Source organism: Zophobas morio, unplaced genomic scaffold (assembly GCF_036711695.1).
Source record: "Zophobas morio isolate AGI-343-1 ecotype UQ-CSIRO unplaced genomic scaffold, CSIRO_AGI_Zmor_V1 ptg000017l, whole genome shotgun sequence".
NCBI lineage: Eukaryota > Metazoa > Arthropoda > Insecta > Coleoptera > Tenebrionidae > Zophobas > Zophobas morio.
The window spans coordinates 9,054,462-9,168,391 of NW_026972122.1; the positions used below are offsets into that span (position 1 = coordinate 9,054,462).

General features: G+C 33.3%; 1 protein-coding gene across 2 annotated transcripts; it reads right to left on the reverse strand.

Annotated features, from left to right (window-relative positions):
- Positions 1-18,894: 18,894 nt before the first annotated feature.
- Positions 18,895-99,168, reverse strand: LOC135130488 (filamin-B). Of its 2 annotated transcripts, XM_064057885.1 has the most exons (19): positions 98,667-99,116; positions 71,284-71,526; positions 71,008-71,231; positions 63,688-63,829; positions 63,345-63,508; positions 50,723-51,011; positions 50,507-50,670; positions 42,241-43,486; positions 42,018-42,185; positions 33,848-34,222; positions 31,495-32,343; positions 25,079-25,300; positions 24,700-25,028; positions 24,300-24,649; positions 20,879-22,371; positions 20,388-20,827; positions 19,934-20,336; positions 19,211-19,875; positions 18,895-19,164 (listed from the first exon to the last, which is right to left on the reverse strand). In XM_064057885.1, the coding sequence occupies exons 1-19, from the start codon at positions 99,007-99,009 to the stop codon at positions 19,033-19,035; spliced, it is 8,241 nt and encodes a 2,746-aa protein (XP_063913955.1). In that variant the 5' UTR covers positions 99,010-99,116; the 3' UTR covers positions 18,895-19,032. The 2 variants fall into 2 exon arrangements, with proteins under 2 accessions (XP_063913955.1, XP_063913956.1); XM_064057886.1 differs by lacking the exons at positions 18,895-19,164; positions 19,211-19,875; positions 19,934-20,336; ... (2 more) ...; positions 24,300-24,649; positions 24,700-25,028 and having other exon boundaries at positions 25,220-31,183; positions 98,667-99,168.
- Positions 99,169-113,930: the final 14,762 nt, after the last annotated feature.

The window sequence follows — 113,930 nt, forward strand, 5'->3', positions numbered from 1 at the left end:
TTTGAAAATTTATTTATCTCTCCACAAAAAAATATGTTGGCACACATTTCACGATTTTTTCCACTGCTAAAAAATGTCAAGAACTGGAACTTTCAAAGCTATTAAGCCTTATTATTATTGTTATTTGCGGCTATTGTGGATAAAAGCATTAATCAGCCATTTTTAATTTCTTACTATTCGAATTTTATGCTGTCAAACTGATTCATCCAGCTGTCTCTGAATTTAGTTGTAAAAATTCTGGGATATAACTCTTGATAAGCTAAATCAAAAAACATGGCGCTGATGGTCGCAGATCAAGATTTAAGAAATATTTGCGTTAAAACTGAATTTTTGAAAAATCACAAAAGCTTACATTTATTTTGGCTGTTCTGGGGATGAGTTGGAAGTAGTGAAGAAATGAAACCAAAAACAAATTCTCGAGATCGAAATCTACAGCAGCAGCGGATCAAGATTGTGGAAACATTCCGTATAAACTGAAAGTTTTCAAAATTCCGAAAAGTGCCACATTTTACTTTGGTGATTCTGGAAAAAGTAGTGGTAGTGGGACTTTTTAGCGTTGAACTTAAGTTCTGCTCGCTCAAACTCGAATTCCAGCCCCTCGACATTTTTTTGAATGGTCGACTTCAGATGCGCGCTTTTGTCTAAATAATTTTGAAGACTTTCGTCATTCGACAGGAAAATTAAGGAAAATGACACAGTTTAAAGTTTTAAATTAAATAATTTAATTTATAAAGTCATAACAATATATACAATAATAATATAAAATTTATAAAACAAAATGTACATACAAACAAAATGGATATATCAAATATCTAGTCTAAAACAAATATGAAATCCAATAGGTCACTCCTGTCGTAGATGTCTCCTTATTAGTGTCCGTCTGAGCCTCAAATTTCCAGAAATAATTCCTGGGAGATGCCTGGATCCGACTCCTCTGACTGTCATTATTTTCGTCAAATCCTCGGGCTTTTCGAAATTTTTGACGAAATTTCTGTATTCTCTGCAGGTAGGATCAAGTTCCTCTTCTGGGAAAGTCTCCACAGTGCGAGTTGGCGATGAACTTCTTTGCAGAGCCATGGTTTGGAAATTTCTGAAAAAAGAAACAAGAATTAGAAACAATTTATATCAATAAATGAAAAGTTTACTTACAGTCTTGCGGTGATGAAAGTGTCTGCTATGTTAGCGCTGTGAGGTCAACATTAGGACTGAAGATGGTGGGTTTGTTTCGCCCTTATATACATGCTGCAGCACCCCTACCCTACTCCCCCCCACCCCATCAGGCTGGCGAATAAGAGGGGGGTGCTACACTTTCCATAGTTTGGGGTAAAGGGATATAGGATATCTTCCTTCTTGTTTAAATGATAATCAAGTTTTAAAAATATCGGTTTGATTTTTTGACAATGGAATTTTAATTTTTTCAAAAATGAGGAACAGCGAATGCCAAATTTCTTGGCGAAGTAGAGGTAGATCTCAACGAGCTGAATCAAAGAACACATCATATTTATGGTCACGAAGCAAGATTTTGAAAATATTCGCTTTCAAATTGAAATTTTTAAAATGACCATATTTGCTTTTGGTGAATGTAGAAAGAGGCAACATTTTCTAACTAAATTCTTTTATCCCTTCCAAAACATGATGACGTCATCTTAAAAATTATACAGTGAAAGTTGCTTACATTTTGATGGGAGCGTTTTTATTTTTTTACAGTGGTTAAAAAAAAATTATGGATAAAGGATGTGGTAATACATTGTTGTGCTAAGCCGATTTTACGATAACGTAGGTAAAATTGGAAATCCCGCTGGATGTTTATGGGGTGATTACACCATGCAATAATAACATCTTTATTGTCCAGAATTGACAAATATCTATTACAGTCAAAAGAGTAGTCACAAACAAGACAATTATAGATCTAATTTATATGTTTACTGAGAAAATTTTATAACTGTTCGCTTCTGAATTGACATTTTTAAAAAACGTCAAAAAGTAACATATATATTTTATTTTGGCGATTCTAGAAATAAGAAGAATTTTTGAAGAAATGAAAGTAAAAACAAGTATTGGAAGTCGAAATAACAATAGCATATCTTTGGTAACTTTGAAAAGTAAAAAATTTCATACAGCGAGTTGGAAAAACTGAACTTTCGGCAGAGCCGCCAAAAAATCCATCAAAAATTCTGGGATATAATCGATAAGCTGAATCAAAAAACATGATGGTCGCAGATCAAAATTTACGAAATATTTGCTTACAAAGTGAAGTTTTGAATAATCACAAAAATTGACATTTATTTTGGCTGCCCTGAGGATGAGTAGGAATTTTTGAAGAAATTAAACCAAAATAAATTCTCGAGATCGAAGTCAACAATAGTAGCTGGTCAAGATTGTGGAAATATTCGGTATAAACTAAAAGTTTTAAGAATTCCAAATAGTGCCATATTTTTCTTTGGTAATTCTGGAAAAACTAGTGGAGGTAGGACTTTTTAGCGTTGAACACAAGTTCTGCTCTCTCAAGCTCAACATTTTTTTGAATGGTCCAATTCAGATGCGCGCCTTTTTCTAAATAATTTTGAAGACTTTCGTCATTCAGTTGGAAAATTATGGAAAATGACACAGTTTAAAATTTTTAAATTATATAATTTAATTTATAAAGTTATAATAATATATACAATAATAATATAAAATTTATAATATATGTACAAACAAAATGGAAATATCAAATATCTAGTCTAACGGTACAACAAATGATAAAAAAAACATTTTTGGATCATAAATAAATGGAGCTAAAAACTAGTTTGTAACTGTGGATATTTAAACATGTTCAGGTTGTCATCGAGCTAGGACTAACCTGTTCGATGTAAAACCTACTCCAAACGGATTCGCTACTGAACACCCATTATTTACAAGCTGCATTAGGAGACTGTTAATTTTTCATGTAATTCTGATGGCACTATCTCTGACAACTGTATAGCGTTAAAAAATTATCTAGTTACGGTATACAAATTTTCTATAATAATCAATAATAAATCAAATGACACAATTAGTCAATCTGTCAGAGATGAAAAAAGTAACACTCATGAATTTTTGGCTGCAGGGTTAAAAGACAGGGTGTGGTTTCTCGCCACAGATTGCATTTGATATCTCGTGCACAATAAATCACTGTTAATGCTCAACAGGTTCTGCATGATTAATGATTTTGTTTGTTTAAATGCTTACTATAAGTCTGTGATCTTATCTGAAGGAATAATTATTTAAAAGGACTTTATGAAGAAACGTTAGAATTGTATGTACGTAGACAAAACCTACACAGTCCTTAGACACTCATGCAGCCAGTATGTCTTGTGATTCATAGCTGTATTAATTCTGGTAATAAATTAACAATACCCAAGAGTGTTGAAACAGAGGTTATTTTCTCTAGGGAACTTGTAGTGGTACATATCTCACAAACAGCAAGTACATACTACTTTGAATTTTAATAAAGGTGCGTGAAAATGTTGACACTTTATCTTTATCTATATTATTGCTGCTAATAATACTTTTATGCAAATTCTTTGAATGCTCCGATTCAGTGACGTTTGCTGACGAAATCATTGAGAGAATATCGTGGTCGTTATGCAAAGTGAACAGCAAACAGCAAGGTTCGTCTGAGGACTTTATTTGGTGTTTGCTTTGAAGTAAACAAACAATATCGTTATTAATAATAATTTGATGATTTCATTAAAAACGTAACAGTTTTCATACCAGATAAGGATGTATAAAGTTCTTACACGGAAATTTCTTCAAAACTGCTTGTGTTCCAAAGGTAAAATATACATCATTTTAATTCATTTAAATTAAATTATTTCATTTTTTTGAAGTTATAAATTAATATCTAAGAACGAGGATTTGAAACAGGGTTTACTTTAAGAAGTTCTTAAAATGGCATGAGTTTTTGATGAAAATGAATATACAGAGTACAATTTTTCATATAATCAGTTTACGCGTTTCTAAAAAAGTTGTTGTCACCTTTTGGGGGCGTTTGACAGATCATTTTCAAAATTACTACTTTTAGAATATTCCGCAGTAAAACACAAACCAAAATTTGTCTAATCATTATTTCATACTCCAAGTTCGCTTGAACTGTCGGGATGATTTTGAGCCTGGAGTGACGAATGACCCCTAGAGTACGAAAAAATAATCTCCCGTTTTCGTTTGTCTGTCTGTCTATCTATCTGTTTTTCTGTCTGTCTGTCTGTCTGGCCTATACGTCCAAAATTTTTAACAATACATATTTTTTTAATGTTATAAAATCATCTACTCCTACACTTGTCGTTTACGAATCCGCATTTAGTTTTAATAATAATTACGTTGAAGCTGCTTAGATTGAGGCGCCAGGAGGTAATGACCAATTTCTGCTTTCCAAGCGTTCATCTAAGGCTTGCGCTTGTGAGTTCGAATCTCACTTCCATCTTCTTTACATCTTTTTTTTTATTAAATCAAGAAAGGTTCACCCCATTTACTCGAAAATTACAGTAATGTCACACCGTAAATAATTTTGATTACAATAACAGCTCTTCATCCAAAATAATTTTCAGTCCACTCCTCTAGTTTAAGGAGACAAAATCAGTCAAATTTCATTTTCATTTATGCGGCTGCTGATGCTTGGACGTGATTATAGTTGAGTTCTTTCGAAGTATAGATACAAATACTCGCAATTAACCATGTAATTACTAAGAGTTCATTTTGCCGTTGATTATAATTATCTGTTACTTTGCAATTTGTGTCTTCGCGGCCCAGGTGCTGCGGGAATATTATTTACGCCATTGGTTTTTACTTTATAGAGGTTATCACAAAACAAAAATCGCAAAATCAAATTTCATAATTTTTCAAAGAAATGGGATTTGTTTCAGGGGCGAGGTAAGTTCTGCGCAAATAAACTTCGACCAATTTTTTTATATTCTGAAGATTATGATTATGAAACGTTGATAAAACATGAAAGTAGCCAAATGTATTCTATTACAAGTTAAACGGAACATTCTATATATTTGAAAATACTTTTAAATTATAGCTCAATTAGATTGCGTTGAAGATTTTTTGCTACAGTGTTAAACGAATGTTTAATTTTCAGCCTTTTGTCCGTTTATAGCCCCATGAAGGGTACTTTGATCGGTAATTTTGTCTAAGCTTTGTTTAATCAAAATTTTATCGACGTCTTGTAGCATATTCTGTAAATATCTTTTCCTTATGTGCGTATGTTCAGACAATTTTTTTCTTTAGATTTTTCGTGAAGGAGAAAAAATGAGATTTTTTTTCATTTTTTTTTTCGAAGAATATTATTAAATTATATATTTTAACCTCTATTTTTAAAATGACATGTAGATATAAGGTTTTAAAATTTCGGTATTCTAAGCGATCAATTTCTTTTCATGTGTACAAAAATTGATAACTGAATACTGAATAAGAATTTCTTTCATTTTTTCTTTTATTTTACTTCATCTACTTCTTTTTTGACACTTCTCTTTATTTAACGCCAACCTGCTATACTATGTCAGAAAAATCTCGTTTTGGAATTAATTTTACAAACTTTTTCGATTCTCGATTTAACCCATTTTTGTTTCCACAAAATACCTGCCCTGGGGTGCAAATTTCAACACATTTTTTGTCTTTAATTAAAATTCTTATTTCATAAATAAGATAAATAAGATATGGAGTAATAAATAATAAAAGGTAATTCTTTTTGTTTTTTTATTAATAAATTAACCGAAAGAATTGTATTATCTTTTTTCCTCTCTTTCATTATTATTCCCTTGTCTCTAAAGTACTGTTACAAAAGAAAACCATACGTCGCTCCAGTACGACGCCTATGGGTTCTAGTATGAACGGCGATGATGACTCATTCTCGCTGACAGCGACCGGAGAAAAGCCTCCGATCACGAAACCTCTAGAAGAAGAGTAGGCGTTTAAACAGAGGCCACCTGCAGGAACGATCATTGTTCAGTTGATTCAGTCAGCGACGAATTCAACGAATCCAACGAATTCAGTCAAGTCGGACCGGAATTATTTTGTACATAATCGCTGTATAATTAGTCGTGTGAATCTGAGTTACTAAGAAATGAATTGTTGAGTTTAACCCATGCCGATTTTATTCACCAATCAACGTAACAGTACAGTAAAACATACCTATTTTTTTTCGAAAACTTATAAAACCTGATTTTTTCGAATTTAATTTTTTATAAGAACCCCTATAAGTTAAAATAAAGATATGTATGCAGTGATAAAGTAAATGTAAAATAGGTGCTATGTATAAGTTTTAATTTTCCATTATAAAAGTTTGTGATGACGTCATCAGCATTTTTGCAAGTAAACATTATATCAATTTGGATAAATGCAGTGTAATACTAATAGTAGGAATACTGTATTTCCAAAATTTCGAGAAAATGGAGCGAGTCGTTCTTGATTTAATCAATAGAATAAATTGCCTGATTTAGTTAAGAGTATCGTGCTAACCAAAATTTATATAATTTTTTTTGTGCGCATAGCTAACGTGCATAATGATTGCCTGTGGACGTGTGGATTTCTTAGAGAATTTGTCGACATTTTTTTTCTAGCAGATTGAGTTGTTGAATATTTGTCTTCAGGTGCCAGGTAAATCCTGTCCAAATGTCTTTAGACCAATTTTTTTCTTATTGGTCCTTCTGGTCGTTTCAGCTTGGTTCCTCTTACAAAGAACTAGGCGCAACACTGCACAACAAAATTTTATAGTTGCAGTTACGGGTACACCTATTGGTTCCTTCCAAAAACGTAAAGACGCGTTCTCAAAATTTTATTAACCCAATTTTGGTTTGGAATTTATAATGTGAGATGCTCCCTTATTTGTAGTATAATAATGCATTATATAATGTTTGGAATAAAATTGTAAGAAATTGATAAAACTAAAACCAATTTACTTAAAAAAAAAAGATGACGGTCGCAAACAAAGAGAAGTAGCCAGGATTTAATAGTATATGTTGTATACATAAGTATATGATGATGTCCACTCTGCAGACAAATCCCGGTATATTTCTGCCGGATCTCAATGATTGTAAAATCCCTTGGGCTCTTTGAAACCTAAAGAGAGCTAGGGTAGACTTCGAATGACTCCAGATGGAAAGTAGATAGTCAATTTTACCCAAAAACTGGTGTTTCCAAAAGATCAAAGCGGTGGTCTTCGAAACATAAGTCTTAAAAACATGAGTCCCAAAGAGAAAATGGATGCTTCCAGTTGACATTTTTCATGGAATAAAGAACTACGAACTGGAGTCGGAAACATTGTCCGAACCGAATAGCTGAGAGTGTCATGATAGGAAGAACTTCCTCATATAGATCTACGACGGAATAATCAAACATATTTGTTGTATGGATTGAAAGAGCACACAAAACTTATAAAAAGTGTTAATTCCCAAAGAACTTTTAGGATACCGAGCATTGTGGATGGAGATAAGCCGAGAAAAAGAACAAAGAAAAAACACGGAAAATTTTAGGAGGTATTAACGAGAAATTTCGGGTTTTCAAAGAAATCAAAGAAGATGAGTCCATCTGATAGTGAAATAAAGGAGGACCTGAAGGTGACCAAGTGTGCACAGGAAAAGTTACCGGACGTGTAACCGGACATTACGGAAACAGTACAGAACTGACAAACAAAAGAAGGAGAGGGAAGACAAGTTAAACGTAAAGTGGTAAATTACGTGGAAAAAATAGAACGAATGAGGGAGAAAAATAGAGAGAGAAAGAGCGAAAGTGATATTGTTAGATCGACGTTTATTTTGACTTAATTTTTGATACTACGTCAATGAGACGATTTTACTTATTATAACAGCCAGTGTTATCAGCTGATACTGTTGAAGGAAACTTATGTATAAGTCGAAACAGGTTCACCTCCGAAAAATTGGTCCTACGTCCCTAAGTACAGATCAACAGATCCCGCTTCTTAGAAAAATTGATTCTGAGAATTGTTATTAATTTGTGACTGATAATCTCTATATATTAAAACAAATATAGATCAATAATAAATAATAGTAACAGTGTAAGAAGCTACAGAGATGATATCCTCTAAATGTGATTTGATAACCTATAATTTTTTTGTATTTGTCAACAACATTCAAACTTTTTTTGGCACTATATTGTAACGAAGCGAATTTTCGCGGGCCGGAAACCGTGCCGCGTACCGCGAGAGCCGGGGGTAAATTGGCGATCGCCGCGCCGCCGCGGCGGAAGAAGAGGGACTCTTGCCTGAAACTCTAGAGAGTGCGGAAGTTTGTGGCTGCTGTTTTGCGATTTTGAGAAGTGAGAAGTCTGCAGTTGACCCTCCGACCACCGTAAGTACCTTTTTGGGTCGCCTGCCTGTTTTGTACCGGTTTTGGAATCGCCGCCCCCGAGCGAGAAACCGTGTCACCGTCACCGCGTTTTTTTTGTCACCGTCGAAAGTCGACACCGTCGTGCACGCGTCGTTACCGTCACCGCGCTCCCCTCCCGGGACGCCGTACCGTCTTCGCGCGATTTCCAGGTTCAAGGTCGCCGCCCCCAGAGCCAAGAGGAGCCCGGCCTGAAGGAAGTCGCCGCCCAGGAGGAACGAGCGTGCCGGACATTTAATTTAATTTGTTGTAAAACCGTTTTGTTAGCTATTTAAGTTACTTAGCCGTAAGATTTATTATCTTAGAACGTGTAGCTGGTGGCAGGGAATAAACCCTATTTAGTTATAAAATATCCTCGCCGTTTTATTTCTTATTCTCGCGTTTTCACGGCGGCTCACCACCTGAATTCCGTGTCTCCGGCTTTAGAGCACCCCGGCGCTCCCTCCCCCGGAGAGGGAGCTGGCGCCCGAGCGACCGTCGCTCCTGACCGAAGGCGCCACCCCCGGCGGCGTGAAGGTAGCCGCATAAGCTTGGTCGACCAGACGTGTTTCTGACATCAGCGATACTAGTCGACCCAAAGCTTGGCACTCAAGTACGCCGCCACCCCATACGTTATCGGCGAGATTCCGGACCGTCACCGGACCGTCCGTCCGTCCCTCCCATCCGGAATTTCGTCGCAATATATTTTTTAGATTTTTTGTAGAGCTGGTTTTTCTGAATTCATTAACATATCAATCATATCATACTTTAATCACCCATACTCCGCCATTGTCTGTGATTCCAACGCAATTTATTTATTTATTTATTTATTTATTATATTATATTATCAAGAATTTCGGAACAGATTTGACTATTTCTCTTGTTTACCAATTCATTTCCTTTACAATGTTTCGACGATAAAATGTCAATATCAGATTTTTCATAAGTTTTGTGAAAGAATGGTCACTGCGTTTAAATTCGTATAATTTACTTAAAGTATGTCTAGTATCTGTATCCATGTTTATTAGACAAGTAATCTCCCAAAACTACTGGGCCGATTGTTGTCAAATTGTGTATGTGTATTAGCAATATCGTGAAGATGGTTAAATACTAACTAAAATTTGGCTAATCGTCCCCACCACCAATGGGATGATGTAATCTCCAAAACCTATAATAATTTTTTTTATTTTATAAAATAATATACTGCTTCATAATAAATGGCATCAGTTTTTCGTACAGTGTAGACTAGAGGCAAGTTTCGAATTTTTTTTTAATACTAGAAACAAAAACATTCTATTGGCCAGAAATGTATCAGTCAGAAATAATAAAAATAATAATACAACTCAAATTCATTGTCTCACCCACCTAATATGACAAGCCGCGCCTGGAAACGGATTATAAATTTCTTCAAAAATATGATGGTACTGATAAAGGACAAGGTTACGATCAACATTATTTCAGCAAGGGCACGCAGATCAATTCCGACACGTGCAATTTAATATGAATAATACTACACGTCTCTGAGATTTTATCTATAAAAAATAGGGTGGACCATTCTTGATTCAACTAATAAAAAAATAAAAAGTGTCAGAGTTCAATTTGGATGTCTAAGGGAAAAACTTAAAACGTATTCGCACACCACAAGTGTAGAAGTATATTTTTGTATAACATTTAAATCGTTTTAATCTAGAATCTTTCGAGATGACGTCATCAAATTCTTGGTGAAGCTGATTAGCCAAATTTCCATATTCCTAATTTACATACAGAATTTGACAACAGTTGGTATAGTAGTTTTGGATGTTAATTGTCTAATAAGAATTGACACAGACGACAGACAGACAATAGCGAAAGACCACATTTTTCGTAATCTAGGGATTATGAAATGTCGAGAAAACAGAAAAGTAGCAAGTCACCAGATGGCCTGGATTACAGTAGTTAGCTATAAATTAAACTAGTCGGGAGATGATACCACTTTTAGCTCACTGTGAATAAGGTTCCACCTCGAAAAGTTAATTTTATTTAATGTTAAATTGAAAAATTATATATCATTTACCCGTTTACAATCTATAAAAAATTCGACAGACCTTAAGTTCGCTAAAGTAATTGTGATAAATATTAAGACGCATTCATAAACCGCAAGTACAGGAGTAAGTTATGTTATAAAATATTGAGTTTGCGTCATTTAATTGTTGGTGGGGATGACGAGAGACGGCAGACAGATGATAGACAGACGAAAGACAAATGACGATAGACGACAGACGACAGACAGGCGACAGAAAGACGCTAGCCAAACGGAAACGGGGTCGTATTTTTTCGCATTCTAGGAGTCATAACAAGTCGAGAAAAAATTAAAGTATTACCTATTACAATAGGTACTTCCTTAGCTTACACTCGGGTTGTAAAAATGTGTGATATAGCATACAAAAAGTAATAAAAAACTTTTAGTAAAAGATGAATTTATAGAAGTGATCATTAAACTTCTGCATAAAGGGCTAATTGTTTCACTTTAATAAGTTCTATTACATTGCAAATAATGTTGAAATGACTATAAAATCAAACGGCAAAGTGTGGTTTTTTATATCTACATTCGATAGTTAAAAATAATGAATCATTATCTTGTAAGTTTTTAAGACACATATTTTGCATGAATTAAGGACTAACTACTTCCTATAATTTCCGTTTCAAAGGGTTCTTGCTGAAGAAACTATTATTGTTGGATCATTTGTTACCATAACAAATAAACACTGTTTAACGTTGACAATAATGTTGTTTGCAAAATGCCATGAAATTAAACAGATATCTTAATTTATCCTTTTTATTCTTTCAAAAATTGACCACATGAAAAATTTAGGTACGAAGAAATTGGGGATATTTTAAAAGAAAACATAGAAATACTGTAAATAATATAAAATCATATCTTTAAGAGAAAATGACTTACCAAATATTTGCAATGAGACTATTTCTAGTAGGTATTAAAGAAATTGTTAAAAAACCAATTTATATATTTTGTAGTGGACGAAACTCCTGATGCTTGTGGGCGTTATATTGTCAATCTACTGGTCGGTTACTTAGGTAACAAAGCGTCTAGTAAATCTTATTTAATTGTATGCTAACAATTAGAAAAAACCGACCATCTGACTGTATTAAGATTTATTAATGTATCTTTCACGAATTTCTTCCTGAATGTGGTTCCGACAGACAAGGTTTTAGTAATGTTGTCTGATGCAGCAGACAGTCAACAACTTAAACTTTTGTATCCTAATTTGCAAAAATAATGTGTAATTTGTACCATATTTATGCTTTATATAAAAATATGTTATAGGGCCTCGTCATAAATATTCTTTCTTTCCGCATTACCCGAAGTAAATTGCATATGTGCATAAAACTGTGCATACTTAGCAAAAATTGTGTATACTTCAAAGAAATTTTGTGCATATCTTAATATAGGCATATTTCGACAAATATTTGTGCATATAAATCTGCTCTTTAGTATAAAATAGTAGCAACATTTATTTTCTTAATAATGAATACGTTCTTAAACAACTTCGTAGACTCTGCTTCCAAATTATTCGTTTCAGTATTCCAAAAAAATCTTGACAGCGTTAAATTTTTCAACAATACGACACGTCCTTGAATCAATTTAATCATTAATGTTAAAGAATAAAGTACCAACTCATCATTTTATAACTTTCTCTCTGAATAGCATCCCACCGTTGCAGATTTTTTTACACTTTCTTTCCATCGTCTGTCAGTGTCCTTAACATAACACAAAAACTTTCGCATACACAGCGGAAAGATGTGCCAGAGCGCCTCATAATTAACGTATCACACACGATACGTAAAAACTACTGGTTTGATTTTCACTAAGTAAATAAACGCTTGTAGGCGAGACCTTGTACAACCATGAACTGATTTTGTTGTGGTTCAAAAAGCAACTGCTTCGAAAAACTAATTCATCAATTCTAAAGAAACATCTGGTCATTGACTTAACGGTATTTTTATTTTAAGGTACCCTAGTACTACATAGCAAATACGAAATTAGATATATCGTTTTCCTCTTAAACATGATAAGTTAATAACCTTGTAATCTTGTAGCTCGGAAATAAAGCACTGCAGGAACCCACATTTTCCAACGGAAAATCATGGTTTTCTGTTACACTCAAAGCAACATTAATTGCGATTAATTCCTCATGTGGCAGTAATAGACAATAGACAATAAACTCAATACCAAATAAAAACGCATATTCCCCTAACCTACTGAGTACCGCATGAATGCGACTGTTTTACATAATATGCGCATAAAATTGTTTTACAGAAAACAAGATGCTTGTAAAACATGTAAAATTAACGATTATGTACCCTCATAACGTTTGAGTGCCAAGTCCTTTATCTTTCCATTAGTTGCTTCATGCTTAATCCAGCGTTGAAATTTCCTATACAATAAACTAACTTACACAACTCGAAGACCATACATTCATTAAAATAATAACAGTAAAATTAATAGTAATGAAAATAAATGTGATATGGTAGGTTACGATTGGTAAAAAGAGATACAAGAGATGGAGAAGTGACATTTTATATTAATTCTGTATAAAGATTAAAATATTTCTATTTTATTACATCTACTAAAGTAACCCAACAATCCAGATGTAGAGTGCCTACTAGTAGTTCCAGTTTTGAAATCTCAATTAATTGGCTTTTTCTACACATTCCGTCTAGGTTTTTTCCGATAAGCTCGTCAACCAGAACTAGTATTTTTTATGTGAGCCGACTGCAACTAGGTTAAAAATAAGTAAAAGTGCACGTTGGAAGAAACCAAAACGAATTTTATTTTTATTCGAATCTAGCTCCACTCGCCAGAAATCGTCGCCTCGGTGACTTCACCAAAAACCTCCTGACAAAGAATCAGTCCGTAAAGTTCCAACAGACAGAACGAAACCGCGTGATCAATTCAATCCGCCGAAAATCTAGCCAACTTTCATCTAGTCTGACCTACATCTATGGAAAAATGGCCGTCGAAAATCGCCAACACAACATTGTTCTTCGGCCGTCTTAAGTGCATGCTGAACGATAACAGCACATCCTAATGGAGAACTGCTGCATTAACTTAAACGTGCTGTGTATGTGTGTGTGAAGCAAGGAGAAATTATTGGCCTTGTTTCTTGACCTAGAAATACGAAGACATACATAACGACAAGGCCGTTAGCATTTAACAAACGAAAAAAGAGAGCATGATCGCGCATGCGTGTCTTAACCGCGGTGTGCTATGGAAAATGCATGAGGAAGATGTACGCGATCTAGTCACCCTTGATGAATTTTTGGCATTCGACTGCAGACTTTCCCTTTTTGTTCCAATGCGTTCTGGCGATGCCTTTCTTTGTTGGTCTCGCCAGAAACCAGCTTTTTGTGGGGCAGTTGCTGATCTCTTTTTGAGGTTTTGTTTGACAACTGGTGGCGGATCAAGTTGTCAAAATAATTTACCAACGACGACTTCATTTGAGGTTGTATCCGTATCGATTACAGATTTCAAACCGACGGAATGTCGGATGAAACTTATACCGGCTGTATTTCAAGCAGAAGACGTAGAAAGTTGATTAGGAAGATTTCGAGATTTGTGTAAACAATGCAGATCTATAAGTAAATTCACTTTTGCACATGGTGTTTGGCTTATAAGCACTTCGCATAATTTTATGCACTTTGTACGACATTAAGAACATCGCATAGGTAAACATAATAGAAACGGTTAGAAAGTATTCTTCAAAAAAACAAAGAGGTCGGGTTTTTATAAATAAATACTTAACCAACTAAATTACTAAAATTCTGCTAAAGTGTGTATTTTAAATTGCAATTTTTGGAGCGGTCAGTACTTCAAAAAAAAGTGTGATACGCACCATTAATTTAAGAAATTAATAATTCACTATCAAAAAACGGGGAAAAGATAGTCCAAAACCACAGTAAAAAATTAAATCAGTTTACCGAATTTTGTTTCTTAATAATACCGAGCGACTTCATGTTAGTGACTTTTTTTTCAAGGTGGCAACACATATAAAGTTTTATGATGGCACAACTGACTGTCATTATGAAATTTATGACACTCAGCAGCTGCCATCTTTTAATCATATTTGTTAGCCGCGGTTATGTCAAAATTGACAACTTTCAACTAACCTACTTGTTGCCAATAATCCAGAATTGCCAACACAAAAATTTGCTTAATGTTATTTTGCGTTTTTCGAATTTATAAATATTAACATTCCAATGTTTAGTAAATTGATACTGAACTATGTTATAATAACTATTATTGAATTAAAATATGTAAAGCAATTGAGTAATGTGTCGGCAGGTGGTGAATCGACTTTTAGAAAAATCGATGTTTTAAGTTTTATGTTTATGGCGCTTATCTAGTTTGTTTATACATTCTTAAATAGGTCATGGAACTCTATAACACTAGTAAATTACACAGTAATCAATTTTTCTTTGTGCGATATAGTAACCTATAAATATTTTCATCTAACACAATGATCGAAGGCTACATGTTGTTGCTCCTGTTAGCGCTTTGTTAACTGCATGGGTAATTACAAGTGCAATACACTGATCAAAGTCACTCAGAATTAAAATGTTTTGGTCGCATATATACAGAGTGACTCAGAACACTATTGCACAATATTAATGGCTAATTATATGGCAAAAAATAAGTGAAAAATTATGACCATTTCTCAAAATTAGAGAAGGTAGAGAATTTTTAAATTTGCTACATAGTTGAAATACCTTAAAAAACGTATGGTTTTCTTGGTTGTTGTGGCTGAGAAGCCTAGAAAATGTCATTATTAGGCATTTTTGACCACACCGTCGTTAGTATTATTTATTCTTACTTTTTTCCACATATAATTTAAATCACCCTGTATATATACGCCTAAAACTATCTTAATACTGAGTTGACTTTGAACAATGTTTTGGACTTATTTATTTAAAGGAGTACTACTTTCGCACTCATGAATTTCTTTATTCAGGCGTTTATTCCCGATACTCGTGAGAAATGCTCGTTGCACAATATACTATATTTCCTACGACTATCAAAAATGTATTTCTTAAATATGCCCCTGTCGCTTATTATCAAATAATTAGCCAGTGAGACATAACAAAATTATGCATTTAGAAAGTTGAAGCATAACAATGTTATACATGAAGATGTTGAAACTGTAGTAACATTATGCACACAGAATACAACCTTTAAAATTTCCGTCTCTAGTTTTATGTTTAACAAATCAATTTGATATAAGAAAATATGCATTTATATCTACATTAACAAGTAGCCAATTAATACTTTATGTAAGCAATGAAATTATTAAGATAGCTGTCAATTGAAACTGTCAGTTTACAACTAATCAGTGGTGGTATGGTGTTAACAAAGTTATTTTAAATATGGAAAGACAATATTAAAAAAAAGTTGATAACTGGAGCTGTATAGGCTATGCATACATTTTGAAAATGATCTACGAATGAGTGGTATTTAGAATTTAAAACTTGTATTATTTGAACCTGAATTAATGATTCCAGAAAAACAATTAAAGTTTATTTATGCATTCCCTCTAGAAACCTAGTGACGCCATAGCAAAATTTTATAAAATAAATGTATTTCTAAATACAGGTTTAGTTTACATATTTGACATTTAGTTGTTCCAGATGTCCATCACTGTTAAAAGCGTAAACATGTATCAGTATTGCTATTGCAATAAACATGGTTCATGTGACTACCTAAATTCTGTTTGACACAAAGTTATTAAAATACATTCTTGAAATAAAAAAAAACTTTTGTCTTATCTTCTGGTTGTGATTCAGTGTACTAATTTGGACAAATAACATATGACATTAATTATTATTGTTAAAATTTGACCAAATTTAGTTGTGTCTTTGTTGAGATAAACGATGAAATAACTCGGTTCATGTAAAGGTATGTCTAGACTGCTAAAATGCAGACAAAGAAGCATGCTATACGTATGTTTGAAGTGATTTTTTAGAGTTTTGTGATGACCTCATCAACATTTTATCAAAGACACGTATATCAATTTGAATAGGTGCGATCTAATACTAATAATCGCAGTACTGTATACCCAAATTTTTGTGAAAATAGGGTGAGCCGTTCTTTATTTGATCAATAGAATAGATTGCTTCATTCATTTTTTTTTTGAGTTAGCCTGCATAAGTAATTCTGAACTATGAATGCATTGATAAACCACAAATGTGTGTAGAATCATAATATTTTCGATATTTTAGATCGGCAAAATTTTAAGATGATATCACCACTTTTTGAGGAGGGGATAAACGGATAAATCTTGATTCAAAATGTGCCAGCCTTACCATAACCATCAAACGTTTGCAAGATTTCAGAGCATTCGAAGAAGGCAGATAGACAGACAGATGAAAACGGAAGACGTATTTTTTCGTACTCTAAGGGTTACAAAACGTCGAGAAATGAAACTTTGATTTAACCTTTCACCAATTTTTTTTAATATCTCTATAAGCAGTTTCAAATTTTTATAGAAGGTTATTTCTGCATTTCTCGACCCTGAAGTACAGTCCAGCAAATCCTGCTTCTTTGAAAAATTATAGAATTTCATTTTGCGAAGTTTTGTGTGTGATAACTTCTCTACATTAAAATAAATATACGGAAAACAGCAGTAACAGTGTAAGAAACTAAATAATATTCTATATATTTCTTGACACCCATATATATTTTTTACGAGACCTTTGTGGAGTTTGTTTTTCTTAATTCATTTATGATGAAACTATAATCCCCCATACTCCGCCAATGAATTTGATTCCAACGCAATATGTTACTGAAACACATTCTGCTAACTCTGTTTGATCTGGATTAACAATTGCTTCAAATTTCAATTTCGGGGACGACACGTATGTCAATTCCGACACTTGCAGTGTAATACTAATAAAAATAAAATAAGATAATAGCAGTAACAGTGTAAGAAACAATAAAACCCATGTAACAATTGAATGTCCGCAATTAATAATAATAATAACCTTCTGGGATCTTTGTTTGTACTAGTATGAAAGGTTAGTATACAATTTCTATTTTTATGTGAAAATTTGGATGCCTGGGGGGAAACATCAAAGGGGATTCATAAACCACAAGTACAGGAGTATATTATTTTATAAAATTTAATTCCTAATAGTATAGTAAAAATATGTAAGATGTGAAAAATGAGATGTGTGAAATGGAATATGAGATGTGAGAAGTGAAATCTGAGATGTGCAAAATGAAATTCAAGATATACAAAATGAAATGAAGTATGAAATGTGCGAGTAAAGTTAAAAAATTTTGATATGATTTTATCAGTTTTCTGGAGGAAATGAATAAACGAATTATGGTTAGGTTTTACCATGTTTAGAATAATCTTAAAGTACAATTAAAATTTCAAAGTAATTAATTTCTAATGCCGAACGTCATGATCTTTCCAACAAATTCATCAATTTATGAACAAGGAAATAATAGGTGAACACAACCAGACGGAAACGAGAAACCTGCATGTCCGTGACCAACGAACGTAAAATAGGTGACAATAATTATGAAATTAAATATTAGTCCTTATGACCTTATTAAAACCCATTAATCAATTTATCAGTTAATTAATTGTCCACTTATCCCAAAATGTAAATAGGCTTGATTTTACTGTTGGAGTCAGTCTAGAGAATTCAACTACAGTGATTAAAAATCTCATAAAACTTTTAATGATGCGTTAGGTCTAATCTTGAGAAATTGATTTGTTATCTTTAATCAAGTGATTAATTAATTTTACGATTAAGTCAACAACGCTTTTATAATGCAGGCGTTGGTTTTTAAGTCATATTAATTTAATTGTAATTTTTGATAAATGCACAGAAAAAAATGCTAATTAGACCTGAGAAGACTGAAACGTTTTTACGTCTTGCACCAACTAAATGATTTAACTTGGCTTCTATTATATATCTATTTCCCTTTTTTGTTTTTTTGTTACAAAGAATTAAGAACGTAATTTTAAAGTTATTATTTTCCCTTAAAAACTGTTTGTTTTGTTGTAGTCTTTGCACCAATAATTTTTCCTTCAGAATATTCTTTCTACTTATTACAATGGATTGTGAAGGAAGTTCCTGAAAATTTTTGTTTTTGTCTTTCACAAAATGTGTTCTTTTCTTATTTCTTTTTCAATTTTATTGTAAATATTTCTTCATAATTTTCAAAGATTGGTGGTTGATGATTACACTCATATGCATCAAGAAGAGAGTGACGTCTTCAGTTCAAAGGCTTACCTACCTATCTTATTGATGTCTCTGCTCTTAGTCAAATTCAATACTCACCTAATTTTGCTTATCCTAAGCACTGAAGAACAAACTTGTGGATAAATTAAGAAACTTAAAGATTCTCACGACCCGACCATGATAATAAAATTTAGGTTAAGTGCACATCAATTTTGAAGAAAGAACTTCCGTTTGGCTTTTCACTTCAGAAACTTGTCTGAAAATGGTTTGAATTTTGACGAAAATTGGAAAAAAAAAACGCGAAATCTGTCAGTAGATATATTAAAACACGCTTTAGTTCTAAATAACATTAATAACCAGTCCCCTAGTACCTCTGCAGCATAAATTACTTAAAAAACTACAACAAATATAAATTTACAATATAACAACTTTTAAAAGAAGTTTACAACGAACTAATATACCGTCTCAGTTCTTCTTGCGTATCAAAAATCATAACAGGAAAAGGTGAACCCGGCACAAGTTCCCCCGCCCACTTTACCTCCACGCGATAGTCGCCTGGTTCAGTCGGATCATACTACAACAAAAAATTAACACTTTATCTCTACAGCAAACCGACTTACCTTGCACAAAATAGTTCTGTCTTTTTGACTCTCCCTCTGCATTTCCACCCTAAAAGCCCCTTTAGGTCCCCGCACCCTTACAGTTAACTGCCCCGCTCCCGCTCCTCTCGTGTCACAAATGAACCTCGACTGGAAAGTCGCCAACACCCCGTGTTCGATTCCAGGACCATACACTCTAACTTTACTGGCATCTGGAGCTCCAGCAACCCTTAGAGTAAAAGGAGAACCGGGTACGTGTTGCCCGGCGTATTTAATAGTTAGGGCGTGTTTTCCGGGTTCTTGGGGTTTTACGTTTAGGGTGAAGGTAGCATCACCGTGGTCGTACAGTTCACAGTAGGCGACTTTACGAGGACCAGTACAGTGAGCTGTTAGTTCACCAGGGCCGGCTCGTCTCGTGTCGATCCAGGAGCGAATTTCGCGGCCTACGACTCCTTGACGGAGGCCTTCTCCTGAGCAGAGTACCTTGGAGGCATCGGCGCCTCCTTTGGCTTCTACCATGAGGGGGCAACCTTTCACGGGACGACCCGCCCAGAGAACTGACAGTAAGTAATTGCCAGGCGTGTTTATGGTGTAAGTGGCCCTCCAGGTCTTTTCTCCCGCCAAGCTGATCATGACGGGGATGGGCAGGTTGGTATCGGCGGCATGTAACGTAACTTCGGGATTACCTGTTGACCCAAAGAGTAATTATTGAAAAATTAATAACTGGTGAAAGACGTGACTTACCTACTCCAGCTTTCGAACCGTCGATTGTGAATACTGCTGGTTCTCCGCACTGTGCATTCGCCAAACCCCTGCCAGTCAAAACCACTTGATCCCCTAGTGAGACTACGGTTTTAGGGGAGTTTGGTAATGGGATGTTAGCCAGTCGAATGTCGAAGTCGTGCTCTCCAGAATTAAGACCCTCTCCAGTGATGTCATACTTGATTCTGTTGCCTGACTTTTCGGGGGCGATTTTCCGTCCGGAAATTTTGCATTCGAGAAGCCCTGGACCAGAAGCCCCGACATCAAAAGCTAGTTTAGCGGGAAGTTTGAGTCTTCCGGTGTCGTCTAAATACTGACTCCAGCCACCGATCAGTCGAACGGCTTTTGGATCGACGATTAGTGGACGAAACGGTGAACCAGGGAGCTATAAAAAACGCCAGTCATTTCGCTGTAATTTAAGGAGTACTATACGTACATCATTGGGGCCTATGCTGATTATAACATCATAAGTTCCAACCCATTTCGGCGTATATGACACTAAATATTCTCCCGGTTTAGGACTCTGAATATGTGCGTCGATGTTTCCTTCAACTGCTTCGATTTGTACTCTTGGTTGGATTACGCTGCTGACAGTGAATGAGGTTCTTTCTCCTACTTGTCCGCACTCCAAGCCTTTACCAACGGCTCTGGGTGGTGGTGTCGGACCGATAGGCCCAACACCCAAAGCCAGTGGTGAACCCTTAACTGGAACACCTCCGTACGTAATACTGACTTGATACAACCCGGCCATCGTTGGTAAGAACGAAATCTGTTTCAGGTTGTCTTCGAAGATGTGTTCTTGAGTCGCCACAGTTTGACCAATGGGGTTAGTAACTTGAACTTCTAGATCAGCATCTCCGGAATTTTTACTAGATACTGGAAACAATAAAATCAAACTGAAACCCAACTTGAGTATTGATTGTTTACCGTTAAAGTTGACCCTTTCCCCGACATTTCCTTGGATGTGTGGGATATCCAAGACGCGAACTTGATCGGGGTCGAACGCTTGGCCTACAAATGGGCTACCATTCACGGGCTTGGATTGGTGCAAAACTTCTATTTTGTGGCTTCCGATGTCTCTAGCCGTGTACTCCGCTTGTAATTTTCCAGTCTTAGTTTGATAACACCTAACGGGTATAGCAGAACCACCGGGTCCACTAATCACAACGTCAAATTCTCTGGCACTTCTTCCGAGAGTATCGATATGGAACGACGTGACTTTCCCAACTCTGGCTTGGTACAATCCGAGTCCTCCAGCCCATGGTTCGTTCCCTGGACCTTTAACTGGCACCTCCAAAACTCCAAACTTCGGTACGTTGTTGTAGTAGAGGTTAATACGATGTGGTGCAGCGTTTATCGGATGGAATACGATCTCCCACATATTAGCATTAGTTGGACTTTGACGTACGCTGTGGGCAACATCTTTGTTACCCACTTTCACGGAACCTGTAAGTTTCCCAGGTCCAACTTTGTGCATATTAACACCCACAACAGCCGGTCTATGGCATAAAGCTTCAGGGGCATTAACTACGTCGATTTTTGAAGTGTCGAAAACATGGATAGTACGTGTTGCTATAATTTCATGGCCACGGTAAATTTGTACTCGATAAGTGCCTGTCTGCGTAAGACTGAACTCTGCTTTGGAGTTGTTAACTACGTATTTGACGTGATGGTTATTTGCGTCCGTTATTTCAAGTTTATGTTGGTCGCTTGGTAAATCAATGTACGAAATGGCTCCGATTTGGACGTATTGAGTAGCTTCAACGACAGAACAGTGGAAGGGACTTCCTACTACCGACATGTCGTTGAATGTGATATTCACGAAGTGGTCTTCAGCTGTTTGTGGCACAAAAGTCACGTCGTATAAACCACGAGCACAAGCCACCACTTCCGCTTTGATAGTAGTGTGTTGTGTGGACACTACCAGCTCTAAAGTACCTTCACCAGCTTGAGCGGCATCTACACTAAAAGTGACAGGTTTACCAACTTCAGCTGAAGCGAGATCGTTGTTCAGGCTTAAGTCGTTCAAGATTTTGTTGATGTTTTCGTGGTTTTTGCGTCCAGGGAGTCCGGATACTATTACTTTGTTGACGTCGTAGACGTTGCAACTGAATGGTGAACCGATGACGTGTTGGTCGTTGATGAGAATGGCCACGGAGTGACGACCGACCATTTCCGGGGTAAAGCGAGCAATGTAGGAGTCTCCGGTAGGTGTTAACTTCGTGGGGAGGATTTTTCCAGTTGGAGCAGTTGTTACCACTTGGGGTTCCCCTGTTGTTACTCCTTCGATTTTGATTTCAGCGGAATGACCAACAGCTGCCAGTTCGATGCCAGAGCCAGATACGGGAATTCGTGGTTGGGTGTTTCCGGGGCTTACTTTGCAGCTGAAGGGGGATCCTGGGACGGGCTGGCCATTGAATCTGAGGGAAAAAATCGACTTGGTATTTCTGGAGTTGTACATCTTGGTTCCAAATAGTGTCAAATAAAACATTTTTACCACAACTTTTCAACAAAATATGACATCATAATACAACAATGAATTCGGAAAAAACCTATAAAAATTGGTCTAAAGAGTTTAGACAGTACTTCCCTCGCCGGTAGCTAAAGGCCTCGTTTTCATCGGTTTTATTGTGTTAACATTTTTCAAGTTTGAATTCCAGTAATTCTCGTTGATCCAACATCAAAACAACAAAACAGTCGTTTTCAAGACTCATGGTGATATACCCTGATTTGCAAATTCAAGAAACGTTGTTAGAGGCTCACAATCGAAATGTAATCAACAGATTTGTTCGAGATAGCAGTGTCAATAAAGGGAAATCTCCTGGACGACCTTCATTATCTGAAGTAGTTGTTAATGATTTGAGATACGACTCGAGCAGAATGCGCAAACATCTTTGACAATATTGTAATCAGGAGTTTCTGTTGCATTGACAAAAGGATGTTATAGAACACTTTTGAAAATAAGAAAAAGAGAGTCAACATGTGCCTTGTGAACAAAATGGCGAACATTTTCAATATTTACTGCGATGTTTAACCACCACAAATTTGTTTATTTTTATTATAAGTTTTATTTTTTTAATAACAAGATATGAAGCGTTTGGGCAACCAGTTATACAGATGCGTGTGATATTTGCCATGCGTCCTTGGGCATTTAGTAAAACACATACACATAAAGTGATAGGTGGCACGCTTCCATGACCTGCTTCGAATCTATAATCATTTATAGAAAGCCTGTGTATAGAGTGTGTTGCCGAAGTTACTGCGAAATATTGTAGATATATTTGAAAAAGAACTAACGTATAAGAAATTATTAATATGAAGTTCATGAAGGAGAGAATAAACGTTTAAAATGGAGCGAAGGTTATTTCGACAGAAGTTCCGTTGCTCCTGAAGTTCAGTCGAAAAATGATAAAATTTAACTTTTAGAGTTTTACTTTTTTTTATGATGATCCCTATGTGTTGTTAAAGTAAAAGTAAAGAAGCATAAAATGTATATGTTTCTAGTGAGTTTTTCCTTATAAAATTGGTTTGAATACGTTATCAACATTTTATCAAGGGCACGTGTATCAATTTGAATAGATGTAATACTATTAATAACAGTACTGTATCCTCAAATTTTCAGGAAAATGGGATAGGTGATAAAACATGCCGATTTATTCATTAATTCTTTTAAGCCACCTTGTATAAGCAATTCAAAAAATAATAGGGATAATTAGCCAAACTTTGGTTAATGTTTTACCATCTACACCATATTCCTAAAATACATGTAAAATTTGACAACAATCAGTTTGGTAGTTTCGGAGATTATTTATCTAATATAAATCGACAGCAAACGACAGACCAGCAGATGGAAACGGAAAACCTATTTTTTCGTACTCTAGGGGTTATGAAACGTCGAGAAAACATAAAAGTGGTGAAGGAGTTGATAACAATACTTCCAAAATATTCTAGATATCTTTTCAGAAATGAAACACAGTGAAATGAAGTGTGTGTTGAAGAAGCTTTTTTCGGCAAAAAAATTGACAATGTAGAAAGTAGAAGAAATGTGACCAAAAACGAAAAAAAAAATGTACCTAAAGGCCCAGAAGAAAACCGTTGGTCGAAATGGAAGAAGCTTTCGAAAATCTAAATGTCAGAGATTGGAAAAATAAATTCCAAGGCAAGAAAGATTGAAGGCCTGTAGAGCTGTACATATAGTTAATTTAGTCTCGACAATGACGACATTTTGCAGACAGTATTCGGGAAATTTATTATCAATTTATTTAGGAAGACATCAAGTTTTAGATGTTCTATACAACCCAAACCAATTAAATAAAAATGTATAGACCCGAACAAAATAAAACAATACCTGACGCTCAGTGTGTGCGTTGCCGCCTCAGTCGGTTTAAAGTTGACTTTAAACCTAGCATTCCCTTCACTCTGGACGAAGTTCGGCACATTCCTTCCACCAACAGCGACAATAATTTCCAGGTTTCCAGCTCCAGCTTGCGACGCATTAATGCTGAAAGATACAGGTTTTCCCACAACCCCATCAGTGATATCAGTGACGGTGACCCGGTTAGCATCGTAAGCTTTAATCAGAAACGGACTTCCTTCGATGTGCCCACCCGGCAGCCGGACTTCGACACTATGGTCACCTACATCGATTGGCGTAAAAGAAATGTCGAACTTCCCTGGAGCGCCAGCTTGAGGTGTTATCTACAAATCTTTACAATAACACTTGCCTGGTTATCAAAATTCAAACAAACCTGAGTCGGAAGAGATCTTCGTGCTGGTCCCAAAATCTCCACGATAGGCGGATTTGGACTTTCCACAACCAGAGTGCACGGCCTTCCCACCGAAACCTTATCCAAGGCTTCAGGTCCAATAATTTTGGCCGCAGGTGCAACGTTACACTTGAAGGGACTCCCCGGGACATCTTGTCCGTTGAACCTTAAATCAACCGAATGCACTGTGGCTTCACGTGGCGTAAACGAGATGGCGTAAGTGTGGGGGCCTTGTGCTTGCGCTGACGTCGGCACCCGACCACCGTTCACCGTTACTTCAAGGTTACCAGGGCCGGCTTGACTCGTCTCCACTGAAACAGCCCGCTGTAGAAACGGTGACCCAAAAATAGGTACTCATTACCCAAAAACGTTACCGGTTTGCCGACCACTCCGCTAGATGTCTCCTTGACTTTGATGGCTTGCACGTCGTAAACTTTGGCGGCGTATGGACTCCCAGCCGTGGGGATCCCACTGACGCTGACGTTGATCCGATGTTCGCCGACAACTCTCGGGACAAACTCGGCTCGGAACTGAGAGTTTCCCAGCGGTTGTACCTGAGTTGGTACCGCTTGACCTCCCGGGCCTAGCCGTCCGAGACGATTAATTTAAATGGGAACGGGAGTGGGGTGGAGTTTTTCAAATTTTTACGTTAATTTTGCAATGATTAGATCGTGTCGATCATGGAATGTTTTAGCAATTTTGATAAGAGCGATGTACTCATGTGCATGTGTGAATATAAGTGTGAAAAGGTCGAGTGAAAATACCCAAAAGCTACACAGAATGTTTAAGACACAGATGGATTGTAGAAAGTGAAGAGTTTGTTAGTGAACAATAGAAATAAAGTGCGGAAATTATCTACAGAGATACTCTACGGCTGATGGAATTGTTGAAATTAAATATAATTGACTAGTTAGGAGTTTAATTTGCTACAGCATTGAACATCTGTTAACTGTATTAAGTCTGGCTGAAATTCGCGTTTTAGTAGGTCAGTGGGATGCACACGCAAGCATTAATCATCGAATTTCACGTTTATTTATTTATAGGAAGTTATTTACTATTTTCGTTTAAGTAGTTTACTATATAAGTGTAATTTGTTTACGTAACATTGATACGTTATTATACAATTGTCATGGTTTAAGTTGCAACAATAAAAAAAAATAGACGGTAAATTGTTTGCTCTTGGTGACAAATACTTAAATACGGACCGTAAAGGCGGTGAAAATCGTTCCGATTAAGTGACAATTAGATTGGCGTCACATGCAATTTAAAAGTAATTACGTTAATGATACACTAATTTAGTTTTAAATGTTTTAGAGACCGAGTAACTTCACAGCGGTTATCATTCTTTTAATACTAGAACTTGTTCATAGCGATTAGTGTAAATTCGTATTTTTTTTTAAATAAACCGTGCAACTAAATGTGCAATAAATTCAGCAAGAAAAGCCAAAGAGGCAGAATAAGTTGTTGAATTCGTAATTTTCAATGAGAAACAATTCTCAAAAAAATTGTCCAAAATTTACCCTTATTGTCAAATCACTTAAACGTTTTCATAATTTTTTCTTTTGCTAAATTTGTTGCACAATGTGCACATTTTTTTTGTACGTACAGTATAATGATCACATCTACAATACGAACTGTGTTGACTAGTCCTTTGTTTAAAGATTAAAAAAAAATAATAATAAAAAATAAAAAATTGATCTACGTATTTGTTCTAGAGACTAGAATGAGTTTCCATTTTTACAAATTTTAGATTTGAATATAGATTTTACACCGGCACTTAGTAGAGGACCAATTTGGGCTATTCATGCTGAAGGAAAGTAAAAGTATATATTCAAGATAAAAATCACTGACAAAAAAATGTTATGTAGTACTGTTACAAAAGTAGGTTTCAAATACATTTTTTTTCTTGTACAAAAGGTGATGTTGCTATAATTAATTTTAGGCAAACTTCCGAATTAAGTCTTTACTGTCCTTAACCAGAGTAACTTTTACGTAAACTAATTTAGATCATGACTTAACTGTTTGGTTAAGGTATTTGCAAATTGTTATAATTGCTTATAACTAAAAGAAACGAGTCACATGTAACACATTTCCTTAATAATTGATCAATCAATTTGTAAAAATGAGTGGTGAAATTTTTTCAGTTTGAAACATGTATTTCGATGCATTAGAAATAATAAAATAATTAACTTGTTAAGGAAATAATATGCCAGTCTTTACAAGTCGATAATTATTATTATTATAACTAATAATTTGATAGCTTATTTATTTTTTATAAATTTATAGAAGTAATCAGAAAAAAAATGTAAAAGTTATATACGACATACCTAAAACTATCGTCAATAAGCTGAAGTTTTTTTTCACTTCAACAGTACATAGGCTGTCTGAAAAATTGAATTTAGACGAACAAAAATTTAAAAAAATATTTGTTCAGGTTAATAAATTTTTGAAAATTTACAATACATACAATATTGATCAAGTAAATTTTATAGTTTCATGGACGCTAAAATGTTCCTAAAAAGGTTCAAAATACATAAATAATTGTTTTAAGGCAAATATATTTAACTAAATTATTAGTTTTTATATACATATTTGGTATAGACTTAGATTATTTGAGACTTTTGTATTTCCCCGCCTTTTGTATGGGAGTATTATAATGTCCCCAATTTTTTTATTTTTACGACTAAATGTAAAAAATTCCCCACGACATGATTAAATTTTGATTCTGCACATTTTTTCACAGAGTGCTTCTTTTTCGAGATATTTAAAAGTTTCAGGTTAAAAAAAATCAGCCTGTATACGACATACCTTAAACTATAGTCAATAAGCTAGTTTTTTTTTATTGTAAGAATACATAGGCTGTCTAAAAAATCGAATTTAGACAAAAAAAAATTGCTTCGGAGAAAAATATTTAATGCCTGAGGTTGCAAAATTTTTGAAAATTTACGATAAATAGAATATTCACCACGTAAATTTTATAGTTCCAAGGACGCTAAAATGTTCCTAACAAGGTTCAAAATACTGAGAACATAAAAATTTTGTTTAAGTATGGTAAAAGTAAATATACTTAAATAAATTCTTAGTTTTTGTATGTTTGGTATAGACTTAAGGTCACAAGTAAAATCATAAGAATATTCTCAAGAAATCATAAGTGATTGTACGACGGTAGCTATTTCTTGTTCCTATCATTAATTTTAAATTTAGCGCCGTTTCTGTACAGCGGCTGTTATTTTGTGAGGTTAGAAACTCATTAATTTGTATTTTGGTTCATGTTCTTTCAATACTGTCGATTTATTCCCAGTAATTGTTTAATACAAAAATAAAACAAACTTTAGGAATGATCGACTTATCTTCATTCTAGCACTTATAATATTATAATAACAAATAAAAATAATGATTTTGTTGTTGTTATCAAGATATACATACTTTACGAGAAGCACAGTTGTCACCTCTGCCTAGGTTAGAAATCTTTAAATTTAAGATTAAATATCAAAACTAATCATAACAAAATCACAAGTTATTTCACGATAATGTAAACTCCAAAACTCGAATACCGACAATAGTGTTCATTCCTAAGTAATCATAAGAAAATCATAAGGAATTTGTTTAAGAAATTTCCTAAGAAAAATTCCGTAATGTAAACCGACCTTTAGACTATTCGGGATTTTAAAATTCCCGCCTTTTGTATGGGGGCATTATAATTTCCGGGAAGTTTTAATTTTTTGACTAAATGTAAATAATTTATACGACATACCTAAAACTATAGTCATTAAGCTATTTTTTTTAATACTTATAACAATAAATAACAAAAATATTTAAAAGTTTGAGGTTGTAAAATTTTTGAAAAATTACAATACATAATAGTAATAAATTATTCACCATTAAATTTGAACTTTTTAACAGTAAGTTTCAGATTTTAAGGCTAGGCAAAACTACAATAATAACATTAAAAGCTATCTCTTAGAAATTCATCCGCAGAGTAATAGCTTTTCCTCAGTAGCAAACATTTTATTTTATTTTTGAATAATATTTCAGACTGTTGTTGCTTTAATTTATGTGGTAGTCTATTAAATAATATAGTATCAGTATATTTGGATTATTTTGAGAAATTTTTAATCTAGCGTATGGTTGATGCAGATTGCCCGAATTTCTCAAATTATATTCATAGATTTCCGAGTTTTTGTAATTTGGTTTATATTTTGATATATATGCAACAAGAGATGCTGGATATATAGGCATAGCAGCACAGAATATTCACCAAGTAAATTTTATAGTTTCAAGAATGCTACAATATCCCTAAAAAAGGTTCAAAATATTGAGAACAAATAATTTTTTTTAAGTTTGAGACAAGAAAATAAATGCCCAGTTTATGACGTGCGTATAGACTTTTAAAATTTCCGGTTTTTGTATAGGCGCATTAGAACATCCCAAAATTTTTAAAAAATTCAAAAGGGATATAAAATAATGAACTGAATAAAAAAAACAGATTTTATGTTGTATGCATTGAACAAAAAAAAAAACAAACATCTCTAAAATTTTGCTGACATTTTGATAGGCAGCCCACTTTATTTTGGGCGTAACTATATAATATATGTGATTTGCTTTTTCAAAATACCAGTTTGCACATTTCATGATAAACAATATATGGAGAGCAATTTGGGCAATTTCTTGACTGATTTTTCCAGTTATTTCGCCATGAGATATTTTTAAAATACAGTTTTTACAGATTTTTTATTTTGTTATTTTTTTACTATGTTTACTTAAAAAAGTATATACACAATTTTAATGTTAGAAATGGTTATTAAAAAATTATTGGCGTAAAAAACTGAGAAATGAGGGGACAGTCGAGTTAAAAATCTTTCGAGCGTACTAAAAAAGTTCCTCGGTTTAATTAATAAAATTGTTAACATAAGTGGATTTTAACAACAAAATAATTTGGAAGAATTTATTTATATTGAAAAGAGTATGTAAATAGAGCAATTATTTAAAGATGAGTCGACAAATTTATGTTGTAACGATACTTCTATTTGTATATATATATATATTAGTCTTAAGTGCCCGTGTAACTGACAAAAAATTTGAAAAATTTTAGGGTGAAACGTGTTCAAAATATTTCGAGATTCCATATTTTTTGCTAGTTAACACAATTATAGAAATAGAAACGATTCTTCCTTAACCTATAGTTCTGGAACTTCTGTGTTTTTGTTTTCAAATGAAAATTATTCCATTCGTTACTTTTTCTCGACACGAAAATCAATTCTCTTTAATAAAAGTTCGTTCTTCATTTTTTTTAAATTTTAGTTCCGGTTGTTACAAATTTAATATTTGCATAATTAATGAGAGAATAAACATTAAAATCGAAGGATTTCTACTTCATAAATATAAAATGCAAGAAACCATCACTATTGTAAATTGGCGGACAATACGTTTGCTATTTCGGAGCCTCCAACCATTATATCTATGAGGGGACAATATAGGCTGCAGTTTCGACACAATTTATAGGGCACAAAACATGTTTTCAAACTTACAAGTTTTATCATATTACAGTAATTAGAATTCTAAAAAAACCGGTAATCATATAATTAATTAAAGAAAATGTAGCGCAAGGGGGCAAAACAAAGTTGATCTACTCAGGAACAAGATATGTCGCTCAAAAAATTATTAGCTTCCTATGTGTAAATCATCCTAAAACATTTAAATTTCATAATGATGAATTTCGTTGTATTGTCAATAAAAAACTAAATTCAAAAAAATGCTGTTTAAATCGAAAATGGAAAAACTAGAAACGGATGAAGATCTCGTCTTTCTCTTTTGTAGAAATAATAGTGAATGAAAGTTTTCTCGATTTCCACAGCTCATCATTACAATTCCTGTCACATCAATTAATTAATGTGCGTTCGGTTCTTATTTACGATAAGAGTGATGAGATGAGACTTCGGGAGATCAAGTTCTTGTAAAATTTCACCAATGAAAGTTTTAATTGACTTAAATCGATTCAACTTTGTTAATTTATGTGCAATTCTGATTTGTTCGGTATTCACTTAATTGAATTTCGGTATAAAATTGCAGATTACTTAGACAGCTCTATGAACCCTAAAATGTATGCATCGAAGTTATTTTCTCTAATTAAAGTGTGGAAAATAATGTAAACAGTGTAAAAATGGAACTCACGCCAGCGTTTTAAAGAAATCAAAGTGACTAGCATAAAATTGATGTAATCACACGCGAATGGCAATAGCAGTTTTATTTATTGAAATGAGTTGAAGGAGAACTTGTGGTGTAGTTCTCCAGTGGTTAGACCGCTGCCAAAGTAAAACATTCCATGAAAAGATTTAAATTATAAAAAAAATCGTAAAAGAAGAATTTATTAAAAAATAATATTTTAGAAGGTGAGGGAAGAAGGATCGTTAGAGAAGGATACAGATACGTTAGTAAAAGTTTTTCTAATACAATAGTCGACGGTGACCTGAAAAATGAAAAGAGTGCAAGACAGTGATAATGATAGTGACATAAACAACAAAACGAAGAGTGTAAAAAGGAGGCATGCTTATATTTCACACATACAAATGAGTACATTGCTTTCTTATAAAATTATATACATAAACAACTTAACTAACAAATATATACACAACACAAAGGAGGTGGAACAAAGCGAACCCCAACGAAATTGAATAAACGGGACAATAAGACGATCACGGGACGTTCACAGAATTTATTCAATCTCGTTTAGCTAAGCTACAAGGACACCAAAACCCCATGTAATAAACAGATCCTCACCCTCAACATTAACCTCAATATCTTCGAGTCTTCCAGGATGATTAATGAGTAAAGTGCTAGGCCTGTGCACAGGCCCCGGCCCCGGCAAAGTAACACTGGGTCCATTTCCTCCTCCTCCTACACTAACAATTAAAGGACATCCCACCACAGGTCTCTTATTAAAAGCAACATTCACAACGTGGTCACAGGCCTCCGCTGGCACGAAACTCACTGCAAACCTCGCGTTGCCTTGCGGGTGCACTTGCGTGGGGATGTTCAAACCCCTGGCACTTATGGTTATCTCCAGGTTGCCTTCTCCTGCCTCACTGGCATCAACCGAGAAGGTCACAGGCCGGCCTACGGTCCCTCTGGCCACCGTCCCCACCGTGACCTTATTCGAGTCAAAGGCCTTGGCTATGAACGGCGTGCCCTGGACGGGTCTCCCGTTGTAATCTACGCTGATTTGGTGCGCCCCCACCTGGGCTGGGGTGAACTCGGCGGTGAAGCCCGAGTGGATGTCCCCGGTGACTTTCACTGGAAGCTCCCCGATGGGGCCGCGCACGGCCACGGCTAGTTCTGCGGCGCCGCCCCCAGCCACCCCCATGTGGAAAGAGCTGGGCTGGTTTACGGGGACGAGCTCTAAGTGGGATAAGCTGAGGGTCACTCGACTGGTGTCAGACACCGAGCAGACGAAAGGGCATCCTCGGACGGTTTCGCCGTTGAATTTGATGTCGATAAGGTGGGGTTTCGCTTGGTCGGGGGTGAAGGATACGAGGCAGCGGCCGCCGCCTACCACCTGGACGTGGTTCGGGACTTCTCCTTCGTTGATGGAGATTTCTAACTGGCCTTCGCCGGCCTGACTTGCGTCCACTAAAAAATGAGAAATTGTTAATGGAAGTGGTACTCGAGGAGATTATTCGATTTGGTTGTAATATCCTCATTTTTATGGAGAAACTCTTAAGTTGTTGGAATAAGGAAGCCAGGCATGTAAATAATGTAATACTGGTAATTGTTTGGGATTAGTAAATTTTGGGCTTGTAACCACTCTCTGTAACTTTATGTTAAACTGATCAGGTTAATGTTAGCACCTTTTTAATTTTCATAATTTACGTATTGTTCGAAGGAAAATGATTAATCCATAATGCATAAGTTTTTTATCTAAGGTAAATGATTTCAAATGAACTCTTTTCTATGAGAATATAAAAACTGAACTTGAATATAGAGCTTGCAGAAGTGTCAACTAAGAAAATTCCATTAGATACTTTCTTCTAAAAATGTTTTTATGAATCTCAAGAACTTATATAATATGGTTGTCGTTCAGTACTGTACTTTCATATTTTTTTCCAAGAACCTTCAGACCATTTAGTTTAATAATCACTGACAACATAATAATTTCTGCCAAAAAATATCTGCATTCAAAAATATCAAAACTCTTGATTGCCTTGCAGTTTCATTTAACAATAAATGTTTCCCAATGGTGGTACCGAGAACAATATATTGTGCAAACTATTTATTCATAGATATGTAGATCTATTTAAATGACCATTAAAAAGTATAATGACATACAAGGTAATAATAGTACCAATCTTCTAGCAAAACAAGTACCGATGAACACTTTTGATTTCCCAGGCTGCATTTTGCAAGACCAAAATCAAAAAATTTATATAAGTAAGTTAAAATATGGAATCTGCCTATCTTTTTTTTGTTTTGTTCAGAATTCCTACGGCTAAAAACGCACCTTAGTCGTTTTTCAAGTTCTTAAAAGCCGGTTAATTTTACAATAAGAAAGCAGGTACTACCAGAAAAATCGCGGCTTGATGAACGAGTCAAGGATACAGAAAGACGGTGGAAAGGAAGTTGCAGCTTTTGCACAAGACAACACGGACACATTTAAAGCTTTCCTAGCACTGAACAAATATTCATGATTTCCTGTGAGAATGAGGATATTGCAAACAAGATGGAAAATCTCGTTTCCTTTTATTTTGATGTCAAGTAATAATTTGACAAGACTTTTGCGAAAGGATGAGATGCAAATGTAGAAAACAAACACGAATAAAGTAAACATATGTTACAATGACTTATCACGAACAATACATACTTTCTATAATTATTACTGCACCTGAAGAATTTCAAGGTGAGCTTAAGATTTTGGATCAGTGGGTAAGTCAACATTTAGCTAAGAAAATATAAATGGAATCACTAACTTACCAATGAAGGAGAGTACCCTCTTCCTATCGAGTTATAGTCATAACTGAAGATTTTTGAGTACATTTGTTTTAGCTGGGTGATTCCATTAATATTAATCCACGAACATAAATAAAACAAATCTCAAAACTTTCACAAAAGTCGTATCGGAGTAAATCACACAACTTACCTCTAAATTGGACAGGTTGACCTACAACCCCTCCGCTGACATCGGCCACTTGTATTAACCCCGCATCGTAAACTTTAGCGATTAAAGGCCCCGAAGGTAACTTGTCTCCGTTAACAGTAACTTCAATAATGTGAGTACCAACTTCGGTCGGTACGAACTCCACACTTTGCACTCCGGTTCTGTTTCCCGGTAGTACTCTGGCCTGCACCGCCCTTTTACTCGGTGAAATAACGTGCACCATCAAATCGTCCGGTGCTACATTGGTACTAGTAATAATTTCAAAAACTGCCGAGGTGTTGGCCGGTACTAGCCGTGTCGTTTCTCCCAAAACCGACAGATTCGAGTTCGACATGATGTTTACATGCCAGGGACTTCCTTAAAAAGCACAAAATTCTTCGTTAACCCACGAACATAGTCCACTTTGGTTCGATACGACACATTGCACGGTACCACACTTCGCGCGATCGTGACAACGTTCGGTTGTGGTTTTATGTAAGAAAAGAGAGTTTTCTTGAGAGGTCGCGAGATTAAAAGTCGGACGTCGACAATGGTAACGCGATGACTGGGTACTACTCTTGGATAGGAGCTGTGGGCAACACAATCAAGTAGGCGGGGTGAGAGGCGAGCGACATTCCTACGCTAACTACAGGTAAACTCGCCAAAGCAGTGGCGTGCGACGGAATGGACAGCTGAGAGAAATTTACATCTTTCGCAATAAAATGACCGCGCGTCCTCAAGCAGTACCAAAAGCGGCGAGATTTCCGCAGCGCGTTTTTGCGATTACGGGCCATCAGACACTATTCTTACGGCTTGTAGTTGACCATTAGGAAGTCATTAAACATTCTAATGTGTGAACTGGCGCTTGTCGCTGTCGCTACGCCATTGATCGGAAAATATTGTTTGTCGTTCCGGTTGCCGGCCATCGCAATGCTTCACTGGTCTCGGAAACATACATATAATCACATCTATTCAAATTTCCTGGACATAAACAAACGCGTTGCATCGCGATATTCCAAAAATGAGTAAAGACCAAGTGGGACGTTGAACTTAAAGTCGTACCCAAGTCGTACCTGCGCAGGTACAGATGAAAGCGGAAAAAGGAGAAATAACTGAATGTGGTGGCATTTAATTTTAGTCACGTTGTTGGCGACTGGAAAAATGCTAATTATTCAGAGAAGGATTTGTAGAAACCATTGCGAATTTTGAAAGAACGGCTTGATTGTTTTCCGGGAACTGATTGAGACATGGTTGTGTATTTGCTTTAAATAATTTAATTTCGTTGGCGGATACGCAAATGGTGTTAATTAATCTTGCCAGGATCGGCTTCGGCTCTGAATCAGACCACTGAGAGAGATTTCTGAGGTCATCGGTGAAATTCTTTACATTGTTGTTCAAATTGTTTATTGTTGAGGTGCGTGTATGTGTGGCAGGCCGCTACTAGGTCATAGAAATGTGCAGATGCTTATATAATGTTTTCTTTCATAGTTCTATAAAAGCGTAATAATTTACAAGTTTATTAAAATGAATTATATGTTAATTATCTTGCGCAACCACCGCTTGACTGGAAAATCTTGTCTCTGGGTTGTTAGCATGCTTACTATAATTGCTTCAGAATGCAAATGCAGTGATTTTACAACACAAGGAAAAGTAATTAAAGCATAGTAAGTCAGAGGGCGTTTGAGTTGGTATGAAGAAGTTGACATTTTGTGTTATGCAAGTTGTAGATTAGTCACATGCGACTTTTTGACTTTTCGAAGTAGATAAAGATTATAAGAGTAGGTTTTTTAATTCTGTGTCATTGACTTTGACATATGGATAAAAATACCAGTCTTTGGAGAAAATGTATCATCTGCTGAAAACAGAATACTTAAACTTCAGCATATACAGGGTGAATCTCTTCCGATCCTTGATAATGCATTAATTATTATTATTAGAGATACAAAAAAAAAATACTGACAAAAATTGTACGCTTCTTTGAGGAGCATAGATTAAAATTATTTTCGGCTATAGAGATAAGTATTTTGTCGGTCGTTTTTTCACATATGACACCTAAATATTTTTTCATTAGCCTCTTCCTAAGCATTATAACCATATTTTATTTTTGAAATTCTGATGCGACGTTGCCACGTTATTCCAATATTCTTGATTTTGTTAGCAAAATCTAAAACCTTATAATTTTCAAATGTGAATATGTCAGCTTATCAAATAGAATACCTGAATTTATCACTACATGTTACTCTTTTTTTTTGTTCCCTTTTTCCAATATGTTGGTGTGCCTCTTTAACTTTATAAAAAGGAAAGCGAACAAAAACAAAATAAAATACTGACTTTTCATTAAGTAAAACAAATATCACCTAGGTACTAATTCGACTTTTTAATCACCGTTTATGAAGCTGACATAAATGATAAAAATAATATCAACACCAATTTTCTGACAATTCTTTACTGATGAAGTAAGACCACGATTTGCTAGTTCTGAATTTAACTCAGTAATTATAAAGCTATGAAGGATATCATTCAATTAGTTTCTTAATCGTATCTACATCTTCTCACGGTCATTAAATTTCAAGCCTACTATTAACATCAACTTCCTGTTTTATAAAATCCGGTGCTGTCTAATAATAACTAATATAATAAGATAACATTTTCTTTTCTTTTTGTTGGTACCATACATCCTGAAGTCTTTACAAATAATATCTTACTGTTGAATCAAGATACCGATCTATAATAAGCCACATCTATGTACTTTCTTTAAAAATAACATCAAATTCTCTGATCGGATAGAGTTAAAATTACAGCTTACGTTTGATAAGGTATCAATTATATATATCAGATTATAAGCAATGTCTTAAATATTTAGGTTTTAAATTACATTAATATCACTATCACTCAGGTGTTTGTCAAGGGTCGAATCTAGGACCTCTCATTGTTGTAATCTTGATCAGTGATTTAACTTCATCGAATATTAGTGCTGATTTTGAATACTGTACGCTTATGATATGGAAACTACGTTAGTCATTAGCATTGTTATATTTCACAGGCACGATACGATGAACATAAAAATGTAGGTATCATATTTGACTCATCTTTAACATTTATTCGACGTCTGATTATAGTTATAATAACACATAAAATGTCGAGTTCCGTAATCGAAAATACCAGAGTCTGTACATTTAAATTCCTTGTATATTTTGTTTCTTGTTTATGTTAGTTTGATCCAAATTAAATAATTTAGATAAGTTCGCTGCGGCATATTTAGAGAAAATTTTATATACTTACATTTATTTGAAAATTTATAATTTAAAGCCATCCATACACTTTTTACTAAGGAGATGGTATAAATTTATTGTTACCTACATTCTTACTACTCCAGAATAAGCTAAGGAAGTATTGTAACAGGGTCCATCTGAAAAATAGCTACTTTCATCTATTTTTGACGTTTCATAACCCTTGAATACGAGACAATAGGTCTCCCGTTTCCGTTTGCCTCCTGTCTATGAGTCTATGTCAATTTTAGCTATTCTCCGAAACTATTGGGCCGATTGTTGTTAATGTTTAAATGTATCTTAGGAATATCATGCAGACGATAAAAGGGTGACCAAATTATATGTAATATTTCAAAATAGGTATCAATGCAGTAGGCCATGATTTAGATTTACTTACAAAAAAATAATTAGATCTCCATTTTATACGTTTGAGGTTATGACTTAAAAGAAACGATAAGTAAGAATTTCATGATAACATACGCAAACTGTCTCTCGTTCCCTTTTATTAAAAACGGCATTGCTGTTATTACAAAATTTGTTAAAATAAGTAAATTCAAAACGATCGTTTTGAAATAAATATTATCTAGTTATCCCCGGCAACAATATGATGACGTCATTTCAAAATGTAAAAGTAATCAAACGCAATAGTAAAAGTTAACTAAATTTTATAAAATAACGTACTTCTATACTTGTGCTTTATGAATCTGTCTTGATTTTTAACCCTAGACATTCAGAAATGTATCCGTTTTTTCCTCGCCCTATCCAAAAGTTAATATCTAAAATGTGTAAAATATTATGTGTGTATATTTGTTAATTAATACATTCATGCTTTGTATATTTACATACTTATACAAGGTGACTCAAAAAATGAATGAATGGAGCACTTTATTTTATTAATCAAATTAAGAACGACTCATCCCAGTTTTTCCAAAAAGCCGTATATGTTGTATTATACTTCAGGGGCGAGGTAAGTTCTGTCTAAATAACCTTAGATTAATTTGTCGTGATAGTAATTTAATAAGTCAAATTCAAATCTGTATTCTAGATCAAATTTAAGACATTCTTGGACCTTTTCGGGATTATGTATGTCTATTTCCTGGAGGTAAATCGTATACTAAGACAGTAATAAAAACTCGATCAAATACAACCATGTTTTTTTTGGAAGTTTATCTGTCGTCGCCAAGACAAAAATTATATCAAAAACAAATTTTCAAAAATCCATGGTTGACTTTAATCGTGTTTTTATTGCTCCCTCGGTACATATGTTATGTTTGTTTCTCTCTTTAACGGTATTGTTATACAGGTGACCAAAAAATGAACTCAAAAAAATGGTTAAATAATCCCTGCACCAAACTTTTGAAAAGATGAAACGTCACAGTTGAAGTAATTCTGATTAATTATTAATAATTTACTACTCCTAATAATTTACTCGAACACGATCCACAAGATCATTTTTTACTGTGAGAAGATGTCATTTGTTAAAAATTCGCAATTTTAGACTGTCAATTAAATCCACATCAAAATATATCAGAATTCCGAAGTTATTTCTTCAACTTTGAAATTTAATATTTTCAAAATTTGGCTCATGGATTTTGTTAACCATTTTTTTCCGTTTTTCAGAGCCTTCTTAACAACGTACGGTCAAGCTTATTCGTAATTTTTTGATCACCCTGTATGTTCTGGTTATTATTAAAAAATTAATTAAAAGCAGTATGCTTTTTTAACCAATCGTTATTTCATGCTTCAGTTATTTTGGGCATTATTTTAATAACCGAAAAAAAACAGGCATCTATTTTTACAACTTACTAAATAACATGTTATTACGTTATATTTTGCCTTTTTTTTTAATATACATAGTCATCTTTTCACAACAAGAAACTTAAAACATGCTTAAAATGGTACATTTTTCCAAGGAAAGATAGATTTTGCAATTATGAGGCGGAGTCGAATTGCAAAATCGATATTTCCTTATACAAAGTTAAAATTTTAAACATATTTTAAGTTTCATGTTGTGAAAAGAAGTCTACATATATTAAAACAAAAAGATAAAATATAAGCCCGCCCGCCCGCCCTATCTCCATTGTGATGAATCTTATCTGCAAAATACTTATGTCCTTACAAGAAATTAAAAACATGTTTTTGAGTATCGTGTTGTTCAAGGAATACTGTGTATATTAAGAAAAAAGCCAAAATATAAACCCCCCCGCCCACCCAATCTCAATATTTTTTTTATTCTTAGAAACTTAAAACACAGGAAACAGTGATTTTGTAATTAGGCTCCGTCCCTAGGTCTGTCAACGAATGAAAACTGCATTACTATTTATATCAGGTCAGATATGGGTGGGGCTTAATCTTTGGCTTTATATACATACTCGTAGTATTCTTTGAACAACGCGATACCCAAAAACATGTTTTTAATTTTTCGTCGAGAGTTAAGGATTCTGCAGTTAACCTCTGCCCTCTCGGCTCATAGGGCGGGTGGGCGGGGCTTATATTTTGTCTTTGTTTTTATAAGAATATACATAGCCATCTTCTCACAACAAGAAACATAGAACATGGTTAAAATAGTACATTCTTGTAAGGAAATATGGATTTTCCCATTATCTTACTAATATCGGGTACTTTCAAACTATTAAATTTTGTGTAAATGATACTACTTGACTTGGCCTAACCTAACTTGATTTGCAACAGTTCTTTTGAAAATTCCAACAAATATCAAAAATATCTGCTCCTATTTTTTTCCTTTGAGGTCTAGATTTTTGGAAAAATCAAAATTTTACAAGAAAATTTTAAAATGTACATATATATTTTTAGAAAATGGAAAACTGACTTCTAAAACCTTGCAAATGCTTTAAAATTGTCGTAAACTTGGTAAACCGCTGTTCGTCCCCTTTAAAAGCTCTTTTGCTGAAATTTGAATGACTCAAGGAAAACTTCAAGGCGGGTCTATAAACCACAAGTATGTTATTTTATAAAACTTAAATCCTATTTTCTAAAATATCAGTTTGTTGTTGGGGATACTTGTTAGACACATTTTAGTTAACGGTAAGATTCCTAAAATACACAAAAATTTGACAACAATCGGTTTAGTAGTTTCGGAGATCATCTGTAATTAAAATCGACACAGACGACAGACATTTAGAATCAGGAGACTTATTTTCTCGTACTCTGGGGGTCGTGAAAATTCGAGAAAATATGAAAATTCGCCGGATGAGTTCTATTACAACACTTCTTTAGCTTATGATTTATGAGTAGTGGTTCCTATAGACCATATTCAGAATAAATAATACATGCCTCGGAAGTATAAATAACCAGAAGCTCATCTGCTTTTTGTTTTAAGATTATTCACCATGGAACAATGTTAATTAATCACTTAATCAGGTAGCTAATAATAATTAAAAACAATGAATTATTAAAAACGGTGTTACATGGGAAAATCTTACTAGTACATATTAGTAAACTAGTTTGTTGAACTGTTATATTTCTTCTGTAGTTATTATTATAATAATTATTATTCCATTAACAATTACGTAACTTTGATTTGAAGAAATAAACATTTTAATTTTAATTTACTGACGAAAAGTTTTAGTGTCCTACATCTTTTTTGTCATGCAGTTTTAATGATAGTAACAGTTTAATTCTTAATGATCCTAGACTAACGTTTGTAGTTGAGGGTACTACCAAAAAACATAAGAAAATGTTTTTCTATATCACATAAAGAACATATATAATATATAGTAGAATTCTTTTAATTTTGGCAAGATGTTGTAAAACGGTATGTTTCTGTTTCTGTCTTCGATCGACAGACTGCATTTACGCAGTATGCGTTTCCGCCCTAAAATGGTAAGAAGTGGCATTATTTACTTATGTAAATATAATGTGTCAGACAGAGATAGAAATAGAAACATACCAGATGTTGTAAATGGACCAGCTTTACAACACGCCAAAATTAAATGAATTCTCTGTAACTGATCTAAAGGCATTTCTATATCTCGGTATTGTTTTTTTATATTACTCGAAAAATAATTCTCAGGTAAATAAAAAACAGGTTATGACTGTAAACTAGTGCAATAAAAATTGCAGACAAGAGGTTCTTATTTTTTACTACGAACTTATTTTTGATAATTAAACTTGAAACTAAACTGAAACGCAAAATGCGTTGTATATAATCAACATTTTGTAAATCTAATTGTTTTAGGTTAAACAAAACAACACGTAGGCACACAATTTACACTCAGTTGACGCCACAGTGAATATGCATGCCATAATGAGTAATTGGCCCTTTTCCTGTAAGCAAAGTGATTAGACATTATATAAATTCCAGTGATACAGAGTGAGACAACATCGCGCAGGCGAAGTCAGATTTTTGGAGCGCCAAATTAAAATTAACCAATGAGCGACAGATTACGCATGTGTTTCCGGTTGCATTCTGTCAAAGCGGTTTGTTGTCACAGGCCTTTGCTCTGCTGCCGGAGTGCCGGATACTATTTCCAACGTGGTTTAGAAGATGCGTGCGCACGGAAAGTCACTATGGAAGTTTTACGATCTTACAGGAAAAGGGTCAATTATAAACCCACACTGCACCATACACAAATATCGACAAATTGATCAGCAATTACAATTAATCATCAAATTATTGAAGCAAACACCTACTGAAGCATATGCACATTTCTTACTATAAATATACAGTTCAAGTATACACCTCTTTAGCCGACCCTGGATTTACATGAAAAAGGTAGGTTTACAAAAAAAACATAATTTGCATAATAAAAATAAAACCCACGCTGGACACCACGTCATAAACAACAGTAAACATAACTTCTTCTAGAAACATTCGCCAACATATGGTTCAACCGTTATAAAGATCGTTTCCGTATTGGGAATAAAAAAATCTGTGTACTTACCTGGCACCGTTTCACCGTTAAACTTAATGTCAACACGATGTGGCAGAGCTTGATGCGGTGTGAACGCAGCTTTAAATCGTTGTCCCCCTAGACTTCTAACACTGGAAGTAACGCGGCCTCCCTCAACCAGAATTTCCAAATCACCGGAACCGGCACCACTTCCATCAACTAAAAACATTTTCGTTTATTAATGTACTTGTAGCAATATTTTTTAAGATAGTACTTTCGAATTCTACAGGCTGTCCTAAAACTCCGTCAGGTACGGGTTGTACTTTAACAGCAGCAGCGCCCCCATTTCTTACAACATTTCTATACCCTGAAGGCGAACGTCTGTCGTATTTGTCTCTTTCCCCATAGATATCTATGTTGTTGGAGTACTTCTGTGATGACGTGTAGTTGTGTTCCTGTGAGAAAACTTTATTATGTTCTTCGACTTTTCTTCTGCGCAAGTCTGCATCTAGCTGTGAATCTGTTAAATTGGCCACTGATTCCAAACTTCGTTCAGAGAGGATATTTCGAGTTTTGGCAATGGCATCCCAGGAATCTCTTCTAGCAGAAGACTGATCGGTCAGAGCAGAAACCTTAACAATAGGACTAGTATCTATGCCATCGTTCTGATCGAACGAATTCGTGAAGGTTCTACTTTCGTTGACGCGTTTTTCGTACCGCAAGCTGTACCCAACATCTGGACTAGACCTTTCTACGAAATTCGGGCTTCTGGAATCAGAAATCCTCATGGAAGACATCTTCGATGTATAGTTGGAGTCGTACTCTGCTTTTTTGGCAAAATTGGGACTAGCAGTGTCGAATCGTTTCTCGTTTAACCTCCTACTACTAATATAATCAGGGCTATCAGATCTGTTGTAACTGGGACTTTGAGTTCGTTGCATGTAACTTGGACTATTAGTCCGATTTAAGTAACTAGGACTACTTGTGCGATCGTTAAAACTGGGAGAATTTCTTTTTTCTGCCAACGACATCTTGTGGTAGTCCTGGGCATACTTATGTGTCTCGCTCATTACAGGACTTGCATTTTGTCTATAGTTACTATAACTGGAGTTCTTTACGTGATTGATTGGACTAGAATTTGAGTAACGACTAGTTGGACTTTGTCTGTATGTGGAATTAGGACTGGGACTGCTCGAGGATTTTGAACGTTTCTGCGTTCCAACCCTCATCATGAAAGGTGAACCCTTGACGTCGTAGCCGTTAAAGTAAACATACACGCGATGTTTTCCGACGTCTTTTGGGGTGAAGTGGATTCTGTAAAGAAGACCGGAGGAGTTGACTCGTTCGACCCTACAGTGTACTGAACGTTTGTCGTGGACTATGTCGGCGTAGACTTCTCCTGGTACTCCCACTGCTCTGCAGTCCAAGTCTATGCTGTGTGGTACCAATGGTAAGGCTCCTTCTAAACCGGAAACTTGGACGCCGTTTGGATCGAAGACTGAGCATGTGAAAGGACCGCCCTGGAAATAAAGTCAAATTATATTTGATTGTACTTTTTTATGTAAATATTAACTAGCTCGCTAGAACTACAATTAATCACTGCATAAAATTGAATAAAAAAAAAATGATCTGAAAAAATAGATTGGCTGTGGTACCGCAAACACGATATTATAAAAATTAAATGTTCTGAAACTCTCTCTTCAGCAGGAACCAATTTGTATAACCTTGCGGAGGCGCTAGATGATTAATACGATTTTACTTCATTTTTAAATTTATATTTTGTAATTGCTTGTAGTATCTTATGTTTTCATAGCCAAACATGCAAATAGGCCTTTTATAAATTCTTTATAGATTTAAAAGTCATTCACAATAAAACTCGTTATCTCTTGTCACCAAAAACCGTTGCTGCAATAGTTGAAAGTGGTGAAATGATGCCTGACTCATTTTAAATAAGGATTACTCGAAACAACTTTATTTTGGGTTACAACATCTTAAAAAAGAAAGAAGATTGTAACCTACTTATTTAAAGGTGAGATTCTCGTTTTAAAAGCGATGAATAAAGTTTAAAAACTGTAGGTGTAGATTTTCAAATTAAATTTGCGCATGTTAAAAGAACTGTTGTTATTGAAGATTTATCTTCCATTTCTTCGGCATCAAATTTCATACCACTACTGACGTTTCTGTAAATAACATTTAATAAATTCCAAACTTTTATTTTATTAAAATGACTAAAATGTTTAATTTTGGAGCAAATTGTAAATGAACATTATTTTCTTGGTTGCAAAATTCTTTTATGTGTTCTTTTTTAACTACATCGCTTAGTAAATTCTATATATCAACAAAATGATCCGTTAACTGAATTCTTTTGTTCTGCACCAAACATTGTTTAATATTCTTTAGTAAATGTGGACCATCCGCTATAAAGTAAATTTTGTCCCCACTTAGTGGGTTTATTGTAAAGTTTTTGGTAACTCTTTGTTTGTTTGTTTTTCGGAGTTTATCTGTCTATCAAAAATCGTCACGGACGGCGGACAGACAAACAAACAGACAGACAGATAGACAGACATCCAGAAAATATGAAAGTAGGCAACCAGTCGTTCGATGGAGTCCTTAGCTTGCGTTAGGGAAGTAAGTTAAAACTGTCCAAAATTTGTTAATAAAAATTACATCTAATGCAACAAATTTTCAAAATATCTGTCTACATTTACTAAACCGTGCTGGACTCAATTACAGCAAGATTGTCTAACCCGAGTTAAAAATTTTGGAGTTACCGAACTGCAGCCAGTTACAATTTTTTCCATTAGATTTTCTCTACTACAAATTGGCGTATTGTGTAATGAATTTTTGATAACTGCTAACAATCGAGCGGTCAGTGATGGGTACTTCCGCTTCCTATCCATCTATCACCAAATAACTGATCTTATATTTAGCATGCTGTGGGGTGGTGCTCCATCTTGTAGAAACCAAATTTGTCTTAAAGCATTTATCACTAAACGACATAATTCAAAAAATTATTAATTATCCATATATTTTTTTTTCTGCATGAAATTACAAATTTCTATGCGCCGATTTTTTTAAGAACTTGCACAGGAAAAATGTGATTGGGATGGAGTCAGTTTGTTGTTGACTTGTGTGAAGGCCTTTTTCTGCAATTACTTGAGGTTGGTTTTCTTCATTTGTTGCCGTTTTTGGTCTTTTTTTCTGACGGTTTTGACCATTTTTCCCTTAATGTGCTCTCAAGTTTTTGACAACTTTAGTCCACAGGATTTTTTTGTCGGAATACTTTCCACTTTATACAGGGTGAGTCACTAAGCACGTGTTCTTTGATATCGCATTGTTTATTAAAAATATAAAAAAAGTCAAATACCAAAGTTATACAGTTTTTTGATGACTACTCTAAAACTATTTTTAACAATACAGAGTGTACAGACGTAACTTAATTTTATTTTTAATGAAATTCCCTATGTATTTAAATATTTTGGTTGACTTCTTCTTAGACTTTAGTAGTACAGTGTATTTTTGAAAATCCAGTACGACGTTGCCACGTTATTCTAACAACTTTCGTGACATTTTTTAATAATGGAAGGGTTAAAAAAAATCGCAATATTGTTATTTTTGAAATCAGTGTCACAATATTTTGTGGAGAGATAAATAAAATACAATTTTCATATACAGAGTGTTTAAATAAAAAATTAATTACAATTGTTAAATATGGATATTTCAGTTTTTACTGTGATATTTTAAGAGACACATCGACATATTAGAAAAATGAGAACAATAAATAAAGAAAGATACAGTAAGAAAATACAGGTATTTGAAAAAACTGAAATATCGATATTTGAAAATTGTGAAGTTTTAGATTTTTTTTTAAAAACACTGTATGTTAAAATTCGATTTAATTGGTACCACAATTTTAGAGTATATCTAGTTAGTAGTCAGTACATAAAATGTTGACAAGTTCTAATTCCATTTTGTAATGGGGGATATTGTCGAATGTATTGAGAAAATGTTTTTCTGTTGATAATATAAGTCCAGGCCATTTCTATACGTCCACTTGATAAAAAGTAAGGTTGGTTACACTACCTTGTTAGCGTTTTTTGTTCAATACGGTTGACAACGACGAGATTTGACGTTTTATTTATTATTGTTTTTATTTATTTATTATACGGTCAGTTTGAGTTTTTTCGAAAAAATTACAAAATTTCAATTTCACTTATCATTGCGTTCAAGTCTTTTGACATTTAAAAGAATTTGTAAACGTTTTAATCTCACTCAAGTTTTACAGCATTTTGTCCCCTAAAATCGGAAAAAAACACCTTACACGTAACAATCCACTGAAGCGTGGATATGTAGAAAGGCCCTGAACTTTAATAACGTAAGTCAACTGTAAATTATATCTGATGGTTTTAGAATTTAAGCCAAAGGGACAAATTTTGGTTTTTCGCAATCGTTATAAATTTAACCACAGCACTGCGAATTTCAGAATTTATTTTTTCAAGTGAGGTATGATTTTTGAAAATATTTCTGTAAATTCTATTCTAAACAGAATAACGCGAGAACATTTCGAATAAACCAAATTCTTTTGAACAATATTCGCAACTGCGTTGTTATGTAAGTTGAATTTTTTTAAAGACAAAAATCATCTATAAAATCTTATTTTTGTCTCATAAATAGATACAGAAAAAGAATTACTGTTGATTTTGTCCCAAACTACAACCAAAATGAAACAGTGATTAAGACCGGATTATCCAAAAAGGTTTTAATTTAAAGTAAGTCATAGAAACATTGTTCATATTTTTGTTTAAATCTCTAAATGTCAAAAATACAGAGGAGAAAACATCTTACTGACAACATGGCAGTTAACATTTTGAATAATTTTATCTCAAAAAGTTATTGAAAAATGTGATAAACAAATGTGCTGCATTTGTAAAATAAATCGTGTGTTCTAATTCAATATCCAATATCAAACAAAAATTTACGAAAACTGAAAATGGCTTCGAGTTCCTCTTCAGAGTTCATGAATAATGTTTTGAAGAATATGAAGGGAATTTCTACTCACTAGCTTCTTTGGAATTCCAAATCTTGCAAATACTTGTCATAATTTATGAATTGTTTCTTGAGAATTCACAGACTTTACGTCAAATATTTCAGGGCATTTAGTGGAAGCAGAGACAATTATTAAAAAATGTGAATTTTCAAATGATCTACATGAATGGTTTATGAACCTGTCTTCAAGTACTCGTATTTAATTGTGCGTTTTCTGATTCTGATCTCAATTTAGAGCATGCATTACAATTTTGAACTTATTTTTCTATATCACTATTTAAACCTGGCCACAAAAAAATCCCGCTTTATTTTTCATTTTAACAATACCTAAATGACTACTCTGAGGTCCTCTTAAAATCGGCTCTGTAAATTTTTTTGGTATTATTATTCGAAATCTCCACATTTTTCCTGTTTCAATTGTTAATTCATTTCTCCTATTATAAAATGATTTCACTTAACCTCATAGCAAGTATAAAGCGTATTATTTTACTAATTTCAGGGTCTGTCCTTGATTCTAATCTTATTAAATTCGAGCTTGGTAACAGATAATCTATTTTCGGTAAAGTTCAATTAAGTAAAATCACTTTCATCAAATTGTTCTGTGACAGATAAAGATAAACAAGACAGTTATATTTTTCTTTCCTTAGTATGTAAAATACGAGTATCATAATTAAAACTTGCTAAATATAAATACCATCCCTGCAGTCTATTAGTAGTCACTGGTAGCATCCCCTTTTTGTCACCAAATTAATAATAGTCTATGATCTGTAACAATGTAAAATGTCTACCTACTATATATTGTTACGTTATACGAGTGAATAAAATCGGAGTCGGTTAAACTCAACAATTGATTTCTTAATAACTCAAATTTACACTAATAATTCCGGCGCAACTTGACTGAATTCGTTCACTCGCTGACTGAATCAATTGAATAATCTCGTTCCCGAAGGTGGCCTCCATGTAAACCCATATTCCCTTCTCGATGTTCCGCAATTGAGGTCTTTCTCGAATCCGTCGTGACTTCCGCTTCCAGGCCTTTCTTTAGCGAACGCTGCCCGGCTAAATACTAGAACCCATAGGCATCGTACATACCGAGGCGGCGTATGGGTTACCTTCGTAACAATATTAAGAAAATTTTTTAAATGCAAAATAAATAGCTAAAGCCTATTTCTTTGATAAATTATACAGGGTTGCTAAGAAGTATGAAAGCAGTTGAATATATATGGAACTTTTAGTTGGATTTTCTTGAAATTTGTGTTATACTTTAAAGTACTCAAGCTCTATTTTCTGTAATTTTCTTTTTAAACTTTAAACTTCGTTTGTTTTCAAGATATAAAGGTAACGTGATTTTGTACTTCCCGAGCGTAAGCAAAGGAAGTATTGTAATCGAGTCCGTCGGCCGACTCTCTACTTTTACGTTTTCTCGACATTTGATGATCCCTACAGTACGAAGAAGTCGGTATCTCGTTTTCGTCTGTCTGCCTGTCCGTCTGTCTGTCTATCATCCCAATTTTTATTAGACAGATAATCTCCGAAAGTACTGGACCGATTGTTGTCAAATGTTTCATTTGTATTAGAAATATCATGTAGATGGTAAAACGCTCCCCACCAATAATGTGATGAAGTCATTTTAAAATTGTGTATAGTACATGGGTTTTAAATTGTATAAAATACGTGTAGTTTATGACTCCGTGTTGAGTTTTTACCAGAAACGTCTAGATTTTTGGAAAAACAAATCAAAATACATTTGCTTATCTCCTACAGAAATAAAACTTGAGTGTTCGTAGCGACAGCCCAAATTTCAAAAAGGTTCAACAAACCATTCTCGCTATATTCAACTACTTCCATACTTTTTAGTGACTAATTTAATTTAATTAATTTACTAAAACAATGCTCCCATTGCAAAGCTGCTAAAAGTCCTTTAACTTTGAATAGGATAATGCACATCTTCTATAAATTTATTAACCGTAATTTGATAATCCACACGAATTCTAAGATTACCATCATTTTTAAAAATAGGAACTAACGATGTTCCCTAAATATTATTATCAATCTTTGCAATGATATCCTTAGTCTCTAGTTTATCTACTTTTTTTTATATAATCGTTCTTTAAAAGCATAAGAAACGAATAGGTTTTACATATTTTTGAACTTTAATTATTGAAATCCATGTAATAATTAATGTAACTCTCCCTTTTGATTAACGTTGTAAACATGAGGATTAGCTCTCTACCTAACAGCGATTGACTTTCATGTTCAACTAAAAAAAATTTCCTGACTTAGCTATTTCTCCAATAGTTAACTTTGCTAAAAAAGTACATTTTGAATTCACTTTACCTCCACTATCTCTAAACCAAACTGCTCCTAACTCAACATAAATATTTTACAATAATCGGGTCAATATTATTAACTGAAATCGATTTTAAAAATTGAAAAAAAATCTCAGTATCACCAGTATCAAGACGTACATTGTTAGAAATTTGCAGTATGTCCAGTCTTGTAACACGAATTACATTTAAAATGTTTAAAACGACATTTTGCAAAATTATGATTATACCGGTTACAGTTTCTGACGTTTTACATCTAAAAATGGAAAGGAAATGGAATGGGTCACGTCAGAATATGTGCAGACTGCAGATATCTCTACAGACCTTCGAATGACATAAAATCTACCATTAGTTGCAGTAAAAAACTTAATTATTATCTGATGACTTATTTTAATAAGTATTTGTGTTTAGTAGACTTCCGGGTTATAAGTACTCGCTAGATGTACACGATGTGTGCTACGAAACCAATGTATAGTTAGTATGCAAACTTAAAATTGCATTAGCAGAAGGCGGACCTTTTCATCTACAACGCGTTTATCGCTAGTAAACATTAATAAAAGCGTACGTAATTTCAAGATCATATGGCTAGTAAACACATCGTAACAAAAACCCAGTGCAGATGTTGTCCTTGAGTTGATTTATAACACAATTATTATGAAAGTGCAGTCAAGTTAAACTTAAGTAAGTCATAGGTTGGTAATACGAATAAACTTTGAACTATCTCACTTTATTACCCCTCATTAGTTATCCAAAGATTATTCCGTTTTCTAAAAATTAAATTACACAGCAAGTTCAAAAGGGCATTACCATTCAGTCAGAATGACATGTGGAAAAGATATGCCATTAGCAATCAATCAAGTCTGATTAACGAATACAGTTTCTTTATGTGGTGTTCACGACGTCAGTACGTCGGGTTCATTATAATAAATATGCCCATCATGGAATTCATGATTCAGATAACATAGGTACTACATACTTAAGTCAATTCATTATAATAATGAATGCAGTACCCTGCGCACTTATAATATAAGATACGAAACTGAGAAGCAAAAAGGACAAAATAGTGCATCGGTACTTTCTAAAGATGATGGTTATTTAATGGTGCAATAAACACAAGAAATGCGATTACTAGTATCTCTATTACTATTATTAATGAGCAAGACTCACCTGGATTTGTTTTCCTTGATACGTAATCTCGATCCTCCATTCTCCGGCTTCATCCGGCTTAAACGTAGCACTATTGGTACCATCGATCGTCTTCAACGGACAATTTAAAGGCCTTCCTGTAGGACTGTACGCCGTCACCAAAATATCCTCCCTTCTGGGTGCTCCTAAACGACCACATCATTAACATTTTAACAAAGCAACAACACAATTTTCAACCTGTGGCATTCACGAGCACTTGAACCAAAGACCCTAAAGCACACGGCGCCATTCCCGGAGGAGCAACTTCCACAAGTTGAGGTAATACGCGGAAATAGTGGCCACTAACAACTTCCTGTCCTTCGTACTTGACGACGATTTCATGCATACCAACTTTCTGAGGCACGAAAAGACCTCTTCCTTGCTTCAGGTTTTTCACCAGGTAGATTTTGTTATCGGGTCCGCGTATTTCAACCGAGACATAGGAATGTGAGAGGGAAGAATCCAAGAGGTTCACTTGGAAGTGCGTCTGCAAGCAATATGTCACTTGAACCGCTAATGCAAAACTGGCTCGTTCGTTATTAATATCGCTGTTGCACTACAACTTTCTTAATTATTATAAAAGTCAAAAGTGTGTCAAGTCGATTTTAGCATTATCGTTGCGTAATAGTGGCTGGTCAGAAAATACAAAGAAAAAGAGCGATTGATGTGTGCAGACTGACATGTGAGTGAGGTTCAAGATCGGTCGTTTATCATTATCAATAGAGAGAAAGTCATAATCGTGGTCACATTTGTTAAACAAACGACAGGAAAGCGATAGTTAAATGACGAAGCGAAGAGTACTACTTTTGGCTAAGTACTCGCAAAAATTTTGTGTGAACGTTCTAGTTAAGAACGACAATAAAACTGAGCGAAAGTGAAAAGTCGTGTTATTTTAAAAATTAAAATAAAACTATTTACATAACATTACAAAAGATTCCGAAACATGATTAAAGGGTAATCTACTGTAGCTAAGTGGTATGTACCATCAAATTGGTGGTTACGGTGTTATGAAGACAAGTTATAGACACGAGTACGAGACTGTGACTTTATAATGACAAGCTTGACCTACTGCATAATTTTATTCCTTAGACAAGTGTGTGTGTGTGTGTCTTTGACTTTGCATTGTATTCAGTAATTACTTTTATTATGTAAGAAGTGTTTGACGGAAGATAGCGTTTTTGGTATTTAGTTCAAACTGAATGTTAACATTTTATGTAATGCAGTTAATAACAATTAATCTGCCAAGAGTTGCAGTCATGAAAGAAAGGATAAATTGTTATGAAACAAAGAGTTGTGGGTTGATACGAGCACAAAAAAGAAGAGAGAAAGGGAAAAGGAGAAGTAGAGAACTCAAAAATGCAAGGAAAAAATATGGATTTATACTAGAATGTATCAGATGTGGTGGAAAGTTCAAACCAAGGCGTTTTTATTTATTATAGACAGTCGGACGACAACAAAATAAAAGGAAGCGGTTTTATTTCCGATTGATTTTAGGATGCGTAGGTTGTACCAAATAAGCAGGAAATCCGTTCAAAGAAGGGAAACGTTTGAAATAAAAATGAAGACGAGGCAGTTAAACGAAAAAATTACGTAAGTGTGGACAAGTGTGTTTATAAAAATATTTCTAAATCTGAAAGTTGAAATTGGAAGTATCTGTAATTCTATAATCTTGAGTAAACGTGTGATTATACTATCTTCAACAATTAAAAAAATTGGTCTAAAGAGTTTAGACAGTACTTCCCTCGCTGTCGGAAACTTGACGACTGCATGCCTATTGTGTTTTTTTTCTCATTACATTTTTGTAGTGGGAATTTAAAAAAAAATTGCGATGACGTCATCAACATTTTTGCAAGGACACGTATATCAGTTGGGATAGATGTAGTGTAATACTAAGAATAAAATTATTATATTCTCAAATTTTCGGGAAAATGAATTGGGTCGTTTGAATATTGATTTGTAATAATCAATAAAATAACGAAACAATTTACTCACGTATACCTACGTATCAGAGGCAACTGAAAATCGTGTATGTATAAACATTGTTAATTTAAGATGACAGGCGTAACAGCATACGTGAGAGCCAAACACAGAAACTGTAAACAAAACGACCGTCGGTTTTATTGCTTCGACTTCCGCTTATTATATAAAACATTGGGTTTTATTTTAATTCTTGACGGTGAAATTCACAATTGGTTGATTATAAACATGTCTATTTCACATTCGCGGAATCAAGTGAACGCATAAAACAAATGCAGGTCTGTAATGTTAAAGTCGATGTAAATAAGCGTGCTACCCTATGTTTCAACCGAGTTTTTCCTTTAACAAATTTTGTGTCTACCAAATTGGGTTGGTTGGGGTGTAATACTAATAATAAGTGTTGCCTTTAATTTAATCAATAAAATAAATTGACTTCATTAATTTTTTTGAACCACCTCTTAAGAAAATCTAAAAAATATGAATGGAATGATAAATCACAAGTACAAACTCATCATATTTTTTGCATTTTAGATAGGATTTATTCAGCAAAATTTAAGAGTGACGTCATCAATTTTTTTAGGAGGGATGAACAAATACATTTTGAACAAAAGTTTACCATGCTTATAATAACTTTAAAATATTCCCAAGATTTCAAAGCATTCGGTTTTGTAATTCCTGATTAAATCGATAAAATAAATTCACGCCTTCATTAATTTTTTTGAGTCACCCTGCATATGCAAATCCAAAAATATGAATGGAATGATAAATCACAAGTACAGACTCATCATATTTTGTACATTTTAGATACGATTTATTCGGCAAACTTTTGAGCTGACGTCATCAGTTTTTTGTAGAAGATAACCAAATATATTTTGACTAAAAATTTATTATGCTCTTTATAACCTTAAAACATCTGCAAGATTTCAAAGCATTCGGTTTTGTAGTTCCTGATTAAATCAATAAAATAAATTTACGCATTCATTAATTTTTTTGGGTCACTCTGTATATGCAAATCCAAAAAATATGAATGGAGTGATAAATGACAAGTACAGGCTCATCATATTTTGTACATTTTAGATATGATTTATTCGGCAAACTTTCGAGCTGACGTCATCAAGTTTTTGGAGGGGATAAGCAAATATATTTTGACTAAACATTTATTATGCTCTTTATGACCTTAAAACATCTGCAAGATTTCAGAGCATTCGGTTTTGTAGTTCCTGATTAAATCAATAAAATATATTTACGCATTCATTAATTTTTTTGAGTCACCCTGTATATGCAAATCCAAAAAATATTAATGGAGTGATAGTTCACAAGTACAGACTCATCATATTTTGTACATTTTAGATATGATTTATTCCACAAACTTTTGAGCTGACGTCATCAAGTTTTTGGAGGGGATAAGCAAATATTTTTTGACTAAAGATTTATGATGCTCTTTATAGCCTTAAAATATCTGCAACATTTCAAAGCATTCTGGTTAGTAGATTAAAAATTAAATTTCAAAATGTTGTTTTATAATTTTGATTTTTTTTCCAAAAATCTGGACGTTTCGAGTGAAAAGTCGATTCAGAGTTGTAAACTACATGTGTAGGACTATGTTATTTTATACAATTGAAAACCCATTTACTATGTACAATTTTGAAGTGACGTCATCGCTTTAGTGGTGGGGATGATTCGACAAATTTTGGTTAGCGTTTTACCATCTACATGATATTCTTAATATAAGTACAAAATTTCACAACAATCGGTCGAGTACTTTCGGAGATTATCTGTCTAATAAAAATCCGTGACAACAGACGGACAGACGGACAGACGGACAGACGGACAGACGGACGGACAGACGGACAGACGGACAGACGGACAGACGGACAGACGGACAGACGGACAGACGGACAGACGGACAGACAGACGGAAATGAGAGACCTATTTCTTCGTCTTCTAGGGGTCATGAAAGATCGAGAAAACGTAAAAGTAGAGAGTCGGCCGACGGACTCGATTACAATACTTCCTTTGCTTACGCTCGGGAAGTAAAAGGGTATCTTGAAGGTATTAGATATACTAAACAATAATTACGATAAGTACTATGAACTTTTAAAATTTGAAAATATTGCTGCATAGGATTTTTTTGGAAAGCCTGGATACTTAGGGTAAAAACTCAAGGCGGATTCATAAACCACAGGGATTTGTTGTTTTATAAATATGTCAAATTTGATCTGACAGTTTCAGAGATTATCCGTTTAACAAAAACCGACACATACGACGGACAGACGGAAACGGGAGACCTAATTTTCTGTACTTTAGGGGTCCTGAGATGTCAAAAAAAGATGAAAGTAGTTATTCGCCGGATTCAGCCTATTATAATACTTCCTTAGCTTACGCTCGAGAAGTAAAACGGCAGTTTATTGTCTATAATTACATTCAGTATTTATTTACTGTTTCTAAGTTTATCGATCAGCTGTCATAAGCGATTTCGATGCAAGAAATCGTTCAATAAAATTAAAGTTTTAAAAGCAGCAGAAGCTTTCATTTTAAAAAGTAAATAACAATCAATCTGTTGTTAATTTAAATTGTTTTCAAAATTTCTAAAAGTAGAAGTGGTAATTAAGTACATTTTCGATACACTCATTTTTATAGCTGTTTTCTTATTGCAATAGTTACACTAGATTAGTGCTCACGAGACCCCAATTTAATCTTAATCTGTCAATCTTGGATTTTCAGTTTTGCAAAATCTGTAACTTAAGTACTGATCTGCATCCTAACAGTTGAAATTAACATGGATGGTTGCCCTATTCGAAAACATTTATCTCTAGGGACCACTTTAAAATCGAAATTTGACAGAAATTTTTATTTTGCAAATATCATGGTACATATGCATTTGTGCTATTGTTTCCAAATGTAAATCATTTTGTTTTTTAGCTTTTCAGAATTTATGTTATTATAAAATGTCCAGTTCGAAATCACTTTTAAATGATTCTTATAAATGATAAAAAAAAACTGTTTTCAAGCTAAACTGAAATGTTTCCTACTTCACAACACTCATTTAGTGACTGAATCAACTTCTACTTTTATGGTTAATTTCGACGTTTCAGGATCCCTAGAGTACGAAAAAATATAGGTATTCCGTTTCCCTTTGTCTGTCTATCTGTTTGCCTTCTGTCTGGATTTTTATTATGCAGATAATCTTCGAAACTACTGGCCCCCTTGTTGTCAAAATTTATATGTTTATTAGAAATATCGTATACATTGTAAAATGGTAACCAAAATTTGGCCAATTATCCCCGCCAAGAATAGAATGTCGTCATCTCCAAAATTTACACGAGTACATATTATTTAAATTTTATAAAAAAAAATACTCCTTCATATATGGTTTATAACTGCGTGTTTTTTGGAAAAAAATAAAAACTCTATAACATTTTGTAGTTTAACTTTGAAACTGTAAAACCGAAATAATTCTGCAAAATCTTGTAAATATTTTAATGTTATTGGAAGGTTATGGTAAATCGTTAATTAAATCGTTAATAAAAATTTGTCCAACATTTTACAATTTGGCCATTCTTGGGAAGTAAACGGAGTGTGGTTAAATAATTAGTCCTCTCCTTGGCAATGAGACAAATTCAATCAAATTTCGTTTTCTTTTAACCGCGATGCTTGCAATCAGAACATGTTTAATAGTCGAATTCTTTCGTAGTATAAACATAAACAGTCGAAGTTAAACATGTACTGAAAAATTGAGGTTATTTATATTTTTCCCGTTGGTTATTTGCTTTAAATATTATTGCCCACACTTGTGAGGACAGCACAGGCTGCGGGGGTGTTAATTACGCCACTGGTTTTACTTTATATAGGTTATCATAAAACGAAAGTCGCAAATTCAAATTTTATAATTTTTTAAGCATGAGGGATTTATCGGACTACACTTCGACCTTCGACCAATTGTATTGTAATTCATTAGGCATTTGTTTTTTGTTAAAATTTACAAATAAAAATTGGTTTCATGGGATTAGAAAGCATTTTCCATACTCCTGAAGTACCATAAAACAAATCCAATTTGTGTTATTTAGCACACGCACTAAGGCCCCAACCAAAGAACGATTGGTCAAGGTTCTTCTTATCTAACTATAAAATATTATGTAATTTTTATTTTTTTACAAAAATCTGGAGGCCGAAGATAAAGTCAAGGTGGATTCATAAATCACAAGTACAGGTGCATGTTATATTATAACATTTAAATAAGTATCTAGTATTTACCATGCACAATTTTGAGGCGGCATCATCAAATTCTTGACAGAGATGATTAGATAAGTTTTGGTTAAAATTTTGCCATCTAGACGCTAAACAGACGGAAAAAGAAGACCTATTTTTTCACACTCTCGGGATCATGACACGTCGAGAAAACATGAAAGTAGCCATTAGCTGGGTGGACCTTATTACTGTAATACTTCCATATGTTTTCAGAAACGAAAAAGACTCATTCCAATGGTAATGCAGTTAAAAAATTGTTGGACAAGGACTTTTGGAAATTTTTTTCGGTAGTTTGCTTACTAATAATTTCAGATATTTTTTTAAGTTACTTTAATTTGGCAATGCATTGTTGTAAAGTTAAATTTTCATCTTTTTCACTGAAAAGTAACTTGCATAAAATTATTCAGTAATTATGCTGATCCGGATCTGATCCGGATAAACCTGCATTGTTGAAAAATGGGCGGCATACAGCCAGATCTATCGAATGATCTTTTTTTGTTTTATTAGTGCAAAAGCTATATGTATATGAGATAAAAGTGCCGTCCAAAACATCTCCTGGTACTATTAATAAATAACGCTTGAATCGTTCATCATTCATATATAGTGATATGTTTTTGGACAAAACTCTTCTAATATAGCAGAATTTCGCATACATTTTTGCTTCCCGAGCGTAAGCTAATGTTTTCTCGACGTGTCATGAGCTCTAGAGTACGAAAAAAGTAGTCTCCCGTTTCCGTCTGTCTGTCTGTATCCATTGTTATTAGACAAGTAATCTCCGAAACTGCTGGACCGATTGTTGTCATATTTTGTACGTATATTATATGTCATGTAGATGGTTAAATACTAACTAAAATTTGGATAACCGTCCGTACCACCAATGGGACGTCATTTCCAAAATTTATAATTTTTGAAAATAAGACCCTCTTGCACTTGTGGTGTGTGAATCCGTGTCGAATTTTCACCCCAGATATCCAGAATTTTTAGAAAAAATTGAAGACTGAATAACAATATTTTGCATTATAACTTTGAAACTGCAATACCGATAGCTCTGAAATCTTATGAATATTTTTAGGTTATCGTAATCATGGTAAATCGTTAAACATTTATTCGTTTATTCCCTCCAAAAAAATTAATTAAGTCATCTCAAAATTCTGCCGAATAAATCCTATCTAAAATCTGCAAGTCTATACTTGTGATTTATCACTGCATTAAAAGTCTTTAAATTTCTTATGCAGGGTGACTCATAAAAATTAATGAATGAGTCAAGTTATTTTATTGATTAAATCGGGAACAGCTCACTCCGCTTTCCCGAAAATTTGGGAATACAATACTGTTATCATTAAGATTACACTGCACTTATCCAAAGTGATGTAGGTATTTTTGCCAAAAAGTTGATAACGTCATCACAAAATGTTATTAAGGGAAAACTCATTTGGAACGTACGCCCAGCACGCTTCTTTACATTTACTTTAACGTTACATGCATATCTTTATTTTAACTTATAAGGGTTCTCATAAAAAAATAAAATTCGCATAATCAAAGTTTACAATTTTTCAAAAAAGTTGGATTTGTATTATTGTATTTCAGAAACGCGGGAAATCCTGTCGAAATAACCTTTGACCAATTTTTATAAAGAATATCATGAGATTCAAATAGGCGATTTTAAATTTACAATTCGATTTTACGTAACAGTTTGCAAAATTTAATTCCCAAAACATCCAACTAATAATAAATTTAATAATCTGGACATGTTTTAAATTTCTAAGTGGACATACTTACATCATGTTCGTCGACTAGATAATTTTATTTCTACGGAAAAAGGCTAATCAATATGCATCTGCATATTGAACGTCTTTTATATTTAGCGTGCGTCCAAATCCTAATTTTATACTGAATTACCTAGTGACTTCTTAAAGATATACTTTGATCTGAAAATTAAAATCTGCTGTGTTGTCACACATTTTAGGAACGTGCTCACACACATGTACCAGTCATATAATGGAATAATACTTCGAAAATGTATTATTTATGTATCCAACATTGCTGATCATGCCCTATTTTGTTGTACTCTAATGCTGGTAAACTCATGACGTTATTTCGAAATTTTCCAAAGCAAATACTGTTTAGTTTTTATAAAATAACGTACGTGTAGTTTATGCATCCGCCTTGACTTCTTATCTTAGACACCTATATAAAATCTTGCAAACATTACATGTACATCGTGTTAGTCCAAATTTGTATGTTTGTCATTCCCAAAATCTTGATAACGTCATCTCAAAATTTTTCTGAATAAATTATATCCAAAATGTGCAAAATATTGTGAGTTTGCACTTGAGGTTTGTCAGTGGATTTACATTTTTCACAATTGTTTGTACAGGGTGACTGAAAAAAGATATTGAAGCAACTTATGTTATTGATGAACCCAATTTCCCAAAATTTTGGAAATACAGGACTGACATTCGACTCAAAATTTATTGGAGCTTTAGAGATTATCACAAAAAATAAAATTCTCAAAAACAAATTTTATGCTTTATTTGAGAAACTATCAAAATATATCTGAGTCACGTGCTCTTCTTGTAAACACAACCAAATGAAATATTCAGTAGTTTGTATTAAAATGATAATATCAAATTCACATATAAATAACAAAACAAAACAAAGCCGGCTTTTTTAGACACAGGGTGTCATAAATAATATCGAGTTAATATTAGATGTGTTTAGATAACACAGCCGTACAGAACCTCCCTAGTCCTTAAAGTGTAGTACGAAAATTCCCGCTTCTTTAAAAAATAAACAAAAATTGATTTTGCCATTTGCTATTTGTGATAACTTCTATAAAGTAAAAACCAGTGGACAATGTAAAATATATGTAAAGCAGATAACCAAGGATTAGATATTCTCAATTTCTCAGTACATGCTTAATTCCGACTGCTTGCGTTTATACTTCGAAAGAATGCCACTATTAGCCCGTTCAGATTACAAGCATCAACGGTTAAAAGAAAATGATTTGATTTGGTCTCCTCAACACAGAGAGGACTATTTAATTGAATAAGGACATATTAAAAGAACATTTATTGGGAAAATTATAAGATAACGGACAAAATTTTGATTAACGATTTACCACGCCTCCAATAACTTTAAAATATTTGTCAGAGTTCACAGCATTCGATTTTGCAATTTCAAAGTTAAATTGTAAAATGTTATATAATTTTGATTTTTTGAAAAATCTGAATGTCTGGGGGAAAAAACTCAGTACAGATTCATAAACCACATATGAAGGAGTATCTTATTTTATAAAACTTAAATAATATTTACTAGTGTAAATTTTGGAGATGATGCCATCCTATTGTTGGTAACAATGATTATCCAAATAGTTTTGGTTAACCTAATAAAAATCCGGACAGACGGCAGAGAGGCAGACAGATAAACGCAAAGGTGAGACCAATTCTTTCGTACTTTAGGGGTCATGAAACGCCAAGAAAATATAAAAGTAGGCAGTCGTCCAATGGACTCGATTACAATAGCTCATTAGTTTACGCTCAGGTAAAAACAAGTATGACTAACGTTTTCTCGTGCCAAAATCAAGCAGAAATTGATCCAATTTTATTTAGACAAAATTTTACTAGTCCCCGAACTTTTTCGAAAAGTGGCAAAATTTGATTTTACGAGTTTAATTTTTTTTACCATAACCCCTATTAATTAAAACAAAGGTATGTATGTCGGTTAAAGAAGCATGCTACGCGTGTGTTGGACGTGAGTTTTTCCATTGCAAAATTTTGTGATGACGTCATGAATACTTAGTAAAGAATGTATAGCATTTTGGAACGGAAGAGTGTATGCATTATCAACAGTAACAACACTGCATTCCTAAAATTTTGGGGGAAAAGGGTGAACTTGTCTTGATTTGATCAATAAAATAAATTCTATACAGTATTGCTTTTTCAGCAAGGATCACTCATCGACGAACCAGTGATAACGGATTTTGTATTGATACGAGTACAAATGCATTATTCTAAAAACCCATAAACTCAGAACAGCAAGAAAGAGAGACGACGGGAGGTCACAATTTACGATTGTTTCTTAATACAAAAAACAGAACGTTTTATGCATATGTTTCAAGTGAGTTTTTTCATAACAACATTTTGTGATAACATCATCAATATTTTAGCGAGGACACATATATGAATTTGATAGGTGCAGTGTAATACTAATAATAACAGTACTTCATACTCAAATTTTCGAGGAAATAGGGTCAACCGTACTTGATTTAATCAATAAAAAAAGAATTGGGAATGCCGGGAGTCGAATTCGAACTCGGGCCTTTTATTTGCGAAGCTGACGCTCTTTCAACAACTCTACGGAAGAATTAAACAATAAAAATGATAATAACAATAAACAAAATCAAGGTGGATTCATAAACCACAAATACAGGTGTATATAATCACTTTCCTTCCACTTGAAAATATTAAAGACGTGGGGTCGTTTATCCTGAATGAAGTTCCCAATACAAAAACTGATGTACGCAGAGAATTTACAATTTCTAGTGTAAATGTTGAAGATGTAAATCTTGTTGACTTATTTCGAAGATATGCTACGAAAGATCTCCGAATATTTGAAGGTGCCAAATCTTTTCAGATACACAGACCACTGTTTTAGGAGAACGTCTACTGCAATACTAGCAGAGACAGAGGCGGACATCACAACTTTAAAATGAGAGGGTGGATGAGAGGCCACCAATGTAGCAGAAAAAAGAGAAAGTATAGTTTGAAATCATGAAATCAACGTCAACTTCATCTTCTAAATCCAACCCTGCTGTTTCATTTAATAATTGCCAATTGACAAAAATTCGACTGCCAATTGACAAAAATTCGACTTTTCCTAACTCAAATGATTATCACAATACCTAACTTTTACAAGAAGTGAACATGGTACAGTGGTGGAAATGCCTAAGGTAAAACTTTTTTTCTTTCTATATTCATTTTTTGGCAAATTTTGAAATTTGTCATCAGAATTATTTGCCAAACAGAATCTTTGGTTTATTTAACGTCTTACTACTCTAGTTAATTATGAACAATGAAACGATTTGGTGATCAAACAAAACAAGTTATATTAAATGTGTTGGAGTATCTCGAAAGAAACCATGATGTTCTTTAAAAGTGTAAAAGTTGGTTTTAAATTTTACAAAAATAATAATCGATTGTTTTTGATTGAGAAACCATCTATTAAGCTAGGAACAAAATTTTTGCGTGAATATCAGCACCACAAAAAACAAAATTATACAAAACCCTTTTTCTGGATGAAATAAGTAGTATATGTAAAAAAACACGGCAAGACGGTTCAACACAAACTCCAATCAGAAAAACGGGAGAAGGAATTTATGACAAAAACATAATTTGGATTTGGAGGTTATGATAACATGAACCAGGGCAGTTTTGAAAACTGGTTTAAGCAATTAATATCCAATCTACCGAAACCGTCTGTTATTACTTATTATAATGGATAATGCAACTTACCACAGTAGACTTATGGTGTTTATTTTAGTTTTGATAAGTATACTAGACTTATATTTCTGCTTTATTTGTAGGAAGAAGTTCCTCGAAAGAGTTGGACAAAGAAAACAATGGTGGGATGGTTAAACACAAAAAAGATAGATTATCCTGAAAAAGCTATGAAAGATCAGATTTGGAATATTGTACGCAAAAGACTGCCCGAAAAATTGTAGGAGTATATGATTTAGATCACTATACTCAAGAACATTGACATTGTGTTCTAAGACTTCCGCCTACCACTGTCATTTTAATGCAATTGAAATGGTATAGTCGGAATGTAAATGAAAGTACGATAAAAGTTTTCCAAAAACTAATGCTTCTCCTGTTGGTGTATTGAAAACTTGGAAAAATGTGCCAACTTAATAAATCAAATTCCTAATATACACTGGGAAAATTATATTAAGCACACCAAAAAATCATAGATACGGCATGGCAAACGGAAAAGATTCTGGACAATTGTGAAACAAATCAAGTCATTATCAATGTCAATTCCGTTTTAGATGATAGTGATAGTGAAGATGATGACAGTAGTGTTAAATTATTCAATCGATTTTGAACTCTGCAATTTGCATTGCTATGTTACCATAGCAAGTTATCCGTAACATACATGAAACCACATAGTTTTGGTCACTAAAAAACCGTCACAGTCTAAGTGTTTTGAAAGGGGACATTTCCACAACTTTAGTATTTTTGTTTATGCGTAAAACCATGTGCAAAAACTACCTATGCATATTTTAGGAAACTACCGACCAAGACTCTCAAACTTAGTTGACGCATTTGACACTTAATTTGTTAATTATACACAACACTTATTGACAGGAAGTTGCAAAAAGATCAATGCACAATTCATTCCAAGAAACAGATATTAAACATTTCTTTAGTACTTTATTTTCATTTACCGCCAATGCTAAACCCGCAGTGAATTATCCAACTTTATAAATAATGTATGTTTGCAAACCTAATTACCTACCCACGTTAATTTTACTCTACCGTGCACATAGAGGTTACCATTTTCCACAATTTCAGAAAAATAAAAATGTACTTACAGGTTCTCCGACCCTTCCCGAAGTAGAATTAAGGGTTACGTTGAGCAGGTCGTGCAACGGAGGCCTCTCTGGCACCCACTGGAAGTGCGCGGCGTACGCCATCACTCCCAAATGCTCGACGTGTACGTCTGCCATGTCCTTGGCTGATAATATGGGCTGTACACCTGAGTCATAACAATTAATTTATTTTTTTCATGCACGCTTCACTGATAGTCGAAGTGTGAAACGCATTCAACACAAACTGCAAGGCTGTAGGTAATTCATGTTTGCAACAGTTCATGTCATGCTCGTAGTAGCGAAAGGAACATGAACTTTGATAAAGGTAAAAGTGTTTTGTTCTCACCTAGTCTTTTTCCAGCGTCTAAGGCTTGGTAAAGGTTGGACTCCCAATACTGGGACTCGCTTCGTAGTTTTTCTGGAGCTGGGGCGGATCCACCGAGGGAACGGATTATTTCGCTGATTACTTTTCCGTCGTTCCAGTCGCTCTGGAAAAAGATGAAGAAAACTTACAAAATGGTGACAGGTTATACGGATTTGATTGAGGCGATTTACTTAAAACTATTCAAGCAGATACTGGTTTAAAGGCAAGCCTCTCTTATCTGGTAAAAAATATAAACTTTCCGTTTATATTAATTATAATTTAACAGTCAGGCATTTCATATTAATTGTTTCTTAAATCAAAAGCTCTATTTGGTTTAAATTATTCTCCAGTATTTTACAAACTGTATCCTTGAAAACTTTCATAGGACACCTGAAATTTATCTATTATTCTGATTCTATTTTTTGTTCATACTATTTCTTGCCTTTGAGTTTGGAATCATCAACAAAACTTGTTGAGCACTAAACTAGAATTCAGTCATAACTGGAATATTAATATAAATTTAAGTGACAACCGTTACCAAACAGATTTGCCGCTACAAAAGGAAGAAACATCAGAGAAACTACATTCAAATAAGAAAAGGCATCCCAAACATGTTATTGGCGAAAGCGAGCGAAATACACCACCAGTAGTTTGAAAGTGTGGAAAACTATACAAATAATAATAATTATTGGAATAGACAACAGTCCTGAAAACGAGAATCCGTTACAAAGATATATTAACATTATACAGGGTCATCAGAAAATATTGTAGTCAAGGAAGGCCATGACTTTGTGGCTGCACTGTTCCGGCGCCAACGCTTCATCAGATTCTGTCGGATGTCAATAATTTCGTTTTACTGCTTACTGGTGCGTTTTCCCACACTTTGTGAGCTAATTGACTTCATTTGCTGTCTTCCCTTTTGTTTGAACTTTAAGTGTCTCAAAAAACAGTTTTATCAAAACTTCAGATCATTGTTGAATAATTTCAGGTAATGAACACAGAGGAATGACTATGGTCAGTGTTAGAAATGCGTTTTTTTAGGCTAGGATGGGTTATTCTTTGGAGCAAAACACGTTCATCATCATGTCCTATAACCGTAATGGGGTGTTAAATGAGGACGGGGACTGGATGTACTCTGTGGATTCGTGTAAAGACGAGTATCTGGTGAAATATCCCGTTGTCATCGAGGAAAAATCTTTGAAAAAATACATACGGCGAATTGTGGCCAGATATAACCACACTGGTAGCGCCTCTAAGGGAAAACCGACGGGGAAACCTCAAATTTGTGAAGACGTTGTTGAGGATTTAAGGACGAGAATGGAACAAAGTCCGAAGAAATCTTTGTCAGAACTCTCTTTACATATGCATTGATATAAGATTTTGTTGGTTCAGGAGATTTTCCTCGCCGCGTCCAGTATTGTCGTCGGTTTCAAGCTAATATAAACGATAACAGGATTCTCGATTTGTCGTTCTTTTCTGATGAAGCCTGGTTTCATCTGTCAGGCTACGTCAACTCACAGAACTTCAGAATTTCGACTACACCATTATACGCACTGAAGGTTGGTGTGTGGCTAGCTGTTATCAGACGAGGATTCATAGGCCCGATATATTCCAAATTTTAGATGTGTTTGTGAATCAGTTATTGCCCGAAGAATTAGAGTCCGGTTATTTTCAGCAACATGGTGCTACAGCTCATACGACAAGAGAAAATTTAAGATATTTGGAAGAATTTTATGGCCACCGCATAATAAGTTTAAGAGCCAATCCAGAGTGCCCCCTCCCGATCTCTTGACTTGACCCCACTTGATTTTTCAATATTTGGATGGATGAAGAACAGCGTTTATAAGAATAGAATACACGCATTGGAAAAATTAATGGATAAAATTACACGTTTTTGTAATGAAAATCTTAATGAAGAAGTGTTGCAAGATATTTTTGAAAATAAAAAAAGAATAATTTCAACATCTTTTATAAAATACACACATGTGTACTGCAATAAAGTTTTTTATCTTAAGTAACTTTCTTTTTTCTTTTTGTGATAGTTGCATTATCTTCATTTAAAACTTACTTCAACTTACTGTTTAGTAATAGTTGTAACTTTGCTATTAGGAAGGTTAAATATCTTTATAAACATTCTGTGATTTCAAGAAGTCTCGTAATCATCTACAGAACTCTTAACATTATGCTCCTGAAATTTTATTGTTTTTTCATCATTTTTATTATAGAAATTTTGAAAAATCTTGATGTTAAGATGGCCATGTGGGCGTGTTTTGAGTAGAATTTCTTTGACATTCTTGTTACACAGATCTGGCATGTTTCAGTTATCTAGAAACTGCAAAGCTGAAGGTAATACTTGGACATGGCAGTTTTACCTATTGTAGGGACGAAGATCAAGGCTTTCAGTTGTGTTTATTCAAGAGTAAAGCACCGGTTCCAAACCATGTCTGCACAATGTTTTGACGATTCCTTACAATTTACAAACTGCACTTTCGGGGAATCACAACTTTACCAAAATTATTTAATGCAAAAACTACTCATTGCAATTTTAAAACAGTGGTACTGTTTTTTAATTGTAGTGAGACTTACTCTGCCGTTGTCCATTACGTGATTCTTCACAATTTTTACCTTGAGAGTACCTACAGAAATGTAAATTTTTAATTAATTACCGTGTTCATTGGTTTCGACAAATTTAACCTCACTTTTTCGATTTCATTATTTGAAAAATTATTGATTCTTTGCAAAATAGACCAAATGGTTTATTCTGTTTAACTCTAATCGACTTTCCAAGGTGTAATTCAAGACAAAGCCCTTAAACGCTTTTCTGATAATTTACAATTTTTTAAGGTCAAATGTATTGCAGTAGCGTTCACAGATACTCGATAACTCTGCAACCTGTAATGCTTTGGCGTATTTAGTTTTTTTAAACGGAATACCTACATATTTTTATTAGCCTCTTCTTTGGATTTCTATGCGTTGTTTATTTTTGATGTCCATGTCATGTTACGGCAGGTTTTTTGAATTTTTTAGCAATGTAAGGCTTCACAAAAAAATCGGTATTTTTAAGATCTGTATTGCAATATTTTATGGAGAAATGAACAGAGATATGAACTTTGTCAATTAAATAAATTGTGTTTATAAAAAATAATCTTTAGAATTTTTCAAATATCGGTACTTAACAAAAAAGGAAAAAACAAACAACAGAATAATACTTATTTAGTAATAAAGTGCAAGCTGTTTATTTGAAAAAAACTGAAATACTATTGATATTTGAAAATTGTGATAATTTATTCAACTTTCCACAAAATATTGTAACACGGATTGTAAAAATTACCGAATTGTGATTTCTTTGTGCTATAAAATTTCAAGAAAATTGGAAAAACTTCGCAACATCACATCGATATTTCGAAAATAAACTATGGTACCTATGGTTACAAGATGAAGATGTCAATCAGAATGTACAAAAATATGTAGCATTGTTACGATGATCGGTAATTAAATTCGGCGTGGGTACAACTCAACAATTTATTTCACGGTAATACAAAACTAAACGACGAACTATACAGCGATTATGTACAGAATAATTCCCACTCGATTGGAATGGATTTGACTAGTCCCAATTTACTGGTCTCCACTCGTTCATTGACTGAATCGTTCCCGAAGGTGGCGTCTATTTAAACCCAGACTTCCCTTTTAGATATTCCGCGATCGACGTCTTTCTAGATTACCCTTCGCAACTTCCGCTTCCAGGCTTTTCTTTAGCGAACACCGCCCGGCCGCGGTCACCGATGATGAGTTACCCATGATCGCCGTACGTACTAGAAAACCCACTAGGAAACCCATAAGCGTCGTATCTGGACAACGTATGGGTTTATTTTGTAACAATATATGCCATTTCAAAAAAAAATATGTTTTGTGTTACGGGTTAAAAACAGAGCACTCTGCATAGTTTAAAATAATTTTGGTGTATAGTCCTTACGGCACTGTACAACTTCAATTTCAGTCTTTTCTTCTATTTCTGATAGTTAATAAGATATGGAGGAGCCCGCGTTTAGTGACTCACCTTGTATATAATCTAAAGGACTGTAACCCAAGTAAAGTTAGAACAACCAAAGAATGAATTGAAACTGAGAATGAAAGATATAAGTGGGAAATCCTTATTAAAATATGAAATAAGCTCACAAAAGCAAAATAGTTAGTGGAATAACATATGTATGTATATAATGTTTAGTAAACATGGTCCAAAACACTATGTAACAATTATTGTTCTCTCAATATTTTCCTCTATAAAACTAAGTTTGTAATACGGTGATCGCTGCGTTTGGTATTTAATCTGTACTATAAACTACGCTGAATATGCGTGAATTTGAAGGAAACAGTAACCTTTTTTGTACCGGAAAGTTAGCAACTTAATGTTTAATCGCTCCGACGGGAGGATCAGGCGTAGTATTTGCACGGGCGGTTGTCACCTTACCCGCAAGAATCCGCCCGCTGCTAATAACTGTTTTGTAAATTTAGTCGAATTAATTAGCAAAAGAATGTTTCGGTGATTTTTTCATACGCTAACAATGATTTAATGGGAATGAGTAAATAACATCGTTGCTAAACTTGAGTCTTACGTAAGATCAAAAAGTAAATCACATTTCTACAAAATTAAAAAACGTCATGAGTGGTAGAGGGATCTAACATATGTAGATAATGGGTAGCGCCTTTGTTATTTGGAATTTGTTACCGTCCAAGCGACACAGAATTAATAATTTAATGATAAAATAGTTCTTAGATGAGAAGAGGCAGCGAGATAGAAGTGTTAGCACATATTCATTTAAACTGCGGAAGTTGAAAATTTTACGTCTGTTAATTTATACATTTTTTGTTGTTGTTTGTTTCAAATTACTTCTTCTTGTCCGAACATTCTTTGTCTGATTAGGTGGTAACGCTACGTACTCGTTAATAGTAGTAAATCTACAACAATATTCCAAGGGTTTATCATGGTGGGGGGGGGGGGGGGAGATTGAGAACCGACTGTTCGGACGAGAAGACTAGCACAATCAAGGCCGAATATCATCAAATCGTTTGATCTGTATAATTATGTCGCATCTTCTCCTCCGAACACTCTTTCTTTATCTAACTGGGTAGACGTATATGCGATAGTTCTCTGAATAATTTACACTGAGCTTTACAAGCAGCTGCAGAAGCCGTTTACATCAGTTCCTACTCTAAAGGTAGAGTTTACCTGTTTCATAAGCCTTGGAATCTGTAAAACGAATACACGATATACGAATTAAATATGTGTTCCATAGTCTGGTGGTACATTGTGGGTGCAGTAGGAAAAGGAAGGCCCTCAGATAAATCTTCTGTTCGATCAAATTTTTCCATTTGGTGCCTTAAAAGAAGGACGTATAATTGACAATTAACAAGTTGCCGAAACCTCTGGTGCCAAATGAGATGACATCGTTGTTCAGAGGATGTGATCACTTTAAAAATTGTGGTTTAAAACAAGTATTCAGCGCTACTACCTAGTCAAATAAACAAAGAATATTCGGACGAGAAGACGTGCACAATTATAAGATGACGCCATTAGTTTTCTAGTAGCAATTCAATATTCAATGTTGGATGTGCAACGAAACACTAATTGTAAACACAAATGTGTTTCCAGAATTTTAAAAAAAGTTAGATAAGCCTTGTTAGAAGCAACAAACCACTGTCATGAATTCTAAAAAAAAACATCTTAGCATTTTGTTATAAATAATAATCAGCCTTATATTCATTCATATTCATCAGTTTTTCAAATGACGTCATCAGTTTTTTGTCAGTATTCCATAATACCTGAATCAATGGCAGTGTTAGTGTCCCATCAAAATTAAAAAAAAAAATGATTACGCCGTTTATCAGTTGACTTATAAAATTTTTGCAAATACTCTGTATATTTAGGAAAATCGTCATGTGACAAGTTTTAGTAAGACTGAATTTGATAAGACTTCCTGCAAGGGAATCCCACAAATTTTAGGGGATATTTATTTAACTGAGTTTGTTTAGTATATTTATTGTGATATGTCCTATATAACAGTTATAACACAAGATTTAAAAAAAAAATTACCTAGTCTTCAGTAAATTGTTTGATCTAAAATTATTTGTTTTAAAATGAGATTTTAAAACAACATATTTTAAACTTTAAGCACTTTCCAGTATTTTAAAATGACGTCATGAATTTTTTGGAGGAGATGAACAGAACTGCTGATGTTCATGTTCCACATTAATTTTAAGAGGCACCTAACATTTCAAGTCATATGTTCTAAGATTTTATGTTCAGTGAAATCACCAACAGACAAAATAAGTGATAGACAAGCAGAAACGAGAAACAGGGTTTTTGTACTCTACAGGTTGTTAGATGCAGATAAAGATATAGTAATTTTTAAGTTCATAATGAAGTCTGGCATGCCTGGACCAATTAAGATAAAAGATATTGTGTCAAGAAAACAACGCTAATTAAATGTAAACAAAATTACGACATCTACGTGATTTAATAGTATAACAACCATTATTTATTAAACTTCAAGGTCTAATTCAGTTATACGTAGTTCCATAAGTGTGATAAAAAATTAAGAACGTAAATGCACAATAATAATAATAATAATAATAATTGACTTTTAACGCATTACTGTGAAACTTCTACATAATTAAAACGATGTACAACGGCGTAATTATTACTTTCATAAGCTAATGTTTTATTTAATATTAAAACAATTATTTGCACAAAAATATACATATTTTACTTAAACATCAATTTAATTTAAGCCTTTAATGTCGCTAACTGAATTACAATATTTAATAGTTTCTCCAACAAATTGTTTGTTTATGTTTAGGAAAAACGATATTTGTACAATAATCTTTGTTAAATTTTAATAAGACACTAACTAACATATTAAGGGTATTATAGAATATTAACTTTTTGGGACTTCCGATGTTCGCTTAAACGCTATATGTAACATTCCGTTACTTCTATGTTTACGTATATTTTATATTAATCATTTAAACTTCATCTGCAACTTGTCAAGAGTGAAGATATTAACTACACTCCAACTAAATTATGCCCCTCAGCGTTGCTTCCTCCTCACTCGGGTGGTTAGTACCAGACTAACCAACAATATAACTAGTTATTAAAGCATAAACACAATCATTATTTTTACACTTTCTACACACAGGCATCTTGGCTGGCCAACTTCATCTTTAAAAATATAAAATTAACAACCGCTACACATTAAACCATTAACGAAAGTTAAATATTCTGCACGTCTGGTGTCTTACGGTGAAATTGTTGACCGGTCTTTCTAGTCGTGAGTTGACCCATCTTAAAGTGGCGTGAAAACCAGGAGAGCCAGGCTTCATGAAGTACGATAAGTACGTCATGCCGGATAGTTCGTCTAACCACGGCGACGCTAGATATTCCGGTTCAAGGACAGCAGGAATTCCCAGATCGCGTTGGGCTATATCCATGGCACGTCGACAATTTTCAATATTGTTACTCTTATCTAGAACAACCACATTTGAGTTAAAATGTAAAAGAGGTACTATATTTTTTACCTAATTTTCTCCAGTGAGGGAAAAGGCCAGGCTGGCAGTAGTCTACTAGGGCTGATAATAGCACCCCAGAGTTCCAGTCTGTGGTGAGATTGCCTACTTTGCACTCCGGTAGAACGGCCTGGAGCCACGCCAGCATCAGTTTTCGTGGAGGGAACTTGGATCGACCTATTTGGTAGCGGACGATCAAGGACCAGATTAGACCCAAAATTAGCTTCAGGTTGCCGTTGACAATGTCGAGGTTGCCTTAAAAAGAATAGTTTTGTTAAGAGAGTGTACGTACTGAGGAAGGCAAATTTTGTAGTATGTAGCAAGATTGATCGTATTGATAAGATTGGTATGGGAAACCTGGGTAATAAGAATCATATGGACAAAAATTACCGTCAGTTTAAAATGTATATTAATGCGAATGAAGACACCACTGTGTATTCAAAACCTGTTTTATTTAATTTGTATAAAACATGAAAACAAGGTAAAATAAAAAATACAGAAAATTTTGTACTGTTGGTGTTCAAATGGTCACCAAATTTCAAAATATTTATCATAGGACACATGATTTTTACGTGAACATTATTTTAAATGAATATATGATCTGTCAGTATCATTTTACCGATCAATAAATATTATACAACAAGTGAATTAAGCATTCGTTTAGTCACGAGAAGATGTGAAACCATGAGCATGCAGGGCGAGTGAGATCATTTCTTTGAGTGAATAAATATGTTTAACTCACGCGGCGTATATATGTTTTATTATTATTGTATTTTGACGAATTTTATGAATAAAATTTCAAGTAATAAAATAAAAATTCGGATCATAATAATCCCAATCGTGAAACCGTGTAGAAGATAAAGACGAAAACGAAGTTTTTGTACAATTCAGTAGTCCTGAATAAACCTTTGAAAGCTATGAATGAAGTGGTGCCAGCAAAATCCAAGCATTCATATCAAAAAGAGTACATATATGAATTTTTGAGAATGGAGGAAGCGAAAACACACAAAAGGAGTAGACGAAAGTATAATTTTGGCTTATATTTCGGAACGGTCTAAAAATTCTAAATCTTATTATTCGTCGGCTATTTGATGCAAATTTTAGTAATCTGAATAATTGTAACTTTTATATTTCACACTACAAACCAAAAAAACTAATTCAATGTTAAAATTTTTGGTAGAAGAAATAAAAATCAGTTCTTCATTGAAAATTTTATTTCAGTAAACGTTTTGATTTCACTAGTGAATCATGGAGTTAATAACGTCAAAATGGAATAAAATATTTTAAATTCAATTGGGTGGATATTTATTTTTATTGCAAGATCGAAGAATAAAAGTGTATAACGTTTTCAATTTAACCTTCAAGATTTTATTCTCTAAAGAAACAGTTATATTACATAAACATTTGATTTATTTTGGGTATAATATGCTTTCTCGACGTTCCATGGCTCCTAAAATATGAAAAAATAGGTCTCCCGTTGTTGTTCAATTTTAGAAATATAGTGTAGATGGTAAAAATGGTTCCCACCTACAATTTCACAACACTCTTCACCATTTTGAGTAGTAAAAATTATACAAAATAATATACTACCGTACTGGTGGCTTATGAATCCGCCTTGATTTTGTCACAATGAACCACTTTACAAAAATTTTTTTGTAATATTTTCCACGTGTTTCTAGTAGCGGTTATCTCGCTAATGCATCAAATATCTCGTGACTGAATGTTTTGAACAAATGGATTTATTTAATAATTGTATTTCAGAGAAGAGGGAAGTTGTGTGCAATAACACAATACTATTTTTTTTACAGAATTGTGATTTCTTAAAAGTATTTCAGAATGTTATATACAGGATGAGTCAAGAAGTGTGTTCTCGATATCTTATTCATTATTAGATAGGAAAAGTTTTTGGAACTGCGTAACCTAAAATTATTTTCAACTTAATTCGGTTTTGGCAGCAGAATATATTTTTAATTGAACACTACTCATTTTTATTATCCGGGAGTCCATCCAGTAAACGGCTACTTTCATGTTTTCTCGATGTTTCATAACTCCTAGAATATGTCGTCTGCCATCTGTGGTCTGCCTATGGTCTGTTGGTGATTTTATTAGACAGATAATCTCCGAAACTACTGGACTCATTCTTATGAAATTTTAGAGGTGTGACTTTATAAACCAGGATTTAGAATATACAATTTCGACTAATAACACTAATAAATTTGTATCACCTGTAAATGTACCAGCTGAACATGCTGGGTATTCAGTATAATAAAACATGTCAATTTTTGAATAAAAAATAGCACATAAGATAATCGAACCCACCAGTTTCGCGTTGTTATTGAAATCGAACTCTTTTGCGAAAATCTGGATGCCTAGGAGAAAGGGGAATAATTCAAGGCGGATTCATAATCGACAAGTACAGAGGTACATTAATTTAAGAAATTTTAGTAACAACTACATAGTTCTGAGGTGACGTCATCAAAGTTTCAGTGGGGATAACTAGATAAATTTAGGTTAGCGTTTTACCATCTACCCAAAATTCTTAATATACCTATAAAATTTGACAACAATCGGTCATGTGGTTTGGAAGAATATTTGTCTACGAAAAATCGACGCAGACAAAGGAGACAGACAGACAGACGAAAATGGAAAACTATGTTTTCTTACTCTATTACTTATTCGCCTACGCTTGGGAACCAAAAATTAAAAAAAAAAGTAATACGTCAATCATGTCATAAGACAAGTAAGATTTAGTATCTTTTGTAAACTACGTAGAGAATAATCTTTTTATTTCTCTAGCGTAAGTTAAAGAAGGATTATAGAGTCTATCCGGGGAATGGCTACTTTCATGTGTTCTGGTTTCACAACTTCTAGAGTATAAAAAATCTTCGTTTTCGGTTGTTTGTCGTCGGTGTTGATTTTCATAAGACAGATAACATGCGAAACTACTTAACCGGTTGTTATCAATTTTTAGATATTTGTATGAAATAGTGTACAAACGATAAAATGGGTCCAAAAATTTGTCCATCATCTCTGTCAAGAATTTGATGACGTTAACTCAAAATTGTATTTGTAAATAACATATAAATTTTATAAAATAATCCTGTCTTTCTGGTTTATGACTCCGCTTGAAGTTTCTACACAATAAACAAGAATTTCGTCGGTTCGGTATCCCCTCATGGACCTATGTTTTTTTTTTCTTACACTGCGTTTCGTATTACCTATATTGTTTTTTTAACAACTAGATTTGTTTGATTGTACTTCGGGGACATTTTTCATAAGATATTTTTTAACCATTATACCATATTACGTCGTAGAGTTTATTTCAGTTTTTCATAATTTTCTTGTTATGTTCGAATAAATAGGGTATTTCAAGTACATACAACGATTCGTCAAATTTATTTTAAAACTGTATACCTACAGATATATGTTGTTTTATGAAACGTGTTACGAATTTTGTTACAGAATCCAGAAAACAATAATTTTTTTTAACAAACTTTTTCCACATAATTAGCACTTTATAATTTTTTTACTCGATAGAGTAGTTCGTTACGAAACTATTTTGGTAAAATTTTTGAAGTAAAAATCTTGTGTTTCTAAACATTTATCAACAATTGTTCTATCAAGGTTTTCAAATCGTACCACAAACCTTAGTGATATAAAATAATTTGAATTTGTATCATATGACCCACAAAATTTTTATTTAAAGTAGGCTGTGATCAGCACACGTCGAGTATGACAGATAAAAAGTTAATGTCTATTTAGCCAAAAAATAGAGTGACTTTACGTTAATCAATCATAGTCTACCTTCAATCAAAATTTTGTGGATCATATGAAATTTTCACTTGTAATCCCGATCATTCGCCTCTAGAAGCAGTGTAATTTTAAGTAATATTAAAAAACGAATATCCGATTCAACTTAACTTTTGCTTGTTTTTGATGAATACCTGCATTGAAACAAATTATAGGAATGTACAAATTACCCCATTAAAATTTTTCGTCATGAGTAATTGCATTCTAAAAAAATAAAAAGTATATAAATTGCAGCGATTAATTAACACACTGCCATTAAACTCGTTTAACCTTCATTAAATTCTTTTGAAATATTCAAACATCCGTTCAAGAGATCTTGCACATCTTATTTAACGAAATCGAATTTGAAATCATTATGCTACATCTAAAATAATTATGCTAAACATATTGTATGCCTCTAGAAAATTGTAAGTGTTTTAAGAGCAAAGAAAAATAAAATTAGTTAGTTGAAATTAAATGTGCACATTAACATTAGGACTAGTATGCAAAACAAATAATACATATTTTGACATTAAAATTATTGTATCAACTGAATGATGTTATTTTTAAAGCTGTTTAACTTGTTGAGTGAAATGTCAAAATAATCTCATTGTGTACCAAATAATTTACATTTTGAAATATTTGTAATAAACGTAAACATCGTAAAGAATTTCCTTTAAAGACTAATTTAATACTTCAAATAATAAAATAATACTAAAATTTTTTGTTTTATTAGCTGGTATAAAATTTTTTCGAAAACGTTTACGGTCGAAATAAAAAAATCATATTCAATTATCCATTATGTCACTGAAACATGAAATCATATCTATTAAAATGCCGTAAAGTGTTGTATATATTTTTATTGTTGTAATTATCTGACACATAAATCCGTAATTTATAAGCCTTTTAAAAGAATCTGACGACCATTTAGTTGTTCGTAACCTTAACAAATCCACTAATTGTTTGAACTCTAAAATAATGCACACGTTGGTTCTTTGTGTAATAGAAAATACAAATATCCCACATTTGTGTCATAAATTTTACTATGAAGGTTTGATTGTCTGCAAAATGTGACGCAGTAAATTTTGTTAACAAATAATGTGAGTTTTAACAATGGAAAACTTATTGTAAATTTTATGGCATAATAACTGCATCGTGTCAGCTGCTAAACACCAGTAATCTACCAATATTTTACCAGTAAAAATGGATTAAATGCGATTTTATTTTCACATACTGTGACATTTAAGTTATGATTTTATTAATATTTTCTTCTTCAATTTTGCAGTGAATAAATAGCATTTGGGGTGGTCGATGTAATTATGTTAATAACCCAGCGCATCCACCAAATTTTAACACTTTTATGCCTATAAATTTCAACTCATACTATCTCATTGAAAAATTTCAAAAATTTACATAAAAACATTTACATTTAAGCATTCAATAACAATTGCGTTTGATAAACGTTTAATACTAAAATTGCTACATATGCTTTAGGTGTAAGTTGCGGTACTGGTAAATCTTCATTAAAAGTTATATATCCTTTGCAGAAAATAATTTCTAACTCCAGATCTTACAACATTTATTTTTCATCTTTTTTAGAAGCCGTCACTAAAGTACATAATATGATTTACTTCAAAAAAATTATGCAACAGTATCGAACATTTTAAAATACATTCCATTAAGTATGACATAATAAAACATAAATTCCAACCGTCGTTAATTTTTAGCTTAATAGACTGAAGTGACGCAAAATTTTCATGAATCATTTTTTTTAATTATACTTTGCAAAACACGTTTAAAGAATTCTTATTTTGTAGAATTAGTGTCAAATAATTTGTTTCCGGTCGGTTGTTTTCACCATTGTTCGCCATTTATTAGTTAATTACATTGTTTAAATAAAACAATTATTGAAGCATTCTAATTTTATGGCAACATGAATAGAAAACATGTTTGAAATTTTTCAAGCTCACGAACGTTAATAACATCGTAACATGATTACAATTACAACACAATTATAGTTTTTACGGTGGAAAATAATTTTCGAAAAACCCAGACCTTGTCGCCTTGACATCGTCGGTTAGTGGTGTTTGGTGTTATGTTATCTAATTAACGTGTAATTTAGTGATAATTACAGGTTTTAACCTTTTCTTATCACGCGAACATACTGGTAGGTATCTATTAAAAGCCTAAGATTTGTACCGAGAAACTATTTCAGCGAAGAAGAATTTTATATTTCTGACATCATCAAGACATATTATGCACCATGATGTAACGTTCAAACGATTCATGCTTTCCGTTAGGACATCAGCACCGTACAGTTTTTATTTTAGTTTTTTTTGTGTCGCACTTTGTGGCGATTTAGAGTGTGATTTGTATGAACTTTGTGTGCAGAAGTGTTTGCTTACACTCGTTGGGTCAACTAACTGATTTGACAGTAAAAGCTAACTGCTTACTTCGACGTACTATCATTTATTACCGATGCCTACAATTCTTTAAATTTAAAAAACTTACGACAAAATTTGACACAAGACATATTTTAGAAACAATACTACAAAAACCTTTCTTTTCTGTTAATTTAAATCACAAAATGTACTTAATTTTTGGAAAATTTCATAACTGCATAAATATAGTATTCCACACAATCTTAGTTCAACCTCTCGTTGAACATAATACCCTTATTATATTAACACACTTTTTCCAGCGGGTATTATCTAAGTAAAATTGAAATATTTTAGTTAAAAGATAAGCAATGGTTGTATCTACTTAATTCATGGATATTTTCCAAAAAGTTATCCGTTGTAATCTGCAAGGTAATTTTAACAAACTGCAAGTTACAATTTCGAATACTGTTCTTTGAAGACAAATGGACAGAAAAGTTGTAAGCCAGTCAACACTTGCATGTACTGAATCTCACTTCTTCAGTTCAACAAATCCCACGTCTTAGAAAAAATTACGAGTTTTTTTGTCACAACTTCTGTATATTCCTAATTTTTCAGTGCATGCTTAATTACATAACTTCGATTGTTTATGTTCACATTTCGAAAGAATTCGGCTATAAGCACGTTCAAATTACAAGCGTCAGGGGTTAAAAGAAAGTCAAATTTGATGAATTTTGTCTCGTTGATGCAGAAGAGAGGACTAACAATTAATTAAATGGACTAATAATTAATTAAGTAAATTAAATTTTTTTCCTAAAAATGTAAGTTTAAATAAGAGATAAACAGAAAATTTGTATTAACGATTTACCATGTTTACGGTAATTACGATAATCTTGAAACGTTTACAATATTTCGGAGTAATCGGTTTTACGGTTTCAAAGTTAAATTGAAAATGTTGTTATAGATTTTTTTCCAAAAATCTGTGTGTCCAAGGTAAAAACTCAACATGGACTTATACACAGCAAGTGCAGAAGCATCGTATTTTACAAATACATAATTTACTAATGTAAATTTTGGATCATCCAAATTTTGGTAAGCGTTTTACTATCTAGACGGTATTCCTAATACACATATAAAATTTGACAACGATTGCTCAAGTAGTTTCAGAAGTTATCTGTCTCATAAAAAAAACAACAGACAGACAAATGGAAACAGGAGACCTATTTTTTCGTAATTTAGGTTCTGAAACGTCGAGAAAACATGAAAGAATCCAGTCCCAGATGGACTCGATTACAATACTTCCTTAGCTTACGCTTGGGAAGTAAAACAGTTTTACAGACGTAAATTTATTTTTTATGAAAAGAAGATAATAAATATGTTCAGAACTGAACTCTACATTAAAATTTTTAATGTTGCCTCATCCAATCATGCTTGAAAAATAAAATACAACTAATAACATGGTTAATTTATGTCGTAACTCTTGACCCATTCAAGTTGTTTATTTTAGTTTTTAACACTGACTCGATTCGGTAGTTATAAGTATTAGGAGTAGTTTATAAAGGATTAAGATTGATTTTTTTCCATTTTCAGCCATGCCAAAAATAAAATATTTCTCTTTTGCTATTTAGTAGTTGGTTCTATCAATTCTAACATTCTTAGTTCCGTTGTGATTTATGATTATGACTGTCAACGAAAGGTGAAAATGAGATATAAGAAATGAGAAACGAGATATGTAAAATTATATTGAGAAATGAGAAATGAGATGTGAGAAATAAGAAGTGAGATGTGAACAATGAGAAGTGTTATGTGAGAAATGAGAGATGAGATGCGGAAAATGAGATTTCAGAGAAGAGATGTGAGAAATGAAAAGCGAAACAAATGAAATATTCGAAATAAAAAAGGAGAATAATTGAGGAAGAAATAAAGAAATGAGAAAAATTATGAATGAAATGTAAGAAATGAAATGTTGGATGTGAGATGTGAGAAATTAGAAATACAATATGGGAAATGAGAAATTAGAATCTGAAAGACACATGTTTCCATTCTATATTCTCACAATGTTCTTCTAATTAGTCATGTTAACATTTTTAATAAATTTAGAAGAAAAAGTCGAGTTCCAAATGTCAGTATTTGCAGTTACACATATGTAGTTATTAATATATACCGGGCGTCCCAGGGTGTTCCACTCAAATATCTCAATTATTTTAAAACATAAAAAATTGAACTTAGGCATGTTCAATATATGTAATACAATCCATTAAATGACATCGTATTAGCTTCAGTTTCACCGGAAATGACCTTAACTTTTTTTTCTAAAACTATACTAGAATACCAAAGAATTCAATTACAGTGGACGCCGCTTAATGTGATCACTTTGGGACTCAGACAAATTGATCACACTAACCGACTGATAATAATAAGCGAACCCCACCATCAAAGACAGTAAAACTCGAAACAAAACAAAATCATGAACAAGACAGTGATTATTACGCTAATAGATGAAGGTACATAAACATTAGAATTTATTTTAAATTTTGGTTACCATTCTGAGAAAGGAACCCTCGATTTCCTTTGGTTGTTGTAGAAATTTGTTAAGTAAGGGCTGAGAATTTTTTGTTTTCTCTGATAAACTAAGATTTCGTCGTTTCGACGTGCTAATTTTTACATAAGTACTACTCAAATTTAAAACAGAAACAATTCGTTCGTTCAAAAGTCGGAAACGCACTGATTACTTAAGTCTGTTTTTGACCACCGATTGTGGTTGTATAAAGTGAGTGGTATAAGCGAATGTACCTTTTGAGACCAATGAATGTTCATTAAAACACAATACTAGTTTCAGTCGTCTCGCTTCTCCAAAAAAGCAATTCCCGTTTGTATAAGAATTGTGAGATTGATCACAATAAGCGAAATATTGATCACAATAAACGGAAAAACTGTAATGCATAGGTATTGCGTGGGCCCGTTCCAAGCCATTTTGATCACACTAAGCGGTTGATAACATTAACCGTGATCATATTAAGCGGCGTCTACTGTATATACGAGTCGGTATTCATCTACAAGCTTTAAAACGCTTGTGAATTAAAAAAAAAAAAATTGGTCTAAAGAGTTTAGACAGTACTTCCCTCGCTGTCGGAAACGTGACGACTGCATGCCTATTATGTTTTTTTTTCGCAATGGATTTCAAAGAATTCGGTTTTATAGTTCCTGAGTAAATCAATAAAATTAATTTACGCATTCATTAATTTTTTTGAGTCACCCTGTATATGCAAATCCTAAAAATATGAATGGAGTGATAAATTACAAGTACAGACTCATCGTATTTTGTACAGTTTAGATAGGATTTATTCGGCAAACTTTTGAGCTGACGTCATCAATTTTTTGGAGGGGATAAGCAAATGTATTTTGACTAAACACTTATTATGCTCTTTATAACCTTAAAACATCTTCAAGATTTCAAAGCATTCGGTTTTGTAGTTCCTGAGTAAATCAGTAAAATAAATTTACGCTTTCATTAATTTTTTTGAATCACCCTGTATTTGCAAATCCAAAAAATATGGATGGAGTGATAGATCACAAGTACAGACTGATCATATTTTGTACATTTTAGATATGATTTATTCGGCAAACTTTCGAGCTGACGTCATCAAGTTTTAGGAGGGGATAAGCAAATATATTTTGACTAAACATTTATTATGCTCTTTATGACCTTAAAACATCTGCAAGATTTCAGAGCATTCGGTTTTGTAGTTCCTGATTAAATCAATAAAATATATTTACGCATTCATTAATTTTTTTGAGTCACCCTGTATATGCAAATCCAAAAAATATGAATGGAGTGATAAATTACAAGTACAGACTCATCATATTTTTACAGTTTAGATAGGATTTATTCGGCAAACTTTCGAGCTGACGTCATCAATTTTTTGGAGGGGATAAGCAAATATATTTTGACTAAACATTTATTATGCTCTTTATAACCTTAAAACATCTGCAAGATTTCAAAGCATTCGGTTTTGTAGTTTCTGAGTAAATCAGTAAAATATATTTACGCATTCATTAATTTTTTTGAGTCACCCTGTATATGCAAATCCAAAAAATATTAATGGAGTGATAGATCACAAGTACAGACTCATCATATTTTGTACATTTTAGATATGATTTATTCCACAAACTTTTGAGCTGACGTCATCAAGTTTTTGGAGGGGATAAGCAAATATTTTTTGACTAAAGATTTATGATGCTCTTTATAGCCTTAAAACATCTGCAACATTTCAAAGCATTCTGGTTAGCAGATTAAAAATTAAATTTCAAAATGTTGTTTTATAATTTTGATTTTTTTTCCAAAAATCTGGACGTTTCGGGTGAAAAGTCGATTCAGAGTTGTAAACTACATGTGTAGGACTATGTTATTTTATACAATTGAAAACCCATTTACTATGTACAATTTTGAAGTGACGTCATCGCATTAGTGGTGGGGATGATTAGACAAATTTTGGTTAGCGTTTTACCATCTACATGATATTCTTAATATAAGTACAAAATTTCACAACAATCGGTCGAGTACTTTCGGAGATTATCTGTCTAATAAAAATCCGGGACAACAGACGGACAGACGGACAGACGGACGGACAGACGGACAGACGGACGGACAGACGGACAGACGGACAGACGGACAGACGGACAGACAGACGGAAATGGGAGACCTATTTCTTCGTCTTCTAGGGGTCATGAAAGATCGAGAAAACGTAAAAGTAGAGAGTCGGCCGACGGACTCGATTACAATACTTCCTTTGCTTACGCTCGGGAAGTAAAAATACGGTGTCGTTTCCCAAGCAACTTTTCCTTTTATTTTCGTGTTCTGGTTTGTCACTTCTAGAATAAAATAAATAAAATATTGTTTTGTTAAAAAATGGAAAACGAAACATTCAGTAATTCCGAAAAAAAAGATACTTATTTATAGGGAGTGTACGATAAATAGAAAACAATCCAGAACATTATGCGCAGAAAAATTTCCGGAGAGACAACAACCAAGTTGTATGTATTTAGCAAGATTAGCATAAAGTTTAGAACAATTTGGGTCTTTCAAAAAGAAACACACTTTTTATGAAAAACGACAACAGATGAAAAACATACCCTAGGAGTCTTGGGAAGGGTTAATATGGATCCTCATATTTCCATCCGGCAAATACGGGAATTTTAAAAAGAGTCAAATATCATGATTACAAAATTCATTTACATCAAGCTTTAGTACGCCCTTTCGAAAGAAAATTAGCTTTTATTGCTTGGTTAACGGAGGGTATCATAATTAATATTTTATGGTCAGATGGAACCCGTTTTAATAATAATGGAATTGTGAATCGACATAATTGTCGTTACTGGACTTCAGAAAATTCTCACTGGCTAAGAAAAACTAATTTTCAACACATTTTGGATATCAACGTTTGCTGTGGGATAATCAATAGTCAAAATATCGGGCATAAATTTTACGAACGAAATCTAAATTCGCAAATTTGTTTGGAATTACTTGTAAAAATTCCTGTGTTATTAGATGTTCCAGTCGTCGTGAGAGAAAGAATGTATTTCCAGCAAGATGGTGCACCACCACATAACGCGCGAATAATAACAGATTATTTGAATGATACATTTTCCCATAGATGTATTGGCAAAAATGGAGCAGTCAGATTTCCAGATCTAACCCTTCTCGATTTTTTGTGGGGCTACTTAAAAGATAGGGTGTATCAGCAAGCTCTAAGAGACTTAGAAGATTTTAAGCAAAGAATTAGGTTAGAATGTGATAGGGTTAACCCAGAAATATTACAAGTAGTAACAATTTTAAATTTTAAACATTCAAATAAATAATATCCTATCATGTGATATATCGTTGAAGACAAAAAAGGGCACTAATCCATCTAATTTAATAGACTGTATTCCATATATATTGAACATCCCAAATTTCAATTTTTACTTCCCGAGCGTAAGCAAAGGAAGTATTGTAATCGAGTCCGTCGGCCGACTCTCTACTTTTACGTTTTCTCGATCTTTCATGACCCCTAGAAGACGAAGAAATAGGTCTCCCATTTCCGTCTGTCTGTCCGTCTGTCCGTCTGTCCGTCCGTCTGTCCGTCTGTCCGTCTGTCCGTCCGTCTGTCCGTCTGTCCGTCCGTCTGTCCGTCTGTCCGTCTGTTGTCCCGGATTTTTATTAGACAGATAATCTCCGAAAGTACTCGACCGATTGTTGTGAAATTTTGTACTTATATTAAGAATATCATGTAGATGGTAAAACGCTAACCAAAATTTGTCTAATCATCCCCACCACTAATGCGATGACGTCACTTCAAAATTGTACATAGTAAATGGGTTTTCAATTGTATAAAATAACATAGTCCTACACATGTAGTTTACAACTCTGAATCGACTTTTCACCCGAAACGTCCAGATTTTTGGAAAAAAAATCAAAATTATAAAACAACATTTTGAAATTTAATTTTTAATCTGCTAACCAGAATGCTTTGAAATGTTGCAGATGTTTTAAGGCTATAAAGAGCATCATAAATCTTTAGTCAAAAAATATTTGCTTATCCCCTCCAAAAACTTGATGACGTCAGCTCAAAAGTTTGTGGAATAAATCATATCTAAAATGTACAAAATATGATGAGTCTGTACTTGTGATCTATCACTCCATTAATATTTTTTGGATTTGCATATACAGGGTGACTCAAAAAAATTAATGAATGCGTAAATATATTTTACTGATTTACTCAGAAACTACAAAACCGAATGCTTTGAAATCTTGCAGATGTTTTAAGGTTATAAAGAGCATAATAAATGTTTAGTCAAAATATATTTGCTTATCCCCTCCAAAAAATTGATGACGTCAGCTCGAAAGTTTGCCGAATAAATCCTATCTAAACTGTAAAAATATGATGAGTCTGTACTTGTAATTTATCACTCCATTCATATTTTTTGGATTTGCATATACAGGGTGACTCAAAAAAATTAATGAATGCGTAAATATATTTTATTGATTTAATCAGGAACTACAAAACCGAATGCTCTGAAATCTTGCAGATGTTTTAAGGTCATAAAGAGCATAATAAATGTTTAGTCAAAATATATTTGCTTATCCCCTCCTAAAACTTGATGACGTCAGCTCGAAAGTTTGCCGAATAAATCATATCTAAAATGTACAAAATATGATCAGTCTGTACTTGTGATCTATCACTCCATCCATATTTTTTGGATTTGCAAATACAGGGTGATTCAAAAAAATTAATGAAAGCGTAAATTTATTTTACTGATTTACTCAGGAACTACAAAACCGAATGCTTTGAAATCTTGAAGATGTTTTAAGGTTATAAAGAGCATAATAAGTGTTTAGTCAAAATACATTTGCTTATCCCCTCCAAAAAATTGATGACGTCAGCTCAAAAGTTTGCCGAATAAATCCTATCTAAACTGTACAAAATATGATGAGTCTGTACTTGTAATTTATCACTCCATTCATATTTTTAGGATTTGCATATACAGGGTGACTCAAAAAAATTAATGAATGCGTAAATTAATTTTATTGATTTACTCAGGAACTATAAAACCGAATTCTTTGAAATCCATTGCGAAAAAAAAACATAATAGGCATGCAGTCGTCACGTTTCCGACAGCGAGGGAAGTACTGTCTAAACTCTTTAGACCAATTTTTTATGTTTTAATATAAGTGAAATATTTGAGTAGAACGGTATAATAACACGTCTTTGTGACTTAATTCTGTTGGAAAATTATCAAAATTTTCTTATTTGCATAACAGCAGAAATACTGAACGACAAATTTTTTTGATTCAGATTAGCTATTATATTACTAATTTAATCCCTGCACAAAATATAGTGGCAAAACATAAAACTAAAAACATAGGAGTATAATTCCTACATAAGTACTTATGCGTCCAAATGGCTCCAAAATGGATTACCTGTTTCAGACAAAAGTATAAAAGTTGCCTAAGAACCGAAATTTAAAATACCAAGGGAATTGAATTTTGCCAAATGGGTGATTAAAAAGATTCCAGGTTGGATAGAGTCTTTAAAATAATCTTCATATCATGAATAATGTTGCAAAATTTTAAACTTGTCAACAATCAAGTACCAATTTTATTGGTAAAAATGACTGAAAAATGCATAAGCACCATCCACTTGCATTAGGCTCCGCTTAGCCTTGATCATTGGATCAGTGATGACGAAGTTACATAAATTTATTCGTAATTCAATCGTTTATAACAATAAAATGTGTTTTTAAAAACAAAACACTTAGTTCATGAGATCAAACAACAATAATTTACAAAGGTTGAGAAAGTAGCCTCCGCCAGCTTCAAGACGCTTTCGACCTTATCTTCTAACCCATTGAATGACATTTTGAAGAACATGTGGGAAATCGAAAAACGATTTATTGTGCAAATTAGGGGTCAAATCGTGAGATAGCGGTGGCCATATGCTTGGTATATTATCGTGTATTAATTATTTGATATCGCTGTCTCTCCGTCTTTAGAAGACACGTTAAACGTAATTCGTTGGTTGTTTGGAGAACAAATAATAGCTATAGTAAAAGTACGCCAAACATACCTGAAACTCAACTTCTAAATCTAAATTGTTCAAGCCTCAATTGTAGCACAATTTCTGCCAAATATGGGTTGGTTGTCATTTAAGAATTATACTAAAAAGTCTGCTCACGAAACGCCAGTTTTTTCTAGACGAAGAAGGATCCCGATCAAAATATGGAAGATATGTCTGAGAAAAATTTCTCCAACAAATCATCATCAATATTGTCCAAAAAAAGATGAAAGTTCTATTTTAGTCAAAGCTGAAGATACACCTACATCAGGAAATTGCTGTTATTAGTAGCTTTATGGATGTGAAAAAGAATATCAAGATAGTTCTTGAAGTAAAATTTCTCTCTTGAAAACGTGTCTAAAATTTAATGAAAATATTTGCAGATAAGTGTGAAAATGTCACAAATTAACAGCCATGACTTCAAGTTTTTTTCCAGAAATGAGAAATTATTTGCCTATCTCAGGTGAAAGTCTGAACACTGCAAATCAAAAAATTGGTCGAAGGTTAACAGAACTTTCCTCGCCTCCGAAGCACAGTCTAACAAATCCCGCTTGTTTGAGTAGCTGTTATTTAGGTAATTGTTATTTTTATAATTAAATATGGGCGGGCGCAACATTACTGTATTTTCAAGATTTAGAAAAAGGGGGTAAATCGCTCTTGATTTGATAAAAAAAAAATATGACCCATGAGTGAATTGAACCAGTGATCATCGCATTAGGAAATCAGCATTTTTACGCCACGTCTACCGAATTTGCCAACCATTGGTGCTTTTTGGTATAAAATATAACGATGCAATTTTTTGCGAAAATCTGGATGCCTAGAGTAAAGAAATCAAGGCAAATCCATAAACCACAAGAATAGGAGTATATAATTTTATAAAATTTAATTGGCGTTCGTTAAAAAAATTTTGCTGTGTTTTGTGTTCAAATTATGCAGTTGTTTTCATGTTTCCAAATAATAATTTTCTTATAATTTAAAATTATGTCAGTTTTAGATTTTAAATAAAATTTAAATAAACTTTAACACAGTCCAACCAATCTCGTTTCTTAGAAAAATTATAAAACTGGATTTTGTGATGTTTCTTTCGTGATAACTTCTATAAAGTAAAAATCAGCAACATAAAAACACCCCCGCAGCCACTGGACCGTGAAGGCATCAGTTCCAATGGAACACCACATAAGTAAGGACAATGTAAAATATATTTAAAGCAGATAACCCACGGGAAAAATTGACCTCTCAGCAATAACAACATCCTTCAATTTAAGTGTTTATGTTTGTACATTGGAAAAGTGTCAAGTAGAAATTTATTTGATATGAATGGACTAAAATTATTAATTGAGCCACAATTGAACAAAATGTTCCTTATTATTATTATTAAACAAGGACCTGTGCATTCTGACATTTTCGAGAAAATGGATCAATAAAAAATTAGAGTGATTAATTATATTAAATTTATCTAATGAAAAAAAAAAAATTGTCGCCCTGTTGACCCTGGTTCGTAAGGCAGAAGCATTACCTTAACATAAAAATAATATACAAAATCAAGATAGATTCGTCAGTCCAATAGTTTCGGAGATTACGTGTCCAAGACAGACAGACAGGCGAAAACGGGAAATCACTTTTTTCGTAGTTTGGGGGTCATGAAACTTCGAGAAAACATAAAACTGGCAAGTCGACCGATGGACTGGATTACAATATTTCCTTAGCTCACGCTCGGGAAGTAAAAATGTGTTAACAATTTTAGTACTCTCCTTTGTAAAAATTGGAACAAACTGCTTCATGTATTAAATTCTAAAAAAAATATGATTGCATTGACAAACTATAAATTTACATTTTGTATATTTAAATAGTAAGTAGTAATGATTCAGCAAAATTTTGAGATAATGTCGTCAGCTTTTTGAGGAAGATCAGAAGATGAATTTTGATTAATGATTTGCTAAGCTTATAATACCCTTAAAACATTTGCAACATTTCAGAGCATTCGGTTCTGCAGTTGTAAAATGTTTGATTTTTTCGAAAATCTGGATGCCTAAGGTAAAAGGTCAAACAAATACAGAAATATTGTGTTGAAAAAACTGCTTTTAGTCTATCTCATGTCCGACAAAAAGTCGATGCTTCTGTAATTTCTAGAGTTTTGTAGAGCTGAAAACATTAGCGAAAACCGCGTTCCGAAATTTCCATAAATAACTGAAATATAATTTTTTTAAAAAAAGAACTGCAAAAATTTCAACAAAATGATAAAATGCCCTCGAGTGATACAGTGAAAGTTATGGACAGGTGACATTTTAAAATTTCATAACAATAAGAATGTTAATAATGGTGATATTACATTCTGAAAATATATTGACAACACCATAAAAGCAAAACGTAGCGACTCCTCTTAACATGGAGATATTATATTCTGAAACATCCACAAGAGAAAAAGGCAGGAATTAAAACAAGACATATCTGACCATAATCTTGTTTAAATACATTACAGTTTCTTTTTCTGTTGATTACAAAGAGCGAAGTTTCCACTTTTCTCGATGAAAACAAATATTTTCTATTGAAATAGCATCTAAGAGAAAGCTTCCCACAATTCAAATTGCGCTTGTGAACACTATTTTTATCGACAATGGATAGACTCTAACTGAATCCAATGCAGACATCCACAGGTTAAACTACCAGTAAATTAACATCCTTCAGCAAACTTACTCCGCTATATTTACTTTATAAACTATATGCTTTCAAAGCAAGCAATTACTTTACATAAATACAAAAAAGCTTATTTCCTACATCGAAAATTGAGAGCGCGAAGTATCACCAGGCCAACCAACGAGTGCATGCTAAACACCGTAAAGTAAGCCGCCACAATTATGTAATTTTACACAAAGATTCCCGCATACAAAAAACCGTGAACCCACAGTCGGATTGTTCGCTTTGGAAGAATAACAGCATCATGGATACTGACAATTATGGACAATAATGCAATTAAGCTGGCAGTATAGACATAGCCTACTTATCAACAGTCACAAACAGACAACCATGTCGCAACTGTTATTTGTTTTGTCTAAATATAAACTTGAGTCAGTAGGAGCAGATCTTTTGGAATTTATCTCACCGGATCGTCTGCCTTACCTTGGGTCTGACCGACGAAGGACAGCCTTAAGTAGCCAATTTTTAAAAATGCTGACAGGCGGTCTTTTGTTTGCAGTCATTCAGCTGGATTTATCGTTGAGAAAATAGACCACTTCGCAATTTGCAACCATCAGTAGTCGTTACCTTCAAAAAGTACGATCATCTGTAATGGACTAATGATTTTAATAAGCAGCTAAATGCTCCACTCGTGTCTAATTGTTAATTCCGTCATTATGGTTATTAAAAGCAATTAGATTTGATTCATGATTGGCTTTGTTTCTTTGAAAAAACAAATGGTGGTACGGAAGTGGTTTCATTGTGGTACCGTGGCAGTACTGTTAGCTGATTTAAAAAGTCGAACAGCGAAGATTTTTGCAGCTCCCACGAATTTTCATATATTGTTTTTAACATACTCATTAAACATTCTTCAAGGCCATTTCTCACACTTGTTAATTGATAACTCCAACAATACCGACGACAAAAAGCTTCCGACGCAACCTTTGCCTGAACGTTATGACCTTCACAACAAGAAATGGGTTTTCTTCTTTTTCCGCAGTCGCGTGATGTATTTCTTCAGGAAATTAAATAACCGAGCAAAGCTGCCTCTTCTGCTCCGAGGCATAATTTGAGAAGATCAAGCAGTACTGCCGGCTCTATCAAGTTATTAATCAGGAGGGAGTGGTTTATCTTTCGTCTTGTTTTATTATTTCTAGCCACAGACAAAGAGGCGCATGCTGCAACTTCTAAATATAGATTGGTGCGAATTCGAAGTTTGTTTCTTGGAAGCACAGTTTCCTACTTGAAGCGAGAGCACGGCCTGGGAACTTTTTAATGGTGTGGGATTAACTTTAATCCACTCGCATTCACGATTTTCAAGTGAATGAAATGACCCAATTAAAAATTAATAAAGAAGATAAAAAAGCAACTGTTGCTTCACAGCTGGTACTCGATATTGTTTTCCTCTTTATGTTGCATAAAGCGTATTGTCGGACCTGAAAAAACTTTAAATCGACTTTTATGGTGTAGATCGTAATCGGTGTTTCGCGAATTTCTTTTTCGGTTGATCTTTGACTGTTTTCTCCCAGACGTTATAAATTTTAACTTGAAGCGGCCGTGATGAAATATTAGCTCAGGAGAAAATGGATACGAGTTTACGAGAAGAAATATGTAAATTACTGAGCAAATATTTGTTAGAAAATAAGTGAACAAAATAACAACTGAAACTGCAATGTGGCATACCACCATACAATTTTTGAATTAACTCTTAATTTTTACCATTTTATTTAAAATTCGTGTTTCAGAGGTAAAACATCATAGTACTTAGTAGTCGTCCAAAAGAATGTACCTCTGCTATTGTACCGATTATTCTACTAGAAACTGGAAAATTTGGATTTATATCATTGTTAACACATATTTCTAGTCCATGGTAGATTACGAATGTACCGTTTTTACCATTACTACAAATTCATTGTAATATTTTTAATGTATATTTTGCGTCGTTAATAATAAAACTACAGATTGTTGTCAAGTTTTGTATGTATATTAGAAATATCATGTAGATGGTTAAATATTAACCAAACTTTGGCTAATCATGCCCACCAACAATTTGATGACGTCATTTCAATGAATGGTATTCTAAAAATGATTTGAATGTTACACAAAAATATACTCATATACTTGTAGTGTACGAATTCACTTGCAGTTTTTTTGCTACACGTTCAAATTTTCACAAAAACATTTGCAAGTTATAATAACGTTTTATTCCCGACATGGTTTGATTGTGGTTTAATTAATAATTTTAGTCCTGTTTTGAGAAGATAAACTTATTCAAATCAAACTAACTTCTACGTGACATTCTTTCGATGTAATCAAACGAAATACAGAGCAAAAATTTGCATAATTTAATATTTAAATAAATAAATAAATAAATAAATAAATAAATAAATAAATAAATAAATAAATAATTAAATAAATAAATAAATAAATAAATAAATAAATACATAAATATGAATAAATATTTATTTGCTCAACAGAATACTTTCATTTAGAGGACAAATTAATTGCATCTCTTAACCAATAATAAGATACAATAATAAATGAAAATGTTAAATTGCTTAAATTATCTACAAAAATACTACTTCTAAGCTGTGTGGTCACCTATTGAGCATCTACGTAACAACGAATAACATTGCGGCTTATGGAAAAAGATAAAACACGGGTTATATTAATTTCATGGTTTAAATGAACAATCCGTGGTAAGTATGATGAATTATGTGTACTAATACCTGCGTCATATTGTAACCGTTCCCACCCACTACAGTGTTATATTTTGCTGAATACATGCATTTTACTCCTAATGGACTCTGTCACTCAGTAATTAATTTCTCCTGTTCTTATATAAGGAAACCTACAAGGATGTAATATGATCTTCTACAATGTTCAAGGCGTGTTTTATAAAAATTTCTGGACAAATTAAGTTGTAAGTTTTAAATGCAACCCGTGTTTCTTCTTATCGCCACGTAATCGGAGCCACCTTACACAATTTTATAAAATTGAAATGACGTTTACTAAAACAGAAATTTCTACTTGGAGCATCTACATCTACAATACACACCAAGATATTTGCAACAGATTCCAGTATTAAAAATTTTCAAATTATAGTTTCAGTTCTTTATCACAGTCATTTTTTTTGACTAGTACTGTACTCATTGAAAGTGTTTACTGTTTTTAACCAGATATCATAAACATCCAACTCGTTCTTAAAGACTTGACATTAATTTGTTGTCCCTGTACGTTTTCTACAAGATCGGCAACCTGTTCTATCCATTTTTAGTTTTTCAGATTCCTTTTCTGTCAAGAACTTATATGACGATTTAGCTCAACTTGTTTAATTTGGCTTTTGTGTCTACATTCTTTACAAGACGACTTAGCTTATTGCAATAAAAGTAGCTAACCTAGCCCTTCTTATTTTGCACCTACATCGTCATCTCTACTCTTCTCATCGCTATCCTTGTCTTTTGACATAAGTAGATCAGTTAATCTCCTCTGAGTAAAATATGCTAGGTTTACTCAAAAGAATCATGCTGAAATTAGTTCTTTGTTCGCTAACTCTTGCTCTACAAAACTGGGTTTCTCGTTCATTTACTATCTCTACGATTGTTGTACCTCATAAGCTTACAGATAAAAATACCGGAAATCTTTTATGACAAATTTTTAACCTATTAATGTCGAATGGCAACTTAGGTGTGTCTAGGAAGTTTAAATCGTTCTCCTTTAAGTTCACTTTAATGGCCATAAAAGGAGTAACCGAACCGTTCTGTTAAATAGCTGTTGCTATTAAAAAAATTTCGGTGCAATCAGACGACTTTTTGAAATTTTAATGAAGTGTCAAATTTTCCTGAATTGGTTCCACTCCTTTTAATTTCAGATAAAAATCAATTTCCTGTCTAATAATAATAATAGATGTTTACAGTTAAGACTTTTTTATTTTTTTATCAACCTATGTTCTTACACATGGATGCATTTTTAAGAGGTAATTTTAACCCTTACACTTTATTTATCAATTAACTGTGCCTTTCTCTAAAGTTTTTTTTTTTTTTTATTGGTTAACGTTACCCAACAGGCCGGAGGCCCAATTACAGGGTAACGGGGGACATACACAACACCCAGAGCAGGGCGGGAATCGAACCCACGACCCAAGGTGTGGCAGGCAAGCGCGATGCTACCTAACCCACCCGGGTCCTAAAGTTAAAGTTCTTTGGCATAAGTTTACTACCAGGAGGATCAAGGCCAACAACATGTTAAAAGACATCGTAAATCTGTAATAATTTATATACAAAATTCACAGTAAATTATTAATTAAGTTTTATTACTTCAGCACTACACATGTACCACACACTACGCAAACAATAAAAATGAAATAAACACTACATCTGATTGTCTAAGAATTATTTTTACTTCCAGAGCGTAAGCTAATGGATTTCTGAAATTTTTAAAAATAAAAGTGCAATTGCTGATTTTAATAGACGTATTGCCTACTACAGATGGTCTCTTGAACATCTCAATGATGATAACTTGCTGGATTTAACATTCTTTTCTGATGGAGCTTGGTTTCATCTCTCCGCTACTATGTTTGTGTCAATTTGAATCACAATTATGAGATCACCCTGTATATGGGTAATAAATCTAAGAGAACAGTTTTCAAATCTAACAAATCTAAACTTAATCCAAGATACTACACCTTATTACACTTATATTCAATCTCCATTCCATACTGCACCAAAATGTCAAAATACATAGCTGCAATTATCAATAGAAGTGAAGACAATGCTAAATTTTGATAAAATTCCAAAGCTACGTCACATAAATTATTGTTAATACGCACAGCGTAACTACGAAATACTACACCTGACAATTAGTAAACAGACCATAAATCTTGATTAATGAAGGAACAAATATTATCAAAATATTGCGATAGGTATATATGATAATTTTAAGATACATGTTTATACAATCAGAAAATTTTCCCCACAAATTCTTTCCGTTTTCCAGAGAATAAATTAATTGTATAGTTTTAGAATTAAAAATCAAAGCTTTTTGGGAATTAATCCTAGAATCTACTTGTCGTTGATGACCCAAGTTTCGCTTTCGTCTTTTATGGTCCGGAAAGCCTCCTATGTCTAATAAAGTAATTTTATTAAATATCTGTAGAGGTAATGAATCATGACAGAACTGATTCATAATTTCTATTTCCATGAATAATGATCTATTGTGTTGTTTCTCTCCGTTCTACGTAATTTTGTAGTATCACCTAAAAAAATATTTACCTTATGCTCTAAATACATTATCATCTTCCCATTAAAAATTCCCCAACTTGAAGCTTGTTGAGTAGGTAGTCTTCATCAAATTATAGCAGCCATATACGAAGAGCATGACTTACCTACATTTTGTGTTTACATAACGTTAACGAGTGACGTCACTACCAAATATGCTGGTACAAGATCAGGGGCACAGAATTAGCTAACTTAATCCTTCTCAATATCTCCACGAATAGAACCACGATATTAAGTTGCAAGATTTGGTGGGGATTTTGGTGACGAAATTTCTTATAGAGTAATCATGGCACAATGAACTTGATCGAAACTTGAAATTATAGTTAATTGTCTCTCATGCTATAAGTGTAGATAAATACGTTTTTGTTAGTATGCTGTCATCTTCTTTTGTTGTTGACCTGACTATTATTTGTTGTGGTAACAAAACCAGGGGCGGAAATTTCGGCGGTGAAGCCGGTGGAGCGCGTCGAAACTGACAGCTCCTAGGGGGCCACATATAGCTTTAAATGAGTCGACGTTTTTACTAATTCGTGGTATATAATTATAATTAGACAAGGCAGTACGAGACAAGAAAACAAGACAAATTACATACCATGAAACGAAACATTAAAGTAGTCGGGAAACTGCCCCAGAAGTAAAAACCACAATAAATCTTGAAAACAGTAATTTGTATAAAATCACTGTTCTTGTCCTTATGTTATAAAAATGTTAGGTTTAGTATTCAGCCTTGCGTTTATAAATCTATTTTTGTCTAAAAAATAATTCAGAATAATTTTCTGTTGTGTCATTTCTATGATTCAATGAAAAGTCTAGCAACTAAAATTTCAATATTAAAATTTGCGCGAAAAAGAAAAACCGCCTCTCCCACAATGGATAAAAATAATATTTCCCTTTACAAAATAATAATAAAACGATTGTCTAAAAATTGGAAATAATTCTGAACTCAATAAAGAATACTTGGCAAAGTGTCTCTTAATAAAAGATGGAAAAACTGTTAAAAAATGTATTCCTTTATTCAGCATTTTTCGATTTGTACGAGAGGGTAACAAAGTTTTGAATAAAAAAATTGGTATTGAATTACGTAAAAATCCAGTGAAAAAACACGCCAAAATTGATGGAAGGTCATGAAACATGTGAAATTAGTTTACTGATACCAATAGCGAAATCGTACCCCAGAGCACGAAAAAGTAGGTCTCTTGATTCCGTCTGTCTGTCTGTCTGTTTGTCTGTCTGTTCGTCTTCTGTGTCAACTTTTGCTAGACATATAATCTCTGCAACTACCGGACCGATTTTTGTCAAATTTTATATGTGTAATACGAATATCATGTAGATGGTAAAACACTAAGCAAACTTTGTCTAATCATCCCCACCAACAAAGTGATGACGTGACCTCAAAAATTATATATACTAAATGGGTTTTAAATTGTATCAAATGACATAGTCCTACACGTATAGGTTATGAATCCATTGATTTTTTACCTGAGACGTCGAGATTTTTGGAAAAAAAATTAAAATTACATAACATTTTACTATTTAATTTTCTTCAAAAGTCGTCATGAGCATGGTAAATAAAATAAGATTGATGACGCTAGCACAAAATTTTACTGAATAAATCCTACCTAAAATGTGTAAATTATCTTGAGCCTGTCCTTGTGATTTATCATTGCATTAATATTTTTTGTACTTGCTTATATAGAATGACTCAAAAAAAAAATCAGTGAGTCAAAGTATTTTAATGAATAAGCCAGGAACTGAAAAGGGGAATGCTTTGAAATCTTGCAAATTTTATGGTTCTCGTAATCATTCTACATCGTCAATCAAAATGCATTCATTTATCCCCTCCAGAAAATTCGTGACCTCATCGCAAAACTTTGTCAAATAAATCCTTTCTGAATTATGCAAAATATTGTCACTCTATACTTACGATTTTTTACTGAGTTCAAATTTTTTAGATTTGCTTATTCAAGTAGCTCAAAAAAATTAATTAATTAATCCATGTATTTGATTGATCAAATCAAGAACGGCTGACTTCATTTTCCCAAAAATTTGGGAATACAATACTGTTATTATTAGTATTACACTGCACCAATCAAAGATATACGTGTCCTTGCAAAAATATTGACGATGTCATTACAAAATTTTCTAAAGTAAAGTCTCATAACATTATACAGCTACGTATGTTTATTTAAAGTTACAGCTCTCATAAAAATAAATAAATTTCGCAAAATCAAATTTTATAATTTTTCGAAAATTTTGGATATGTTTCATTATACTTCAGGGGCGAGTAAAGTTCTCTTGAAACAACTTTATTTTTTTTCCCAAAAATCTGAATGTCAAAGGTAAAATCTGAACACCAACTTATAAACCACACTGCAGGAGTATAAATACTTATTGTTATTTTATTCTGAAGTTTCGTTCTGTGTCATTTTCAAATTTTCAATATTCATCAATATTTTCAATTGTTTACTGAATCAGATTGATCTGTTAGTAAAAAATTATCACTTCGAAGGTATAACGTGAGCTCCACCCACCCGCCCTATCTAATTGTGATGATTTTTCTTATTCGTCGTGAGCCAGCGGACAGAGCTTCATTCTAAAATCCTTATTTGTCTACAAGAAATTGCCATGTGAAACATATTTTTAAATAATCGTGTTTTTCAAAGAAAACTATGTGTATTAAGTAAAAAAGAAAGCCAAAGATTAAGCTCCACCTATAACCATCCGATCTCAATTGCGATGAACTTTTCATTGGTTGTCACACCGAGGGGCGGAGCGTTTTTGCAAAATCCATATTTACGTACAAAAATTTACCATTTGAAGCATTTTTCAAGTTTCTTGTTATGAAAAAAAGACAATTAAGAAAAAAATGGTAAATATGGCTTCTGCCCACCCACCCTATCTTTATTGTCATGATTTTTTTTATTCGTAGTGAGCCGGGGGACAAAGCGTAATTGTAAATTCCTTATTTGTCTATAAGAAATTGCCATGTGATACTAAGCAATCGTGTTGTTACAACAAAACTATAATTATGTATTAATTAAAAAAGAAAGCCAAAGATTAAGCCCCGCCTATAACCGCCCCGATCTCAATTATGATGAATTTTTTATTGGTTGTCACACCAAGAGGCGGAGTGTTTTTGCAAAATCCATATTTACGTACAAAAATTTACCATTCCAAACATTTTTCAAGTTTGTTGTTATGAAAACAAGACTACGTCTATTAAGAAAATTAGGTAAATGTGAGCTTTAAGATTCAGTATTTTCTCAGAATTTTCTGTAATCAAACCAGGAAATGTTGATCCGTGTCCACTTTATTCTATTTAAATGATTAGGGAATATGGAAACCCGCAGTGAGGAGGCGGAGCAATCTAACACTCCTTGCTGCTGGGTACCGACAATATTTTGCATGCGATAATGACTCTCGAGAATTACTTCATAGGTCTTTCTTTAGCGAATAGTTTATTAGTGAATGTTCTAATAAGTTCCGTATATACAAAGAATGAAAATGAAAAAATTTCTGCCAATAAAAAGATAATTAATAAATTTTATTAACCTACTTAAGTTTAATTCAAAACTCATTTATTAAATTTGCTCATCTCAGCTCAAGTAGATTTTAGGAAGAATTGCTAGCTTCAATTAGGGCATTTAGTCATCTGTTCCTAACACCAAATCCGTTCTGGAAACACGATAACTCTGAAGGCTGGTAGAAGAAACGTTCCACTTTGTATAAATATAATTTGAAAATGAACCCAAAATTCGGCAAGACTCATTGGATTTAATATCAAAGAGAACAAAATCACGAATCATTCCAATCGGGCAAGTGAAATAACTCAATTGTCTAAAGCTAGAGTGTGTGACCAGGTACTTATAAAAATTACAGAACATTCAAACTCTTCTTCAATTGACCCTTATCTTTAGCTTGGTTCTATACTACAATTTAGTATCAAATTTAAGATAGATTTCTCTATTTTTCACATCTGTTGTCATTAAATCATTTCACTATTTATGGAACACCTGTCAATAATTTCGAGGAATTAAGGTAACATAATAAATGCACATACAATAATGCAGAAATGTTGAAAAATGTGTTATTGCAAAAATACTATATCCCGAAATCATCTGTGATAATAAATAATAATACAGTAAATATTTACGGTTAACCGAATTCCGAGAACCAAAAATAATTAAGGCTATAAACCAAAGTCTAAAACTTTAAATTAAAGGTTCTTCAAGGCAAATATTAATTTAAAGGATTAATAAATCTGTTTACACCATTACGAATGCGTTACTATTTTGTTGAATAATTAAGACCTGCTAGAAATAATTACGACAAAGCTGGTGACGTTTTCAAGAATAATTAATTATCTTACTATGTTGCAATATTCGTTCTACATATAAGGTCGGAGTACCAGAGCAAGCAAAAATATTTACATTGTGTTCTAAATTCATTATCATCTTCACAACAAAATTCCCCAACTTCACGATTGGTGAGTGGGTTGTCTTCACCAAATTATAGCCATACAGGAAGAGTATGACTTACCTACATACTGTGTTTACATAATGTTAATTAGTGACGTCACAACTAGGCGCACAAGGTCAAGGGTGCACCACCAATCCGCTAACCCAAGTCTCCCTTTTTCCCTTTTTTTCCTCATTTTCAACCTTCATCCAAAAACAGACCCTTACCTATATTAACCAGCTTGACCCCATCCTGCTCGATAGCGCTCAACGCCGTCGTGACGTTCTCCAGGTAGTGGTGCTGGTTGGCCGGCCTCTTGTTCCACGCGGGTTTCAGCGGATGCCCCCTCAGCGCCTCCACCAGCGCGCACAGCCTCACCCCCGTGCACAGGTCCTGCGACAGGTCCGCCACCCTCAGGTTCTGCGGCAGGTGTTCGTTCACCCAATTCCTGAAGGTGTTGGCCTGTATTTCCACCCACACGTCCTCGTTGCCCTTGATCTGCATGCCTCGGGCCGCGTGGCCCTCAGGGCTGCGGGCCAGGAGGCCGCTGTGCGAGATTTTTCCCTCCATGGGCACTTTAGCACTGCACTAACAACACACGTGACGCCGTCAAACTTCCATCACGCTCGCTCCGGTGCGCTCCGGACGGAATCTGCGCGGCTTGTGCGGGTTGCGCAAGCTGTACCTGTATGGCGATGGCGCGCGAGGAAAGCAGTTTTGATGCAAGGTTGGCAGGACTGGGGGGCGACGCCTCTTGGATTTTATTATTGCGTTCGAAGATAAACATGAGAGGCGTGGAGCGGAGAGAGCGATGCTGGGTTAAGCGGCGAACGTGCTGAATACGAATGTGGATGCGTACCAGCGGGAAATGGTAAGCAGGCTGGCAGAGGTAAACATGTAGGAGAGGTTTATTTTTGGAGAGTTATCAGGGTCTGCGGATTTTTGCCGGCGGAATGGTCGCGTAACCAAAACAGCCGAACGTTTCTAAAGGCTGTGATCTAACTAGTAGTTGCAGCTTAAATAATATCAGATATGCAGTACGAGTCGTTGTTTCTGTTTTGTATTCTGCTGTTTTCTGCTTGAGATGGTGATCCTAACTCCTCCTGAAGAAGTATTTATTGCATTCATTGTGTATTTAAAACGCAACATCTAATAAAATTATCAACACACACTTGAGCGCTTTCAAGACTTTTGTATTCATCATTTTTCTTTTTCCTGTAATAAATCAGTAAGTTCTGTTAATTTAAGATTTCCGTGTTCTGAAATATGATCATTGCTTTAAAAATGACTTGAGGTTAATATTAATCACGTTTATTAAATAAATCAGACTCAGTTGAACTTGTCATTTGACAAGATAGTAAGGTTTTGTTCTATTTACTGGCTGACCGACGTAGGCTTTGCGACCCCGTGATTAATTGATTAAAGAGACAAGGTTAAACTTTAACATTTACTATAAAGTGTGTTAAACTTGCCTCCAAGTGCTTTTAATAATAAATTTTGCCTGTAAAGTTAAAAAAAAATTGTGATTACGTCTACCATGTTGTAACGTAAATATACTCTCGACAACGCGACAGTAATTTACAAAAGAGTCGTCCAAAATATATACCGGGTGTCCGGAAAATGGCGGATTAACTCTAGAGTATGTTATGTAGATTGCGAAAAAAATATAATTTTATAAAAATAAAATTAGCAACATTGCACACGCATAATCCGTGAATACCTCCGGCTTACTTGTTGATTTCTTATAGTAACGATGGTGACTGAAATCCACCTTTTATTTTTTTAGGACAATAATCATAACAACCAGTGGTCATTAATCGGTGTGCATTATTATTAATAAAACAAGCTGTTATTTTTCATTAATAAATAAAACAAAAAAACATTTAATAAGACATTAATTTATATATTATAAACAAAGCATACCAACTAAAACACCTTCTAAGAACAGAGAGGGTGGGTGGGCGGGAATAGTATCTGCTAAGATAAAATCGATTTTGGCAAATGACATACCCTCTAAGAAAAGACAGGGTGGGTGGAGGGGGCTAGTACCTGCTAAGATAAGACTGATTTTGGCAAATGACGTATCCTCTAATAAATTTAATTAAAAGAAAAGACATTAGCGGCTCCAAAGCACTTTCAAATTCTTTCCAAACAGGAATACCTAGAACCTCAAGATTGTTTTAAATTTTTCAAAAAAAAAAAACGGGGTCTCGAAATTAACTCAAAAACAGGTCAGGTCAGCATTTTCCAAAAATAGAACGCCAACTCCTCCAAAATTGTTTTAAATAATTTACAAAAAGATAGCCATGGGCGCCCAAAATAATTCACCATGGGTTCCCAAGTGTCTTCCCAATTTAAAAAAAAAGAAACAGCGGCACTCAAGACAATAAAACACTAAAACTTCAAAAGATTTTTTCAATTTCATCCGGCAATAGAACACTAGATTCCTGAAAATTTATTCGAAAATAAAACACCAGGGGACCTAAAATTAACTGCGAACATTTTAAATGTAGGGTTTTGAAAACTTTAACAATTTTTGATACGTCAAACATTTTTAACTGCTTACTCGGTTTTTGCTGATTTGTACCTTCGCTTTATATAAGGTAAACATTGTTGTCAGATGGAATTATATCAAATTATTACAAAAACAATACAACCATATCTTTTTACATTCTAACTGAAGTGGTAATTAAACATGGTCATGGACGAGAGAAATATTAACTAAAAGTTTTATTACTAGTTACTGTAATAATAATGAATGTGTCGTTTAGTTATTAAACGTAAGAAAATAACCAATTTTATAGCTATTAACATATCTGGGACGTAAAGAGTGCCGTAACCGCCGCAGTGGTCCGTTTGAAGCCCGAGCGTGATAGAGGATTTTAAGATGGCACTGTTTACATCGGTGGTGTGTTCAAGATTTTATCGGTTTCTGCCCATTTTAATCCAATAATCCAAAAATTAATTAAAAAATAAATAAATTTCGTTGATCACGTTTGCAAGATGTATATTTCGGTGTCCTAGTTGCACTTTGTGGTTTATTCAAAAAAATTTTGTGAACAGAATTAGAAAAATTATGGATTTAGGCGACGTATTGCCCGAAAATGTTAAAAATGTAGCCAGTCAAGCATTAAACAGTTTAAATAAAATCGGTAAAGTTACGACCTGCCAATCATAATGACAATAAGGTATAAGACTACAATGTTTTTCTTTAATGTCAGAAAGTTGTCGTTTGAAATTCCGTGTCCCAAACTGTACATTTATTGCTTTTCACATTCAGTGCTTTTCAATTCCTGGACAAATGTTGACAATTAACATTTCGGTAAGGTAATATATTACCCTACTGATTTTACATACAGAATACAGTTCTGGCTTTCCTACCAGCCAACTTTTATAAATATAAACAGGCATTAATAGATAGAAACCGGTAAAAATCATTAGAACTCCACTGAAATGATTTGATTTTTAAGAGCGTAGCGGAGAGTTAATCGGCCATTTTCCAGACACCCGGTATAGTAATTTGATTGGCAACCACTTTCGTATATGCAAAGAACCCTAATGAAAAATGAAATTTATCATACTAGGTTAAGTTGTTTTAATGTAAGGTTAGAAAATTTGACAAAAGCTGTAACACTGGTGTCAATATTTCACAGTTTGTATTTTCCATTCCAATAAGTAAGTACCATTCAAATTTTATTTTAGGATTTAATAAGCATAGTCAATATAATCAAATTTAAAATTCACATTTGAATAAGTATTGATTACGAGGGGCGTTCAATGCATTCTCGGTATCTGGTAATTCTGATAACTATTTGGATAATTTGATCACTGAATAAGAAACATGCGTTTTTTATAGGCGGCCATGCAAAATTTCATGTTATTTGGATCTTTTGTTTTCTGGCAATTAATTGTCAAAGTCGACAAAAATGGCTGTTCCGAACATGAGGCAAAAAATTGAGCACCGTGCTGTAATAAAATTCCTTACAAAACAAGGAAAAAACCAAACAATTATCTTCGACGAGATGAAGAGTTTATGAAGAGTCTACGCCTTCATTATCCACAGTTCAGAAGTGGTCAAATGAATTTAAAAGGGCAGAGAAAGCATTCAAAACGACCCTCGCGAGGAACTTGTATTGGAAGATGCCCGAGTCAAGATCAAAACTTTAGGAGAAATGACTAGTCTCTCTGCAAGTACCGTTCACACAATTCCCCATGACTATCTAAACCTCTCAATGGTCTGTGCAAGATGGGTACCACGAATGCTCACAGGACCTCAAAAACATGTTGAATGCTGTAGAGAATTTTTAGAGCTCTGTAGTGAAGACCCATAGAATATTTTGGACCAGATTGTCACTAGTGACGAAACCTGGGTTCATCACTACGACCCTGAAAGCGAACAAGAATCCATGCAGTGGCATAAAAAGGGTACAGCCCCTCCAAAGAAGTTCAAAGTGATCCCATCAGCTGGAACGGTTTTTGGGACTTTTGCTAATTAAATACACGAAGAAAGGGGAAGCCATAAATGCACAAGCTTATGCAACAACTTTGAGTAATTTAAGGGCCGCGATTAAAGAAAAAAGGTGGGGAAAACTGACCACCAGTTCACAAGGCGCCCATTTAAAAAAAAAACTTCGCGGAAAGCGATTTTCCAATGATGAAGAGGAAGAAAATTATTTTTTTACAGGGATTGAAAAGTTAGTTCACAGATCTCACAAATGTGTAGATGGTATGAGCGTTTATATTGAAAAATAAAGTTTTGTTTAAGTTTTTTTGCAATTCCCTTCATAGTGATACCGAGAATACATTGAACGTCTCTCGTAAGTTTTAAGTTCAATGATCCATATCAACATTTTTGATTAGGTATATTATATAATTAATTATTCTTAGCAGTTAACATACAATAATAAAAGGAGTATACAACTGAACAATATGTCTACATCGCTTCTGCACGCTTCTTGTGCTTCAGAAGTTGTTAATTCTAGTTCTAGTCGATGGTGCTCAAAATTTGGAATACATGGATCAAGAGACAAAAGGCAAACTGTATGTTTTTACAGCTGTTTGAATAATAATTTTCAAAAGGTAACCGTTCTCAGGCCAAAAATAAGCTGTAATAAAGTCTACCCAATTAAAGACTAAATGACGAATTCTGTATACTTACATGATGTTGTAAATTTTTTTGTAAATAAAATGTGGAATGCTTCACTTAAAAATTTGTGAACTACATATGCAGTAAAGAATGGTAATACCTCTGTTCCTTTTAGTTAAACAATTTCTAAAATTAAAAAGAAGAATTTGGATAATTGTCATCGTCCTCTGATTCTGACTTTGAATCAGATTCATCTAGTAAAATACTGGAAGGGAAATATCTTCATACGAAAAATTTCCCATATGTTTTTTCCAGTCTGCCAAAATAAGTTTTTCACAATACTTATTTTGTTAAAATTATTTTTAACTTCAAAGAATGTTCTGTTTAAGACACAATACACGAATTAGTTTTTTTTTAATGAAGCATCTATATAACTTTACATATTTTAATGGACCTCTTCTTAGGTTATATATATTTATTTTTGTAATTACGATGCGACGTTGCCACGTTTTTCCAATTTTCTTCAAAATTTTTATCAATGGAAAAGTACTTAGGGACTTTTTAGTCATATATTAAAAAAAAAATTGTTATTCAGTGTATTTTCATTCTTAAAAGCATTTGATTTTATCTCTGATTAAGTTATATCATTACATTCTTGTTCACGTCTGAGTGTGTACGTCGTTTACTAATGATTTTGTTTACACTACAACATGGAAAATAAAATGAACAATTTTTGCGTGTTAAGACTAATTCGTACAACGCTTTAAACCAATCATTACAACGAACATCAATTACAAATAGTTACACCTATTCCTTGTTTTAAAATTTTAAATGTGTTTTAAAATTATCGTGAAACACTGATCATTTAAAAAAAAAAGTGAATCGACTTTTCAACGTTTTCAAAATAAATCTCCATTATTAAATTTTACCATTTGTCTCAGTCTTCCTTGAACTTACTAAACGTTAAAACTTGGTCTATTAGAACCTGTGCTCTTTTTCTATTTACTAACAAATAATAGCATGGAAACACACCTATCGAATATTTCGAAAAAATTATACTAAATTAAAACTGAACTTCAAATCTTGTTAGTGCAGTTTTTTTTTTTCGTACTTTATCTTCATATTTTATTTTTAATTTTGTAACAACTATTTGTCGTAAATTAGATTATGTTATACTTAACTAAAGAGGAACCTTTATGAGTATTTTAAAACTGTGTGTCTTTCGTATAATACTTTAAACATGAATTTGTCAAGGTTCTTCCATCATAACTAAAGAAAAAGGAACAAATGACTAACTTATAAATTAAAACTAAATAGTATTCTAAATTTGTTATACTAATTCAGATTACTCAAACATATTTTCAAAAATCAAAACCATTCAAACAACTTTGCATTTAATGTTTAGAAGATTCGCCACATTTTCATAGCAACAAATTTTAAACACCACCTACGAATAACGTTCTAAATTTTACTATAATTTACAAGATTTTTTCGTTGTTTTGCGAGATGTTTTCCAGACTTATCAAGAAGAAGACAGGTTTTTTCGCTTTTGAGGACTGTCAACAATTTAATGAAGATTTATAGGCAATCACTTTTAAGTTTCGGTTGACACACATTAGATAAATCTCGTCCGTAGACTCAAAAAATCAACACGAAGGAAAATTTGAAGCTGAACCAATTAAACACAAAATTCACATTGTCAAAATATTTTCGAAAAATTATTTTGAGGTTAACTTTGTAATCGTATAAATCTGAAAGTCCATTCTTTATGAATTTCAAGGACCAGAAATCGGAATACTGCTATAAAAGAACTCTAAAACTGAAAATTAATTAAATATTAATGAATTAAACAAATCATCGTTTTGCTTCAGTAAAATCAAGCAAATAAAATGGTCCAAATATTTTCACTGCAAGTGGTTAATATTAATTAAAAAAAACCTGTTTTAGTGTCACTCACTTTGGACTCGTCGAACGCATCAAGTAACAAAAATCAGTGATTATTTTCACATATTTGAGCAGATGAGTAGCTGATTTAAATTAATTTTCGCTTAAAACCTGTTCTGAATACATTATCAGGGTTAATTAGAGTTTATCTTGAATTAATGTTTTAGGGAATTTTTTCAAAAATGCTAATGCGTTTTCTACATAAACAGCACTTTTTTAATCTACGCTTAAACTGTGAATCTTCTATTGCTCACAGTCTTGTTGGCATTAATACATAAATTGTGTACTATTTAATTTGTAGACCAATTTATCTGTTCTTCTTATCCGCTAGAGGAATGTTAATGTTTACAACTCAGAGTGCAAATACTTTTCACTTTTAAATGTATAATTTGCGCATCGAAATATTAGAAGATTCTGTTAGAACATTTTTCAGTTTTTATTAAATTCAACACATTTTAAATTTCTAAGTATTTATGTATAAAAAAATTCCTAGTGTGTAAATAACACAAAAATCCGGATCAAGAGCATTACATAAACGATTAAGTGTTGATTCTATTTCAGCCAACCATTTTATTAATTAAAACAATTTTATTGCATCGCATTCTTCACTCTAATAATTTAAAATAATTCGAATTTTAGTTACGTACTTTTTCTTCTGGAAATAGGCTAATAAATATATATCGTGCTACAAAAATTGGTCTAAAGATTCAACATTCAAATGTGGTTTCTAACTAGCAGAAAAACAAAAACCTCTTAATTCGGAATACTTTTATTTAGCTGAATTTTTTCTTTTGAATAATTACATTACCGTTGAAAGTGCACCGAGTACTAGTATTTAACAATATTATTGTCTTTGATCTTAATTTAATTACGTCACGCTATCCAAATATGGCACCTCTCTCAGATGCGCGTGAAAGTGATTTGATTTCGTAAAAGTTAATTTGCTAGCGGCGGAAATTGCCACTTCCGGAATCGAAAACGAATTTGTCATATGTATTTGTCATCGTTCCGTTGAAAGGCACAAGTGTTTGTGGAATGTTTATGTACCAAATCTTAAGTGATATGTGCGTTCAGTGTAACAGATGTTCCCTTATTATTGTTTGTGAGGATTAACTTTCAAGGATATTGTTGTTTTCATTGACCCGTATTGATGTATTTGGAAAATTGATGAAATGTCTATATTACAACAGATTAGAATTTTAGAATAAGTAGTGACAGGCGGTCAAGAATGCTGTCGATATTTTTATTATAATCAGTGTGACTTTTATTTATTAACGTAAAAATGTATCCCAAAGAAATAGTGAGTGCAGGAATATTGGTAACGAACGAATTATCTACCCATGTTTTTTCCACCCTGAAGCAATTACCATAATATGGTGCATTATCCATTATCACAACACACTTATTGTATAGTAGTCTTGTTCAAGCAACAATTAATTGATTAATCACCCATGTTGGAAATATTTCTCCATTCATTGTTTTATGGTAGTTTCAGTTTCTGTCAATATTCGCTGCATTCAATAAAAGATCAAACTTCTAATTTATGAAGAGCTGATTTTGAATCATTTTTCCTGAATCCGTTAACGAATGTTATCACCATTTTGGTATGTTCGCGTTTCAAAATACACAAAAATTATGTTTTCGTTAAAATTTTGACGCTAAAAAAGTTTAATAAAAAAATTTGAGAAAAAAAAATAGAACTTTTCAATCATTAACTAAGCGACATCTATAGGTGCTTTTAAAATAGCGCATAATATAAATCAACGGTTAATTAATAAGTTTACAAGTCTAAGTCAATTTAACGAATTTGCAGAAACAAAAAATCGTTTCAGATAGATAAAACAAAAAAGGTGAAAAATTAACCACTATTGGCAGAAGACCATGCTTCCAGGAGGTAAAAATTCCATCCCTACTTGACAGATGTAAAATCAAATGATATCCAATCTCTAAGTAATTCGAAAAAAAGTGAAATTTACCCAAAATTGCCAAAAAATCTTTGACTTTATAAATTGATTTCTGTTCATTTCTTTCTTATTTAAAATATCAAATGATATGTAAGCGTGGATGCAAGTATCTTCCCGAGCTAAAAAAATGAACAAACGTGTAGGTATATAGAAGCAGGTCCTCGCTTTTTCATCTAATCGCAGTAGGAGCAGCATTTTAATGAGACTTTAGAGATAAAAACTTGACCGGCACCAGCAACATAACCTTATAAAATATTTTGTGCAGTTTGTGCATTTATTCCGTTTAATTTTTACTACAATAATCGTTACACTGGATAAAATAATTCACATTGAGGTGTTCAGTGATTACTGAGTGAGGCAGCGCCAGCACATGTCACAGTGCTGCGGATGGAGGTGCTGAGGAAGACGAGCTGCTCGAAGGTCTTCATCTCGAGCTTTTTGGATACGGACTGAGTGTAGTCGGCACTATGACTAGGAGTTCGTACCTAGCACCAATGCATGGATCATTTGGTGCATTTATTCCGTTTAATTTGTCCTACAGTAATTATCACACTGGATAAAATAATCCAAGTTGCGTTGTTGAGTGATTTCTGACTGGAATCGAAAATTCATTTTGACATTTCGATTTTCCATGACTAATCCAAAGACGGAATCGTTGAACTGCGACGAAACATTTGCGAATTTCAAAATACGATTTTTGAATGCTTTTTACAGTGAATGAGCGCGATGCAACGATTTGAAAAAAATACTGGCCGATAGCCCTCCTTTACCTCCACAAATCCATCACTCAATAATAGCTTTAAAGTGATCTGGGGAAACATTATAAAATAAAAACCAATTTCCCATGTTAATTCCTATTGTCCGGAGTTGGATGCAGCAGGCTACATAAAATAAATGAATGACAGTAACATAGGTACTCCTATTAAATGTATTTTATTTTAATTATTTGATAGGTGACAAACATCTTAATAGAATTATTTATACAGGGTGACAAAAAACTAATGAATGAAGCAATATATTTTATTGATCACATCAAGCGTAAGTCACCCCACTTTCCCGAAAATTTTAGTATACAGTAGGTATACATGGAAAAGCTTAGCATGTTTCTTTACCTGTAGTTTAACTGTTCACACATATATTTATTTTAACTTATAGGGGTTATCATAAAAAAAATAACTTGGCAAAATTTTATTTTATAATTTTTCGAAAAATCTGTTTTTGTCGCAGTCCAGGAGCAATTTTTAATTGACTGTCGACTGGTGAAAATGAGACTTTATTTTAGAAGGTAGTGTGACGTATAAAGGTTTTATACCATGTTGTATAAATGGATGCCTAATCTTTCGAACTTCATTATGAAACATGTTTTGCTGAGCAGTAAACACATTAATTAGTTTAAAAGTTATATTTAATGATGTTTAGGTTATTTTGAAATTAATTAAATACGGTCCGTGCTTCTTTAAGTTATTTTAGTGATTATGCGATTAAGTATAGCTTAAAATCCATAAAAGTACAGTAAACTTGCAGAATTAATTTTTGTATCTAGTGGTTATGCAACCAACAATTAACATGTGTTCTCACCTTTTTTTGGAGTTTACCATAGCATTGATTAAATACATATGTATTAAATACATATGTATTTAATCAATGACCATAGCTACATACAGTGGGGGCCAGAAATCTTGGACGCCAATGTCATTCTACTCTCATAAAGTGTAAACCACCCTTTAAGTATTCTAACATTATTTTTCTTGGTTTGTCATGTTTGACATTACGGACATGCTGACACTGAATGCAATATGATAATTCATTTCAACTTCAAACGTCAAATTGACAATAAAGCATAGATTACATCGACATTTTCAGAATAACAGAAGAATGACGGCCAAGATTTTTTGGCCGCGACTGTATTTTCCGATTCTAAAGTCCTTCGTATTTTGTGTGATCGAAACTGGAGTTTCTAATGACTGAGTTTCCATCAAGTAGTCTCCTGGTTCTTCGATTTCTGCTTGAATGTCCCTGGAAGAAATTTTGCCTGAAATAAAAACACAAATGGCGTATTCCTAAAAATAGAAATAATTTAACTTTTTTTAATGGGGAAGGGTTACAAAACTTAGAACATTAAAACTATCAAGTCAATTTTTTGAGAAATTAGCTTATACAGTTACAGTAGAGCTGCAAATTATTCGTTTATATTCCAGAAATAAATTCTGGTAGAGTGAAACTTAACGCGCTCATTCTCCATCTATAAATAGGATAACGAAGAATCTTCTAAAAGCGAAGTTGTTTGACCATAATTGGAATTAAAAGTACTAATGGTAATAAAGTAGTGGTACCAGTAAGTGACCATCTTAGTCACTACTTTAATAGTTTAATCACTAATATTCATCAAGATTGGCTTATTAAAAAAAAACTACACACTTTAAACTGAAGAATTGCCCTTCCGTAGTTTATCCGATATTCCGATAAATATTAAATGAAATGCTTAAAAATGAGAGCAGTAATTTTTTGGTGACCTCTGCATGGTTACTAGTAAATGACCTCTAGAATTATCAGCTTCGCCAATATATTACCCTGAAAGGAACCAATAAAGAACTTTATTATTATGAAGAAACGAAAAACATACATTCAAAATCGTGTAGTAGTAGTTTATATTATTATATTCTTCATTACTGACATTTGTATTTCCTTATCCTTCATACTGCGACCAAAGGGGGTGCCAAGCCTTGGGCCGGCTAGTGTCGCTGATTTAAGAAACACGTCTGGCCGACCTAGGCTTATGCGGCGACCTTTACGCCGCCGGGGGGTAGCGCCTTCGGTCAGGAGCGGCGGTCGCTCGGGCGCCAACTCCCTCTCCGGGGGAGGGAGCGCCGGGATTACTCTCAAGCCGGAGACACGGATCTCAGGTGGTGAGCGCCCGCGAAACCGAGAAGATAAAATGAAACGGCAAGGAATATTTTTACACAATAAATCGGGTTTATTCCCTGCCACCAGCTACACGGCTAAAATAATATAATAAAATAAAATAATGGGAATACATAAAATCCAAAGCGAAAAAAGAGCGAAGGAATAAGATGAAGGGCTTGATAAAACAAGCTCAGAAAGATTCGTGGAAGATTTTGGGAATAAAATGGATACACTTTTTCTTACCGTTTGTTATTCTTTACCTAGTTGGTGAATTCAATTATCCTTCATTTGCATACTTCTAACATTTCTTTTTATTATTCTTAAGTAGTAAAACAGATTAAAACGGGTTTTCAAAAATAACAGAAGTTCCAGGTGAATCTTCTGGTAAGACACAAAATTTGACAAAAAATTCAAAAACTACATGTATCACTAATGACAGTGTAGTTGGCAACACAGTCTAATGTTCTTGTAGTTTTATTTTTTCCTGTGTAATCGGACTAAGCAATAAAACTTTATTGGGAGTAGTAATATTTCACTGCACACTTCAACAAACGCATGAATCCTTGTTCTGAACGGCGAAATTGGATTCAAAACTAATAAGAAAAGAATACTTTTGTACAGCTTGTTTCTACAAAGACAAAGGAAACTTAGGTAGATATATAATTCCTAGTAAGTGGTAAAAATGATCTAATTATTATTTTACTGAAGTTGTTGACAAAGGCCAATGCGTGAAGGTTGTGCTTTCTAATTTCTAACAAACATAATTTGGACGTCACTTCTACTTATTTAAATTAACAGTTTATTAAACCATTTCTGCTTACGTGTACAACAATCAGAGAAAATAAATACACGAAGATATAAATTAAGCCAAACTACTTACATATTGTCTCCTGTTATTAAATAGAACTTGTATGTTTGTTTTATTTTAGTAGTATTTCCACCAGTTAACTTGAAATAAACTATCACATATATGAAATTAACAAAAAAATTATTGAAATGCAAAATTGCCAGACTGAAACACGGCAGGATTTTAGATTTTACTGGCCTTTGGGCACATTCTCGTCAATATTTGAAATATTTCCCTATAAACCAAGTAAACTACGTTTTTATGTTACTTTACCATTGTTTCTTTTGGTGTCATTTTGGTGTTTGCTAACTCGACTAGACCACTTATATCATTTTGATACAGTGCAGCTCTTTGATTTAGCAATAAATTTGATAACATCATTTTGTGTTATATTATCGATTATTCGTTGGAATTTTCAAAAACGAGCAATTGCAAATTTATTCAAAATTTTGACTCTGGTTAACCAAGAGGATAACCGCTGTAAAGTACAGATACCTTACAATTTAAAATTTAAAACAATCTTTATGCGAATGTTGATATTATCATTTATAAGTTTGGAAGTTTGTAACAGTTTGTTTCTTGTTGACTTTAGGTTCTTCGCCAAATATGCCCCTGCCTATTTGAATGTTTACGCGATTGTGCTAGTCATTTTCCAGTACGAGTTTATAGTGAGCAATCTTGGTCAAAAATGTAAAAATTTAAATAAGAAATTACTAGAATTATCACTGCAGTTAACAACTTATCAGAAAAAAACGTCTCTCAGTTTACGTCCTATTTTGATTCAAAGCATTAATATAAAATTTTTCTCTACAAGTTACAAACACATACAAGAAGCAGTTGGATTGATTAATGAAGTTTTTGGTATTCAAATTTTGCTAACTTGTGTCGTCATAATGACGTTTATAAGTAAAACTCTTAATATTATTTTAAATTTTTTGTTAAATTTTGCATACGATCATAGATTTAGTGTACCAATTACGGTTGCAAATATATGGGGGAGTACTGTGTTTGTGGTAAGTAGTCGATTAAACACACTGTAGATATGAAAAAAGTGGTTTTAGTGTTTTGGTTTCGTAATATCGTCGACATGTTCAAGCACTGTTCACGAAATGAAGCAAGCGTCCCTTTTTGCCTGGAAGTTGTTACTGTGTCTACCTTTGACTGACAATGATAAACACATTTTCGAAGAAGATATAGTTCTGTTGGCGAAAATATGTACCAACGGAATGACGACATTTTCTGCTGCTGGTTTTTATAATGTCGATTTTGGGGTTATTTTCTCTATGCTTAGTTTTATTTCTGGTTTTGTTATACTTTCCATGCAGATATTTACTTCAGTTACGTTTCCAGCTGACCTACAAAATAAAACTCTAGCATAAGTTACAATTTTTGAATACCATGGTAGCCTTAGATCTAGATCTGGTTTCCCTTTCTCTTCTTTGTCATTACTCTGTATTACTTAGTTGGTCTAACGCAAATCGACCTTGATTGTGTTGCAGAACACAAATCCACATCCAGATCTGAAGCTAAGTTTCAATAAGATCTTTGTGAAACAGATTATTTCTTAATAACGACTTTACAATGTTTCTTTTTTTAATTGTTGTTCTAGTATCAACTAGCTTATGCGAGAAACCCTAATTTGTGTAGGCGGGGATAGTTTTTGCGACCGCAAACAATTTCATTTTGTAGATAAGAAGGTATCAAATATAAAACCAAATTATTGTATGATGTACCTATTTGTATGAAGTTTTCAATGTAATGATGTGACAACACATACATAATCAACAAAGTAAAGTCGAACTCATAAAAAAACAAAACAAATAAAAAAATGTAAACTACGGTGTATTGTCATGGTTTCATTTAGTGTACTTGTCGACTTCGTCAGTTAAGTGAACTCATTTTAGAAAGAAATAATGAGACCAGAAGTAATTCGCAGGTTCGTCATCCTGATCATCTTGTACAAATGGAATTATGAACACCTTCTATTTATTAGGACCAGTCAAACACAAAGTTATATAGATGACGAAATACAACGAATGCTGGGGTTACGCATTTTAGAGTTTTAAGAGCATCTGGTCTAATACAGTTCTTCATCTATGGAAGAAAGACAACGGGAAATAATTTATATTTTGTTTTACGATGTATAAAAGTTTCAAAGTCAGTTTGACCAAATTTTTTCCTAATATTCTCTTCGTAATATAATCATATACCATATATCTTGATTTTATGGTTATAATAATGTTTATTTCAAATGCAGACAAACCGATCATCTTGCACCTGAATGTGAACAAGGTATCAAGCCACACAACACAACTGTAGTAACTCTCTTTCAATAGATAATAGAGCTGGTATTGAAAACCACGCGCTTGTCGAAAATAATCCTCCCACTTCTTCTACTAATAGCAAACCTACCGCTGGAAGAACTCCCCTGACGTTATTAAGTTACGCTGAAATTTTCTCAGAAAGTTTTAAGAAGATAGATATCATAAAAAAATTATGACCAAGTGAGTGACTTCTGACTTGAGTTTTACTTCCATATCCGAACTATTAGTTCCAGCAAAAAAAATTACTTGAGAATTCAGGTTCACTATTTATCTTGAATTTTGACGTTTTTGCAAAACATCAGATCTACTACAATATCTTCAACAATTTACAAATTATGTGGAAGGAGCCGTTCAAATACTTATATCCCACGCTAACCAAAAGAAGGTAAATATAAAGAATCTATGTCTCACGACATAAATAA

Coding starts and splice junctions, on each gene's coding strand:
- LOC135130488 (XM_064057885.1), bottom strand. CDS start 99,009: ATGGAGGGAAAAATCTCGCACAGCGGCCTCCTGGCCCGCAGCCCTGAG. Junction 63,509..63,687: donor AGACGCTGGAAAAAGACTAG/GTGAGAACAAAA, acceptor GTTATGACTCAG/GTGTACAGCCCATATTATCA. Junction 19,165..19,210: donor ACAGAACTATTTTGTGCAAG/GTAAGTCGGTTT, acceptor TTTTTGTTGTAG/TATGATCCGACTGAACCAGG.